This window comes from Trachemys scripta, chromosome 19 (genome assembly GCF_013100865.1).
Source record: "Trachemys scripta elegans isolate TJP31775 chromosome 19, CAS_Tse_1.0, whole genome shotgun sequence".
Taxonomy (NCBI): domain Eukaryota; kingdom Metazoa; phylum Chordata; order Testudines; family Emydidae; genus Trachemys; species Trachemys scripta.
The window spans coordinates 2,891,743-3,035,921 of NC_048316.1; the positions used below are offsets into that span (position 1 = coordinate 2,891,743).

The 144,179-nt window shown below is 44.4% G+C and overlaps 1 protein-coding gene across 3 annotated transcripts; it reads right to left on the reverse strand.

The window, feature by feature from the left end:
• Window positions 1–3,883: 3,883 nt before the first annotated feature.
• On the reverse strand, window positions 3,884–121,572 carry AJAP1 (adherens junctions associated protein 1). 3 transcript variants are annotated; one of them, XM_034753226.1, is made up of 6 exons: window positions 121,046–121,572; window positions 73,428–74,188; window positions 29,873–29,960; window positions 24,596–24,838; window positions 22,427–22,558; window positions 3,884–13,613 (listed from the first exon to the last, which is right to left on the reverse strand). In XM_034753226.1, exons 1-5 carry the CDS (start codon window positions 121,072–121,074, stop codon window positions 22,486–22,488), a joined length of 1,194 nt encoding a protein of 397 aa, XP_034609117.1. In that variant the 5' UTR covers window positions 121,075–121,572; the 3' UTR covers window positions 3,884–13,613; window positions 22,427–22,485. The 3 variants fall into 3 exon arrangements, with proteins under 3 accessions (XP_034609117.1, XP_034609115.1, XP_034609118.1); XM_034753224.1 differs by having other exon boundaries at window positions 73,428–74,206; XM_034753227.1 differs by lacking the exon at window positions 22,427–22,558 and having other exon boundaries at window positions 73,428–74,206; window positions 121,046–121,568.
• Window positions 121,573–144,179: the final 22,607 nt, after the last annotated feature.

A 144,179-nucleotide genomic window follows, 5' to 3' on the forward strand; every position in this document is an offset into this window, starting at 1 on the left:
GGATTAGCCAGGTGGGGAAAGGCTAAACGCCTTGATAGATCTTTTCTGCCTCTAACTGTAGCAATTTGAGAACTCTCCCTTTCAGGAAATGTCAGCACATTCCAGCCTTTGTGAGGTCTGACATGACTATAAGAATTGGACTGTTTCCCTAAGGTGCACTGCAAAAAGACCATCTTCAGCTCATGCTTGTTAGTAAATGAGTTTATTTTAATTGTGTCCAGGCTTTTTTGTTGGCTTTTGTTTTAATTTGTTAAAATGACCAAAATGGTCCTATTGTTTCTGTTTGTTGACGACAGTGATGAGCCTCATTCATCAATCTGTCTGAGGTCATTATGCCTTTTGCGGATTAATGAGGCTCTTTTCCCCCCTCTTGAATAGGAGGTTATTTCTCGGTCATTCATCTGAGGAATGCACAACTCTGAAAGAAAGTAAAAACTGCTAGGAAAACAAGACAAGACAATGTGTATGGCATTGTGTAAACTACAGATATTCAGCGTGAGCAGAAAGAAACCATTCATGAGGGGAGATGCATAAATTACTGCAGATCTCAGGCTGCTGCAGGATGCAGTGCGCGGCTGTAATTGATGAGGCTATTAATAATTCTGCTACAGAATGAAATTGCAGCCTTACCTTTGCCAAGTCTGGCACTGCCCGTTCCACACTTTGGGTTGCTTCCGAGAGAAAGGCGGTCACAAAGAAAAAGGATGCATCATGTGGGCTTATGCCTTTAGCTTTTCAAATGCAGGCACAAAATGTGAGTCTGCAGCTTGCTGTGTTCACTAGTCCCATGTTTTTGCTTGCTGATGGTAGTCAGGTGTGCAAGCAGGTTTGGACATACAAATCCTTGTGCCTGTGGTGGTAGTGAGCAGCTATCCAATCAGCATACAGGAGAGCCCCTGTATACATGCAAATATGGGGTGTGCGCTCACTATAGATGCAAGTCAATAAAGCTGGTCAAAACACTTATGTTTTTTCCTCCATGTAAGATTTTGAAAGAAATGATTTTATTCAAAATTTTAATTTTTTTGCAGGAAAATTTGTAAATGAAACTAAATGGAATGTTTGTTTCATTTTGTTTCAAATTGAAATTCTCTCTCTTTTTTTGTTTCCTTAAAATAAAAAATATTTTAAATTTCAATTTTTTGTTTCTCCCCTTTTTTCACCATTGGCTGCAATAGAAAAACTTGTTTCTAGGGGTTGTTTTTTTCTCTCTTCCATTTTCCTTTTTCCCTTAACTTCCTTCAACTCCTTTTGAAAATTGCCAACGTTTTTCAGTTTGTGAAAACCAAAATGAAACAAAAAATTCAGTTGGACATGAAACAGAATGAAAACAAATTCTTTTACTTCATTTCCCACTGAAATATAGGAAAAATATTCAAAAATGACGATTTCCTATGGCATTTTTCTTTAATGAGACCACATCTTTTTGGCAGGAAAACTTTTTGACTGACAATTCTCAGCCAGCCTGTCAGTAAGTCTCTTGTGGCAATCCGGGCCCACAGCACTACCCCATATTTGAGAAGGATGACCCGTGACAGGATGAACTGCCCTTTTCTTCTTTTCTTTCTTTTTTGCTTCTGTTCTGGTGAGAATGAGATCTACACTGTAAATACAGAATGAAATGGGCGACAGGGGATGGATCACTTGGTGATTCCCTGTTCTGTTCATTCCCTCTGGGGCACTTGGCGCTGGCCACTGTCGGAAGACAGGAGACTGGGCTAGATGGACTCTTGGTCTGACCCAGTCTGGCCGTTCTTGTGTTCTTATAAAATGAATGTGGAGCTTCAAGTCTGAGCGTCTTCCCCTCGCTTGCTCTCTGCTCTTGTCTCTGACTACATTGCCCCAGCCCCTCTGCTCTGCCAATGGTGCCAGCTTCCTCCACCCATCTTCCTCTCATAAACACGTAGAGCCTTTGCCCATGCTGTCCCTTACAGAAGGGAGGCCTACTCTCAATAAGGCCTCCTCCACATCCTTCCGTAAGACTCCCCTCAGCCCAGGTGCCCAAATGAAGCTGGCTTGAGGGGCAGAAGGGATCAGTTGGCATTTTCACAGCGCAGAGAGTGTGGTAACTTGATGTAGGCCAGCAGCAAAATAGTATCCCCTAGGAACAAGGAGAGGACAACTCCTTCTGTGGGCTACGCCTCAGGTGGCACCGCTACACAGGGCTTGTGCCACATCACTGATCTCCTCCTTAACCTGCGAGCTCTTCAAGGCAGTGGCCATGCCTCTCTGTGTCACTGCCGAGAGCCATCAGGAACAGGCCCTGATCCTGACCAGCCCCTTTGCTCTCCCCATTTGAAGGGCCAGATTCTGTCTCCCTTACTGATGCCAAGGGGGGCATGGATCAGTGTTCATGTCACACTCCCCATCAGCACCCTCGGCCAGGGAAACTAATGATCCAACCAGCGGCCCAAGTTCGGTGATGAATTCTAGTCATGTGCCATGTGAGGCACATTGCGCATAGGCTAAGAAGAAGACTGATGCGGAGGGGTACCGTCCTGCCCAGGCCAGGTACTAGTGCACACCAGTAAGGCTGGGAGCACTGGGCCCGGCATTTTGTGTGGGAAGTTGCTGACACCTCAGACTATGGAGAGAGCCACGAGTCAGAGCTGAGCCAAGTCATTGCCACCCACCCAGACACTTGTGTACATCTGTGTGACAGTGTGTTCCAGAGAGGCAGATTGTGCCATCCATTAGCCTCTCAAAGCCAGCCAGCCATGCCTCTTACAGACATGCATCATAGCTGTCCTGGGTGCAAGGGCGAGTTTCACCGGAGAAGTGCCAGATTCACAGGTTGGCAGGCTCAAGGCCTGTCCTGATCCACACGAAGGAGGCATCCTGGGGAAAGGCTGGTCAAATTCCAGCCACAGCACCCTGACCATATGCCTCATGTCCACTCGTGGTGGCCAGAGAGAAGCTGAGTGTCCTATTGAGCCCTGGGGCTGATATTACCACCCAGTGGGGATGTGATAACATGCCTAGCAGGAATGGATGCACATAGTTAACTATTATTACGTAATACCACACAAGATGTCACAGGAGCTGGATGCAGAAGGCAAACAGCGACCCACTGTAGAACTAGACCCTGGAGCCCATTTCCCAAATGGGGGTCTGAGGATGCAGGGTGGTGTCCAGCCAATCTCTAGTTTAGAGTTAAAAAAAAACAAGTTAATAGGAATTTTGTGCCTCAGCTTGTGGGCAGCACTCATGATGGGCTGGGTCCTGTTGCTGAAAAAATAAAATTGTGCAGCATAAGCTCCCAGAAACATAGTGTCTCTGAGATCCGGCGTATACAGAGAAGTCAGAATGCCTGCTGCTAGGAAGATGTGCCAGCCCCGTGATATTTAGCCAGAGAGAACTTCCAGCTGCTCACGGCCATTGGCGAAACTGCAGAGACTGACAGGTGTTTTCTTCCATTCAAATTACAGATATTGTATCTGCGGGCAAAGCACCACAGATTCAGGGGCTCTTTTCTGGGCAATCCAGACTCAGATAAGAATCCAAGGATTTAACAGTGGGCTCTGGGCCTGTCTAACCTCTGTGATTTCAGTGGGTGCATTGATTGCTCTCTATGCTTCTCCCCTGGATCTTTAATTTCCCTACCCCCCGGCTAAATGACTGATAATATTTTGAAACATACAGGAGAACATTAAGGGATGCAAAGCACATTGAGAATAATGGGGAATAAATGGTTTGCTACTTTTCTCATATATTAACTTTTGATTGTGGGAATAAAATTACCACCACAAGTACAATAAGGCAAACAATAGTAGTTCCTTCATCATTCATTTCTGTAGGCTTTCAAATTATTTGCAACATCTTTGAAGAGTTTTTTTGTGAATATTTAAAGAATTGTGATCATAGGAACCTAAAGTCAAAACTGTTTTTTTTTTCTCATCTTGTTTTTTTAATAGCAACATCAGAGTACTAAATATACACAGGGAAATTGTAATAGGGTCGCATATACAGTGCTTTCCAAGTACATAGCTTTGAAATACAGAAACAAATTAAAAAACACTCTTGGATAAAATAGTTCACCTGTATGGAATCACAGCCATTCGACTCCCTCCAAAAACCCATTGTCATTTATTATTAGTAATATGGCCATGATATGCTTAGAAAAGGATAGTACAACATTAAACTGACACAACGGTTTAAAGCCGTTAAGACTGATACACTACGTACATGTATGTGAGTTTATGTGTGTGTGCATGTAGATAATGTGTGTGTGTGTGTAAGTGTGTGTAGTTGGGTGGGTGTATATCCACATATGGTATATAATTTTTGCAGAAAAATAACACGAGGTATTCCATATGTAAAATTGTGGTTACCAAGTAAAAGATTCCTTACATTAGACTTTTTTTGGCAAAAATGAAGATAAACTGTAAACTTTTTTGTACATGTGCTAATAAAGCAATAATAATCATAATAATTAATACATAAAAATAAAAAATAAACCCCTCTGAACCTAAAATCATCTTGATCAGAAAACTGTGCCCTTAGTGTATGTTTTGTGCAAGATATATTTTTTCCACACATATATTAAGTACGTGTCTACAAATGTTGCAAATAAGAAAGAGTGTGCGGGAAGCATCATGTGACTTCTGCAGTATAAACTGGACCCCAGTTGGGCTTTTAAAATGGGGAGGGATTTCTTACTGGTTTGCAAATCTCTTGCATATTTCATATCTGGTTGAATGAATTTTCCAACTGCATTATATATGAAGGACATGAGTGGATTATATATATAATATGTAGAATATTTACTGTTTGACTAATCTTTTAGCTCCATTGCACTCCTTCAGAACAAACTGCCAGTGGAAAAGAAGTAAACTGAAACAAATCTTTAAAATAATATTTCAGACTGTTTGAGCCATTTTGCCAACTGGGCAGATGTGGTGGGAGAAATGGCCATATTTTAAGGTACAAGGAGATATCTGGATATTTGTAAAGATGCTGCTCAATGAAGACAATTATTTTTCACTTTGGCTGGAGAACAATAAAACCACATCAGCATTTACCCAAATCTCGCCATTGCTGAAAGATGCACATCTTTCCAAGTGATGCTAACACCAGTTGTTTTGAAAATATTCAGTTTGCAATAAATTAAGGAATTAAGTGTTCTCCCACTAGTGATTGGCAATGTTCTGGATAAGCAGCCAAAAGACTGGATGCTTGTCTGACTCTGTCTGGCATGGAAATGAGGCTGGAAGTACAAGCATGAGTTGCCTTCTATTTCCAGATAACACCAGCAGATAAGAGAGCCTTGGGCCTGGTCAAAAATCCTGATCTAAAGACTCCCATTGACTTAGAGAACTTTAGAACAGGCTCCAGGTCCTGAAGTTCTTCCTAAATTTTTGCTCAGTCCTTACTGGGGGAAAATCCGCACTGAAGTCCATGGGAGCTTTTTCTGAGCAAGTAAAAAAGAGGGCTCTGGTCCTTCAAACATCTCCTGATGCAACTAGTCCCAGCTCACATCTGTTACAATTGTCAGGAAAAGGCCTGGATATGGATTTGGTACAAAAAATGAACCAAACTGTTCTGAACCTTAGAGTAAGTTCATGTTGCAGGTTTAGCTTCAGGGCAAAAGGACTGGCAGCTTCCTGGTGTATGTAACCCTCTGACTCCGACCTCTTACCTTTACTGAGAGAGAGTCACATGCACTAGGGAGAGAGTAGATTGCTGCAAATTTTGGAATCCTATAGCAACTTAATTGTTGTAGTGCATTTGTTTGTTCTTTGTCAAATAAAATGAACTGAATGGAAACTGAAAGAGGTGAACTGAAATTGTCTGGCATGACAAACACCACAGTTCTTTGTTTGAACTGCATTATCTGCAATGCACTGAGATGAAAAATCAAATCTATATTTTTAAGGATATGACACACTCAGGGTATATGATGTAATGAAATACACATACTTCTGGCTTACAACCTGTATCTTGTGTTGTACTCATATCTGGATATCACTGCAATCCATGGGTGTCTTATCTGTAATGTTGCCATGGTCTCTGAGAATGCCTGCAGACCAGCAGACAACAAGGCATTCCCTAGTGCAGTGCTACTGATTGGACATAATAATACTTAGCACTTACATTGTGCTGAACATGTTCAAAGCAGAATACAGACAGCAGATAATTAATGCTCACAACACCTCTGCCAGGTAGATTTGGGAAGCGTTGTTATCCTCCATATTACAGGTGAAGGAAAAGAGGCAGAGAGAGAGTTTAAGTGAATTGTCCCAAATCCCTCAGTAAGTCTCTGGCAGAGCTGAGATTAGGTCAGGAGTTTTTGACTCCCAACCCTTGCTCATTGAGTGCTGCCTCTCTAAACCTCTTGTCCATCTATACATTTTGTTGTGACATCACATTGGTAGTACTTTGTTATGACTTTCTGGGAACATGGGCCCTGCTCCCACCAGGTGCTGAGCTCTCTCCAATCCCACTGAAATCAGCTCTATTCACTTGAAGAAGGAGTTTTCCAAACTGGGTCCAGTAAGTGCTTAGAACCTAGCAGAATCAGGCCCGGGAACGTAAACTGAAAACAATTCCAGAAAGAAACATTCTAAAGTTTGCATATATATATTATATATCCCACATATGCAGCAACAGAACTCTGTCATGGAGTTCTGCTGAAAAGCAGCCCATCCTTTCTGTTTTGAGTGTCAGCAGAACCCTTTGATGGAACTCTAGTCTTAGTATTCTATATGGTTGTTTATTGACATTTAGTGTCTATAAGTCTATTCACAATAAATATATACCCCATATTCCATAGCGTGGCATTGTTGCAAAGCATATCTCCCTTGAAATATAAGGCATATTTACAGGAGACTTGCTCTGACATTGGTTGCCCGTGAGTGGAAAAAGCTATTGCCCCAAGTAAATGTAAATAAAACTAAAATGTCCAGGATCTTCGTGCTCTATTTTGATGTACAGGATATCACACCACCCTATGGAAAAGGGATTTGGTTCTGATTGCAATACTAAATACTTACTTAGGCCTGATCCTACAAACATCCACCCCATGTTTTCTCACAGGAGTAAGTCCCATTGAACTCAGTGGAACTACACGCATGAGGAAAGTAATTCTATAGCATAAGCATTTGGCTCTTCATCGCTAAAGGATTTGGGGCCAGATGTTCCACTAGTGACAGCTGAAGTCAATGGAACTATGCCATTTACCACCAGCCCTGGATGTGGCCTACGTGCTCACCAGAAAGGGGAAGCATTGAAAGATGATGGCATGCTGCTGTTGTAAGATTCCCATGGAGAAATCTGGCTGAAGGCATAACGTAAATCTAAACAGAGGAATGTACCTGCTGACTCCTATCATCAGATACAGAGTGTGGGGGAACATGTTCTCTCTAAAGTAACAGAAAAAGAATTGGTAAGCATCTATTCCACACAGCCATATAATTCTACTTTTTTTTTTTTTGGCTTCCATTAGATACAAGAAATGAATTAAACCTAATTTGTTGTTTTTTAGTTGAACATATAAAAGGCCAGGACATTAGAATTCTGCACGGTGAACCATTGTATTTGCAGTTTTGAATTCTATGTCTCCTGCCAGTAGGTCTGATGGCTGGTCCCTTTATTGGTTTGTTTAGCATGCATAGGGATGTGAATATTTTTTTGATAAAGTGCAAGTGCTGTTGGTCCTTACAAATAAGGGAAGTTTGTGCATGTTGTTTTATTTTCTGTTTTGCCACTGTCTGGTCTCACAGTGACCAAATCTGTCCCTTTGCAGACTGTATGGAAGGCTTCTGAAATCGTACTTGAGTCTCCTGAGGTCCAAGGTATTCTCTCTTGTGGATGCTTATCTAGATGATTATCCCATGGGAGTTTGGGCCCTCCGGCTTACCGCACATGGGATACAAAGTTCACTCCATTCCCTACTATAATCTATTCCTGCAGTCTAGTTCAGACTAACGCCATAGATGTAAAAATACATAACAATGCTTCAAACATTTTGGAATAAGGGATTTGAAATATATTTTATGATGTCAAACTGCCATTAGGATTACATTGGAATACCCACAAGTACTACTCAGTGCAGCCAACAGATACAAATAAATAGAAGATCAATGGGTAAAGGTACAAAACACAGTCTTCATAGTTGAAAGAGGGTCAACGCTATATAAGTAAAACAAAGAAGGAAAATTCATATACTCTGTGCTGGCGAGTTTTGATAGTTTTTGAGGGCTGCACTGTTTACACTGGTAAAATACAAAAGCCCCCATATACTGAATCAACAGATTGCACCAAAGTAATCACCCGAAAATCACATTAATCGTGCAAGTTTTGGTTTAACTGCTTGCTTAAAAAAAGTGTTGCTTATTAGGTATATCGCTAATTGTGATCAGTGCCTCTACAGTCTGTTGAGTGCACTAGGTGGTGCTAAGGACTGCTTAACCCTCGTTGTATGGAAGTTGTGATATGCTGACAGACTCGGGTAGGACTCTGAGGCGTGCATGCTGGGGGGTCTCAGTCTCATCTCACTTAAAGGTGCTTTACTGGTGTAACTCCACTGACACCAATGGAGTCACTCCTGATTTACACCAGTGTGAGCTAGAGGAGAATGAGGCCCGTATATATATATAGAAATAATAATGCTGATTAGTAGAATTATTAATCAAAACAGGGTAGTCAGTTATGCTTATTAATTAAGCTTTCTGCACTACTAAAGCAATCTAGTGTGTTCATAGCCTCTCCTCCATGAATGTAATGCTTGCATCATTATGTCTGGGATGTCACACTGGATGAGCATAGCACCTCAGTGAATTTGAATGTAGGGGCTGGTCTACACTGGGGGGGATCGATCTAAGATACGCAACTTCAGCTACGAGAATAGCGTAGCTGAAGTCGATGTATCTTAGATCGAATTAAAATTACTTACTTTGCACCTCTCACCAAGCTGGACTTCAGCAGTCGACGGGAGAGCGATCGGGGATTGATTTATTGCGTCTACACTACATGCGATAAATCGATCCCTGATAGATCGATCGCTACCCGCCAATCTGGTGGGTAGCGTAGACGTACCCTAGTAGGAGGTAGACGTCAGGCTGTTACGTGGCATGGGTAACACTCCACTGGTGACTGGAGAAAGGTCAGACAGGATCTGCCCCGTTGGCAGTAATGTTTTGGAGAGACGGACGCAAAGCCCTGAATACACGTACATTATATTTCCAAGGGAAGTTTGTTGAAGGTGCTTCAGTCCTTTGATGTGAAATTCTCCCCTGTATAGAGAACAGGAAACAAGGACTGTGTACCACTTAAATCCTGCTTAACAGGCTATATATGGGACTTCAGTGGTGCTCAGGGGTGAAGTTCTTTAAAAAGTAGCCCTGGGAGATCCTGGAATTACAGATCAGCAAACTTCACCCTGCTACAATAGAAGAGTCTAACTAATCACAAAAGTAGAGTACTTGGGGAAGTATATGTAATCTAACATGTCTGTCTAGCCTTGGAGTTGTTTGAAATAGTTAGCAGATAATGTCACACAGGAGCACAATTTACTTGTATTTTCTGAAAGATTTTGCTGAAGTCACCCGTAAAATATTATTAAGGGGAAAATTTCTGATCCCCTAACTCATACTGAACAGTGCCTGACTGTGAGTAGTCTCATTGGAGTCAAATGGTGTTTACTCAACTTAAGAGGATCAGAATTTGGCCCTCAGGCAATAAATGACCATAGTAACAGGAGAAAAGTTTTGTCATGGAATAAAAACTGATTAGGTGCTCTATAAAACATAATGCTAGTGTATAGCGGCAGCACACAGTGGAGAGAGGTTAGTAATAGGTTACTTTGGGGGTTAATATTCATAGGGAAAATGGATGCTGAGTTGATGAAGTTTGCTGATTAATTGTTTTATAAAACCTGTGAAGGACAGTGAGAAACTTAAGCTGGATGTAGACAATTAAATGTTGAGCAGCACAATGGCAGATAAAATTTAACATGGAAAAATATAACATCATGCACAATGACAAAATTCTATTATACTTTTCATAGATATCACCAGAGTGGCTCTAGAGTGGCTGGGTCTTCTGAGAAAAAGAATGTAGGGCATGAATCAAAGTCCATCAGAGTCACTGGGAGTCTTTCCAATGTCTTCAAAGGGCTTTGAGTCAGGTCCAGAAATGTTCTGGTGGAGTAGGGCAAGGAAGATTTCCTCCCAGAGATCAGCAGCAGATTAGAAAAACACAGGTGCATTAAAAATGGATAGAAAGTAATATAGAAAGACAAGCGATTGCATGAGTTATAATGTTTCACAGGTGCAATGTGCACCATCCCCTGATATAATGAGGAGTGTTTTCACTCTCTTCTAAAATAATTAAATGTTGAATGTAATACAGAAATTGAGTCTAGTACCTAATGTATACATATAGATGTAGCTCTGGATAAGCCCAACGTTGAGAGAGCAGTTTAGAAAGGGGACTTAGGGGCTTTGGGTTAAAAAAGCTGCTCTCAATTACCTTGATGTAGAGTAACTCCATTGACATTTATTTCATTGGTTACTCCAGGTTTACATCAGAATCACTAGAGCAGAGTTTGGTATTTTAGACATGTCAGGTCATATTAACTATTTGTGGTGGATGCTTCAGCTAAAATGATTCAGATGCCACTATCTAAAAAAATTAGCTACAAGCCTTGGGAATTTGAGAAGCAATTTGTGAAATGGGGGATGCCCTCTTTCAGGCATGGGAGGGGGGCAGATTTTAAGGAGAGGAGGAGCCTCTGAAAACTGTTTTCTAAAGTCTATCTTGATGAGTTGCCAGTTATTGTCAAGGTGTGCACACAACGGGACACCTGTCAATCTGTAGAAGCAGTCCCTGGATAGATATCAGCGGCTGTAAGTGGGGTGGAGCTGTTCCCACACCTGGTATTTAAAGATGACAGCCAAACTTAACTTTGGGTTTGATCTAGCTATCCAGCATGTCCCCGCCTGCTGCACTACTGCCAATTATCAGAAGCCCAATCCTACTGCAAAGGTTAAAACAGCAAATTTTAGTGCATAGGTCAACATGTTCAAAATAGTGTATTACCCTTAGCAAAAAAGAATATCCCGAGAATGGACACTGAAAGGATCATGTGATACATTATTAGAAAGTAAGAGACTGGAGCTGATTAAGCAAAAGCATAATTTATCGCAAGAAATTTGCCTTCACCTTTTCTGCTGGCGGAATCTCTGTGAGCAGACTGATACATTCATTCAGTTTTATTCATTATACAAAATAATTTGAGGTCTTTTTTACTGGCTGTGTAGTTCTTTATCAGCATTTGCTATTCATGCTACAGACATAATCTAAGCCCAAGGAAGTCAACAGAAGGACACCACTGACTTCAATGGGCTTTAGATCAGGTCCAATGTTGGTTAGTTGTTATTGGCCAAAGGAGTCACACAGAATTGTTTTTCTTCTCTGATAGGATGAGAGTGCAGGCTTTTCTGGCATGAATAATCACACACAGAAATCTGAAATTCAGTCTCCAAGAGTACTCATGTCTGACTTAGAAATTCACTTTGTGGCAACAAAACACCATCAGTCGCAAGCTCACAGGAAGCAAACACCGAAGAGGCATACCCAGAGCCACAGCCACAGTGAATGTATTTAAAAATCAGCCTGAATATTTGCCCGCCTGTTTTGGGAAGTACTCTGCAGCTCCACGAGGGAACAAGGACTGTAAAACGCTACTTCACCCATCATCAATGCAGTGGCTTCGTGTAATATGGTGATTCATAATTTGCCATGATAAGATGAGACTGATATGAGTGAAATACAATAGTGTCAACAGTGGAACCTTCTCCTACATTTCCCAACAAACTGAGTAATGTTTAAAACTTGTCCCTGGCCAGCCCCTAGATATAACACCATAAATATACAAATAGGGGTCAGGGCACTATAAAACAGAGGAAACTCAGAGTTGTTTTCAGGGTTTCCTTCTAGGCTCCTTCTTGATCCATTAATCCAAAAGGTAAAAAAAGTTCTCCACTCAATTTCCCTTGGCAACCACTAAAACACCTATACCTGGCTTAAAGTGAGAGTAACCCTTGCTGCTGGTTTCAACTGTTCATTTCTGTGAAGCTTCTTCAGTATTTATTGTTTAATGAATGGATACAGGTGCTGATGCAGCATTCAGACTCTGCTTTTAGATTTTCAGCAGTCCAGTCCAGTGTATCTTCTCAGCCTCATATGTCTTACCATAAACTAGAAAGTGCTATGGCGAGCTGATCACTTTGGTGACTTTACAGATGCAATGTCTAGTGACTGGGGCTGAGGAATGGAAGGGGGGAATTTGTCTTTGTCAAAAATTACTCATGCTATTTTCTTTGTGGTAAAATCAACAATCTTGGCCAGGGCACAATGGTTTACATGGAGCAGAAGCCATGCCACTTCAATCGTATCAGACGGAATTTGGAATGAAGTCTGGTTTTAAATTTACCCTCCAAACACAGAATGCACTTCTAGCTCCTTGCTATTTCATAGAAGTGCTGTTACTTGAATTCTGGGCTAAGATCTGAAAGTATCTGAAGGGCCGTGCTCATGGGCTCTTCTACAGATTACTTGCCTGTGTGGTTTAAATTTGGGGATTTTTTTTAAATTTCACAATAACTGGAATGTACTTTGCGAATTTGGCCCAGAGGCATCTATACTTTAACTGTATTCAAAACACATCTTAATTCTGCTTTTGTTTCAAAACAGCCCCAAATACTATTAACCATTCTCTTTCTTTTGAGAACTGTCAGAACCAACTGATTATATAAATGACCATTGCCATACATTTCTTCTTTAGGTCTAACATAATCCCTTCTGGGTCTTGCTAGCACTCTGGCAACTCTACAATGGATAGGAGAACTGTCACTTTAACAGAGTTTCAGTACCTTCTCAGGGAATCCTCTATGAGCAATGGTTTATTGGGCCTGGCAAATAATTTGTTCCCTAGTGGAAATTTATTTCAAATATGTGTGTGTGTGTGTGTGTATATATATATATGTTTTAAAGGCAAGCTGCCAAAGTAGAAAACATCAGTTTATTTAGTTCACACTAAGAATGTTAAAGAAATCAGATTTGTAACCCATGACACAATTTTTTAAAAATGAATATTTAAGATTTTCAAAAATTGCTACAGTACAAAAAGTGTTTGTGTTTGTGTGTGTGTGTGTTTGTATCTATATATATTTATATCTATATGTATATATGTATATTAACCAGAAATACTGACTCTATCAGAAGAGATTCCCCACCCCGATTTTCTCTAATATTTCTATGTGTAATTCACTTAGCTTCAGCTTCTTGTGAAGTCTTTCAGATCAGTACATGGCACATAATGGTATTATTGGCACAGGTTCAGAATCACAGTCCATATCCCAAACTCCAGATGTTCAGTCCTTTTCTTTATTTCGTCTTAAGTTCCTCTTTCTTCATGGGCTTCTTTGCTTGCACATTTTTTTCTCTTTTCCCATAAATGCGCGCTTTGAAAATGCAGTTTCCTACAGGTGTGTTCATTTTTATAAAAATATATTTGGCACATAGAGTGCTGCTGTTTGAGTCTCCTACTGGTAAACAGAAATGGTAGGTATAGGTAACCCTTTTTTTTTTACAGGTTCACCAATGGAATCCTGTTAAGGATGAAAAGAAAATAAAGATTAAATTATAACGGGTAAATTTAGCCAGAATATATTTGGGTTTTTTTGGTAATGTCTCAGTCACGCATGTTTTCATGAATACTTGGCTAGTTTCTTTTCCCTACATTAAAACCATCATTATTAATATTTATCCTCTTAAGACACTGGATGCTTCCATCTTTCATGAAACTTAGTACCACAATAAGATTTATGGATATAAATGAAAATGGTAATTGGTAAGTGTCCCAATGGTAATAGTTCATAGTCAAAGAATGATGTTAGGGATAGATTCTATCACCCAGACTGGGACATTTAGTCTTACTACAAAATGAATCACTAAACATCACACAGACATGACATGCTGAGCTCCTGCGTCAGTTAAAACTGTTGCATCCAAAATGTATGCCACTTCATTTGTTTGCCTGCGGTAGCTTTTCTCTGTATACACTACAGAGCATTAACTCACTTTCCAGTTTCGTTCATACTAGACTCCTCCTGGGAAGGACAAAGTAACCTGGCTGCTAGACTCATTACTGTATGAGTAAACTGAGCCCATTAATATCTTACTGGTTGGCTGGAAAGCTACAAAAGCCCACAGTTATGAGGAAGGGTTGCAGGGTAACATGAGGAAGAGCATCAGGTGCTTCTCATTTAGTCGAGCTTGCTGAGCAGAAAAATCCATATTGTAAATACACAACCACACAGTCAGCTTGATGTACATGGATAGGCTAAGCCTGCCGGCCAGGAGTTAACAAATTCACTGCTTGCCTGGGGACCTTTACCAAAATGAGGGACCCGAAGCCCTGATGTTTGACGGAGAGCCACCATGCAGCAGCAATTACACGACTATTAAAATACCTTAAGAAAATCTTTTCTGGTGGTTTTGCTAGTCACACCAGAAGCAGTAAACACTGGAAGGTCTCAATAGGGATGCATATTGCCATGTGCTTTCCAACCCAACTTTACAAAACCAAGAAGTTGGGATATTTTGGATAATGTTCTTAAAATACCCCCAGACTTTGGGGCCAGCCGCTCAATGGCAAGCCGGCCCTTTTGCACTTCTCTTCTGGTCCAAAGGATCTTGAAAGCAGCTGAATCTCCCGGGCAGTCAGTTCCTACCTCACTTAACTCTGCAATCCCTGCCATGAGGGGCCAGGTTAGAGGGAATGTGGGCAAAATGCTACTGCACCAACTGTACTCAATTGATGAACAGTGACTTAGGGGGCCATTGCCATCTACTTTTGAGGGTACCGTGTTCAGGGGCAAAACTGAATCTAGAACCAGGGACCCATAACTAGGTCCTCTGTGGCCTGGCACGTACCCAGATTGTTCTACCCAGCAAATTCCTGGATCTTCAAATCTTGTTAATGGTCACACATCACTAGCAGTACTATTGCATATTTCTGTTATGAGACTGATCTAGCACATTCATTGTTTTTAAATAAGCATTTCAGATTGGCTTATCTACTTAAACATCTCTTGAAAATCTTCAGATTTGTATGGCTCACCTAAAACTCGAGTGTGTTTTGGGGGAAAGATGTGTGGGTAGAGATGCTTCTCGAGAACAGTGCGAATGACTCAGCAGCTTAGCTGCTCTTATTTTACACTTTATCTCGTAAATATGTTTTCCAAAATATAATTTATTTCTGATCATCCTTGAATTCTAGACCCTTTCACATTCAGACTAAGCACCATATTGAGTGGCTTGGCAAATGCGAAGAAGAATATGAGCATTAACACGATTTTCTAAAGTTTAAATGCTCTAAAGGAATCCATAGAAAATTGGTTAAACACAAATTTCTCTTTAGCTGTTTATTTGTCCTTTTCTTAAAGCTCGCTCACAACATAATATTCTTTAAATCTTCTATATGGAAATTGTTGCTTCTATTAATGAGCATGTTAGTGTTTGGATGTGCATGTATGTGCTGCATATATACGGTATGCATGTGTGTTTTTGCCTATATGCACATATATGTGTGGGCTGTTATTTATGTCTATGTGTGAATATATGATTTGTGCTTAGTGGTGGGTTTTCCATGCATAAGGTGACTACCTATGTATGTGTATGTGTAGACATGATGTATGCACACCTTTTCGTATGGTCTGTGGGGCATGTGCATATGTAATTTTTGCATGTAATTGAGAGTGCATATGTGTGCAAACATGACATGTAATGAGTGCATGTGTGTGTGCGTGAGTGAAATTTTCATAACACTTTAAATGCTTCAAATATGCATTTAATTTAGATTTAAGAAGACAAGATTGTATGTTAAATAAATACTACATCATAATTAAAATATATTTATAGAGGCTTAACTGCCATGTAAGAGATATATATCTCATTTAGTTATTAAACATTAATTAAATCTTCACAATTAATTGATAATTATTGTCTTTTAGATAAGTATCTTATTAAATCAAAAGGGTCTTTCCTCCGTAATGATTACTCTGACTAAGGTGAATGGAGAGGAACAAGTCCTCAAACACCTTCCTTCTTATTAATTATTGTAGCATGTAGAGGTCTGAGCATTGTGCTGGATGCTAAACAAAATCATTGTAAGAGACAATCCCTACCCCCATAGAGCTTACATCCTAAATAGACAAGCTAGACAAAGGACATATCATCATCACGACCATTTAATAAGGGAGAACTGAGGCAAACAGAGACTTCTGTAAGGGCTGGAACTTGAACCCAAGTTTCTGGGAGGCCAGTCTAGTACCTTCACTGCAAGACTAGTCTTTCTTTGACTCACAGACTTTAGGGTCAGAAGGGACCATTATGATCATCTAGTCTGACCTCCTGCACAACACAGGCCACAGAATCTCACCCACCCACTCCTGTAACAAACCCCTGACCTATGTCTGAGCTACTGAAGTCCTCAACTTGTGGTTTAAAGACTTCAAGGTGCAGAGAATCCTCCAGCAAGTGACCTGTGCCCCATGTTGCAGGGGAAGGGGAAAACCCCTCAGGACCTCTGCCAATCTGCCCTGGAGGAAAATTCCTTCCCGACCCCAAATACGGCTATCAGCTAAACCCTGAGCATGTGGGCAAGGCTCACCAGCCAGACACCCAGGAAAGAATTATCTGTAATAACTCAGATCCCACCCTATCTAGTGTCCCATCACAGGCCTTTATGAAACAGGCACCCCATGCTAAACACACACTACACTATAATTTCTGCCCTCTGTTACAACTGGGCAAACCCATGACAGTTATAACCGAGGGCAAAAATGTGGCCCTCTATATTTACCTTAAGTATTTACTGAGGATTAAGATACTTGTTTGCTTTCCTTTTCTTTGTTTCTATCAGGAGAGAGATGATATTCACCGCTTTCCTCTAATGCTAATATCATACTGACATCATTCAAACGCACACCTTAAATACCGCATGCACTTCTGGTCACCCCCTACCAAAAAAAAGATAGATTAGAATTGGAAAAAGTACAGAGAAGGGCAACAAAAATGATTGGGTGGATGGAACAGCTTTCATATGAGGAGAGATTAAAAAAACTGGGACTGTTTGATTTAGAAAAGAGACAACTAAGGGGGGATATGATAGAGGTCTATAAAATTCTGAATGGTGTGGAGAAAGTGAATAGGGAAGTGTTATTTACCCCTTCACATAATATAAGAACCAGGCGTCACCCAATGAAATTAATAGGGAGTAGCTTTAAAACAAACAGGGAAATACTTCTTCACACAATGCACAGACAATCAGTGGAACTTGTTGCCAGGGGATGTTGTGAAGGCCAAAAATATAACTGGTTCAAATAAGAATGAGAGAAGTTCATGGAGGACAGGTCCATCAATGGCAATTAGCCAAGACAGTCAAGGACACAACCTCATGCTCTGGGTGTCCCTAAACCTCTGAGTGCCAGAAGCTGGGACTGGATGACAGGGGGTGGGTCACTCAATAAATTGCCCTGTTCTGTTCATTCCCTCTGAAGTATCTGGGCACAGCCACCGTCAGAAGACAGGATAATGGGCCACGTGGACCATTGGTCTGACCCAGTATGGCTATCCTTATGTTTTTACACTGGTATAACTGTGTCTAACCTACTGCTTTTGCTGGCATAATTTATACCGGTGCCCTGAGCAAAATAATCTATACCAGCAAAAGCAATTTTATGCTGGTGTAACTGTGTTTATACTAGGGCTAGTGCTGTTGTCATGTCACCACAAATCACTGATAGTGCTGCCCTGACAAAAGCTGCTGGTGTAGAACTGACTTAGATCTCTACCTGAGTGTTAGGAACTGATTTGTCATGCAGTGCAGATGACTTCCCGATGGTTTCTCAATGACCTTTCCGTGGGACTCTGAAAGTGCTATGCAACAGAGGGGCCTGTGGCACCTTTGAGACTAACAGAAGTACTGGGAGCATAAGCTTTCGTGGGTAAGAACCTCACTTTTTCAGATGCAAGGCAAAGTGCCACAGGACCCTCTGTTGCTTTTTACAGATTCAGATTAACATGGCTACCCCTCTGATACTTGAAAGTGCTATTACTCTTAGAAGAAGATGATTCTCTGGTTGTTGTTTTTTTAAACGCTTCTAATTTAAGCTCGCTTGTTCTTTAGTTTAAGACCACAAGCTACTGGTAGATGTCCTTGGTCAATAAGGGTTTCAGCCTGCAAGGTGCTGGACAGCTTGCCATGATCCAGTAAAGCATTTAAGCACATGAGCCAGGCTGTTCTGTTCAGCACAGCCTGAGTGCTCTGCCCCTGGCAGGACTGGAGCCAAACAGCACGTGGCTGGCACAGTACATTTGTTCTGGTCTATGTTCTCTCTGTGCCCTGGTTGCCCAAGTGCAAAATATCTCCTAAAAGAGAAAGTCAAAGACTATCAAGAACTTGTTCTTAGGGAGTTGGGAGCCCAATTTACCCTTTGCACCTTTCTCATTTTTTTTTATCTGTAGCCAGAAAAAACAGGTCGTCTGTAATTTGTTTGATGTTTTTTAATGCAAACTGTTCAATTCTCTGGCTGGAAGGGGACTACAGAAATATCAGCTTTCACCCATAGAAAGCACTGAAGTCTTAATTAACTGGATTCTTTAGAATACTTCATCTCGTGTAACAGGTCTGTATATGCAATGCTGTTATTCTTCAGAAGACAAGCCGGGATATTTTATGATGACTCATTATCTGTTAATATTAATACAAAAATGTGCTGCTGTTAGGCAGAATGAGGGCATCACAGCAGCAGGGAATTCAAAGCAGAGAATTACCGTAAAGTGCTGTGACTTCTACCTACTCCGTGTGAAAGCTGGGACAGTGTCAGCCCTACAATACTGCTAGCATTTTAGAATCCCAAATAGTTATTTAAATAATAATAATTCTTAACACTTACATAACCATGTACAAATGGCATTTAATGAATGCTCTGTAATCTGTATGTAATATTTAGATTGCATTCTGAAGGGCCCCTGGGTGCAAACTAGGTCAGCAATTGATGTGCCTTACAGAATTGTATATGATCTCATTCCATGTTGTTTAGTCAAACACAGCAGGAAGCCAGAATTCAGGACAGGAACCAGGTGAAACACCAAATTTTGATTCACAGGAGTTTGTGCAATACCATTCAGTGTCTATCTCCGAGATACTCTGAATTTCAGTTTTGAACAAAGGCCAAGAATCAAAATGAAATTCAGCCAAATCAACCACGTTTTGTCTGGTTCCAGGTCAAACCCATGTAAAATCTCTGCCATTTTCAAGATGTCCACTGGAAATTGTAGTCTGTTCCAGGGTCCCCAGAAATTCCTCCTAAATTAGCAAACCTCGGAAGGTCACAAACTTGGCCTGCGTTCCAGGTTTGTAATTGGAACTGGATGAACTATTCATCAAATTTCAAATTTTTGGTTTGCAAATCCCCTGTGAGCAGATCACAATTACTATTCATTGTCCTAACTTATTCATATTCAGCTAATGTTTAAGGAGAATATATTTTAGCCTCTGAGTTGCTCACAAATTTTTCACCGCTGGTGGTCTTTTTAGTATTCAGCAGCTGCCTTTAACTTTCAGTCGGAACTAGTTGTTTCACCTGATTTCAGTTAATTTACAAAAGCTCTGTGCAGACACACCCATGTGTTCTCTTCTTGGCTCTTCACCATTTCCCTCTCTAGCCACATACCCGCTCTGTGGCTCAGTTTCCAAATCTGTGAATTGGGATAATAACTACTAATCAAGAGTGCTCTGAGGTGTGATTAATTAACACTTGTAAAATGCTTTGAGCTCCTCTGAGGAAAGGTACTAGAAATGTTCAGTCTGATATAATTGATAGTATTACATAAACGAAACTATGATTTAGGGAGACTTTCACCACTGGATGTTGAACAATGCCCTGTGGGTGGCCTGGGTCATGCTACAGTCAGTCCAATCCTGCCTTTCTTACACACCCCAAACTCTCAGAGAAAGAGGTTTAAATGCTCTGGGAAAAGGAATGCAGGATCCAACCCCTGTATGTAAGTGGTTTTGCTCTCTCTAGCAAGTCTTTCCAACTCTCCTGAGATGCAGCTGGTAAAAGTCGACTTAATCAGCTTCAGGCTGCTTTGCTGGTACTATCAAATCCAGCCAAGAAGATATTCACACCTGCAGCAGATGGCTGCAGATTGAAGTCAGCAAGAACTTCTAAATACATTTTACACCACACACAGTCCTAGAAATAGGAGCTGGGAACCAGTCTCAAGCTCACCATTTCTCATTGCATTTTGAAGGGTCAGTCCAGTGACAGCGCAGTAGAATGACAAGTAACAATTCCCAAGTTAGCCAATCAAATAAGCCAATGTAGCCAATCCTTGTTCTAAGGACACTTTGTCTTAGGTAGTGACATGTGAACCTTAAAGTATTCAGTTTGGTCCAGCTAAGGTCCCGATCCTGCAGAACCTTATGTCTGTGAGTAGCCCCTAGAGTAGCCTAGAAGGGTCTCTAGCCTACATGTTGTGTGGGATTAAATCGTCACGACACTATTGAAATGTTTTTTTAAAAAAAGACAGAGTCCAGACCTGTAGACTCTTGCTATCCCCATAGAATTTGGAGGGTTGGATAGAAAGGGACATGGAACTAAACCATCCTTGCTTTGAGTATTAAACACAGCAAAATTGAACTAGAGGTCAAACCCATCCTGGTTAATCCATCTGCAGTCCCCAGAGCTCTCTGTGCACCTCCAGAAATATTCTGCAGCATGCTTTGGAAAATAAGGTGCTTGGGGCATCGATACATCCTGGGATTCGGAGCTTTATAATTCGACTCAAATGCCCCTCATTAATGAGGCGGCCTGTTGACATTTACCTCCTGCACCCCCTGGAAAGGAATTTCTGTACATGTAGGGAAAGAACTTTTATCCATTACTGACCTGAGTCCCAGTCATGTCAGGGGGTGTGTGATAGCTTACAAGGTGTAGTGTGTTTATCATATTATCTTTCTAATGTCATGGAAAAGCCCTGCATCCATCTGGCTCTGATTGGTACAGAGATTTTACCACAACAAAAATGAAACTCCTCCAGCCATAAACCAGGTTCTTGGTTGCCATGTTCATTTTCAACTACAAAAGGAGTGTCATTTGCAGCTTTAATCAGCATGATAATTACAGCATTGCAGACAAAGAAGAAAGACTCTGATGCGAATCCTGATAAAATATTTGCTGTTTGGTATATCCCGTCCTAATCAATGCACTTAGTTAGGTGCACATTTCACCTTGCCTGCCCAGACAAAACCATACCAAGCCACAGCAGAGACTATTAACTTTTTATTCTCTTTCCATTCTAATCTAATTATATTTCTGTGTTCAAAAACCGAGCATCATGTTAAAAAGGTTATTTCGAGTAAGTCACAGTTAGGGAAGGTTGGAAATTTCATTTAGAGTGAATATGTGATTCATTACAGCAGGGATTTGGAACTGACCAATTAATTTGCCTGTGCGCATGGCTCAAACTGGCAGTGCTGCCCTACAGTAAAATGCCACATAGTTAATCCTAATTGCTTTTCCTCCCACTGCTATCTGCAATGCCACCTTCCCAAGAAAAAAAAGGAGGAGGAAATGGCACAAGCCAACAACAAAAAAAACCAACAACAACAAAAGAGAGAGGGAGAGATCTGCAAAACAATGTTTTTTCTACTAGTTTGGGAGTATCAGCCCCCAAGCTCTGAAGACTCCCCAGACAGAATAAGTGATGGCAGATATGGTTTCCTGCAAGGTAAAGAAGGGGTTTGTCGCTACTGTTGCAGTGGAAGCATGACAAGGTCGCTTATTCCAGAATCCCAGCCATTTCAGCTCTAGGTTATCAACGGACTATGCACAGAACACGTGCAGTCTCTGGAGTTCCATCATGCAACAAAAAAGTTAATCACAAAAGGAGGCCATTTAATAGCACCGATGTTCACAACATTTGCTGAAAGCAAACCAGTTCTAGAGATGTTCCCACACGGGACTCAAAGTCTGGATCCAGAGGTGAACTTCTAAAAGGTTAAGTGTGCTCTCATCTGGGTGTGCTAGTTTGGCCCTCTAAAGAGTCAGAGGCCATCACTCCAGGAAATCCAGGGGTGAATGGGTCTTGAGTTCCAGTTCACGCCCGCCTCTAATTCACCAAATGGAAAAGCCATTTTGGTACCAAGTCCCCCTTTTATCTTAGAAGACATTTACCGTCCCCTGCACAGGACACCTAGGTCAAGTCAAATGTTTAAAAAAAGAATCAGCTAGCGGTAAGCGTCACACAGGGAATACAATGGTGAAGGAGACCTCGCTATGCACAGAAATGTTCATAGTTATGTGAGGTGGAGTGGTTGGAAAAAAAAATGTGTAAGAGTGGTACGTACCAGGAAATAGACACATGGCGTCTGCCCTGCCCCCAGGAAGTAAAACAGACTTCGGCCAGTCAGCAGGAGATTTCAAACCATTTCTCAGACACAAAGGCCACAGGAATTAGATGCCGATCAGAAGAAGAGGGTCTGCAGCGAGCAGAAAAATGGGCTTGCGCGTGCTGGTACGTAACACACAACAAGCAAGCCTCATCAGGCCTGCTGCCAAAATTAGCGTTTCGTTGTTTTGTTTTGTTTTTTAAGAGGAAAAAAATTCTCTAAAATAATGCTTTGAATGGGTTTATTGGCCTTTGCAATTGAGGGTTGTACAAAGAAGATGAACTTTAATGCCATGTGTTTTCAGTGGAAATGGAAAATATTGAAATAAGGTAACTCTTAAGCCAATTAAGGATGCAAATCTGGGGGGTTTTAGACAGTCCAAAGATGAGTCACAGTATCTCCGTGTTTTTTAAGTATATTTTTCTCTCTCCTTTTCTCCTGAGCTACTTTCCTGTTTTTCCCAGCTGCAGTGCATGATTGTTGTCCCGATACTGCAATGACAAATAGAGATTGGTCACCTGGAAAAATGCAGTCCATAAGGGGGACAGCTGGTTTGTTGCTGGGAGAACATATGACTTTGCCATTATTAGTGACTTATAATGTGACTGCTCAGACTGAACCAGGCTTCAGAGAAAAGTGTGGAGGCCAATATATTCCAACAAAGCATTACCTTAAGACAAAAAAGCAATGAACCCTTTCCAACCAATGCTCATATACCAATGGACGGCATTAATAGCAGCGCAAACAATAGACACTGACAGTGATCAGCACCATGCAGAGACAGGACAGGAAAACAGAACAAAAATCTCCCCCCCCCCTTTGTGCCCCAGCATTGGTGGCTGGGGTTCATGTGAGAATTAACATATACATACACTCAATGAAATGGTTTGAAAATCCTTGCCAATTCTCTGCCTCCCAAGATCGGAGGAAATCCCAGAATATGACAGCTAGCAAAATTCCACACACACACACACAAAGATATTTAAAAATATGTTTATTATAATTGTTTGTCTTTAGATTTCTGCTCTTCATGCACTTAGGATAAAGGACTTTATAATAAATATCCCTTAGAGTTCAACATGGTTATATATTTGAAGAAGGTTTTGGGGGGTGGGAGTTATTATTTTTTCACTTCCAATAAATTGTTTTCTAGCTTTGACAGCAAACATACATTTACTGTGCGGAGCAATTCTGGAAAATCTCTGCACCAATCAATAGTCAAAATCCTCCTCCTAAAAAACATAAACAAAACTAGCAACATACCCAGCACCCCATGCAATTAACCCTTTACTAGAAGGCTAACATTTTTAGTGTTTCTTTGTGGGTAAAGGTAACTTACCAAGTTCTCCAATCAGCCTCACTTTCCACACAGACAATAGACATATAGAAGGATGGCTCAAATCTTTAATTCCATATTCTGTCAACTCCCCCTTATTAATGTATCATTATTTCATACCAGACAAAATGGATTCATGCAGCCTATTCTTGTGTTAATCACATTGTCACTTAAATCTGAATAGCTTGCCAGATGCCACTTAAAAAAGCAGCATAGAAATTCGGGAAGATAGATTTGAGGTAAATTTCCTTGCTGGAAGAGGGAGAGGGGAGTTGAAAAATGTGTGGTACTACACAACAGCACAGCTTAACAAGATGTGTTCCAGGTGAGCCTAGCTGGCATTGCAAGGACAAAAGCAGTACTTAAAATTGCCATTTTACAGGCATTAAACATAATAGATGGGCTATGGCTATGGGTCACATAGGCCATGAGTAATCATTTGTCCTCATTTTGAAGACGGAGAAGTTTGATATTCCCGGTTCTACATAGTAGATGGTGCTAACCAAACCAGACCCATAGCTGGCAAATGTTTCTAACTGACTCGTTAAATCTGGGAAGGAAAATGCACATCATGGCTTAAAGAACCATTGGAATCCAATGATGTCAATTTCCTTCACTACTGGATTTTGTCGATATTGATTATTAATTGGAATATCTGTTACATATCAAAATAATAACTTGAGTGTAATAGCTTAAGGAGATTTTTTTGAACCCCAAATAAATTTGAATCCTCTAAATGTAAATGTGCATGAGAGATTGTCGAGTAAGAGACTGCTCAAGGCCTGTCTTACCTGTTTCCATTGAAGGTTGTTTTATAATCACCGGGCGAGTGTAACATCTCCTCTGTATACACTGGCATTGGTGTCCTGACGCACTCGTGGGAGCACTGTAGTGTTTCATTGTAGGCTGTGAATATGTCCAGGTTACTGGGCACACGGGCTGGGGTGAAGTCCGTCAAGTTCTGGCAACTCTCTTCCTGTTGATTGATTTTGCGTTGGTGGCTGTTCCGCCGTGTGTTTCCACTTTGCACACAACTGGGTGTTAAATTTTTTTTAAAGAAAGAAAGAAAGAGAAAAGAAAAAGAAAAACCACAACCCAAAATGCAACTATATCCTTGAGAGAGGAACTTACATTATCTACCATTAATTATACATAATTTAATATTAGATTATAATTCACAAGCACTTTGGAAAGACCAGCCATAATCAAGCAATCAATTTCCTTTATTTATTTTATTTTTTATGTTTAAATTTAAATTTTAAATGTGAGCCATTTATTCTCAGAAGAATTACTGAGATAAGTGGTGCAGCCATATTTGCAAGAAGTTAGAGCTTTCTTTGCACAAAGATTTTAAACAAGAACAATCAACTTAACCCTTTTGTGTCCTTGAAGCTGTTGTACAGAGAACAAGTTCCTGCCATTATTTGCCACATGTCCCAGTGCTTCTCTCACAGACCATGTACAGATACATTGGATATGGTTCAGTCATTGATTCTGAAGCCTCATGTAATCACGCCTGACAACTCATTGGTGTGTTAGTCTACAGGGGAGATTTTATACTTCAGCCCCTTCCACCTACTGCAGCTCGTGAGTTTGACATGGGATGTTATTCTTCCTTCTAGAAACGTACTGTATTTCCAGATCTATATAGGTACAAAATAGGGCACCTGCTACACAGACATTACATGTCCTGGACAATTTGGAGAACCATATGTACGGTCATACAATCCAAAGATAGCGAGCTGCAGTAGGTGGAAGGGGCTGAAGTATAGAATCTCCCCTGTAGACTAACACACCCATGAGTTGTCAGGCGTGATTACATGAGGCTTCAGAATCAATGACTGAACCATATCCAATGTATCAGCACAATACTCAGAAGCCTGAACAGACCAGCACAAGATCAAAATAAATGGTGGAAACTGGTGGACGCCCAGGCACCCGAAGGTGCATGAGGATAAAGAAGAGAAAGATGTACAGCCATTTGTTATTACAAATAACAATAATGGGAGGAAAGGCTAGAGAGAAAAGGGAGAGAGGGGATCCTTAAGACTGATCAGGAATATTGACATCTAGAGGTAGGCTAACCTCTAAAGTTATAGTTTCAGGATAAGCATTGGAGTGCTTTGCTCAACTCTGTTGTTTTCCCTATCCCCTAAGAAAAAGCTTCTTGTGAGACTTACAGCCCCTTTGGTTTGGGCTGAGTTAGAAATACTGAAAAATTAGCCTCCCACAGGCTAGTGTCAGTATTTTTCATTGGCACAATCATTGGAGGGACCTTCTCTCACCACCAGCCTTTTAACTATCCTGCCTGATGTGGTTGAAACACTCATGTATTTTCACTCCTGGAGTGAAATCCTGGCCCCACTGAAGTCAATGGTAAAGCTCAGACTGACTTGATTGGGATCAGGATTTCATCCTTGATCTCTCCCACACCCTAGTCCAGCCAAGAATAGTTGTATTTCTAGTATTTCCAGTTCCAAAAGAGCCCAGGATTGTTAGAATTAGTTCTGAAGTTTTAAAAGGACATGGGGTCATTTTCACACTTGTGATGCCATACCTACGATAGCAACCACTGTGGCTTTCCAAGGTTTAAATATCATCATTGCAAAAGATATAATTGAGGCGAAGAACTTAGTAGAATTCAGAAAAAGATTAGGGGCTAAATTCTTTGCTGGCATAATTCCATTTCAATGGATTTACACCAACAGTGAATTTGAGTGTAGGCATTTGTATGGATAATGGGAATATTACGCTTGATAGAATATTGTTTTACTTTCAGATCATAAGAAAACAAGCTAGCTGATGCAGGTGAATAAGAACCTTTCCCTTGAGAGCACATTATTCCATAATTGTCCATTATGGGCATTCATCCAAACCATCTGCTACTGGCCACTGCTGGAGCCAGAATACTGGACTACATGGACCCCGGTCTGATGTTGTCTGGCTGTTTTTATGTTGTTCTAAATAAGCCTAATGTTTCAGACTTAGGTGCTAAAGCTAGTTGCCTCAATCCTGAATAGAAATGACGTAATGTGCAAAACTATTGAGCATTGACTTCAGCGGCACTTTGGAGGGCTCGGCACTGCGGTAAATCTGGCCACTTTTATTTAGTAAAATATGGATTTATTAAGATCCTGACTTTTTCCATGTTGGCTCGAAAATGCTAGCGATAAGTATCAAGTGGGAATTTCAAAGATGCCTGAGGAAATTAGGCAATCAAGTCCCACTGAAAGTCAAGGGGAATTAGACACCGAGGTATGTTAGAGGCTTTTGAAAATCCCATCCAATAACTCTCTAAACTAGATTCACAGCTGGCAGAAGCAGGAGCAATCCCACTGATGTTAATAAAGTTACACCCACTTACACCAATGATTGGTTTGGCCCCTTGTGTACATCCAGACGTCCGCCCATAATGGTGATCTGTACAGTTTCCATTGATTTCTCAAACTGAAATAGACATCTGTTGACGGTAAGCAGTTCCCATATTGCGAATTTACACAGATAATATAAACTTTGCACTGCACAGAGCAATCATTCATCTCAAAGGGTTTAGAAAGTGGGTAAACTACTAACCCCATTTCATACAACTGACAACTGAGTCACAGCGTGGTTACATGACTTGCCCAAAGTCACAGTCAGTCTGTGGCACGAAGGGGTTCACAATCTACACATATTATCTCCCTACCTACCACTCTTGTTACTGTACCACATTGCCTTCCTTGGTATATACAAGGGCTCAAAATACAATTTGACAAAGATTAGAGCTGCATAAATAGATCACAATGCCACAGGGATTTTGGCTCTGTTTTGCTCTTGCGCATATCTCGGAGTGAGATTTCCTGATATTTTAGCTGTTGTTTGAAATTATCCAACAATGTTTTGTTTTGGCAGATTTTTTCCCCCACACTGGACTGATCACAAGCAGTTCTCTCCAAGCCTTGCTATTTGACCTGTGCTAATTAGTTGACATTGGTCACATAAATCATGTAGTATTGTTTCAGTTTTCTGTTTTGATGAGTGTATAACAGTCTAGTTTGTCAGGAAAGAGAGGAGGGAAATGGCAAAAATATTTGTTGAACGTTTTCCTGGTTTTTTTTTCATTGAAATATTGATGAGTTTTTGAACAATATTTTAAAAATTAAACGGATGCTAAATTAGTTGAAAAAAGGAGGGAGGGCAAAAATCCCATGGATTCTCCTCCTTTTTCCAAGTTTTGTCATCAAAATGTGAAATTTTGATCATTTTTTTTTTCATCTATATTTTGAAATCCAAAAAAGTTGGCCAGGTCTAATAAGCACTTCTGTTGTGAATTTAAAATTAGCTTTCTGCAAATGCTGGTACATGAAACTCTGACATCCTCTTTCTGTGAGCATCCATGCCAGGAAAATTGAATTGCAGAAAGCGGACAGAAGAGAGCTACCTGCATGTCCAAAGCAAACTCCTTTATAAATTTGAGTAAATATTCTCCCAGAAAGTTTTGCAGTATTTGTCCAGCTCTAAGAAATACCAATGCCCTCCAAGAAGTCGTTAGGAACCTAGAAACAGAGGCATCCAAAATCACTAGTGATTTGAGAAATTCTTGCCTTGTAATACATATTTTAATGGCATGTGGAAGTATATATCTCTGCTACAGGGCTGACAAAAACACTTCCTCTAAGAACGTTACAAACATTTTCAACCATTTTATTTTTGTAAGACTCTAACAATACCCAATTGGGCGAGAAGGTGTGTATATTTTAACTACACAGGACGTAAGATGAGCCTTCTCAATCCTGTTTAATAAGGGGATTCTTGATAACCAGACTTTTCAATATATTTCTAGTGTCAATATCTTATTTTACCCAATCACCTGAGGAGAATACTGGGATCACCTGCGGGAAATTACAGTATATGACAGATAAGCTTTGAAGCTATTAGAGAATATAGTTGCTGGGAGGAAAAAAACTACAGTAGACGAGAACTGTGTAGAAGAGAAGCAGAGTTACGCTGCATTTTTTTCAGATTACCCATGGGTGCAATAGCATTATTACATCCAGCAAAACTGACCTCAAAGTAGGACAATTTCTCTTGGAAAATAGGTAACGGCAGGAATGCCTGAAGCTAAGAACTAACCTATTTTACTATGTGCATAGCTGATGTTGAGGAATAAATGAGAGCAAATTAGGCTAGAGAAGCGTATGGGCACTCTAGGGGATGTGGTGAATGTAAAACTGGATGCATTCAAGAGGCTCAGAAGATGCATTCAGTCCCTAGAGCCACAGAAAAGGTCAGAAAATATAATTATTATATGCTGAGCCAGTCTTGTGTTTAAAGGAATAGCTTCGGTTCAGACAGTAACTCAGCAATAAAGTCATTCTATTCAGGGCAGGGTGCATTACCCTGGTGGGGAAACCCAGAGCAGTAGAGTAAATTACTCTGTCCTCACCAGAAGATGCCACTGTTGAGCACCTAAACTAAGAGTGTGCAATACCATACTTTGCCAGTGTGAAGTCCAAGGGGTATTATGATGTGAAGCTGAATCACTTAGCTCTGGCAATATGCAAACTTCTCAGATGTAGGGGCCTTAAAATGAGATGCAGTTGTGTAACCTGCATTTTGACATATGACTCTGGGGGTGCGAGTGCATTGACTAGCAGTAGTCCTAGAGTGCCAACGCTCTTTCTCCCACCACAGTGCTTAGCTGATACATTAGTGGTGGGGGTGTTTTTTCAGGGGCCCATATGGTGGGCACAAGCTGTTTTGTTTTCCATTCTTGCAAACATGGCTGGATAGTGCAAGCTTGGGCATAATACCAAATTCTAAGTTCTAAATAAAAAGACAGACTTCAAAGAGAGTTGAGGGCCCTTCTTTGAAAATCTCAACCTAAACAAAGATTATTTTTAATTTCTCTGCAATTCTCTGGGGCTCATTCCCATGATATCTGAGCATCTATTGATTTTTTTTTTAATTCTTTGCAATTCAAAGGAATCATTATTCCTGTCCCTCCCTCCTCATCCCCCGTCTACCCCTCCACACACTCCAGCACCAGCCCCAACACTCAGGCCAAACAGATTTCCAGTGGTCCTTACCAATTTTTTAAGACCAGAGTTGTTATCAGAGCAGCTATGACCATGATGAGGGACACTGTGATTGTGATGATCTGATGGACTGCCAGACCTGTGAAGAAAAATCAACAGAGAGTGGAGATAGGAAACAAAAGGAATCCAGGATAAGAACGAGCAAAAACCCAAACTGCAGTTGAATTCCTTGGTAAAACTTTAAGCGCTGCTCAAGTCAAGACTGCCAAGCTCTGGGAAGCAGATGCAGAGCCAGCAACAAGGCTACAATTCCACCCAGGTTGTGTGGGGATGACACAAGAGTGCCAAGCCTGAGAAGGGTATACAGGCTGGGGACCCCAAAACGGTGGTTCTGTAACTCACAGTGTCCCTGTGTGCTTGGACCTGAGTCTGCCCTGGCCACCTCTCCCTTAGAAAGCACAGCAGGTTCCCATTGCTCCTTCCACCAGTCACCTTGCTACCCTCCAGATGCTGCCTCTTCCCTATCTGCCCCTTAGACTCCACGGGCTCCTGGCACTGCCCCCTCCCCATCTTTACTAACAGGCTCCCAGGGCCACAAGGCTCCCACGACCTCTGCTTCCATTTCCTCCAATCAACCTTTCAGGATTCTCACTGCTGCTTCTCCAGGACTCTGCCTCTCTCTCTCTGCTCCCAGCAGCTCAAGACATTGTGACTCACTCTATGGTGTATCCTCTTTGCGTCCCGAGCAGCTCAGAGCCCCCACTCTGCTGTCCCCCACGTCCCTACCCGAGTGCCACTGCCTGCTCCAGCGCGACGGAGTGGCCTAAGCCCTGGGCGTGGCACCACATTCATAAACGCGCAGGGCGGGGTTCTGTAATTCACGGGGAATGAAAGAGTTTATTTGATTGAAACTGACTGGCTGGGATTCAGACTCTCTAGAGAGCCTGAGTCCGGCTCTGGTACAAACTACATTACAGGGATGCTGTAGGGGTGCTTCCTGGCACCAGCATGGGAGTATGACAGTATGTAATTCAGTGAGACAGGGAATATGAATGACATTTACATGCACCACCAATCGCTGCTGCCTTCCCCAAAAAACCCTAATAACCGTCGGGTGGCACTGGGAAATAATTCTCTCCCTGTAAACCCTGTTTTGTCCACTGAGGTCTCCCTGTCTCCGAGTTTGCTGCGTGTATCCACCCTCAGGGGGATAGCATGAGATACTAATTCTCTCCCTGCTCCCGCCAGCTCCTCTTCCCATTCCTTACAGTCCATTAGGGCCAGATGGGGATACCTTTATTGCTATGGAATGGGAAACAGCCCTACTGAAGTCACAGCATGAGCTGCTACTCCACAGCAGAGGATAACAGTCCGGCCCTAAGTATTTTGCATAAATAATGATTTTTAATAACCTTTTTTCAGTGAGGTTGGTTTAGCTGAAAAATGTTGGACTCACCCCTTGGGCATCAAAGCCCTCCCAAAAGGCTGCTAGCGCAAGGACAGTGGCCACACAAGCCAGACAGAGCGAAAACGCAGCCCCATTCCCAGGCAGGTCTGTCTATCTCCTGAGTGCCCACTGCAGTGTTAGCTCCTGACACCTATCCCCTAAAAATGAGAGCAAGACTCATTCACTCTCCCAAATCATTTCACTCAGCGCCAGCGAGCCGCCATCAGACAGCAGCAACTTAATTTTCTGTCTTGCATTATATAAAATAATCTTTTAACCAGGCTTCTTATTTTCTATCCCCTCAACTATGTTGCTTGTCAGGCTGAATTAGGCATGAAGAACTGAAGAAACATAAAGACATATACCCTCTGGAGGAAAGAAGGAAACTTTGGTACAGTGTTGTAGCGAGAATGGGATTAACCATAGATAGCACATAGTACTGTAATTACTAGCACTTAGAAGGTCAGATGGGCTCATTTTCTCCTAATTCACCTTGCACGGGGTATAATTTTGGCTCGTGCATCATTCCTAATGAGTAGTTTGAAAACAAAAGCATCTCAGTGTACAGTAGGTTTGTGGCTTTGTGCGTGTGTTACAGTTGCAATTTTGCAATGAAATGATTTTGCTGGCTGCCGCCCAAGGACGCTGTCTTTCGCAAACAGATGTTAGAGCTCCAGTGAATATTATCCTGGTGTAAGATACTTGTAATAAATAAATAAATGCAAGTGTGGCACTGAAAGCAGCAAATGTATGTATGTGTATAATCCACTGGTTTGATTGTTTCCATGTTTTGATAGAAAGTACTCGGTGCCAAGGGATTCCCAACCTGCTTCCTGGGGGTAAATCCCACATTCAGAAAGAAGATCTAGTACAATGGGCAGCTCCTTAGCTGATGTAAATTGTCATAGCTTCAGCTGAAGTCACCGTACTATTACGACAACTTACCCCAGCTTCGGATCTAGGCCAAAGCATCCTCTATTGGATTAATGAAATACTCTGAAGCAAAATTTCCCATAGTCTGAGTTTCGCAGTCTGTAGTGAAAGAGGCAGGGGGGCTGACTAGCTAGGAAAGACTTGTCTACATGTGGAAATTGATCGGCATGGTTATTGCAGAATAGGCTTTCCAGACTAGGCCCTTGTGTGAAGTGCACTAATTATTCCAGAAGACTGTTCATAAGAGGGCCTTTACCTTTTCCCCCATGCTGGCCATGTGTCAGATGCAGCCAAGGTTCTGCTTGTTTCTTGCCCCTCTCCAACCATTCTCTACTCCCCTGCTCTAGGAAGGGAATATACAGGTGAACAGCCCTGTTTATTCCTGCATACCTGGACCCAAAGTCTGGGTAGCCCTTGCAGACATGAAAAAGGGGTTCTCATTCCCTCCTATTCCATATAGTCCGCGTCACAACCTAGCCCTGTATTTACTGCTTTACTCTTTAATCAAATATGCTTTCTTCCCCCCCTTTTCCTGTTTATCAATGTGTCTCATCAGGATTTATGACTCTCATTACTACTAGTGTGACATCGCTAGTATCTTCCCCTGTCAGGGAAGGGATGGCCCCTACATGCACCAGCCAGGAGATGTGCTCTAGAAGCTTATTGACAGCTGAGACCACCTGGATGATGGCACTGTTATACCACCAAGAGAAGTCAGAAATGGAGACAAGTATCTGGAGCCATTTGCATGTGCTACTGGCTTTCACCTTAACTCGGAGTTGTTGCCCGCACATATTCAAAGTACCGCTAATTTTCCAGAAATGTCACTGAAATTTGTTTCTGACCCGAAGACGAGTGGAAGACATGGACCAATACCTGACAGCTGAAGTCTATTGTGACATCTGTTAGCTTCCGAGCAGAGGGAAAACGCCCTTCACACGTCACCCAGGAAGAGAGATGTCACAACAGAGAACAGCCATTACGTAGCTTGTTTCCTTCCAGATTCCGCAACCCTTATTCACACTAATTAGTTCTTACCTAGGAGGTCAATGGGATTACTCACTTACCTCACAACTGTAGAGAGCCACATTTCCAAAGGCCCCTCTGACAGATACATCCTTCTCTCTTCTACTCTTTTAGCCAGGAGACTCAAGATTACCCATGTGCACTAAAGACCCAGAAATAGATCTTCCGCTGATGTAAATAGGCATCACTCCATAGTAGTGAATGGAAGGATGCTAATTTACATCTGCTGAGGATCTGGCCCTCGAGATTCTGTCTATCCACGTATCTGTCTGCCTCCATATTTATGCTTTGCTGATCTGAGCACCGGTGCTCCATGTACACTACTCAGTGTACTGTTATTTATTTTTCATTACTCAAGTTTAAACTGCAGCAGCCTCACTTTCCATCTGACAGCCTCCTGGAGGAGGTGGACTTTTACTCAACATTGCAGTAAAGGGATAAAATATCGAAGCTGTTTATAGCATGTTGAAAACATCAGTGAGAAGTGACATCTTTTTAAGAAGTGGTGCAGACTTCTGTGCCAAGATGCATACCAAGTATAAATCAAACACTCAGAAATGTGAACTCTGACAGTTTAATACAACAACACCAAGGTCACCTTTAACAAGCCAGATTTACCAACACTTTCACTGCCAAGTGCTTGGGTAGATAGCTTGAAATGGACTGGATACTTCCCCCCGCCCGAAAAGTTGGTTTGTTAGATATGACAGAGAGCAGAAATACCACTTAGAACCAGAGGATGGAGCCAGCTCTGGTGAGTACCCTGCTAGGACCAGGCACCTGGAAGGGAGCTGTGACACAGAGACCCATTGATGGTTAACTATTCTGTCAGCAAAAACAACGAGGAATCTTTGTGGCACCTTAGAGATTAACAAATTTATTTGAGCATAAGCTTTCGTGGGCTATAACCAGTTCATCAGATGCATGGATGAAGTGAGTTTTAGCCCACGAAAGCTTATGGCCAAATAAATTTGTTGGTCTGTATAGCAAAAACAATGAAGAATCCTTGTGGCACCTTAGAGACTAACCCGGCTCCCCTCTGAAACCTATTCTGTCAGCAACTCTTGTCAGATCGCTTTGTTTTGAAGATACCTGGTCCCCTCGGTAACCCAGCATGAGAGATAGTAGGCTAACGCTTCCCCTCCTTTGAATGTAACCCTAGCATTTAGAAGAATATCTACCAAAAATCCAGTCCCATGGACGTGAATGAAATACGGGAAGTTTTTCAGGAGAAACATCCTGTGGAGTTTGCTGTTAATGCACTGACAGTCATTGCAGCATCAACGCTTAGAAAGATATGGGTAAAAGCAAAACGATGGTGCACAAAAAGCCTTGAGCTGAAAGGAGGAACTTGGTGTCAGCAGAGGAACATATGCTGCAGATTCAGGTTTCGACAACGTTGGGAGGAGGTTTATTCAGGCACAGTGCTCACCAGTCCCTGCCAGAAGGAACTACCCGTACTCCCACAGAGCCATAACCGGGGAGGCGTGAGGGGTGGGGGACGAGTGGAAGACACAGACATAAAGATCTAAACAAGACACCACATCCAGATTCACTAACTTAACCATGGGAGGCTGACTGAGAACAAGGGCTAGCTCAGTGCAACCAAGTACTACACCACCCACCCGGGCCTTAATCTCAACCTACGCTGATATGCAGAGCTGACACGATGCCTATCAGCTGTGTTGGGGGAAATGTCCATTCACAGGTGGAGATGCTTACAAGAGAAATTCCGGAAAGCTGGAAAGTTCCTAGGGTGCATCAGATGAACTCATCCCCCTGTGGACACTGCAGCCATGGTCTATCTCTAGGCCATTCTTACTAGGTGCTGGTGAAGGTGACTAAGGTGTCCAATTGGTCCTACTGTTCCATTATTACTATATTAGTGCCTGGGCCCCAATTGAAATGGGGGCCTTATTGTGGTAGGTGCTGTACATACACACAGCACAAGTCAATCCTGGGCCCGAAGGCCTTGCAGTGTAGAAGACAAAGGAGGAGAGGGGGGACAGACACACAGAAGTGAAGCGATTTGTCCAAGGGCAGTAATGTAGCCAGCCGCAGACCCCAGTTGTCCCCGCTGCCTTTCAGTTGTTGCTGTTTAATATTCCTTATAACAAGTAAACAATTAAATTCCATTTCCAGATTTTAAGATGCCAGGACTGTCCCAGTGCCCGCACAGCCACTTTTGGTTTCCATCAAACTTTTACTGTCAGGCATTATTATTCCAACATATTTAGTAGTTCTTTGTATTCCTCCGTGATTGCACATTGAGTTTTAATGTGGCTGAGAATCAGTTGTCATGCACATAATGAAAAATTATACATGGAATAATGGCTGGGGACAGATGGATCAGCAAGTTATAAATCAATCAATAGGATTCCCCCCCTTGATGGCTGTATTGTTGTGGTTTGTAATAAAATCAAACCCTGCAGACTGATGTGTAACTTGATAATCCCTCTGCCTCAAGCCATTGTTTCTTTAATAGTGCACAATACAATGTAATAGTGCTATAGACAGAAAACGCATTTTAAATTAAAATTAAAATTACATTAACATCTATATATCTATATCTTGCTTCAGGGAGATGTATCTATCTCTATCCATATCTAAATCTCCCTGAAGCAAGAAGAGAAGGGTTAAACTCAGCCCTGGAATGAGTAATTTTTATTAACTTCTCCTCAGGAGGGTGGGGAGGCGGGGGATGTGTTTTAAATGATCGAGAAAAGGTGCATTAAAAGAGACTCGTTTTGTGAACTCAAATATTTTATGGGGCTCACAGACCCGTCAGTTCCATGGAGCTTGTTTGGTTCTGGTAATAAAGGTGAACAAAACTAATCACTAGAGGTGCTGAGAACGTGTGTCACCCGATCCCTATGCACCATCCCCTCAAATAATGTTCAAACCCGGCCCACTCCTTCCTGTTTGAAATCATGCCGAGCTTGCCCTGCAGCTACTCCTAGTTGGGTCTGTGCTAGCCACACCATGCTCTCTGTCCACAAGGATTGAGTCAGTCTAGGGCTGCCTGGACTGCAGGCACCAGCAACGGGTTCTCTCTGCTTGGGCAAGAGGTGCCATTCCAGACACACATTCATACCTCCCCTATCTCACGCTGCAGGAGCCCTCCAAGAGCCTGAGATGGCCCAGGTGCCTCTTAGCCATTTAGGGTGGAGAACCTTTCCAAGCCTGCCTCTCCTCAGGCTTGCTGTCAAGGACCTTGGGATCACGGGGGCCCTGAGGAAGTGTGAGATGTTTCTACAGAAACTACCTCCCCATACCTCACTGTCCTCTTCCCTCAGCCACTGGCACCTGCTTGTGTTATGACCAACTCCCTTTCTTCCTCTCTGCTGATCAGGACAGTGTCTCTGCAAGAGGAAACTTTTCTCCTCTCCCTTCAGTGTGTCAGAATCTCCTGAAGAATTTGGTCATCTTCATTCTGACCCTGTTTTGTGTTTCTGGCTCTGTTCTGGTGCCAGTGACCCTCTCTTCAGGAGCATTCTCCAGAACAGACAGTTGTGAGGCCTGCCTCATGGCCCCATAATCCAAAGCAGTCACTCTGCACCAACGACCCACTGCAGTTCCCATTGTGCAGCAGAGGTTCTCAGCTGACAGGCCACCTAATGAGCAAAATTGGTGGAGTTTGGGCTTTGGTTTTCCTTCTCTTACTGACCTCAGGGTGTAGGTAGGTAAAATGTCTCCTCTGCCAGCACACAGCCAGAGAAGGCTCAATCTACTCAAAGTGCTAATGCTGTGAGACAGTCAGCAGGGATTGAGAACCGGAGGAGGCGGAAACCGACTGCGGTGCTGACATTTTGAAAGCACTCAGGGATTAGCAGCTTGCTTTCCACATTGCCCCAGTCTTGTCATTTGCAGAAATATCAGATGTCAGGATTTCAGTCACCAGCTGAGACTTGCAGCGTTAAAAACAATAAAAGCATAGAGGGAGCTGGTACACAGAAAGAAGCACACTCTCAGCATTTGCCAGCATCTTAGGGGCATGGGAGTGAAAGACTGATGCGCAGAACTTGAAGCAGGAGTGGAATTTCAGAATGTCTTAAAAAGGGACAGGAGACCATTAGGGGAGGGGGAGGAGGAGGGACTGGGCAGATGTCACTGGTGATAAAGTCATAGCTAGTGAGGGGGGCAGTACATTTTATAGAGGCACAGTAAAGTGAAATAACTTCCTCATGGTCACAAACCAGTCTCAGAGTCAGGACGAGACCCAACGTCCCTTGACTCCCAGTTCTATGCTCTAACCACTAGACAAGGCTTCCTCCCCTTAGCATCCCCACTTCTTTGCCATTAGATGATCAAACCCCATAGGGGATATTTTAGGTCTAGCTTAGCTCATGGTTCCTTCCAATCCATGTCTAGATTGGCTAGATATTTTTGGCAGGAGGCAGGGAGGTTAGATGCACAGACTCCTTTCAGCAACAAAGACTGTCACAGTCGTAAACAAAGCTAAGTGCTAGCCACAATGACTAAGAACGATCCATTTTGCTAACAACGCCTCCTCACTCTAAGCACCAAATTCAGAAAGCAGACCCCTTCCCGTTCCACCTCGACAGTAAAATGAAGCACAGGCTATTGGGTCCAGCAGCTCGGGGACCTGGCGATCAGATACAAGGCTAGTTATTAGTCAGGAGCAGCTAAAAATCATTATTGTCTGACTGCAGCTGCTCAGTGACTTACGTGAAATGGTTTGGTATCACTGTCTCAGTCTAATTCCTAATGAACTGATGGCCTCAGCATGGTATCCCCAGGCAGTGACGGCTGCTCTTTTGGGAAGTCTCAGCTCTGAGGCGGAGGACAGCATGGGCCGTGGAGGACACATTCCCTGCTGTGCTCTAGAAGAGGCCCTGTCCATGTCCTGGGGAAGGCACATTGGCAGAGAGGCAGAAGAGTGCAGGTCCGGGCAGCTCACAATGCTCTTTGGGAGAGTTTGGCTTTCTGGGAGCAGCACCTCTTTCCAGCTCCGACTCACTTAAAAGTATGGGCAGTGGAATGCTCAAGAATGTACGTATTTCCGATGTTCAAGGGTTTTCCCCCCTTCTCAATCATGGGGGAATTGCCTCATCTCTCCCCCCTCCTAACGGCAGGGGTGGCAGTTGGCCAGTGCACCAGCAATGTCTATGTGGTGAGAAATGGAATAGATGGAGGTAAGACGAGGGTATTTTTTGTCCCCAAGCTCAAGCTTCAATTCTGCAGATGACCCATTTCCTTCATTTACTCCCAGTTACATTTCAGTGTTTCAAGCAAACTATACCACGGTTCTGCTTGTGGAGAATGGCTGCCCATCAGTGCCAGCAAGAGGGTCAATGGCTCCAAAGGGTAATACACTCGCGATCTCCATCAAATGATCCTGGTTTGTAACGATGGAAAGACGACTTTCCCAGTACAAGGGGCATCTCTGCATTCCCAACCAGGCAAAGAGCACTCAAGCATTATTATTATTAATAATAATATTATAATTAATATTACATTATTCGTCATGTACTTGGTTGACTCCTATTGACAGTGCTTTCCTTCATGGAGTGCTTCTCCATTCTCTATTCCCACCGCCAACTCCCACTGAATTCAATGGGATCTGCAAGTGCTCAGCTGTTATGGACTAAAGCCATATCTGATGTGCCCAAGATAACACAACCAGGCAACAGCAGAGCTGTGAATGGGAGTCAGGAGTCCTGACTGCTAGATCCCAGTCCTAGCCAGCAGACAAGCCACCCTCATTGATTCACTCATTAGCTGGCTCCTTTTGCTTGGTTATGAAGTGAATAACTCTTCGGCGCAGGCCTTGCTTTTACCAATCAGTTAGCCCTGGTGAATGACAGGCAGCAGCTATGTCAAATCATCAGGTCTAATTTACTCATAAAGTGAGACTGGGGGTGGGGAATGAAGAGGAAACAGCAAAACCTCATCTGTGTCTGGTTAAATGCTTCCAAACAAGAGCGTGGCTGGGTCCAGCGGACTATCTCCAGCGCCCCCTGAGTCCACTGGGGCTTTAATGCAGCCAGGCAGCAGGAGGAAGATAGTTATCTCAGCGTTTCATTAAAATCTCTATGGAGTAGGGAAAGTTTGGTGAAATTGCTTTGTTACTTTGAAAGGGAGGGGTGGGGGAACAAGTGCAGAAGCTAAATATCAATCGCCTTCCCACGGGGTTCTGCAGGGATTTCTGAAAGGTTTCCTGGTGGGCAATGCTATTAAGTGAAATAGCAGCCACTGTGTTTACACTGCCAGCTTCCATTTCATTAAAAACAGTAAAAGATAAAGGGACACATAAAATAAAGCCCAAGCAACAACACAGTCGATGTCTTGGCTGCACACTCGGTCAGCATTTTCAGGTGCAATTCCTACAGGGAACCCTCGTCATCTAGCAGGCCGTTTACTAGCAGCAAAAAGCTGCAGAAGGACAGAGAAGGACAGGATGCTCTTTAGGCAGGATGTCAAGATGGGCAGTCATGTCAGGGCGTGGATTCTGTCTGGTGGCATGGAACTTGGTCATTCATCCAGCCATCAGAGGAATGCCAGAGGTATCGGCTCAGCAGAGCTCTTGGAAATCAAGGGCAGAGGACGTGAAGGGAGGGGACCTAATCCTAAATATCAACCGAGGTGTCTCGAGATTTTTGAGGCTGCCATGACGACAATGGGAACAACCCACAAGGGTTTTGACTCACAGACATGCGTTCGGTCTCCGGTTTTGTGTCTGTAGGAATGAAATATGTGTCTTCCCACACTGAGTTAGGGCAATTTTTGCTCAGAGAAGTAGTGGAGGTGCTTGGGGAAGTTCTACACTAGAACCTACCATTTGAAGCCATGTCTCTCTTGGCCGGTGGAATCTATTGGGAAGACATTTGGTCCATTGTTGGTGGAGACTGTCCTTGCCTCCCCCACATACCCTAACTAGAGCCAGGCCCTGACAACTGCTCATGTATTGCTCTGTCTCCAACCTTCCTTTCATGATGGAGAAGAGGTGATGGGGCTTTCACTCTTTGACCTCTTCCAATGGGACAAGGGAGTTCCAGAAAGTCCAGCAGTAATTGAAAGTCCTTGTGACATCAAGAGCGCCGGACACTCCAGTCTGAACCCAAACCCTCTGAAGTTATTGAGATCCTTTCCACTCAATGTATCTAGATCAAGTCCTCGGGGCGGGGGTGGGCTTCTATAGCAACCTTGACTCATAAATGCCACGTAACAGTTTTGTGACAATGGAATGAAGGCAGAGTACAGAATGAGACCCCACCAGCAACCCCATGAGACAGACTGGCCGGCGCAAAGGGGTCATCTATACCAGTGGTTCTCAAACTAGGGCTGCCGCTTGTTCAGGGACAGCCCCTGGTGGGCCGGGCTGGTTTGTTTACCTGCCGTGTCCGCAGGTTCGGCCGATCGTGGCTCCCACTGGCCGCGGTTCGCCGCAGCAGGCCAATGGGGGCTGCAGGAAGGGCGGCCAGTATGTCCCTCAGCCTGCACCACTTCCTGCAGACCCCATTGGCCTGGAGCAGCGAACCACGGCCAGTGGGAGCCGCGATTGGCTGAACCTGCGGACGCGGCAGGTAAACAAACCGGCGGCCCTAATTTGAGAACCACTGTTCTATACTAACCCTGCCCAGAGTATGCTCTCAATAGAGCAGGTGGTATTGCAGATCGGATGACCAAACGGATTGGCTCCCCACACCAAAGAGGCACTGTCTAATATGCCTCAATAAATGTTCATGTCGAAGCACAAATGCCACACACGTCCCAAGGTCAGAAGCAATACAAATCCGAGCAGCTGTAAAGTGCAATCAATCTAACTGTATCACACAAAATACCTGGACCTGCTCCCAGTGGGACACTGCTGCAAAAAGCTAAAAAAAGGAATGAATTCTAAAAATATACTAGAACGTGTTAGTGCAGGATCCCTCTGAAAGGCCAGGAGCTTCGACAACAGGCCCTGCTGCAAGGTTGGGGAGTAGGGAAGAGGTGTTGGAAATGCAGGTGGCTCAGCATCCCGGAGGAGATGTGACTACCCGAGCAGAAGGCACAGAGAGCAGGTTTGAAGAAGGGCTGGGTAATTTTAGATCAGTAGAATAAGAGGAGTTGCCATATGTGCTAGGATTAGAGCTGGGTGACATTTTTCAGCCAAAACTTTTTGCAGTGAAAAATGCATATTTGGCAACACCAAAACATTTTATAAATTAGTGTCTGTTTCACCAAATTGTTTTGGTTGGGGGCGAGGGGGGGAAATCTGGGTAAAAAATCCAAACATTTCAATTTTTATTTAAGACACAAGCAAATCATTTAAAAATGGTCAAAATCAAAATGAAACATTTTGTCTGACACAAATTTTACTTTTTAGATTTGCAATAAACTTGGGGGGGGGGAATATTTTTGGTTCAACCTGAAATAATTTGTTTTCCTGATTTTTCAGAACTGCCAGTCAACCAGAAACTTCTGCTATTCACGCTGCTCTAGCTAGGACAAATGGAAATCAAGGCTTAAGTTTCAGGGTGCAAGATGTTCACCACAGGGGTCAGGAAGGATCCTTCCCCCCTCATGTACAACTCTGCATAGATGGGCAGGTGAATTTCAAGAGGCAGAGTAATTACGCAAAAAGAAGAACAGGAGTACTTGTGGCTGGAATCCTGGCCAGGACAACAAGGTCAATGCTACAGGGCAGTGGAAATGCTGCCGTTTGATTCTCAGGGAATGGAAGCAACCATCACTTAGAGTTTTGAATCCGATAAACTTAAATTTCCAAGAGTATCTTCCCCTTCCCCATTTGCATTCTGAGCTATCTTCTTCCTGCCCCGCGTCCTGACAACACAAGGTTGTTGTGTTGCTGTAGGTATGGAATTGCTGTAGGCTACCACAGCTCAATGGTGCCATGGACTCAAGGCATGTAACTACCAATTCATAAATACAAAATTAATGCAAACCAGGTGTCAAAAACACTGCAAAGAAATAAACATGTGACAGCACTGATGGGCATCTGCTTGTCCTTTTGGAAGAAAGAGAGGCTAATAGGGAAGGTGTACTTTCTCTTATTTGTTGAATTAGGGTGACCAGATGTCCCGTTTTTAAAGGGATAGTCCCGTTTTTGGGGACTTTTTCTTATATAGGCACCTATTAACCCCTGTCCTGTTTTTTCACAGTTGCTATCTGGTCACCCTATGCTGAATGCAACATCCTTTCCCCCATGCCCTCAAAGCAGTACATGGTACCATGTAAAGGAAACAAAATGCAATATACGAAGCCTGATCTAAGAGCTTGGGGCATTTCCTCACAGCCACAGTGGACATGGTGTGTTTGAGAGAGAAGGCCAAGGAGAGCAAATCTAGCTATAGGATCTGTGTGGAGGAAAGGAATATGGAGTGTAAAATCAATAGCTGATAAAATAAAACCACCCTTCTTTATTTAGTGAAAGAAGTAAAATGTTTCACTCTGAATGTTAGTAGCTGCGAGTCTGTAACTTTAAATAAATACATAAGAAAATGGAGTGCCCTAGAAATTAAACTTCTGGAGCAAAAGAAGGAAAATAATTGAAAAGGGGAATTATTGTGAGTCACGTGTATTAGTTAATCTTCTTAGCTTGCCTCTCACTTGGCTTTTCCAACTCTACTGCACATGCCAGTCCAAAGCATCACATCTCTCACACGGTCCAAAGAGAGACCCTTGTTAGCGGGCTGTGCCCTGCACCACAAGCAGCTCTGGCTGATCAATTAGTTCTTGTGCCAAGGGGTCAATCTTATTTTACGCAGCATCAGATGTGTTCACTAGAAAGGAACCTCCATGAAGAAATGAGTCTTCAGTCAAGGCAAATGATTTTAACTGCCTCCTGACAACCTGAATGCTAATGAGTGAGGCAAAGCAGGTAAGGAAAATGGGACCTACTGGTTAGAGCAGTGCAGTTAGGGAGACAATGACTGGGAATCAGGATTCCTGGATTACTTTTCCAGCTCTGGGAGAGAGTTTGTTCTATTGGTTGGAGCAGAGGCCGGGGAGTCAGGACTCACGGGTTCTATTCTTGGTTCTTGGAGGGAGCATGGTCTAGCGATTAGAACAAGGATGAAGTGCCAAAATTCCTGCATTCTGTTCCCAGGTCTGCTGCTGACTCCCCAAGTGATTTGTGCCTTGTTTTACCCACCTCCAAAATGGGTATAATTACATCTGTCTGACAAAACTGCTGTGAAGCTTAATTAGATAAAGTTTCTAAAGCACTTTCATACCCTTGAGCAAAAAGTACTATATGCATGCTAAGTGTTGTCGGGATTTAAATATAATGCACTGCTGAAGGGAATCATCTACAATTACTGCAAATAGCAATCCAATTCTTCTTGCTAACGTTTCAAGACAGAATGCCCTGATGCATTTGAAGGGGAATATACCAATATATAAATTCACAAAGTCCCCGTGATGGAGATGGCCGGGGGAACGTTTCCTTTTCTGGCATTACAGTATATTAGTGATATGTTATTCAGTAAGAAGTGGTAAGAAGCATTATTTTTTTCTAGTGCTGAATAATCTTGTTGAAAATTCATCAGCACAAAGACTGTCAGACAACTTCCAAAGGTCTGTGCCGTGTATAAAGTTGATAGGCTTAATACATACACGTGATGCATCTTTAGCTATGACACAAGGTGATCTGTGCTGTGTGTTGTAGGTGCAGAAGCTGAAGTCTGTAATAGTTACAGGAGAGTTTCCATTATTTTCTGATTCCTTGTCACTCTGACAGAAGAGTCTGATTGAAATATGGAGCATCAGTCAGAATCATGAAATAAAATAAAGTCCAGAATTTCCTAAATTTAGTATAGCTGCCTTACAAATATTTTCATTAGTAAGGAACATAATCCCGAAAGGAGGCTGGGAACAAACTGATAAAATGACAGGGGAGAAATTCCGTTGACCTGAGTGGGGCCAGGAGTTTTGCCAGGATTTCACCCAGTGTGTTTTCTTCTACGTAACGATCACATTTTCCAAACACTACCTAAGCTGCTATGAGCTGAGCTAGCTAGTGTCTGGCTGGACAGTAGATTCATAGATTCTAGGACTGGAAGAGACCTCGAGAGGTCATCGAGTCCAGTCCCCTGCCCGCATGGCAGGACCAAATACTGTCTAGACCATCCCCGATAGACATTTATCTAACCTACTCTTAAATATCTCCAGAGATGGAGATTCCACAACCTCCCTAGGCAATTTATTCCAGTGTTTAACCACCCTGACAGTTAGGAACTTTTTCCTAATGTCCAACCTAGACCTCCCTTGCTGCAGTTTAAGCCCATTGCTTCTTGTTCTATCCTTAGAGGCTAAGGTGAACAAGTTTTCTCTCTCCTGCTTATGACACCCTTTTAGATACCTGAAAACTGCTATCATGTCCCCTCTCAGTCTTCTCTTTTCCAAACTAAACAAACCCAGTTCTTTCAGCCTTCCTTCATAGGTCATGTTCTCAAGTAACTAGGGACACCATGAAATCTACTTTGATTTTTCCATTCATCATTCAAATGAAGACACTGAGAAATGGATCCCTAACAGACATCTCAGTACATCAGAGTTCCCAGTGTGCTAGGTGCTGTATACATACGTAATAAGAAACCTCCCTGCTCTGAGCTGCTCAGTGACTAAACAGACAAGACAGACAAGGAGTGGGATTACCCAATAACTTGCCCAAGGGAAACTGTGGCAGTTCAAAATTGAACCCAGCTCTCTTGACTTCCAATCCAGGGCCGTAGCCAGCTCTAGAGGGGAAGGATTGTCTCATGGTTAATAATAACAACCCCTGTTGTTATCAGTATATTTCTAATCTTATCAGAAATAATAATAATGGAACATTGTTCAATGTGTCATTCTAGTCTTGCATTGTAAGGAGCCATGAATTCCCTTCTCTGGGGTCCTCCTGTACAGGGATATTATCTTTAACAAGCCCCTTCATTTACTTATTCTTTCAGCAAAGGTTGTCAGTTTGAATCTCTGCGGGCAAAGCCCCAACAGCTGAGTTGGAAATGGCAAGATATTACTCTGTACATCATCCAGTAGCCTCCAGCCAGCTGTGCACTAAACCTTGAGCCATCAGAGAGCATTATTACATAAGCAGCTCAGATATTTGCAGCAAGGTACTTCAGACTGGATTAAACTGTTTCACTCTGTGAAACAGTTTTATGTTGGCTTCAAGCACTAAGAAGAGCCATGTGACACGATCAATATTGACTTTGCAAATTTTTGCATGTGGAAACTGAAGATTTTTTGGTGTGCTTTGCTCAGCTTGGTCAAGGTCAATCTTTGGAAATTTCCCTCAGCCAGCAGAGTTGTGCACAGGAGAGAATGAATGAATTCCACCCTACAGCAAAATGCATGTTTGCATAGGTTTGCCTGAAATGCAGATGTGCCATTTACTAAGCAAATAAACCGGGTTTGTTTTCACACTCAATGATAGATTTTAGTCTGTCAAAGGCTATTTTCATTTTTTGTTGAAAATGACAACAATAAAAAATTGTGAAACTGTCAAATTTTTTCTGTTCTGCAAATATAGCAAAATTAGGATTTCCCCCCAACTGCTGCTGCACATATTTCCTCTAGTTCCAGTTTGTAAGTCCCATACATTGCCCTGTACATGAACCTCACCAAAACTGAACTTGCTACTTAAACACCTCTTGAAGCTGACACCTTCCTAAATTTCAAATGATAAACTGTGATCGACTTTGATTATGCAAACCTGTCCAGAATACTTAGGGCATGACCCAAAGCCCAGTGAAGTCAGTAGGAGATTTTCTATTGGTTTTGATAGGGTTTGGATCAAGCCATTAGTTTGGTAAGGAAAAGTCATCAGATGAGAGATAGGAGGGGTATAAAATAATTAATCATGTGTCCAATCAAGGACTCCTGTGTAAAGAGGAACCATATGAAAGGCATTATCTTTCTGCACATAACAAATAATAATAATATTTAGCTCCAATATGGTGCTTTTCATTGGTAGATCTCAAAGTGCTTAAAATGTTCCATTTTACAGATAGGAAAACTGAGGCAATTAGCCATGAAGTGACTTTCACAAGGTCACCCAGCAGGTCAATGGCAGAGCTGGGAATATAACCCAAATTTCCTGAGTCCCAGTGCAGTACTCGAGCCACTAGGCCATATGGTCTCTCAAAGTGCGTGACCTATGGAACTCTCTGCCACATGATAGTACTGAGGCAAAGAACTTGGCAAAATTAAAAACAACACAACTGGAACTGTATATGAAAAAGAATGTCTGCAGTGAACCTAGTTATGAAAATAATATAGGGTTTATTTATCCTTATGCTTCACTTTATAAACTCATCAACAGCTTGGGTGTGGACCTGGCTTGTTTTTCTTTAATTTTTATCATGAAGCACTAGCACAATTTTGGGTGCCATAAAAATTAAGTCATTATCATCCTCCATAACACCTCCAACCCCGCCCACTTGCAATCCTTCATCCGCTGGGGAACCCAAACTCAAAATGAACCTCATATTCAAGCAAGGGCTTTTGCATATCGAGTTTACTACTGAGACCAAAGCAGAAGTGCTCAAATAGCAGGAGAGACCCTGTTCTTGAGAGCTTCTCAGCCCACTTCTGCAGATTCCAGGGGTTTGCACAGTTTGGATAAAGCAAAGCTCTCACTGAGTCAAAGATTTCACCCTGAACCGATGGAGGTTGGCCCACTATTATGGATCCAGTCCAGTCCTGGGAAGTGCTAAATGTCTTCATCTGTTGACTTCAAGGGGACCTGAGAATGCTCAGTACCCTTGGGAAATCATGGCCCCTACGGTAAAATGCAGACCCACCATTCCTGTCACAGTGAAGGGACATAGCACCTTGGAAAATCAAGCTTTAGTGGAAAGGATTTCTCTGAGGGGTGATTGTAGAGAATGGGGCTATTGTCATTAATCAGGAGAGCTGGCTGAAACTTTTCATTCATAGAGTGTTTTTTCTGATGAAAAATGGCATTTCATAGAAACAATTTTTTGTGTTGAAAATGTTCATTTTCCTTGGCATTTACTGAGTTTTAATTTAAACCTTGTTTTCCCCAGGTGTTTGGATTTTTCGATGATACTGCCCCAAAATTACAAGGAAAATGAACAATTTTCCATTTCAATTAAAAATGTTCACAACCTCCTCTTCCCACAAAAATCCTCAGTTTCTGAGCCAGCTCTATTAACCAGGCGTTATTTGCTTCTTTGTGAAGGTTTTACTGGGAAAAAAAGCAGTTCAAAAGACAGATCCCAAGTTTAACTTGATTCCAACTTCACGAGATCAACTTTCTTCGAATGCAGCTGATTGCTGTGCGTGAGCTGGAGGCCTGCAATTTCTCTAGTTGCTTTCACCGCTCGGTCTCTGGGAAGTAGCATAACTGTCTCCATGTTTAATGAATACTGTTATCATCGTCTTAAAAAGATTGACATGCAAACAGCACTGGAAGGAACTTTGTTTGCATTAGTAATTGGAAGTGTGCAGGTGACAAGCTCGGAAGACAGAAAGCCACACGCCTCCTTTCGAGACAATTTGTAGCAAGTATTTCATATGATGTGTCTACAGTATTCGAACATATTGGGCTGAAGTCTCTATTACTTAATAGCTGCTCAGGTATTTGTGTTCCTTTCCCTGTTATACGTGAAAGAAAACATCAGATAAACATCGGTAGGGAAATAAATATGGTTGGAAAGTGTCACCACCAAGACTACGGCAGTTACTATATGAGGAAATGATAACTCCCACTGTGGAGATGTGGGAGAGAGAGGAAATACATTTTCCTTCTGTATTTTCTTCTCTATGCATGAAAAAAATAACAAAATGAGATCTGAAGGGGCTAAGGGTGGTGAACTGGGTTGGGTGCTCTACAGGGCAAGAGCTATTGAAGTAGTAGTAGTGCTGGTATCATTTTTTTTATATAAATTAATCCTTTATTGGACGCTGGAAGGATAATATATAAGATATTGTGTTCATCCTATCTTAAATGAATTTTTAAATCGCTGTTTCTAACAATCCTAGCTAAGCTTGACACTCAAATAAATTCCTTATTATTGTAGGGTCCTGATACTTGTTGAAATATAGGCACACACTGGGTCAATATGGTTTGAATGCTTGTAATGAGATTAGGTTCTTCTTGTAGGGTTACTCCTGAGGATGATTAGTTATTATAAGGTTTGCTTGAGAATGTAGGTTGTGCACAAGCATCTGTTACTGTAGTGTTTGCTCAGAAGGGCCCGAAACTCACTATGGCTTAAAGAACAGAGTCCACGAAAGCTTATGCTCCCAATACTTCTGTTAGTCTTAAAGGTGCCACAGGACCCTCTGTTGCTTTTTACAGATTCAGACTAACACGGCTACCCCTCTGATACTTGTCACTATGGCTTGGTACTGAAGGTTTGCCCAGCAGCTTATTATTGTGAGGTTGTTCAGGAGTGCTGGGTTCAGACCTGTGCAACTCTTTGAAAGTCTCTACGATGTAAATAAAGAAAGCTGCTAACACTTTAAACTGCAAAGCTCCAGTGTCACCTAAGTCCTTTTTTAACAACTATGGAAATAGTAATTAACATGTAATTAAATAGTCACCTATGTAGTAAATGGGCTGATAATTACATAGCATGAACCATATTATTACTGGATAAATACAGGGATATTTCTTTCTCTGATACAGCGACATAAGTCTCACAGGAAATACCTTGAGCTGTACAAAGTGTAATTACCTAATAATCACGGTGGGGCTGCAAATCCTTTACTGCTTCAGGGCATTTACCAGTAAAACTGACTCCGTGACCATGTAACTCAATGGTAATTACAGGAGAGGTGTGTAATGGAATTTAAAGTGTGGCCACAGAACTGGTACTCATGTTAGGGGAAGAAGGTTTAAAAGTATCAGAAGACTGGAGGGGATGCGAGCTGTTCTTTGAGCCCCATCTCTCAGAGGCTCCTGAGAGTGTGCTGGAGGTTTCGACTCTCCCGTGGCCCTGGTACAGGTCTCAGCTGGGACTGCCGGTGTTATCCCAATGATGCTGATTTGTAACTCATCCAAGAGCAGGGTGAAGATGCTTTCTGATCACCCTGGCCAGTGCACAGTGCCTTCATGGCAAAGAGACATCCTCTTACATCTCTGTTTTATTAGACACATTCATTATAAATGGGCAGAAAAAAATTTGCTTTCTAGAGAGCCTTAAATACTGTCAAACATTGCTCTGGTACATAATGAGAGCGATAATGAGTTGGGCCACAACCTCTGCCCTTCTGTCTCCAAATGAAAAGACGAGGATCCTCTTTTCCTCCTGCTTCTATTCTGTAGCATTTTGCACTGGGAACCTTTGAGAGAGTGAGATGAAGCATGTTTCAGAACCTTAGATAAGTCAGTTCTTTATGGCAGGCTCCCCCTTTGGGCATGGGGAGGTCTTGCCCTCAAGCTGCAGGGACAAAATAAGATGTGTAATTTACCAGAGTAGTAACCACCAGTGGAGCTGTCACCATGATTCACAGGTGTCATCTCTGCCAGTATAGACCAGGAAATTTACAAACCTAAGTCACTTGTTTCATACTGGCAGTCTGAAACAGTCGCCACAGACCCTGGGGCCAGGACTTGGAAATGGCAGTCATTACTCCTTCGAGGTGTCCAGCACAGACCATTCTTGGCAAGCTTCCCATCCAGTTAGGAGCAGCTCAGACTGTGATCTGCTCATTTGGGCTTGGAATTAATTTCAGCTTCATTAGGCACTGATTTTGGCAGGGATGTTAATTTGATTTTGCTGGACTTTAGAAGAATATTACCCACACTGACGTAGAAAGAAGGCCCAATATCCATTCACATGAATACCATCGCACATACTTCCATTCAGACACGCACTCATACACACGGAGATGTAAACATACACACAACAAGCTGTGGAATCCACTCCCAAATTCCCTACACTATCTCCCACACACAAAACAAAATGCAGTTTATGCACTAGAAGCAGAAAATAATAGTTTTTTTAAAAAGACTACACAGAGTTAATATCACAGACTCCAGCAAAATGATGGAAGGAACCATCAAGTCCAACCCACTGTGCTGAGCCAAGATCAAGTGAACCCTGACCATCCCTGACAGGTGTTTGTCCAGCCTGGTCTTAAAAACCTCTAGTGAGGCCAGAGATTGCAGAACTTCCCTTGGAAGCCTGTTCCAGAGCTTAACTCCCCTGAGAGTTAGAAAGTCTTTCCCAGTAGCTCACATAAATCTCCCTTGCTGTAGATTAAGCCCATTACTTCCTGTCCTATCTTCAGTGCACACGGAGAACAACTGATCACCGTCCTCTTTATAGCACCCCTTGACATGATTGTTATCAGGTCCCCCTAAGTCTTCTTTTCTCAAGACTAAATCTGCCCGGCCTTTTTATCCTTTCCTTATGTGGCAGGTTTTGTAAACCTTTTATCTTTTTTGTTGATCTCCTCTGGATTCCCTCCAATTTGTCCACATCTTTCCGAAAGCGTGGTGCCCAGAACTGGACACCGTACCCCAGCTGAAGCCTCCGCAGTGCTGAGTAGAATGGGACAATTACCTCCTGTGGATTTTATTAGCCTTCTTCCCAACTGCATCACATTATTGACTGATATTCAATTTGTGATCCACTGTAACCTTCAGATCCGTTTCAGCAGTACTAAGCACCTTGCCAGGTATTCCCCATTTTGTATTTGTGCATTTGAGTTTTCCTTCCCATGTGAAGTACTTTACATTTGTCTTTACTGAATTTCATCTTATTGATTTCAGACCAATTCTCTAATTTGCCAAGGTCATTTTGAATTATAATCCTGTCCTCCAAAGTGACTGCAACCCCTTCTATCTTGGTGTCATCTGCAAATTGTATAGTCTCAACTCTTATTATCTCACCTCCATTAATGAACATATTGAACAGTATCAGACCCAGGACTGACCCCTGTGGGGCCACACTATATACGCCCTCCCAGTTTGACAGCGAACCATTGATAGCTACTCTTTGAGTATGGTCTTTCAACCCATTGTGCACTCACTTTATAGTAAGTTCATCTAGACCACATTTCCCTAGTTTACTTATGAGAATGTCATGCAGGGCCAGGCCAAAAGCCTTCTAAAACCAAGATTCATCACATCTACCGCTTCCTCCCCACCCATTAGGCCAGTTCACACCTTTCAGCTCGGTGCAGTCTGCAGTCCTTGGGATTGGCCGCCAGATAGCTCAGTACCAGTACAACTAATTTCATGAGAAAACTTATTTGGGACTAATGTTCTGCAGTGCTCTGACTAGAACAGGAAGGACGTGCAGTGGCAATGAGCAGGAAGCGGAAGTCCTTAATTAAAAACAAAGGGGCCCCCTCTGCCTCCTTTTGAAAGCATTGGTTAGGAAAACCATATTTTGCATTTTCCCAGTCAAAACAGCTACGATCTGCAAGTGTTTACAGACTCTCACCGATGCCTACAACCTGCACAAACTTCTAAACAGAAGTTCTTGGCTTTATTTTGGAGGATATGGATCTTGATTTACTGTTAATGGTAGAAATGTAACAGATGCTTTGAATACCTGCTCCTTGTCAGCAATGAGAGCTTTCTTCACATTTAGCACCTAAGTACTCTCAGCTCATCTGTTCCAATGACTCCTGCTTCTCGGAATGAGCTGTACCTTGAGTTCCCCCCCGAACTGGTTTGGGAATATTCTTCTCAAGAACACCCTGAGTAGTTGAAGACAATTTTTGTGGTTAAAAAATATTGAAAAAAGGTTAGATTACAAAAGCGAAGTTTGTTAGCACCCCACATGCGCCAGGGAGTGGGGCTGATGATTCAATAGGGGCAGGTGCAGTCAGACTTGACAGTTGCTGGTTTGTTACAGGTGCTAAGTAACATATCTAGGGTTACATCATGAGGTCATAACTACTTAATAAACCCACCTCGAGCTTCACGTCCCAATCCCTCAGGTTATCCTCCCACGCACAACCCACACCCTACACACGTTGATTTCCCCGTATCGTCCCAATCCCAACCTGCCCTTTGCACACCCCAAGAGTGCCACCCCACTCATGTACCATGCCTGACAACTTCCAACACACACCACCTACCCTGTCCTACTACACACTGTGAAGCCCAAATCCACTACCTGTACTTCATCCATCCTTCTAAACATACCAGAGCCCTCCTTCTGTCTTCCCACCTCCCGCACACCCCCAAATACTCTCACATGCCAGTACCTCCTTCTACCTACATTGCAACCCTTCTGACATCATACAATGTTCTTCTCCCAAAGCTACAAGCCAAACCCATCACACACATCCCTCCATTTCTACTCCTACTGTCCATCCCCCAAACCCTCCCTCCATACACCCCCTGCATACCTTTACAAATACTCCCTCATCTCCTAGCTCCCTCCTACTCACAAACACGCATACACCTATTTTTTTCCCATTTCTCTCTCCTCCTGGAGCAATTTGTAAGAAAATGTATTGCGCTGCACTTACCGACCACATTAAAATGGATTTCTCTAGAGTTCTCTTTGTAATACCCCGTGTGAAAACGGCTGTCTTGCTTAATCTTATTATAATTACGTCATCAAATCAGAATCACCAGGCAGTTTTATTGAAGCTGGGAGGCCAATTATTTCTAGATCAATTTTAATAGGTATGTCCAGGGGTTCTCCTGAGTGGACCCTGCCTGGATGTGGCTGACCCCGCCTGAGCTGCAGATAGGAAATCCATCATGTGTCACGTGTCTCTCATATTTGCTTCATTCCGTGTATCATGGAAAATAAAAACTGGGGAAAGAATCCGTGTGTTTGTCTGTTGATGAAGCAGACACGGAAGCTAAAAGCATAAGGTGAGGGAGATGCACCCAGCGTCCAGTACAGATGCATTTGCTTTGTCTGTGGGAAACTACGAGAGTATGGGGTTCTTCCCTTTGACAAAGATACTGTCACCTTCGTAACAACATGGACAACCAGGCATCCTATACAGCAAACAGGGAAAGATTAAGAACAGGCAGGCAGGCAGTCCTGGAACACAGCTGGCAAGGGATTTGTAAATAGGGCTGGCACGTCATGAAACCTCAGTGTTGCAGATGCATCAACACTGGAATATCAGCTGGTGCACAGGCTACTGAATCCAGAGCAGGAAAAAAGCAACACACGAGGCCTGCTCCTCCAGTGCCTTCCACCTTGTGTTGTCATTTATGTCTGTGCAAAATGAGTGCCAAGAGACTGTGAAAAGCTACCCCCTGTGAGGGAATGCAGAATTCTGATCTGGTAGCATTTTCTATCCACTTGGCACAAGAGACACAGAGCAGGGTAGGGAGAATCAGGCCCTTTGTGTTTGCAATTTTACCTCTCTTAATCACCTCTTTCCTTTCTCTCAGATAAGCGAAATGTATTGAGCTTCTTATGCTGAGAGTCTTAACCATATCTTTGTTAAGCTAATCAGACCGATTTTAAGAAGTGACCTGATCATAGACTCTAGGTACCTCCATGGGGAAGATATTTCTGATAGCAGACGGCTCTTTTATCAAGCAGAAAGAGGCAGAACAAGATCCAACCGTTGGAAGCTGAAGCCAGAAAAATTCAGACTATTAAAAAAAATTGCACCTTATTTCTAGTCAGGGTATCTGACCCTTGGAACAGCTTACCAAGGTGGATTCTCCCTCATTCAGAATCTTTCAATCGAGACTGGATGTCTTCCTAACTGATGTGCTATAGCTCAAACAGAAGTTATGGCTAGGTGAGTTTACTGGGTGAGGTTCTCTGGCCTATGCTGATGCAGGAGGTCAGACATAATGGCTCATTCTATGAATCGTAAAGATATTATCTGACTCATCCTCTTAACACCCTCAGAAGGGAGGCAGCTTGGGCCAGTGCTCCACTCTGGACAGACTCTAGTCTGTCCTGTTGGATCCCACGTGCTTCTAAGCCCCCTGGATCTGGGTAGTGACAGGTCACTGTTCCTAGCTCTGGGTCACTCAGACGCACTTCCACCTGGAGACCCTAAGCCTGACATGGTTCTTGAGCAGTGGGACCCCGCACTCCAGCCACCTTAAACCTAGAGCCATGCCCCAGCCCTCCTGAGCCCCCACTTGCTCATACACATTCCCTGAGAGTTCTCTCTCGCTGTGGGGCTCAGAGCTCCTCAATTAGTCATTTCAGGGACAGTGTCAGGAAAGCAAGGGAGAGAGGGCTGGCAAAGGGATTTTTTAACCACAGGCATTTTACTCTTAACAAAAGTGTAACTCCATGCTCATCAGTCTGGTGACGGTTAGGGTTAGGGTCCTGTCTGCCTTAGCCTGGTCTTCTTGCATGTCACAGTGGCCTGTCCCCCCCACTCCACCCCACAGAAGGAACTTCCCCTTATATATATGCTCTGACCCCTTTGGGCCATGTCCCTGAGGAACTTCAGCCCTGCCCCTCAGCCAGGTTTCTGTGGACGAGCCAGTAAATGAGAGTTAATCTGAGTTGATAGCCCTAGATTACTCTCTGCTGGCTTCTCAGACAGTTGTTCGGTGGGGTGTCAAGCCCCTACAACAAAGTAGATGCTCTAATCCACACTGGAGGTTGCAATAAAACAGGAAGGTCACGCTTCAGAATGAAGGTTGCAATACAAAGTGGAAACAAAATGGTGTGCACAAAACTAGATGGTGTTTGCAGTTTGATACAGACCTTCCCACCCTGTCACAGGCAGGTATTACAATGTCCATCGTCCTGATGGGAAAGCAAAGGCAGAGAAGTTAAGGGACTTGCCCAAGAACTCACACTGAGCCAGTGACAGAGCCAGGAGTAGAACTCGGATTTAACACTCTGTCATTGGCTTGCTGGGTGACCTTGAGAGAGACATTTAAAGCTTCCCTTGCCTCGTTTTCTCCATCTGCAAAATCAGGAGGATCACACTCTTGTGTGCTGAATACACGCAAAGTGCTTTGAGTTCCTCCAATGAAGTTGCTACAGGAAAGCAAAATTTAATAATCTGATTTGACTCCCCAACCCTTTCTACATAGCAAACACTCCTGGACAGGCCATTTCTCACTCCCTGTTGTATTCTAGTGGCTTCTCTGATGGAAGAAGTGAAGGCAGAAAAGGCAGAGCACAGCTGGGCTAAGGGACAGGTTGTCAAAAGCAGGGCTCAGGGAGCAGAATACCCGGGATGTCGGTCCAGCTAGAGGCTGACTCCAGCCTATTATTAAGGGAAATGTCATGTATCCATAAGAGAATCAGAATGGTAATTGGATCCCATCTGTGCACACGGCCTCTAGCAGGAAAACCCTAATTGTCCCCAGCCTTGCTGCTGGGAAGCCAGGGCTGCTGCCTCTGTCACAGTCTGTGGACGAGTTGGGGCTCTTTTGGTTCTGAGATGAGGTGGTAAATGGCAGGCCTGGGTGAGACAATCTTTGATTTCCACGTGTCTACAAGGGCAGCCCCAGTTCCCAGGGGGACAGTCCTCATTCCCATTCAAGGATAAATTCTTCAGGGGAGCAGAATAATCTCTCCAATGAGAAGCTCATCAAGTGGTGCTTCGCCCCTTGCTTCCATGGGAGAGGTGCTTCCAGGAACACAGAACCTAAGGCGGTCTGAGACTTCAAGGGCTGGGGGTGGCCAGTGACTCATGCCCTTCCCAGCAAGCTCTAGTCAATAATAGAGAACACATGCTGGGCAGCATGAAATCACACGTGCAAGATGAGGCCCCACTACCTCATCCTCCTTGGAAAAGAATCTGTCTACACGTCCTTTCTGTTGGGGGACAGAGGACATGAAAAACACCACCAGCGATTGGTGTCAGAAACCAGCTAGTTTAGCCAAGCAGAGGAGTGGAGGCAAAGGGCATCTCTGCCTCTTCAGAACTGATTTCAAAATCTGTTCCAAATCAAATGGACTTTCTGACTTATTTCCACGGTGAGTTACCAGGACAGCATCACGACCTTGAGTTAGCACTCCCAGCTTGAGGGACACAGGAGGTTCCAGCAGGCTGGTGCGGAATCCAAAAATGTGATGTCTACTTTTGCTGCCCAGTAAGCTCTAATTCTGCATGACACTCGTCCCAATATACAGGAATATCAAGCACTTGCTCATGCCTAGGACCCTACCAAATTCACGGCCATGAGAAACACATCACGGATGGTGAAATCTGGTCTCCCACCATGAAATCTGGTCTTTTTTATGCTTTTACCCTATACTATACAGATTTCACATGGGAGACCAGTGTTTCTCAAATTGGGGGTTTTGACCCAAAAGGGAGTTGGGGGGGTCACAAGGTTAGTTTAGGGGGGTCATGGTACACCCACCCTTACTTCTGCACTGACTGTAGAGCTGAGCGCCCGGAGAGCGGCGGCTGTTGGCCAGGTGCCCAGCTCTAAAGGCAACACCGCGCCAGCAGCAGCGCAGAAGTAAGTGTGGCAATACCGTACCATGCCACTGTTATTTCTGCGCTGCTGCCTTCAGAGCTGGGCGGATGGACAGTGGTGGCTGCTGACTGAGGGCCCAGCTCTGTAGGCAGCAGCACAGAAGTAAGGGTGGCAACACCATACCATGCCATCCTTACATCTGCGCTGCTACTGGCGGTGGCTCTGCCTTCAGAGCTGGGCTCCCGGCCACCAGCTGCCGCTCTCCAGCTGCTCAGCTCTGAAGGCAGCGCCGCCACCAGCAGTAGCACAGAAGTCAGGGTAGCAGTACTGCAACCTCCCCCCCCAGATACAGTATCATTGCAACCCCCTCTCAGCTCTTTTTGGGGTCCAAAATGGGACCAAAGGAATCTCTCCCTGGCTGAGGCCCTAGGAGTTGTGCTAAGCTTCTCTCAGCTCTCTGTCACTCTCTACATGCCAATCTAAAGATTCATTCTTTGGCTTCCGCAGTCCTCACTACTTCCTTGAGAGGGGAAGGATGGTCCAATGGTTAGGGCCTTGGATGTGGGAGACCTAGGTTCAATTCCCTGCTCTGCCAGGAGCTTCCTGTGTGACCTTGGACAAGTCACTTAGCCTCTCTCTGCCTCAGTTCCCCATCTGTACAATGGGGATAATAGCACTGCCCTACCTCACGGGGCGTTGTGAGGATAAATGTGTGAAAGGCTGTGAAGTGCTTTGAGATCTACTGATGAAAAGTGCTGTATAAGAAAAAGGCATAACAATTATATGCTCAGCATTTTATGTCTCTGTATTCTCTGATGATACAAAAGACATGGCAATGACATTCATTTTCTGAAGATGAGTGTGAACCCCTTCCTGATCTTCAGTGGCCTTACCTTATAAATAAAACCATATTCATGTGTTGTTATCATAGACACGTTCCATCAATGAATGTGTCATGACCCCCTTGTAGCTATCATGAACAAAAATGGTCTGTTTCCATGCTCAATCAATAACACGTGCCTACGTTTCTAATTAGTACTTGCAAGCAAGAGGCTCTAACTAAGGCTTTGATTGAGGGGAAAAACAGGAGACTAAAAATGAACAAATATCAAGTTCGTTTTGCTACCTAGATAATGAGGCAGCACAGAAATTGGAAACTGCTTAAATGAGATTGTGTTCCATGAGCTTTCTTGGAGTAGGCAGCATTCAACACAACATCCTGTACCATGGCATATATTCTTTCCTTTCGCTGCATGTCTCCACAGCATTCATGGGAGATAAATATGCACCTTTCACTTCACACTAGCAGTAACAGGATGCAAGTTTTCACTCTGTAAACAGGCTCTTTTTTACAGATAAATACTGGGAGGAAAACTAAGCACAAGGCAGATAACAGCCAAAACTCACGCTGTTCCCATTATTGCTGCCACGTCAGATTCAAGTGAATAGCAGTATCTCCGGTTGAGATAACAAATAATTTGTGAACATGTACAGAGTGCCTTTCTTCCTGAAGGATCCCTAAGAATTTACAGACTTTACATGCAAGAATCACTTCCCCCAACACTGAAATGCAGCCACTTCTAGGGTGAAGTGCAGCAGCTGTTTAACAGTCCATCGCAGTAATTTAGAATGGAAACTAAAGAAGATTCCCACAGCCAAATGAAACCACAGGCATAAAGTTATGTTGGCAGAATTTAGTTACCCAAGTTGGAGTTTGGCCACACCACCAGCACTGTCAGCTTCACTCATTTTTAAAAACACTTCTAGGCCTGATTTTCTCTAATTTACGCTGATGCAAATCAGAAGTAACTTCACTGACATCAAAGAATTACTCCATGCCGGAAAAACTGTCAAAGGCATTTCTGCTGTAAACATCACTTTATTTCTTTGTCAATTACTTACTAACAACGTACTTGTTTTCCAGGATGGTAAATGAGCTAAAATATACATCCTCCCATGGCATCCTCAATTCAAATTCCTTGAGTTCTACACAGTTCATCTGCATTATACATTATATATTACTCCACTGTGTGTGTATACACACACACAGTATTCATGTTAAGTATCTTTGCAGAGAGCACATTTTGTAAATCTCATTTTTACTGTGCAAGAGAAAATTCACTACTCAAGAGGCAGTTGCCTGGTTTGGTTTCCTGAAATTCATAATTCTGTTCGCAGATGAATTATTACATAAACTGCTCTGAGCACTTGCTGACAGGACAGGATTCTGCTAGAAAATGCCAAAATCATCAGTGTTGTGGCAGCTGAAAAAAAGTGACAGCTCAGGGGTCTCCACGTTTTTCCTTCTGTGGATTTACACACTCAGAGATTTCCCACGCTCCACCTCCTCTCCCCTCACATCATGTCAACACTCATCTCTCAGTCTCCCACCATAATGGAGATTTGGGGAGGTAAGGGCATACTGCACAGGACTAGCCAACACAATCCCCTTGTCACAGGCTTGTGTGAAGTATGGCTCACGTTGTCATATCGCTCCTTGCGTTGATTTCCCAGAACTGCGTGTCCCTTGCAGTTTGTTCCCAGCACTTGGCATCCAGACTCAATCAATGCTGAGTTAATAAAGAGCTCAAGAACAACAAAACAGGGTCAGGAGCAGAAGAGACTCGTTAGATGGCAGTTTTTGTTCACAATATTGTTAGCTTGTTGCCCTGGCCCAAATCTCTAGCTTGAGTCAAATGATGCCTTAAATTGGAGCTAGCTGTCAGGGTGGGGGTTGAAGTTTGAGCACCACTGCCACTGGTGCTAGTGAGTGAAGTGTGGATGCAGCAGCTGATTTTCAACAACTCTTCTGCTGCTACTCAAATCACTCGGTGTAGCTGGAGTGTTGTTAGCTCTAGCTAGCAGAGGGCAAGTGAGAGCAAACTGTTGCAGTGAAGGCAAGCCCTCTGCGGCTGGGGGAGGAAGTAGTGCCTGGGGAACCCTAGAATAGGATGGGGGGAATAATAGGTTTCTGTGCCAGAGCTGCCCAGTCCAGGCTGGCAGGGACATAAGCAAAGGTGCTGCAGTGGGAGGGTTGGGAGTGTATGATACGCAGTAGGCCCTGACTAGACTAGAGATTAAAGGTGTGATGTCTGCCTCTGCTAGCTGGATGGTGGAGTTAGAGCCGAGGGTGACCCAGTGTAGGCCAGACAAGTAACCTTACCAGTAAATCAGCATGTCTCGATCAGGCACCGAGAGCATGGGCTAGCACTATGCTGGCTGCTTGATTTGCCTTGACTGAAGGAAAAGGAGAGGAAGGAGAATTCAGCAAACCAAAAACAAGGCTCCTTGAATCCTTATGCTCTAATAAATTTGTTAGTCTCTAAGGTGCCACAAGTACTCCTGTTCTTTTTTAAGGCTCCTTGAAGCTTCCTTTGGTTGTTTCCTTGATTGGAAGGTGAAAGGAGAAAGGCTCCTCCAGTTTTGTCAAGAAAGGGGATCCTGGATCCTTAAAGCAACGATGTTGGGGCTTATTGTCGCAGATAAATTCCTGTGCTACAGCAAGTCTCACCAGGTGCATCTTCAAATGAAATGGACGAGTTACCGTTTTCTTTCTCACATGCACACAGGTGGGTGGGCCCATACACATGTGGACACAACACACACGACCGTTTTTCACATGCCAAAAACTGCTCAGCCCACAAATGCATTCATTTCACACTGCCTTGGCTCCAGCTCTTTCCAAATTCCTTGATCTTTAGGAAAAGCTGGATCAACTGGGGAGGTGATGGACTGCCTTAAAAAGAAGTTTTGAGAAACCTCCAAGTGGGAGGAAAAAAGCCAATTGCATTTCTTGTGCCTCACACACACAAAAAGCTCTTTTCTCCCTGGTGTTATAAGGAGGGTCCTCCAGCTGCCTTGCTGTGATAATTAATTGGCATGTAAACCCGAATCTGGCAGAGGCTTGTGCAGAAAGATCACAGAGGTCGTCCTAACCGCTCAGTTCTGAACGAAGTGCCATAAAACCTCATTTAGGAAGAGCCTGAGCATGTAATAAACTGGGTAGCTCTCACATATATGGGACCTTCCAGCTTTCAGATCTCCTTGTAAATAATACCAGGAAGGGATTTGTTACACTCAGCTGTGAAGTAGCAGCAACTAAAGAAATAATTTTTTTTTATTCTTCAGAAAAAATAGTGATAGCTTGTCAACAGCATCTCCAGCTCCCCTCCAACTGGGCAATGGGCATAAAGTGCATGTGCTGCTGCCAGCTCAAACAGGCAAAAAACCTGAGCGTATTAATTCATAAGTCTTCTCTCTCACCCACACACACGCTTACTCTTTACTCCTGGGGGAATTCTGCACCACTGCGCATGCACAGAATTTATGTCCCCCACAGATTTCTTTGCTTCACCGCAGAAAAATGACTTTCTAGTGGGGAAGCAAAAGAAGCCACAAGAGCGGTCACTCAGTGTGACCATCCCCAGCAGTATGTTTCGGATGCAGCTGGCAGAGAGGTAAATCATTGTGGGGCAGGGGGCAGGACTGGGGAAGACTCCGCTGGTGGCTCCTACCCTGAGCCGGGCTCAGCTGCTAGTCCGGACTGGGCTGGGGAGGACGGGACTTCCTCTTCCCCTGCACGGCATCCAGGGCCAGCTCAGACCCACCCTAAGATTTCTCCCCCAGCTGTAGGAAGCTCTGAAAATTCTCTTCCCCACCCCCGCCCCCGTGCTTCCTGCATCCATCGTTCCTCAGCTGCAGGGGGAGGGATCACTGCAGGGAGCTGCTCCTCCATCTGCCCAACCCCTGTACATCCAGACCTCCCTCATACCCAGGCCCTCACACCCAGAACCCCCCTGACGAGACCCAATCCCTCTGCACCTGGACCACCCCGACGAGCCACCCACACCCAGATCACCACTCTACTGAGCCCCAACCAGCTGCACCTGGATCCCCACCCTGCTGAGGCCCATTCCCCAAGCATCTGGGGGAGTAAACCTGGACCATCCCTGGCAGGTGTTTGTCTAACCCGTTCTTAAAAAACCTCCAATGATGAGATTCCACAGCCACATTTGGAAGCCTATTTCAGAGCTTAACCACCCTTAGAGTTAGCAAGTTTTTCCTAATATCTAACCTAAATCTCCCTTGCTGCAAATTAAGATGATAACTTCTTGTCCTGTCTTCAAATATGTTATGGGATGCTAAGAGGAGGTGATCAATTGTTCTCCATGTCCACTGAAGAGTGTTCTCAGGTTCCCCATCAGTCTTCTTTTCTCAAGACCAAACATTCCCAGTTTTGGTAACCTTTCTTCTCAGGTCAGGTTTTCTAAACCTTTTATCATTCTGGTAGCACTGCTCTGGACTCTCTCCAATTTTCCTCATCTTTCTTAAAATGTGGTGCCCCAAACTGGACACAGTATTCCAGCTAAGGTCTCACCTGTGCTGAGTGAGATGGGACAACTACCTCCCAGGTCTTCTATATGACACTCTTGTTAATATGCCCCAGAAAATTAGCCCTTTTTGTGCCTGCATCACATTGTGGACTCACCTTTAGTTTGTGATACTCCGTAACCCCCAGATCCTTTTCAGCAGTACCACTGCCTAGCCAGTTATGCAGTTGATATTTCCTAAGTGTTGTGCTTTTCCCTTGTCTTTATTGACTTTCATCTAGTTAAATTCCATGGAATCCATGGCCATTTGCATAGTCATAGTTCAAAAGTGCAGTGGGGTGCGGGGCGGGGGAACAGCTGAGGATGCTTGGTGTGCTGACAATGTTCAGCAGTGAGATGAAAAGGGGGGAGGACCCCCCATGGGGAGGAGCGTGGCTGGCCGGAATCTGCACCGAGGAGAAGAATGGATGAAGGTCTGTAGCCACAAGGAAGGGGCAGCACTTCTGCTCTGGCCTATTCAAGGTCTAGGTTAGGACCTGGCCAAGCCAACCTAACCATAGTCCTGTGAGTATGGGTTTGGAGGGTCAGGCCCCACCTGCCAAACCAGAGAGCAAGCAAACACTTAGCACCAGAACAAAAGTGCCCTTCCCTGCCTGGAGGTGAACAGGGAGGAAAATGAGCTGGCTGACCAGGTAATAAAAGCACAGCTCATTTCCGGTTAACTTGAGCACGTAAGGAGCTATTTTAGGCCTTGGACAGAGGTTTCCATCAGCAGAGAATACAGCCATTATAAACCTGCAAATCAATAGACTTCCCGGTGAGCACTTAAGAGAGTTTGTCTTTCTTTCCTTTTCTTCTGTCTGCTGGACTCACCACTGCAGTATTGATGGGCTGTTCACAGGCAAATGCAAGAAGCTGGGGTAACACGCTTGTCAGACGATTAAAAGTGACAGGCACTGCTGCTCGTGGAGCTACATTGTGGACTTGAAGGGCCAGACCTCAGCGGTTGCCAATTGGCATATCCCCACTGCAGTGAATGAAGCTGTGCTGAATTTACATCAGACATGGATCTGGATCTTTCCACTGGTATCCTCTGAAGCTGCAGTGGGGGACAGAAGTGGCAGAGATTTTCCAGGCTATTCAGACCCGAGGCGATAGTGAAGCTGCTCATTCAGTTGCAACAGTAGGTATTGTTTGCGTGAGGGGGAGGCCACAGAGATCAGTTTGTCCCTTTCAGAAGGAAAACACCTAATCCCCCTGAGTGATGTGGGAGGTACAGGACCTGTTTGTTCCTGCAGGTAGGTCACAAAACCCCACATGGAGATAAAACACTTGGGTTCAAGGTTCAATGGCTGCAACCTAATAAACGACAGCCACACAGATCTACCTCACCTGTGCCGTGACTGCTACCCCTTTACTTTGTATCGTTGCATTTGTCCCCCCCCCCCCCCCCGCTGAAAGCTCAGCCCCACACACCCCCACACACAACCTGACTTCAGGGTTCAAACTCCACACCCCAGGAAATGTCACCTCTTCACTCTTCTCCTCCTAGGCTAGGTGCTATGACCTCTCCCCCTCGCTGTCAACCCCTCCCCCCCCAACATCGCAGAGGTGGTGACCCAACTCTGGCCTACTTGTGTGAGTCACTGCAACCCAGCCCCTCTGGGTTGCAAACATACTGTGCATAGCCGATAGTGCAGCCACACCGTACGTGAATGCAGTAGAGGAAATAGCACCATTACCAGAGGAGATGGTCCTCAGGGAAACACACTGCAGAGACAGGCAGGGCATTTCAACAGATGTAGAGCTATGAGTCTCGCTTGCCCCTTGCACAACGGAGTGGTGCCCCTTTGCTCTGCATTAGTGGAGTTGTGATTAGGCGGGGTGCCTCACACAGCAGCCAAGGAGCAGAGAATTGTAAGCACCAGTAACTCACTATCATTGTCAAATCCACCTGCACTGTTAATACAATTTAAACCAGCCACCTCTTGAGGTAAATTTACTGTCTCCCAGTACATTTTTCCTAACCTCATTTCTCTCACTCCTCTCTGCTGCTACTGGAGCTCCCAGGTCTGCAGCAGATCATGATGTCTTAGCAGAGCAGATCAAAGAGGCAGTTCTTTCCAACTGCTCAGGGTTTTCTTTTAAACATATTTGAGCTTTAATTAATTCCTTTGAAGCCTTTGGCATGCGCCATCTGATTGCTCATCCAGCACCCCCTATCCTACACCCGCTTTTTGAAGATGGGGGTCATTTCTCAGTGGGGCAGCAGAATATTTTTGTTCTTATGTAGTCATTTTAAATTCTTAGTGAACTGAGTTGGGTTTTGGGATGGAGGAGGGGGTTCTGGATTCCAGCTGACAGCCCTGGAGACTGAAGCCCTCTGGGCAGTACCAATCAAGGTTCCCCCCCCACCCCCCCACGTGCCTCCACTGATGGAGAAAACTCCTACGAGGGGTGACGGGCACAGGCAGACTGGACCGAGGTGGAGGATGATGCTCGTACCCAGTCAATCTTGACCTCTTTCCCCACTCTCAACAAGGGTGCTAATTAATACCAGCTGCAGTGTTCATGTGTAATGTAGACACCTGTCCATTAAGAACGGGACTAAGACACTGACCACTTTTCAAACAGCTATTCAGAGCAGCAGACTGCACAGAGAGCTATGCTGCTGTATGCCTTAGAAAGCACTTACAGGTTTAATTACTTTATTCTAATCATAATAAAAAGAAAGCTTCAGAGAACTCACTGAGCGCCAGACATGCCCACACTCCAAAAAAAAAAAAAAAAGCCCTCTTTTTCTTTTAGCCTAGCCAGTAGGAAAAGAGGATATTCAGCATTTTGCAAAAGACACCAGGTTTTGCATAGACCATCACTTCTGCCCTGTATTAAAAGCCCCATTACAACCTTTGTGTCTGGCAGTGCTATGGAATTTTAATTATTTCTTTCTTTCCATGCTCTATTGTAAAATGATTATGACAGCCCCCCTCCCTGCAAAAGGGAGGTGTACCTTCTGAAAAGCATAATCGTAAACTATGCCCGGGTGAACACATTCCTGGAGTGCCACACACAGAACAAATTGGGGTTGCACACAGATAAACATACCTGATTTTATTTGCCCCAATGGGAAAACCAAAAAGCCTTGCACAATTAAATCCACCATCCCCGACTAGCCTTTCTATTCATGTATATATTTTAAGTATATTAAACATACTCACTTTTCTATCTTTTTCCTACTTACCGGCAGAATATTTTCTATTCCACACGAGTTTACCTTAAGAGCTTGCTTTGCAGCTAGTGGCTCACAGATAAATCTTGTTTTCTGGTTTCCCTTTATTCAGTAAGGTGGGGGAGAGAGAGAATTTTTGCCTAAGAGGGTTGGTTTTGAAAGAAAAACAAACCATATATTGAATGCAGCATTTTACCTGTTCTGCCCCTGGGAGTCCAGCCTTCCAACACAAATCTGCAAGGTCTCTAAGGTAACGGTATGTGGCACCAATGACATTCAGAGGACAATAGGCGCACCTCATTACTACTGATAGAGGATGAAGGTACTGAAGCAGAGGATGGGAGGGACTGCCTGGTTTGGAAAATGCTGAGAGACACTGTATGAAGGGAACGAGCACAGCACTCAGCAACCAGTGCAGATTCTACATTCACAGTGAGACCCTCACAGATTTGGACCAGAATAAAAATTAGTAAATTAAAATCTCTGGCCAGGACCCTGCAAACACCTGGGTATATGAGCAATCTCACAAACTCTCTGAGACAGGCCCATCTTTTTGTTTTTTGTTTGTACAGTGCCCCGCTCAATGGGGTGTTGGTCAATGGCCTGGACCCCTAAGCACTCCCACAATATAAATAAACATTAATACTATAACAACAGTGGACGGCTCCAATGGGTATATCTGAATGCACGAGTCAGTGTTTGCACAACTAGTGTCGACGCATGTGTCAGTGGAGTCTACCTAACACAAAGAAAATGAAGTATAATTTCCATAGAATAATTCTCCCTTGAAAGTATGAAAGTCTGCAAATGAACAGGTCTGGGTACGGCCACTTCACCCAGACTATTTCATTCTTTCTTCACTTGCTATTTTCCCACGCAAGTAAGGTCCCACCCAGTCCTCTGGGTTTTGAAACAACGATGTATTGTTAGCTATACAGAGAGGTATTAATATGCTAGGTATTTAATCAGAATTAACAATCTCAAAACTAATTTAAAACCAAGGTGCATTACTACATGTCAGGGCTCCAGGCATTTTCTGTTACTGCACTACAGTCATTGAATAGAAAGACTTTTTATGAATAAAGTGGAAGCCAGTTACCTTTGGATTACTGGATGTATTCAATACATTGTTCCCAATACTTGAATCTGGCTGAGGCGGTCGGGTGGGCTAACGTGACTATACATCACCTTTTTGTTTCCTTGATTTCCAGAGCTACTGGGGACTGATTTGTCCCTGATAGTCATTTAGAACTGCATCTGGGCTACTCTACCCTATGTCCGCTGGTAACAGTCCCAGTGGGGCCTTTTTGCCATCCAAGTGTTCTTGGGATGCAGCAGCACTCTGGCCCCAGACACACCTGGAGGGAAGGAGAGGCGATTTTTGTCAATGCTAAGGCATGCAGGGTTCCCCCCCTGCCAGGAGAAGCTCGGTCACTTTGTTAAGGCAATTTACGGCCCTTTTAACACCAAATGTTCCAGAGGGGCTCAAATGGGAGACAAAATCTGGCCCCCAGGGTCTTCTATATGCAGATCTTGTTCACTGGCAGGGCTATTGCTAATGTTCAACAAACACTTGCACTACTTTAAAATAATAATAATAGTAAAATGCATGGATCACACTGGACACAGACCCATTAACAAAGATATAACTGAGGGGCAGAGCACCGCTGGGGATTAATGATCAGATAGATGGATCTGATGTCCTGGGATCTTATTCCCCGAGGAAATACCAAGATTTCCCCAAGGCCTTTATTGTTAATACACACTGAGCAGGAAAGACGAAAGATAGTTGGTGTTGGTCCTGCTTTGAGCAGGGGATTAGACTAGATGTCCTCCTGAGGTCTCTTCCTATCCTACTCTTCTATGATTCTATGACATAGCATAAGTGTACAGGTGCTTCTATGGATGATGCAGTGGCAACTGCTACATTCAGAGTATTTCTAGAGAATATGAATATTCAATAATTTTGTTTAGTCATATCTTTCTGTACCATTCATCCCATACTCAACCTTAGAGTACAGGAACCTCATGTTTCTCTCTTACCGTGGTTAAATCTGGACTGACTCCGATGTCTTAGTATGTGTATACTACATGTGTATGTGTGCGTGTTCGTGTCTGTTCATGTGTGTGTACGTGTGCATGACAGAAATGGAGGGAGAGAGACATTTTCATGAGGTAAACAGCATTCAATCCGTATGAAATGGTGTGGGATTGGAACAGAGGTTTTGTTGTAGTCCAGCTGAGTTTGATTATTTGTTTGCCTCTCTGCGGTACAATCCACGGCCTTTCACATCCTCCTCCTCCTCTATTACCTCTTTATTTCTCTTCAGTTGAATCTTTCAGGGAGTAAACACTATAGAAATCTTTACTTTCTGGATCTGTTATGGAAAACAGAAGTGTTACAGCCTTGAGAGCAAAAGTCTCTTTACTTATCCATTCTGCTTATTGTAGCACTAATGTAACAAGACTGCCAGACAATGATTTGTAATGTTCACTGAACTAGACAAAAAAGTACAGATGAGTCGCATAGTCTTAATTTCTAACCATATGGTACTTCCAGGCAAAGTATAACTACTTCCATTGCCTCAGCCTCGTATAGCAGAGAGCAGCAGAATTTGAAAAATGCATGGCCTTACATATGTATGTCATTATAAAGATAGGATACTTTACTCAGTGCTTAAAGACATAGTTGGTTGCTGCCTTTCCATGCAGAAGTGACGGGGGATGCAGGGAGACCCCACTGCTAATGTAATGTTTCTTCTGACTTAACACAGCTGCAGCACAGCAATATTCGGTATTTCTCACACACTGTAGGAGCAAACCACCAGGGCCTGGGACATAATTTGGGGTCCCAGTGGGAAGCTGAGCAGGTGAAATCAGTAAGTACCTGTATAGGGTATTTGTTTTAAAAGGGGCGGGGGTTATATTAGATGTTGGAGCAATATTTATTTTACCTAGGTTTCCTTCTCTGAAGATGCTCCATCCTAGCTCACACCCTTTAACCATCACTGGAGTTTGAAGGAAGATCTGGCCCAGACTGTGTGTATATACCTATATCCTCTAATTTATTTCATCAGTTTCCCACTGTGTACTGGTTTCCATCAAACATTTACTCTCTACACCCACTGCACCCCCAATAGAATTTTAACCTTTTGTGCCCCAGTGTATGTATCATGAACCATCTTGGGGGAGGTTTTTATTTTTTTTTTGTGGTGGTTTAAAAAGAAAAACCTAAAAAACGGCAAGTCCTTATTAGGATTTGACCTAGGAAGTGGGAAAGAGCTGAGTGGAAAGCTTCCTCCGTCCTCCCACCTCCCACCCCAAAAAAATCTCTGAGGCAGCCGGCATATTTAATGTGGATAAAGAAAACAAAGGGATATTCAGAGTTTAGGTTTTATTCAAGTTAGGGTGGACGGGCTAAGGTCAGAAAAGTCCTTTAGCCAGCAACAGTATTTTATTGTATTCACTTATTCAGTAAAAGAGGCCAATTAACGAAAACTCAAATCATTCTGAAAACTCCCTAATGAGAGTTAAGAGCTAAAAGATAAAAGTTTCAATTCCCAGATGTCTTAGAAGCACAGGCTGAGCGTGAGCCTTCAGGGGACTGGAACAGGATGGGAGAATTGGGAGAGGCTGGCTTGGATCTTGAGTCTCTCAGCACAGGCTACGTGGAGGCCGGGCAGGATGAAGGCCTGTTGATCTGTGCAGATCCACTAGCATTCTTTGAATCACTGTCCGCTGCAGAGCCCTAAGGAACAACCTGGCGACTGTAGCCTCAAGCAGCTGGAGGAGGGATACTCAGTTTGGCAAGGGGCACAGGACTCAGCCCTGGGTGACTAATAACCCTGGATTTAAACCCCGAATGTAGGGTTCAGGAGATGCACCTTCTTGCCCTTTCAGTTGTGATTCTCATTAGAACAGCGTCCAGCTCTCACAAAGACTGCAAAGCTGAGGTTAGGAAGCTGTTCAGACACCCACAAACGGTAAAAATCCCAGCAAGAGCCACATCAGTCAGACCACAGCAAAACTTTGTGACTGTCAGCACGTCAACATGGTAAAGGATGTTAGAGGCGTCATGCTGACAAGGACAAAGCAGCTGGAGGAACATCCTTGAAAAGGAGTAAGCGAATTCCAGCACAAAAATAAAAATTACAAAGCATTGTTCCATTTAGGTCCATGCTATCTCATCCTTGAGTTTTGATTGATCTGAGCTGGAGAACAAACTCTGAATAGCTATGAAGATCAAAGGGTTTTCTTTCATTAGAACATGCCTACGTTTGTCTCCTTGTGTGTTTGTATATTGTAGGGCCTCACTGTACAGCAGTTAAATGTGCCTCGCACAACTGCAGAGCCGCTATAATTCTGGCCTACGTTTATAGAAGTGACTATTGATTTTAGGTGCCTCAAGTTTTGGAAGCCCGACTTGAGAGATCTGAAAGGGGTCTGATAGTCAGAAAGTCTGAGTGTGCACCTGTGACGGGGTGTGCTCCCCACGCCCGCCCTGAGAGAGTTGAATAAGGACAGGTGGGCCCGATCAACCAATTAAGCTGCAAATGGGGGAGATTTAGGCTCTGCAGAGGGCACTAATTAGTAGGAAGCTCACCTGTGAGGGAACAGGCAGGGCTCCTATCAAGCCAGGAGGCTGGTGATAGTGTAGGAGGCAGGTGGGGACCAGGGCTGGGGTGGGGGGGCAGCCAAAAATTTTTTTGCTTGGGGTGGCAAAAAATCTAGAGCCGACCCTGAAGAGAACGGGGGTGCTGAACTAGGTGGAGCTAATCCCCAGAACTGCCAGAAGGAAGCCCTCCATTGGTGAGTAGAGCACCCCATAACACTACCCTTTACGGATGGGTAAACTGCAGTACTGAGTGGTTATGTTATTTCCTCAATTTAACAGACCCAGTCAGCGTCCGAGCCAGGAACCGAACTCAGGAATCCTTCTAGAGGTCTGCTCCAGCTACTGTCTAATGGTGGACAACACTTCCAGACTGAACCTCCGGAGGTCAATCACCAGTACAAATTTAAGACTTTGCTACAATCACTGTGGGCACTTCTGAGCCAAACCAGGAGCACAAATTCATTGTGGAGTGGCTCTGCTGAAGTCAGTGTACTGAACAGAGCAACTCAACCAAACGTACAATGGTGAGAAAAGCAAATAAAAACACCACCTCAATATCCCAATCCTACATTCTACTGGATCTATTGAGATCATTTCTCTGCCATCCTAGTGGGCAGGAGAGAAATCTGCTGAAGGCCAGTTTGTTCACTGACAATTATCAGTAGTCATTTGATAGCTCAAGTAGAAACACATTGCAATGTTCCCCTGAATAGTGATATATATCTGTCAGATACCCTTACCGAACTGCCAGTATTATCTTCAAACTACTCAGTAAGCCTTGGGCAATTCCGAAATATCGTAACATTGGCTACCTGATATAAAGACCAGAGGAGAAGGCAACAACTCAGACGCAAGTACTGACCTAGGTAATGTGCCTAGATCACAGAGCGGTGTCCCAGATACAGGACCACTGACTGGCAACACAGTCAATGAACCTTGACATTACAGGGATAATGAATGATGAGTCACATTTTAGACAAAAAGTCTGTCATCTGTCCAGGGTGAGGAACACTCTCCTCTGACTCATTCCTCTGATATCCCAGCAGCTGAACAATACCCTGTAATACTTTGAGAGTGTTATACCATTTGTAATTAAGTCACAGCAATAAGCAGGAATTTGCTCAGTGCAAATATGTGTGGAAGGCACCAATATGATTTCAGATGCGTGTGTACAAATGTAGTTAGCTACAGATGTAAGTATTGCTAATAACAATAGGACTTGATACTATCTACTTTGAAAACAACACGTGGTTTGGAAGTAAATCTTAACATTCCATCAAATGTCTTAATATGAACTGATTAGATTTCTTGTGCTGGAAAGTGTGATTGATATTCTGTCTCTAACTGAGCCAGCTGGGGCTGACATTTCCACTGCTGTGTAGGCTGGGCTCCTTTTCACAGATCTGAATAACTTCTTGAAGTTAGGAGTGACATTTTTTCTGAAGAGGGTTTATTAGAGAAATTAATCAGGATGGAGATTGCATTATGAAACCCTATAATTCTTTCTCAGATAAGCATCTGACTTATTGGACTACTCACCATCAATGTAATGTGAATTAATTTGCCAAGCTACATAATATTGTCCCACAGGATAACTTTAGTAATAAATAAATATAATTTGGAATACATGAAAACTGCCTTCCCACCCATACCCACACAGCAAATGGTGTCGGTGGAAAATAGTATATTTTCCTAAATATTACTAAATACTATAGTAAATGAGTGCTGCACTGAATTTGATTAAGCTTGTGGATTTATAGAGGCAATAGGCAAACTCTCTGTACACTCCTAGCAAATGTCTTACATAAAGATGATGGATCAGGGTTCTCATTTGCTTATCTAGTGTTCATTTTTTAATGCCCAATTCCTCTCCATTTTCTGCAACATTCTTACCCGACAGAAGACCTTGCCTCTAACACAACCCCAGGGTGGTTGTTATTAAAATGATTTACTTGTACTGAGGTAGCACCAAGAGTCCTGGACCAGGACCCCCTATTGCTAGGTGCTGTGTCCCAGTACCAAGCACTAATCAATGCTCCATGCCTGTAGCCTGACCCCATTACTAGCTTCCTCAGGGACACTAGGTAATCCAAAGTGCTGCGCTGATGGGTTGTTTTTATTTTTAATATCATACACTGTACATGATGCTGAAGAGTATCGGGAGCATTTGAGATCCCAGGCTAATCCTTACACTGCAGTCTGATCAGAAACCAACTCGATCAGTGAGATGTTGCAAGCCCACAGCCCCTGGCAGAGGCTAGATGGAGACTCTGATGGTGAGCCTGAATTACTCTGAACAAACTAGTCACAGTGAACAGTTTAATGAAGGATTTATCCCCTGATTCTAGTAAGAAATTAGAACATAAGAACATGGGTTTTTTGCAGATTTTTTACCAATACATTAATTAATCACAATAACTTGAGGAATGTTGTAAGTGAACACGCTTCAGCACATGGATTACTCAATGCGACTGTTTCATTTGCATATTCAGAACTTGGTGTGTCTGATCACCTACGTCAAGTGAAGTTGTTTCTATTCCTGAGGCCAAAAAAGAGCTTCTGAGATGGCCTGCACACATTTATCATCGACACCCATCCGTATGTATCACAACATGGATACTTACAGCACGTTCTCTAACTGAGAACATTCTTGCAAACACAAACTCACTCAACAAATGTTCGTGAAGAACAAATGAGAAGAGTCCTGAATAGAAATGAAAGGAATCGGTAGCTCTCATTGAAACAAAGGTTTGTGATTTCTTTAGCAGCATTCTCCCAGCTCAAATTGCACTAAAGTAACCTTTGTGTCCAGTCTGCATGAGAAATAAGTACTATTGTAAGGCAGAAAACAATTATGAGAATGACTTCAGCAGGCGTTGCTGAATGCTTCTGTGTAATGAAAAACTGCATCTAAATAAGGAAAGAATAGTGAAAACCACACTCATTGTTTTCTCTGCAGTCACCAAAGCTGAAATGCTAACAATCTATGTTGTTTGCATATTGTACTGTGCCAGAGTGCCACATTAATATACTGATTATTATTACACTTTTCAGGGATTGTTAAGACTTGCATGTTGCATATAGAATCTGTCTGCAGTTCAGAGCTAGCAACCATAGTGTGTAGATGATTAGTGACATATTGTATGAAAGGGACTAGAAAGAAATATGTGAGCAGCAAAATATTTTGTTGGACAAACACCCCAAAATCTGGACGCTTCTTGAGTTTGCAAACCCAGGCTGCAAATCTTGTTGGGATAGTCTTTCCAGTGAGATTTCCTGTTGCTGATTAGGCCCAAAATACTGCTATATTCCCGGGGAACCCAAGAAGGCAGAGGAAGATTGAAATACAATAGAAAGATTAAAAAAATGTTTTGCAAATTACAAAAAATGTTTGATCTGAATTTCAGATAAAAATTCAGATCAGTTTTCATTTTATCCAAAGCTGTTCACCCACCTTTCCCTAACTGAAAATTGCTTAACTGTTTTGAAACCTGGACATTATACTATAATGTTCTCTTTTATTACTCCTTAATGATGATTGCAGCCTGGTAAAGCAAACACAATATGAAGCCTTCGTCACACACTGCACCTTGTTTATATTGTGGCATTGGCCCACACTACAGTCTCCTCATTGGTGCCCATCATATAGGATACACCTCTGCCCTCGGCAATAGGTTCTTTGCTCTTACTCGGCCCGATCAACAGTTAAAACAAAATCCTGTAAACAGACAGAAAATACCTGTAGTGTCTCCCATTATCTTAGGTGGACGGGCTTCTTTTCCATTGCTCTTGTGGCTGGTGTAGGGTTCCGTTGTGCTAATCCTGCCAGGGTTGTTCTTGTGTGTGTTAAGCCCTGGCACAGGTGATGCTGGGAACCCCTTAGACTGTACAGTGGTGGAAGTAGTGGTGGTGGTGGTTGCCACAGTAGTCGTTCTGGTTTGTAAAGCAGAAGTTGTGGTGGTGCCATAATTCCCAGGGAACGTACTGGTTTCTATGGAGTCCTCTTCCCCTGTTGGGCCCCATACAATTACTTCAGGCACCGTGGTGGGCCTGCTGTCTCTGTGATCAAAATTGCTTCCTCGGAGGTGCCTTTTCCCCCTTTTCAAATGAGTCTGCTGGTCTGTACTCCTGCTGCTCCCATCTACAACAGAAGGGGCTGATTTTGCAGTAGTGGAATGCTTGGACTGCATGCTTTTATAAAGAAGGCCTGCTAACTGGTCTGTGGCTTTGTGTGGCCTTTTTGAATGATATGTTTGTATTTGCCCATGAGATCGTTCAGGATGAGAAGAAACATGGTTCCAAAAAGGGCCAGGAATCCTCAGTTGCTGTCCATTTTTAAAACTCCACAGAGGACTATGGGACAATCTATGCCAGTGAGAAGGCCTTTGCAGGAGCCTAAACCCTTGGCCTTGGGCTACAGATTCACAGATGGTGAAATCCATGGCTAGTTGAAACATGGCTATTAATATCCAAGCATGGCTTCCTACCGGGCAACCTGACCTGCGGACAGACATCGAACTGTATTAGAAAAAGAGAAAGAAAATGATTTATGTAACAGATTAGAATGCAATGTTTGTGTATCTATTAGAGTAGCATGCCAGGTTTACCCATGTTGAGAAGAAAAATCTGATAACCAGACCAGAAGAAATATAATGAAAATGACTTCTGTAGCTTCAAAAGAATAAGCCATCTGCTTTTCTACATATTAAGGGCAACATTTTCAGACGTGACCTCAAGGTGTCTTAAGTTGAACACCCAAAACTTGGGGCATCCAAAATCAATGTCCAGTTTTGAAATTTTGGCCTAAATATTTTTTAAGTAGGGGTATGAAACAGAACCCGTACACTGCCATGCTTTGAATGACTCAAGAATGGATTCTACTATGAAAAGTCCTTAGCAATATGTCTCGTGTCTGCATTTCTGAACTCAGCAATCTTAGCTGAACTGTATATTAGCTAGATACAGTATATAACAGATATTCATGCTCCCAACATTCAGTCTCTTTATTCACAAACTTAAATCTAACTCGAATGGAGTAGAGGTATCTCCAGTCATGGCCAGGTTGAGAAGGAGACTCATGTTACTAATCCTGGCATAAAAGATTTGACTTCATTAACCCAAATCTACCTCTAAGGTCCAGATCCTGCCGCCGATGGTGTGCACAGACAGCTGGGCCTCTCTGACTTCAAGGATACTCCACACTGCTTGCATGAAACATATTGCAAATTTGGGGCTGCCTTTGTAGTTATGAAAAATAAACATTTCACTTGCTGGTAAGATGTCTCCCCCGGCTTTCTGTGTAATTAATTAATTATCAAGGTACAGATTCACACCAGAAGCCTTCAATAACAGTGCCTTCACAGGAGTCATTTTCATTCTCTTCCTTGCCTTTAAATATGTTGTTTATCTATAAATTCACATATTTTAATGTTTGCATCTCAAATGCAGGTTTTCCATATCAAATTATTATTTTTTCTAATTAAAACAAAAAACCTTTCCCAACATCTCCTTCCTATTTATCTGCCTGGAGTCCATGCCCATTAGATGTAAGGAGATGAGATAATTAAATTAGAAGGTCAGCAGCAAGAGTTTTCTGAACTCAGAGACAGAAAATATATCAACGTACAACAAATTAACTTTTTCTGAAACTTCAGGGTTGAATCCAGTACGATGAAATTATCTCTCTCTCTCTCTCTCACACACACATGCATGCAGGCAAATTGACTGATCCATTTTCCCTACCTGCAGCGTTCTCACAAGCTCCCAAAGTAGACCTGACATTTCACACTAATTAAATCCAATCCCAAATCCAGGCCACGAAAGCCATAAGGAAAGTAGCCCACAGGAAATGAAACCTCGTTCTTCTGCAGAACGTCAGTGTTGCTGATCTTCAGGAACTGTGCTGTCAGCAATGATGAAATTGGCATGGCAACATTCTAGATCTGGGTACATACCTAACTTCATTCAAAATACAGATACCAATAGCTATGCCACGGATAGTCTAGCAAGAGTACTAAGCTACAGTGTGCCACTTACACAAGTACAGTTCCAATACACAGCTTTAAAACAACATAACATTATATTAATGATGAGTTTAGTTTCCTTATGGGATCACTGTTTATATCCTTCTACCTCTGTTGTCAACAGCATCTAGGAAAACTGACCCTAATGGGTCACTTCTCTCCTTTCTGTGATGACGTAATCCTGGAATAAGAGTCTGTGTTTCCTTTTTACACTGCACCTCCACGGGGCTGTATAACATTTTATGAAATGAAACAGAACCAGACAGGACAGAAAAATAGATGAACTACAGCCTGCTGACTGTACATAACGAATGATCAGATCTGGCATGATCAGAGAGGTATACAGACTTAGAATATTGTCAGTTCCCTGGCCTGTTTTGTTTTAAGTGGTTTTCTATTCTTCTTAAAGTGCATGGAATGCAAATTTGTTAATCAGCTACAGGCTAAGAGCGGCTGTACTCTTGCTCTGCATGTGTATCCCAATTGTTATTAATCAGGTGCTTCAAACAGAGCAGCTATCTCCAGAGTTCATTTACCAGGCTGACCTGCTTGGCTAAGCAATGCAATACACTGTATATTACATCATTAACTACCAGTTTACATCCCTGCAGCACACCCTGTGCTCTAGGTTTTATTAAGGGGTCTGGTATGTTACAGGCAATAAAGAAAGTGCAGTGGGGTGCACTTTAATTTTAATTAGTCTTTGCACATAAAATGAATAGCTGTACCTTGCATTGAATTGTCACCATAAGTCACTTTTTTATTTTGCTCTCATTTAAAATACTCAGACTTTCTTTCATATTGAAGCATTGCTTCTTCTCCACTTTTATTCCAAGCTACAAAGTTTTCAGTTTTAACCTCCCCCGCCCCCCTAAAGTTTTACTTAACTAATCTGAAGTACAGTCTGCTAAAATAATAATCAGCACAATGTCTGAGATAGACGCCCATATCCTTTTCTCTTAAGAATCATTGGGCCAAATCACAGATTCATAGATTCCATAGACCATTATGATCTTCTACTCTAACCTCCTGTAGAATACAGGCAAGAGAACTTCTCCAGGATAATTCCTAGAGCAGATCTGTTAGAGAAACATCCCATCTTGATTTTAAAATGACCAGTGATGCAAAATCCAGCATCACACACAGTAAGCACTTCCAGTGGTTAATTACTCTTACCATTAAAACTCCTGAAATCTTTAGTTGGCTTTATACAGCATTTAGCCAAGGAAAGCTGGGACTGCAGTCAGTGGGAGTTAATAGGTGCCTTTCATGAATAAATGGACTAACCCTTTCCTGCCTGACATCCTGTGCAGTCATTCATGCGAGTGCAAAGCAGAGACTAATCCCTACCATTCTTTTCTGGTAATACTTTTACACCCATGTGGTGCCTGAGTAAATTAAGGTAGATACGAATAAGGCCCAGACACTCAGAAACACAGTCCACCGCCACTTTAAAAAGCTACCTCTCTATGTAGGGACATATTTTCCAAATCACATCCTCCTCTTCTTTCTTAGAAGTCATTGTACTTGCAAACAGAGGTGGTCAAAACTTTTCATTCAAAACTTTTGTCTTCTTGAAACTTTCCAATTATCCAACAGAAAAACTGAATGCCCCCCAAATGAACTCTCTTTGGGTTTTTTTGTTTTTTGGTTTCCCCTCATTTCACTGCCTTGTTCCTTTCACATCTTTGTTCCATTTTCTCCTTATTTCAGCCAAAGAAAATGGGGTTTGGTTTTGTAAAATGTTCGGCTTGAGATTTTTTTCCTTGAAAAATCACATCTAAAAATTGTCATGAATTTTGCTCTGCCCTCATGCTTTGCCCCCACAACTGAAACAGAAGCACAAATCTGAGTACTTACACCTCCGAGTACCTAATTGTGCCCCCTCTACTCTTTTAGGTCCCCAAAAAGGGAGGCTAGACACTTCCTTCTTTGGAGCCTTACTATCATCCTTTCAGGCAACTGCAAAATTGAGAGAGACTCTCTCCCCTTGAATTAGAAAACAAAACAATGTCTGACACAGCACAGCATCATCTGATGGGCCAAACCATTAGGACCCCAACGAAAGGGAATGTTTTTGTGAGAACCCAATAAGAACCTCACTCGTGCCACTATGTATGAAGATGTGAGATTCCCTTGGCAATGCAGTTATCATGTAGAAAGACACTGTTCCTACACCAGCGATCTTACAACTGAATTTAAGATAAGGTACGATGAGTGTAGCAAACATAAAGAGGGGACCTGTCATCGGTAACAAAAATGAGATCATGTAATTACCATTAGCCATTCCAAAATCTCTTAATATTGATTTGTTTTTAAATAAATAAATCCTCTCTCCCCACCTGGCAAGCACTGGCCAGTAGATTTCTTGTAGGAGTCATAGTAGAAATGGGTCTTGAGGAGAGATGTGAAAGAGGACAGGGTAGTGGCTTTGCAGATTGGCATAAGGAGGGCATTCCATACATAAGGGCAGCATGGAAGAAAGCATGGAGCTGTCCATGGGCATTCAAAGCTGGCACCATCCTACTAAAAGGACAGTTACGCTCTGGAACAGGCTTGGAAGGGAGGCTGTGGAATCCCTGAGGGCCAATGGAGATTTTTAAGAACAGGCTGAAGAAACACTTGTCAGGGATGGTCTAGGTTTACTTGGTCCTGCCTCCATGCAGGGGGCAGGACTAGATAGCTTCTCAAAGTCCCTTTAGCCTTACATTTCTATGATTCTAAGACCACTGGGAAAGCAGAGGGGAGGGCATTACAACAGCTGACCATCAGGGATGGGCAGAATAATGAAAATGCCTTAAAGAGAGACAAGAAGCTTGGCTCTGATGCGGTGGAGAATGGGAAGTCAGAGTAGAGATGCAAAGCAGGCGGAGCGGTGTGGTTATAGCAGCACTCTGAAGTATCACTCAGGGCAAGAGGAGAAAAGCCAAAGGGAGCCGCTAAACCATCCAGGGGTCTTCACAGTGGCTGCTGCATTATACCAGCCCGCCTCTGGGTGGCTGGACCATTCTGCCGAGATGCAGCCTTTCCACGCCGAGTCACTGCTGTAAGCCCAGCTCTAGCCAGCAGCAATCCAAGCAATTATCTGCAGGCAGTTTGGCAGAGCATGCCAAAGGAGCTAGTCAGCTCTGTCCAGCTCCTTGTAGACATGTGCCTTAATCAGATTAAAAACCACAGTACAACTGGCACCAGATGCCCCCTTGCTGGAGAGAAGCCAAGGACGGAATGGGCAGGGGAGATAGCATTCCTGTCTCATACCTATGCGTGGCCCCTGCTGCTGAGGGGAAGCCTGATCTATAGGTCTCTAGGGGTGGCATCTTTTTCCCAAAACTCAGTTCAGTTTTATTGTTTTTTCTGTTTGTTTTCCATACAGTAATCTGATTCCTGATGCTCTGAGAGATTTCAGGACATGACTGCACACTCACCAGCTTTCCTCATGTTCTCTGCACTAAGCTGCAAACTCTTTGAGATGGCTGAACTCACGTTCTAGTAGGAGTATATCTCATGGCACATAATGGAGCTACTGGCCAGAGTTGTTGTTTTGTTATTAGAAAAGTTCAAATCTGTTATTTTATTCATCATACATTTTTATGGGATTTGTACCAGGGCTTGTTCTCTGGAGTCAAACATGCAGCATGGTCCCCTGCTGGATTTTCAAAGCTTCGGTTTATCATACCTGCTATGTGAAAGTAATTACATTCCAGCATAAGGGCCATTTCCCATATGCTGCATGTCAGTAGCTCAGTAGGTAACACCCACTCTCTGCTGGTTAGAAGCCAGGAGTTCAGTTTTCCAATGAGAACTTTAAACACAGATTCACCTTAATAATATTCACAGCCCTGCTGTCATTCTAATGGCATGTCAGACTCCATTTCGGTCTTTGTCTAACTTTTTTATATGATTTGGAATTTCTCCTTGCAAGGAATGAGAGATGCAGTCTGCCTTCCTTGACAACATCTCTTTCTTAAGAAGTACATTCTTATGGCATATGCAGACCAACACACATACACAGTCACTCGGTGTTTGGCTGTTTCTCAAGAAGAAAACAGGATGGGAACAATGCGCTTTTGTTAGTAGCCTCTAAATCCTGACAGCCAAGCCCAGTCCAGCCATAATCTGATTGTGGCCACACTTCAGCTGCTGTGATCTTCCCAATGACCCATCCGAACTCTCCCTGGCTTTGGGTTCACAGCCTACAAGAATATGGTATATTCTACTCTCTTCATATTTCCCTTGTTCATTTGTCACACGACCAAGCTGAAATAATAGGGCCAGGTCCTCAGCTCATGTAAATCAGCACCGCTCCATGGACATCAACAGAGTCACGTCGAGCTACATTAGCTGAGAATCTGGCCTAATATCTCCTTGTTGCTCTGTTTCTAGGAACACCAGGGCAGTAAAACAAAAATGCTAACTCCAGGCTCATAGTTACTAGTCTACATACTGCACACAAGCATACCGTTAGCTGACCCTGCTGCACTGCCAAAATATACGTAGCAGAGTGCAATTAGCTAGCCCCAAACAATGCCAAAATCCCAATACGAGTATGCAGCATGCCAGTCGCCAGCACAACCAGCACGCTGGGGCTAGAAGTAAACCAGTAAAAAGCAGTGCCAGTATGGACACAGGAACACGTAGGCAACCCGGAGAAGGATTGCAAATGGCAAGGAGGTTTAGCAGATATTAACATAAGAGCGCAGCGAAAACCAGCCCCAACACAGCAAAAATAAGCACTCGAACCACATGCACAGGCTCCTAGCATCATTCCCAGACTCAACCCTGCCCTTAGAGTATAAGCTCACCAGGGCAGAGACCAAATCTTCCTGGGGGTGGTCAGTGCCTCGCACACTCCATGCACTGCTGGAATGCAAAGACCAGGAATGCTAATAATGGCTGGCTGGTTGGCTGGCATCTGACCCTGTCCCAGTTTTATGTGGACATCCCAATTAGCCTCATTTTTTACAGTACATTTGAGTGGGCTCAGGTCAGGGGACTTTACTCTAAATGACATTTTGCCAGCCAAGCAAACTTCCCAGTTGCCTAATGGTGCCCCTCAAGAAGAAGCATTTGGGGCAGGAGTCTAAAGCCCCATCACCTTGCAGGAGGGAATCTTATGTGACCCCCATTCTTCCTAGGGTTTCCAACAGCGGAGAAGGTAAAATGTCTTTCAGAATAAATAGCAATGTGTAGGAGTTCTGGTTGTCTAGGCAACACGCCACTCCACTGTTCAGAACTAACAATGGGGACTCTGTGGCAGTCACTCCAAAGGAACAAGCGAGGCGCACTTCAGTGCCAGTGCCCCTTGGTGCCCTGCAAGAAGGGCACTCCTCCCCTCAGCTCTTGGTGCACCGTGTGTTAGGAGGTTAGAACCCATGAGTTCTGACTCCTGCTCTCCCACTCTTTGCCCCTGACCCACTAAATAGCAGTGGGGAAGTCATATTCCCATTCTGTGCCTCTGCTTTCCCATCTCTACAATGGAGCTGATCACATTCACTGGCCGCACATGAGCTTTAGGGGTTAACGGATGGTTGTAAATTGCTTTGAGATCCTCACTGGTTGGCTATCACAGTAATAGGTGGCTTAGATAGAGTCATCCTTGGCTATAAGGTTATTATTAATTATTAATTACCATCAATTAACATGAATTGGTTCTGTTCTGTGGGAAGGGCTCTGGGATTGGACAGCATCTCTCTGTCTACTTCAGGTATTTCTAACTCAAATTTGCATTAAACTTTCAGGGGGAACCATAGGAAAAGGTAGAACCTGGATCTGGGTAACTTTGCATCCCATTCGTAGGCATCCCTCCCTCATAAAGCAAGCTAAAGACAGGATTAATGCATCCACCAATAACTGCCTCCCTCTTGCTCCTCATCCTCAAAATCACAGGTCGGGATCCATGTTGTGAGTTCTCAAATTGGCCTGGAAGCCCCTTTGTCAGGTGATGGTGCTCAGGATGGTGAAGACTAGAACCACTGGACCAGCTCCTGCCTTTAGAGTTAGTCCATTGCTTAGCAATTTGTTAGCTACTAGGGATACTAGTCCATAGTGGAAGATCTTCATAAGGTTTTGAGCATTCTCTAGGTGGAATCTGTCAGATAATAAATACTCTTCAGATTAGCCCAAGACTAGCCCATCCATTCTGAGATGCAGGACTGCTGGGACATGCATCATTGTCAGTCACACAGAAATGGCTACGCTCCCCCCCGACCCTCTTCAGTTATGCTACCTACATCTTCTTCACTGATAGCAGATCGAAGCAAGAACAGTTTTAAGGAAAACATTCTCGGCAGTTGGAATAATTTATTGCCAAATACCCCAAAGGGAGGCGTTTTATTCCATTAGAAAAGGGTCAATAGGCTGAAGGTACACATCACTGAGAGGCTGGTGCACTTGGAGATGCAGTTCAAGTTCTAAATTAGGTTAAACAGTCTGATGTGCTGAGACACGCAGACTGGAATATAAGGGGATGTGCTGCATGCCAAGAACAAGGCACAGTGGCAGAGCTCTGTGTGTGTGTGTGTGTGTGTGTATGTGTGTGTGTGCATCCAGGGAAATGAAATAGCAGGGGGTGCTGCAGCCCAGGCATGAGATGCAATGGCAGGGCTTGTAGATGTGTTATCAGTACACTGCTTGGAGTTTGCAAAAGTTCAATATTGCAATGAATTTTTTCAGAGAATTCTGAATTTCAATGAAAACATGGAAAATATTGAACATTTATGCAATATTTATTCCCCATTTCTCAACCAGCTATACAGCTGGCCTGAATTTTTGGAGTTTCTAAGAAAAAATGTCACCCCCCCTACCCCTCATCTTTCTCGCAATCAGTCCCTTGCATTATGAGCCCTAAATTCACTCACATAATGCAAGGCAAAGAAAGCTTTAGCTTTCCACAGGAACCCCAACTCCTGCAAACATTCACCGACATGCTTAACTTTAAGCACAAGAGTGGTAAGTATTTTCCAGATCGGGGCTAACATGAAACATTATCAGAAACTGTCCCAATGGCTCTGGCACCAATTAAAACTGTTGATGGAAAAGTTTAATTCCAAGAAGAGAATATGTCAGGCTGGCTGTGACAGGCTTCCAGAGTACATTATCTATTGCAATACATCTTTCTTATCAAAAAATAGATTGGCTTTCTTGCTAGTTTATAATTAGTCATGAAATTAAATTATAGTGCGTCAAAGGCACAACGTCTAGGATTAAACACTATGATAATTACAAGTCTGTTATTTAGATTTTAATTAGGTTCTTTTTCTTTTAACTTGATTGTAAGAAAGACGGTAGACTGATGGCTGGCGGGGGAGTGAAGGACTCTGGGAGAAAGTGGATGTGTGGGGAATGTGAGGTTCATATCCAAGGCCAGGGGATGGTGGCAGCTCTGACAGGTTGGTTGCATGGCTAGGGCAGAATCTGGGGATAGGTGGTAGACAGAAGGGTGGAGGTGGGAGACCCAGGGAGAGGACTCAGGCATTGCTGTTCAGCAGAAAAGGAACTAAAGGATGAGGACAATGAAGCAAATTGCTGTCCTCACTGTACCACTGCGGAGAACAGCAATGCAATGCCCATACAAGAGGAAGACAAGGGCCAGCAACAGCAGCACCTGCAGTAAAAGTAACTTTTCCAGGGGAAGGCAAGATGCACAGGGCCCATCCTCTGGCTGCCATCACTGCGTCACACATAGCTGCTGCAGAGGAAATCACAGCCAGGGTTCCTTCCGGGTCGCCCAAAGGGCACACAAGGCCATTCCACTATCTGAGAGAGGGTGAAGTACATTCTCCCTACCCTATAACCAGCCACTGTCACTGCCCCAGGAATAGGGGGGAGCAAGACCCCACTCTTGTCTGACCCCTTTCTGGGGAGGCTAGCACCTGCAATTCCCTGCAGAGGGCTGTGTTCCCCTTGCACCTCTGAGCAGGGCCCAGAATGGGGGCACGAGGCAGCAACCTGAGAGGGGGCAATTCAAGTGACTGCAGCCACCCCGTGACTGTGACTATAAAGGGCAGGGTTTGTGTCTAAACTAAGGTAACTGAAGATACTAAGGGATGGAGTTTGACCATGACTGTTCTCACTGAGGCAGGGCCGGCTCCAGGCACCAGCTTGGCAAGCAGGTGCTTGGGGCGGCCACTCCAGAGAGGGGCGGCAGGTCCAGCTATTCGTCGGCAATTCGGCGGACGGTCCCTCACTCCCGATCGGAGCAAAGGACCTTCCGCCGAATTGCCGCCGCAGATCACAAAACCCTGGAGCCGGCCCTGCACTGAGGAATCATTAATTCTCAGCAGCGAGGGAGTGTTTTAGCTCAGGATAGAGCTGGGGGAATAGGGTACCCTGGGAAATCCTCCCTAGGGGGAGTCACTTTACCCAGCATACTGATTCCAGGGGATGTTCTCTTTGTCTCCAGGATAAAGCTACTTGAGGCCGAACTCGTCCTGGTCCCGCTAAAGTAAGTGGAGTTCCCCAGGATGGATTTGGCTCTGGGGTAGTAAGTTTGGCAGGGATATTCTTGCTTGAGAGCGAGATGCCCCCGGGAAGGTGCCTATCTTGCTACACTGGTTTTAGCCCCGGGCCGACCAGAGATGCATTATTTACTAGAAGCAGCACTGCCACTGCAGAAAAACCCCTGCCTTCTGACAGACATCCATTCTGACCGCTTCATCAGAGCAAACACAGAGCCAGGGCCCACAGAACTGAGCCGACGGGGAAATGTGGCATGTGCGAGAAGTGGCGAAAAAACAATATTGGGGGATAGCTTTGCTGGGAAGGCCCCTCTACCCCTAGCCCCTCTCCCGGGCATGAAGGCTGACGGTCCAGCTTTTGACGCATTCTCCTTTACCTGTCCCCTAATGTCAGCCAAGGAGGTTCTTCTCCTCTCCTTCACACTAATCATTTCTGACATACATTTGGCAACCGTATCGGTGAGAATCTGCCTGTAGTGTTCTAGGTCAGATTCACCTGAGAGAGACAGAGAGGTGGGCATGGTGCCTTTGAATTGGGGGTCTGACCGCTGTGAAATGCACCTCTATGATCCTGCAATAGAACTAACTCCAGGCACCTCTTCTACCCGCATCCACAGCGTCTTCAGCATGCCCTGGAATGGCCTCCAGCAGCCGACAGATAAGGATGATCACGCTAAGGGCTCACTGGCACGACAAGCTGAACAACGGCAGTGCACAGCTGTTGGTAGCGGGGTCCACTTTCCCACACCGTGTTTGGTCTCAGTGTGGACTGGACACACCATTTACAGGAGCGAGCGTGGCAGGTAACTGTTTAGAGCTAGGCCACAGTTCCCTGATGGGGTCCAGGGTCCCCGCTGCGCTGCACATAAATCCATGGCACAGCCACAGGACTTATTTCTGGAATTAAGGATCATGAAAAAATTCATCCGAGAACAAAATTCCTGCAGCTCAGTCCCTAGTTCCTGCAAGCGCTGAGCGGAGATTCCTGCACTCAGGGCTCTATGGGGGGAAAAGGGGTCACATTTGCAGATGTCAGAGGCTGTCAATGCTGTCTCTTCCAAGGACCTAGAGTGGGACTGTCCTCACAGCCAAGGCCAGCACACCCCCAAATGCAGGTGCTGAATGCTCGTCACCTAAATCTGTATTTGGGCAACTGAATAAGAGTGGCCTGTTTTGCAGCTGGGCAACCACAGCTTTTACTGCCTTCAACAGGAGCTGTGGGTACTCAGCACTAGTGAAAATCAAGCCACCTGCTTAGATGCCTGGATATGAGTTTTGGTGCCTAATTTTAGGCTGACAAGCTTGAGAGTTACAGCCTATTTGCTTGGCTGGTTCCTCCCTGTATCAGCTTAGCTGGTATCCACTACCCGTGCAAGGAGGCAAGTTTACTCCTTCATAGATGGCCCCTTTTTCTGCCAGATCGAGCAGTAGAGCCTTAATCTTGCATTTGTGGCATCAGTGCGTTGCTATTTTTGTCATCCCAACTTCAAATTTATAACTTTGCTGCAGGATCCAGGGCAGGTTGACAGGGAGGGTTCCTCTGTTTAAACATGATTGTGTTCCATATTCTGAACACAGAGCAAGGCATTTCTGAAAAACCAAGTGTCTGGCTGTCTGCTTTAAGTGATATGTTTGAAAGTTTCCCCCAATATGAAAGTCCCTCTTTAAATTCTTCCAAACAGAGCAATTTGCTTTGATGAAGTAGAAAGTTGGCACTTAAGAAACAATAATTTCAGGCTCTCGGCAAGCTGCACTCTTCGTTTATCTTGAAAAGTCCAGTCCTGTGCTTTCATGTCCAAGGCTCAAGTCTGCTGATGATGATGCAGCCAAACTCAGAAATTTGGGGGAGTTGGAAACAAATAATTTCAAATGGCTCCACTCCACATTCATGCCAGGGCAATATCATTTTGAAAACTGTGCTTTTGCTGCAGCAGCTCCATGCCTTCTCTGCTGGCAAAGTTTTTTATTCCCCATCCATTCAGTGGCAAGAATGTATGTTTCCTCCCTCGTCATCCAGGGTCAGGGATGGGAGAAGCAGTCCCTAAAATCTGCACCCATTTTTAAAGCTAAACTCAAACTGATGCATGCTTGAAGAGTCTTAAATGTCCTAATCTACTTTGTTCACTTTCAGGCTCTGGCTTAAACCAGAACCAGAGTTGCCAAACATTATTTGTGCTGTACCCCCTGCTGCAGTGGGAACAAGAAGTGCCGGAAAAACTCCTAGGAAAACCTGGTCAAACTAAGTTCTCAGCCCAGTTTCCAGGCTCAGGAGGTGTAGAAGGTTTGGGTCAGCAGCCAACCATTTATAATGCTGCTTCCAAAAAGAAATGATCCTTTTAAAGTCTATGCCGTAGCTCCCCTGGGCTGGGCTGGGCTGAGGAAGCCTAGATACCCAGAGAAGCTCTTTCCTCTGAGCTTGCTGCATCTGTAGTGGGAGCATCATGTAGCGATCAAGGCCTTGAGAAGTTCTGGATTCTAGTCCTGGCTCTGAGCACCCCTAGTCATATCACCTCCTTGTGTCACATTTTCCCCATCAGTAAAAACAGGGATTGGAATGAGTCCCTGCCTCAGAGGGGTGCTGTGATGCTCAGCTAATGTCCTTCAGATCCCTGAACGCTCTGAGATCCTTGGATGAGAGATGCTGTGTAAGCGCAAGGTTATTATTGCTGTTGTTGTTGTTATTCTCTATACGCTAAATGCCCACCTATGCCCTTGACTGTGTGCCATGGATAAGTGGGTGGCACAGTGGACAGCAAATACAGCCCGGCCTCTCTCAGCCTGTCTGACAGAATCCTGAGCGAGGTGGCTTGTGTCCTGTCATTCTGAAATCTACCTCCTCATGACAGATCGGGGTCCATAGTTTGTGTATCAGTTTCACAATCTGACCCTCACACACATCCTTTAGATACGTGAGTGGTTATCTTATGGGTCGGAAAAGATAATGAGCAGTAAAGAAAAGTTTGTGTTTGTTTTTTCCAAAGAAGATAATGATGCAATTTGTATTTCCTAGTATAATAATATCACCAGGGTTTCTGAACTTGGCATTGAGCGATATCCTGCAAACACAAACCTTAAAAAATAATTTCATTCAAAACAATGAAGACGGTTGGAGTAAATTACCTTCTGTCCTGACTCGCAACATTAGCTTCCTATTTTGCATTTGCATTCACATGCTCATATCAACTGCACCTTTGGCTGCTAATTTAGAAAATAGGTGCTTTCCATGTAATGAATTAGCAAGTGAACATGCAATCAGGCAACTCTTTGGCAAAAGAACAACAATCTAACTGCTTAATCAGTGGGATTCATGTGGGGCTTCATGTATTTATTTAGTTAGTTAGTTAGCCCAGACTGCCTTTGAATTTTCCCTTTGAAAAGGAGCATTGTTCTTGCCTTAGTGGAGAGAGGATTTCTTCTTCCTCTTCAAAGGCGGATCCCATTACAAATGTTCTTTCCCTCCTTTTGATATGATCCCTGCAATATTCTAGTGGAAACTTACAGGCCTCTTGAGACTGTAATGGATCTCCGAGGATAGTACACCCTTTGAGGAGGCCAGCTGTGGGGCTAGTGGGGAGGAGGCAGGGATACACTGAGATTCTGCTGTCTTGGCTGCCTGTGTTCTGTGTTGTCACTACAGTCTATTCTGACTTCTTCTGTGGCAGATGGTTGGCCAGAGCTAAGCAGCTCCAGAGGGCAGGGCAATCTCTGATGCTCTTTCCTTCCAATCGACCGGCTACTTGTTGCTGCTTCAGAAGTGCTATGCAAGTCCCTGGCACAGTTGCCATTTGGATGACAACTAGAAATAAACGGAGATTAACTGGTTAAATAGACAAGGATTCTCCAAACTGTAAATAACATTGACCTGAAAGCAGCATTTGTAGACAGGGCCCAGCACAGCTGGCCAAACCCTCTGTGAGTTCAATCCCGTATGTGGTATTGGTCCCCAAGGCGGTATCAGACTTGTCAGATATATAGAGAGTATAATAAGCTACAGTATAGCACAAGGACCCAACCTTTGCAAAGTGCAGAACGGGCTGAGTTCACTTTGAGTTACAGCTGACAGCTCTGTCCATTTCTTATCCACAAGTCATCTTCTATCTCTAGTGTGAACTGCCAACCACAAGCGTTTTATTCCAGTGCCCAGAGGAAGGATGATCTTGTGGTTGAGGCACTGGACTGGGACTCAGAGATCTGGATTCAGTTCTCTGCCCTGCAGCAGATTCCCCATGTGACCTTGGGCCAGTCATTCAGCCCCTCTGGGCCTCAGTTTCCCCTCAGTAAAAGGGGGATAATAGTGCTTTTCTTTGCCTGTCTTCTCCATTACCACTGCGTGGTCTTCAGGGCAGGAGTATCTCTTGCTGTGTGTTTGTATCACATTAGGTCAGTGGGTCCCTGGTCTCGTATTACAATAATGCCAACCGAGTAATTCATAGTAATAAACAATCAAATCTTCCCTCTAAGAGGACAAGATGCTCTGGCTCCAGGGGAGCAGGTGCCCGGCATTGCTCTTCCGTGGCCCAGCAATGTGGTGTGGAGGGCAAACGTAGCACATCGCAGGTAACTCTCCTTGGCTGAAAGGAGAAAATGCTGAGACGTGAGGCCTCGAGGAAATGAGGATAGCGCCTATTGAGTCCCTGACTTTGCACTAGCTAATTTCTTTATCCCAGCTACTTGTGCTTCTGTGACTCAGGGAGCAGGCGGTCAAAACTGTCTGAAGCTGCCCTTACTGGGCAAGAAAGAGATCCTTTCAGAAAAGCTGGTATTTTGGGAAAATGCCTGTTTTCTAATTCACTGGGTGCCATGTTTTCAGGTCTGTAAAATCCAGCTCTGTTTTGGGAAGCGACATTGTTTTGGAAATTATCCACTTCTGCGTCACTGGGGGCAGCTTCCAATTGCTGCATGCCCAGAGAACGGCTAGTCTCTGTTGGTCTGTCTCAGCTATTTCTCACACGGAATCAAAGGCTTAGCAGGGGCTGTGCAACAGAGCGGCTGCAAATGGCCCTGCCAGAGAGTTATCAAACACGAGCCAGTTCACTGAGACATCTTTGAATAACCTGCTGCTGGAAACTATTGAAAGCCACTGAAAACCGTGAGTAGGACCATAGGGCAAAATCGACGTCAGATCTCAGCCCAGCTGCGTTGTTTAGCATTCTACAGACCTACCAGACATGCTGAGCCAAACGCTCCCCTGGTGCAAGAGAACACAGCTTCTCGAAGTGAGCGGAAATGCTCAAATACCATGAGTTTAGCACCATAGAAGAGTAAATAAATGGAGATGCGGTCAGCCCACAATGTGTCATTTATATCTCCACCCACAGAATATGGGCTTAACTTCCTGCTCCTACACACATCTATCATGGAGTGTGGTTGGTTTTGGTTTTGATTTTTTACAGCATAGGATTCATGAGAGCAAATGACACAGGAGCGAGCATGAGAGAGTGCTCTGAGATTCACCAACAGCAAAGAAACTCACAAGAGAGTTGCACTCAGAAAAGGGAATAAACCAAATATACACTTAACATTTATGATGAACAGCAAGAGGGAAATGGGGGGAAAGAGTATTTCATATTTGGTTTGGGGTGAAATGTTCTTAGATCTAGAAGGTCAAACACATACACACCCTCCATGTGCCTCTTGAAGTCCCTGACTATACCTAGAGGGACTCAACAAACAGAAATTAATGAAGAAATCACTTCCTACCACCTTTGTATTAATCATGTGACCAATAGCAGGCTTAGGACTAGAGAAGAAGGCTCTTTTCCTTGAGAGAGATGCCTCTCAGACTAATATCCTTCCTTCACAAAGGGCTATGGGCTCCCAGCAAGATGAAGGTGGAACCCCAGGAGAGCTACTAACATCCTATGTGGCAGGAAAGGGGTTAATCCCAGCAGCTGACAAATTAAGATACTCACTGTGTGCCCACCAGACTCGAAATCCCTGATTTTGGTAATCTGTCAAAGCAATTAACTAGGATCATGGCCACAGAATGGCTTAAACAAATTGCAACACACAAATTGTCACCAGCTTGCAGGCCATTTGTAAATCCATTTCACTGAAGCCTCAAAAGCGTCACTGGAGTGTAGGGTAGGCAATGGCACAGAAATGCTCATTTGCATCCTTTTCATAGGCTACTTATTTCCCATGAAAAAAGAGGGCCTCTCATTCCCGTGGCGGTGGAGACACTTCGCAGGCCGCATTTAAAATGCAGAGATCTGCTGATTTTTAATGCAGAATTATACAAATGGAACTGTTCTTCCATTTCACGATTGCGTTAAGTAATGTATTGATATTGCACATAGAATCAAGGTTATGTCCTTGTTTTTGATGATTTATTAACTCAGAGCAGTTTACAGCTCCAAAGACCAAGCAAAACTAAGATAAAAAATATTGCCACAAAAGCCAGAAGTACAACCACTTCTGTAACGAGAGCTGTAAAATGATGTTAGCTTCTGTTCCAGCAAAATGTGGCTTCCTCACAGCAGCCTGACTTTAATAAGGCAGATACTGTCTGTATACTAAAGAGAAAGAAGAAGCATCTTTGCCAGGACAGTTTTATTTCTTGCAATGAAGTGCAGAAAATGATTTCTTATGAGAGAAATTTACAAGAATTCATTATCTTACTGTGAAAAAAAAAAGCCATGTCTCAAAGGATGACTTTCACACTGGCAGGATGGAGAGGCGAATGTCGCTGCAGACAGCAGTTTACATGGCCTGTATTTGTCTGTGCTCCCTTTGTTGGTACTGAGTTATCTATGTTTGTGCTGCAGCTTTTCTCTTTCCTCAGCTCAACTTCTCTTTGTGCCAAACCCTGAAGTGTATTCGCTGTCCTGTGTTTATGAACCTACAATACATGGCAATTCAGCACTGTGATTTCACTGAAAGAGTGAATGGCAAAGGTAACTGGGCTGGGAAGGAAGAAGACAGGAAGATCCTGTTCAAATACAAAGCGCAAACCCAGGAAGTAAGACTGTGGAAAACACAATAAAGGTACACTAAAGAGCCCCAGAAATTAGCAACAGAACAGATTTAACAGGTCACATCTCTCAGCCAGTAAAGGGTCTCTCCCTGTAGTATATTTCCCAGTGACGGGCCCAGTCTAGTTTTCCATATTTCCAGTGATGAAGAATGAATTTACTTTGATATACAGTTTAGGAAAATTGTTCCTCAAAGGAAGGTCACCCTTCAATAGTGAAAGCTATCCATGAGTAGCTTAAGAGAAACACATGCATTCATGTGGCCGGATCACACAGACTTCAGACACATTTGTGTGGAGGCTAATAAGAGGGAGGAATCTGAATATTTTACTCTTCTCCGCTCTTGTCACATTTTGGATTCATTTGATTCCTCTCAAGGTTAATAGAAGCTTAAGTCTGCATTGAGGAAAGATGGCCCCGAAGAATATGAATCAGGTCAGCCACTTGGGGGCATTTTAAAGAAAGCCCCACATCATGCGATACACAAAAGATATTGACCAGGGCAGCTGCTCAGACTAGCCATTCATTTCCCTTGGCTTTCTGGCACCCGGTCATGGCTCAGTACATTGCAGCCCCAGCACCTCATCCTTAGCTATCTGCCAACGGTCTGGAAGTAGCAGCCTGAACATTGACAGGATACAGAGAGCTAAACTCTCTCTGCAAGCTCTCTGGTTGTTTTTGAAATGCAGGCCCAGAGCCTGAGCGGGTGTAAATCCTTGTAGCTCCACTGACTTTGATTGGGCTACATCAATTGACCCCTTGGCTTGCAGTATTTAACCAAGTGCAGCATTCAGCATTGGCAGCGGGGTTGAGATCCAAAGGCACAGAGATGACTTACGCACCCGGCTCCCACTGACTGTCAGGGGTGGTTTGGTACCTACCTCTGTCTCTGTTAGGGTTGAAAACTTTCTCATCACACAAAACCGAACTTCCTAGCCCCGCCCCTTCCCCAAGCCCATGTCCCCTGCTCACTACATTCCCCCTCCCTCGGTGGCTCACTCTCCCCCACCCTCACTCACTTTCACTGGGCTGGGGTGTGGGAGGGGGTGAGGGGTGTAACTGGGGGTGTGGGCTCCAGGGTGGGGCCAGAAATGAGAGGTTCAGGCTGTGGGAGGGGGCTCTGGGCTGGTGCAGGGCTTGCGGTGTGGGAGGGGGTGAAGACTCTGGGGTGGGGCTGGGGCTGAGGGGTTTGAGGTGCAGAAGGGAGCTCCAGGCTGGGGGGTGAGGCAGAGGAGTTCAGGATGTGGGAGGGAGCTCTGGGGTGGGACGGGGGTTGGGGTGCAGGGGGGTGAGGGCTCCATCTGCAGGTGCAGGCTCTGGGATGAGGCCAGGAATGAGGGTTTTGTGGTGCAGGAGAGGGCTCAGGGCTGAGGCAGGGGATTAGGGCACGGGGTTGGGGCCCGGGCTTACCTCCGGTGGCTCCCAGTAAGTGGCACAGTGCAGGGGCTAAGGCAGGCTTCCTGCTTGTCCTGTCTCTGTGCTGCGCCCGGAAGCGGCCAGCTGGTCTGGCTCCTAGGCGGAGGAAGGGCAGGCGGCTGTGCACGCTACTCTCACCTGCAGGCACCGCCCCCGCAACTCCCATTGGCCGCGGTTCCTGGCTAATGGGAGTGTGGAGCTGGTGCCTGGGGTGAGGGCAGCATGCGGAGCCCTGTGCCCACCCAGAAGCTGCTGCTGGCCGCTTCCAGGGCGCAGCACGGAGCCAGGACAGGTAGGGACTAACCTGCCTTAGCCCCGCAGCACTGCCAACCGGACTTTTAGCGGTGCTGCAGTACTGACCGGAGCCACCAGGGTCCCTTTTCGACTGGGTGTTCTGGTTGAAAACTGGACACCCTAATCGCTTCAATCATCCTCCCCGAGACGCTAATTCCACAACCCGTACTCACGTGAGTAATGCTGTACTCCCAAAAGAGTACCTCTCAGATCAACGTGACGAAGCCTGGCAGAAAAGGGCTGGTAGGGTTGATAGTCCCTTGTGTTATCTGGAGTCAGATAGTTTCATAATATGTTTATAGTTATTAGAAAACGTGGCTCTATAAACACTTAAAGCTGAGATCAGCTATGAAGTCCCCAAAGCTGACATATTGAAGTATCCAGGTAAATTAAATGGGCCACATCAATACATGTTTACATTACAGAACTCCGCTTCAGGATTACCTCCTGATAAAAGCATTATTTAACAAAATAACTTTAAAGATGTGTAAAGCTGCTTAATTTCTCCCTCTCTCCCCAGGAGCTATTAAACTGGCAACATTTGGATAGGCTGGGATTTAATATGGAGGGAAATTAGCAGAAACAGCTGCACTCTGGATGCTTTGCTTGAATATTCAAAGACCAAAAAGATTGTATCCATCTCCTGAAGTCTTTACAGAGGATGCAGAACCAGGTCACCCTAAGGTAGGAAGAGGAGGAGTCATTTAACACCAAGCTCTCTCAAGAAGAGAACTGGTGAAACGGAGGGTGTGGGGATATTGTGCATCAGACAGCTCACATGGGGCTCAAACCACCAAGGTGCTGGGCACCCTCTCCTCTCGCTGAAGGAGATGGGAAGCTGCGAGCTCTCAGCACCACACAGGATGGGCCAGCACCTTTCAAGCTCGAGAATGGCTGAGCAAAGCACGTTGGTCTGAGACTGCGAAGTGTGTACAAACGAGTCCTGTGGTTCGGGTCCCGGAGAATTTTCACACCTCAGGAGTCTCAAGCAGGGGGTCCAAAATCTCAACATTCAGAAGAGCCAAAACTGCCCAGCATCCAAAACCATCCAAACTACCCCATGATATTCATCAATCACCTGCACTCAGCTCCAGCTAGGTCTGCTGGGCAGTCTCATATGCCAGAGCAAACTCTCAAGGGGCTTCAGGGTTTTTTTTAAAAAAACAGAAACCAAGTGAATTTCACAAGGCTTTGGGGTTTGTGGCACGCTCTTCACAGGGTGCTCATGCCCAATACCTGGTTTGGGGTGAACCCCAGAAAGTTCAGGCCAGGTTCAAACTAGCCAAACTGCCTTGGTGCATCTAAACTAGGAAAACTAGTAACTGTTTGCCATGCGCACTGCAGCACCTCATTGCTACCAACAGTGTAAGAACTAGTCTAGAGAGGGCTAAGGGATTTTTACCATCAATTTATACAGGGTTACACTTTAGACAGCTCTTGGTACGATTGTACTGCTGCTGGAAAACAGGTGCTGATTTCCTACCACAGACAAGACCCTGTAGCCTGCGAAGCGGGCTGAAAATCTCAGGGTAAGAGGCAAGATGACAAGCAGGGCTGGTTATAGATGGAACCACCATGAGAATACTTTTTTTCTCAGAGTAGCCTAGCACTCCCCGATCCCAGTTTTGGCAGAAACAAGATGTGAGAGAGCCACAGCCAGAGATTGCACAACATAACCAAAGGTTCGGCCAGAGGTTTTTTCCTAAAAAAGGTTTTGGGTGTTGAAGACAATGAGTCTTGGAGCACATGGGAGCGGAAGGGGTTGGGATGAGTGCTGGGAACAAAGTCCTGTTCCCTAAACTTGTCCACTCTTCCCGGTGCCTAATGCAGAAGCTAGCAGAATATCAACAGCATAAACCAGGCATAAAGAAAACCGTTATGTTCCCAGAGGCACTTGGGTATTCAGACCAGAATTCGCTGAATAAACAAGAACACTCCTAGCTCTATCAAACAGGGTAAACAGCAAAAATAACCATTCCCATTAGGTTCATTTAGTCAAATCTTTTAATGTAAATGGATGAACTAGCTCAGTGAACCGCCTTATGTGGTCACAGCTGGAGCCGACCGACATCCCCACCCACACCGGTTCCCTCTGGGGTGTGGTGTTCCACCAGCAGCCCTCCTTTGAGCTCAGAGAACAGCATTCACTGTCTCCTTACATGGACTCACTCGGGACGGGAGGGAAGAAGCTCTTTGCAGCGTGTTCCCCCAGTGCTATCACCACGCGAGAAGAGCTACACTATGTCCCGAAGGCACTGCTTCTGTGAGAGCATAGGAGTGTTTGCAAGATCAGGTCAGAACCTGTGCAGGAAATCAGGGCCTGGGTCTCCTGAACATCCAACAACCAGTCCAATGCTTAATGTTGCATGTTGCCATTTTCCCCTTTTAAGTTCTTTCAGGCTTGGCCTTTTCAAAGGAGCCAAAGAGAGGTAGGCACCCGCCTGCCACTGAATGTCAGTGGGATGTAGCCATCCAATTCCCACAGGCATCGTTGAAAACCCCAGCCTAAAAAGCTACACATAATTCCTCTGCTTCAGGCGTATTATGCTGTCCCAAACATCTTGAGGATACGCATATGCAGAGAGGATGGTGCAGATGTGAGAAGTGGAGAGCAGAGGGAGAGCAGTGCAGTGATATAGCATTTCTGCAACAATCTGGAGCTCCCCTGACTGCAAATAAATAATCTTCAAATGTGAATAGACATCAGAGTGAAAGGTCATAATTAGGGTTGGTCGAATTTTATCGTTTACATGGGTAACTCCTTGATGTTTATTTTTAAGCATTTTTTTTTCCAATTTTTATCTAATTAAATTTTCACAGTTACAGGTAATTATGCAGGGGTCAGACAATAATTATTTAATGACAGTAGATGTTGGGAGTCAAAAAGTTAAAGCTTTATAACCATTAAAACACAAATGATCCAACATCCCATGTCAAAATAGACATAGTAAATATGTTCAGATCAAACTCCAATAAGTTCTCAAGTAGCATTTTTCTTATCTATACATTTTGATTATTATTGGTGGCAATATATTTTCATTGGTTTGTGTGTGTACGGTGAAATCAACATTTACGACATTTACTGGTAAAAATCTAATCTTTCCAAGCCTAGTCATAATTAATACCCAGTGGTCTTTTGCATCTGCTGATGTACTGAGCACAGACCCAATCATATCAGATGTGATAATAACTCACAACACAGTACGCCAAGTCTATCCCTCGGTGCAACTCCTTTAACATCAGTGGAGTTGCACCAGGGATGAATTTGGCCAGTCAAGATCCTTTCCAATTCAGCACTTATATCTAAACCATTATTAACTCTATCAGTCCTGTTGGTATCCAGGAAGCAGGCAGGCGGAGCCCGCTCACTGCTAAAGGACCTCCCCCCAGCCTAAGGGGAGGATCCACAGGTCCGTGATATCAAATAATTGCGGGGGACAACTAATGAGATAACAGGAACGGGAGTGAGGTCTCGACAGCAATCCAACACGCCTTAAGGCTTCTGGCACACACTGATGGAAATCAAGGGTAACACCACTGAAGTCAGATGAGTTACCCCAAGGTAAAATCACCATGGGAGGAGATTTAGATCCTGTGTCTGTGCCTTATACTGAACTGAGAAGAGATTTCCAAAACCAAGCGATGGTCCAGCTAAGGTTGGCTAAGGGTATGGACCTTGTTTAGCAGACATCTGAAGCCCTGCATTGCCAGTCCTCGGAGCCCAGACAAGGCCATGGGGAAGGTGAAGTTCATCTCTGTACCAGAGGAATATTTTTGACCTCTCAGTGGTATGAGAAACATTTTTTCCTGCTTTCCCCTTCAATGTGCTACAAGTCTAGGCAGACCGTGTGTGGGGAACACTAGAGAATTATGAGTTTAGCTCACAAAGGCTAGCTGCTTAATCTCTATTAATGCCATGGGCCAAATTTTTCAAAGCTGGAGGCTTAAAATTAGGTTCCTAAATTCATATTTTCAGAGTTACTGAGCACTCGCATTGATGTCCATGAGATTTGTGGGTGCTCAGCACTTCTGAAAAATCAGACACATATCAGACCTATAGCTAGGTGCTTAAATTGGTCTTTAGGTGCTAACTTCAGGCACCCAGATTTGAAAATGTTGGCCATGGCCTTGTTATTCACAAATTCATCTACAGGACACGGGGAAATAAGTACAGACTGGCACACACAGGGCTCAATTCTCTGCTGAGGTCTGCACCCAATGTCACTGCAGCACATTGTGCAGTCTTCATGGCTAGTGACCTGCATTGACATGCATGGGAGTGAGTGGAGAGTGATTCATAGGGCACCAAGCAATAGCTGTGCACGGGCGCTGGGCTCATGTAGCACCAGATAATTCAAATTAAGATCCTTTAGGAAAAAAAATTACTTGAGATTTGCTGTAACTAACATGAAAAAAATGTCAGACACAAATCTCCAGGTGCTTTCACTGCTCTCATGGGTTTATTTCAGGCTCTGGGGTGAAAGGGAAGGGTGGTGAAACAAGGGAAGAGCCACGTGAAATCTACATCTGAATTTTAAGGGACGACATCTCACCACAGACACCTCCTTATAAAATCCAAGCTGGGTTATTCACAGGTTGCTCTGACCTGCTGCTGCTCTGAGCAGTCTATGCCCCACCATAGACACTCTAGGTCCCCCCAGGAAGATTCTTTGGGTTATAATTTCATCCTTCGGAAATCACAGGACAGTGCTGGGAAAGCTGTAGGACTCATGGTCTCAACATCTCTCTTTTCTGTGTGACAGGCTTCACTTCTATTGAAAGGGGCAGAAAAAGGCAATTAAAGATGCTACCAGCTGGGCCTGAAAAATAGAAGTTCTGAGGAAGGGCTACAGGAGCTGGGTTTTCTTCTTGGAAATGCTGTGAGCAATTAAAAAGAAAAACGGGCCTCGGGTGGAACCTCGGATCTGACACCCCGACCTTCACAGTAGTGGAAAGTTCAGATTCTGTTCTGCAAAGGTTCTTTCCCTGCGCTCAGCCCTGTAGTATCTGAGCGCCTTCCAGCCGTGCATTGCGCAGTATGACTAACATCTATCATGTGTCACTTGTTCTCCACGGGAGGAAGTGTATGCAGGGCCGGCTCCAGGCACCAGATGAGAAAGCACGTGCCTGGGGCGGCGCATTGTAAGGGGCGGCATTCCGGCCAATTTTGGGGCAATCCCCACCGCTCACCGTGCCCGGCCCGGCCGAGCTGCCTTTAAAGGAGTGGCTGAGTCAGTACCTCCTGCAGCCCCCGGGGCCTCTGCCTGCCCGGCTGGGAGAAACACCCCAAGGCCGGAGGGCTGCCCACGGGGGAAGGAGCGGGTGGGTTCCGCCCTTCACCCCCCTGCAAGCTGCCTTGACCGCCCTCCACGCGCTCCCTGCGGCTGCCATTATTTATTTATTTATTTATTTATTGCCTGGGGCGGCAAAAAAGCTAGAGCCGGCCCTGAGTGTATGTAGTGTGGCTCAGGTCCTGTCTCTATAATGGACCCAAAACATTCAAAGACACCCAATGTTGGGGGAAGTGTGGATCCACTTGCAAACCTGGATCCAGAACTGATCAGCACAGCAAGGGCCTGTGTCTGATTAAAGCTGCTTTATCACACCGGTGAGACTGTCCAGAATTAAAGCACGCCACCAAAAATTAAGGAAACTTGAAGGGAAGTTGTGCAAAAGTGTTCCATGCGGAGGGTAAAGGATGGTGTCACTAGGATGAGGATAGAGGCAAAGAGAATATGAAGAGTATATAGGAAGGAAATAGCTGGTGTCTGGAGAAGGAAAACAGATCGGAGGACAAGAGCAGTGGCTGGTGAAATAGCAAGGTGGGGATAAAATCGATTGAAAAAGGTGACAGTAAGTTTGCGTGGAACACCTCTTTCTGTTCTTAAAGTCCCTAGGATCTTGTGGTAGGAGCTCAATCCCTTCAATCCTCCAACAAGGCAGCAGGGAATACGGCGGCACGCCCCAGACCGCCCATGGCCCAGCACTCAGTATCACCATGTACTCTAGTCCCAAATGAGGGATGAATGGATGTGAAATGCTGCCCATTCTGGTCTGGCAGCATCAGGTACCCCCATTGCACTGGTGCCAACAACTGTTCCTGGAGCAGGGCGGTGGAGAATCAGGCCCCCCATATAAAGTGATCAGGAAAATACCTCATTTTTGAATGATTAGCTAGCAAATACAAGAGGAAATAAAATGCAAATTTCACAGCCACAGGCCCCAGAAAGAGGCTGAAGAGATTCAAGAGAGAAACAAATCTCATGAGTTCTCAGGGCTATGGCTCTACTTTTCAGCTCATCAGAGCAGCACCCTCTAGTGCAGATTGTGCCTAGCATATCTCTCCTTCCCTGGTGAACGTCCATTCTCTTAAAGACAGGGACCATTTAAGGAAATCACTGATAGCTCCTCTCCTCTGACTCTGTTCTCTGTTGCAGTCTGCAACAATTTTGCACGCTGTCAGTGTTTCTGAAAATGCAGGCTTCCAAAGGAGTTTTCCAAACACTGCATGTATTTAATGTGCTGGGGAAGGACAGTAGGGCATTTCATCCAACTGTCTGAAATAACACTCAGTGTTTGTCCAGTCTTGACAAAGGGGTTTTGTATGAGTTGGCTGTTTAAACTAAAAACTGCACCTGTCTCTTTGATTTATTTAACTCTTCCCCCTACGATTCTGAACCAGTAACGGCTACCAGGGAGAATCAAGGAGGGAGCTGCAGTTCAAACAGAACATTCTTGGAAATCTGTCTTAGTAATCATTCCAAATCCACTAGAAAGCTTCTAGAAAAGTTGTACTCCTTAACTCCGATTTTCAGGTTACAAAGCTCCAAAAACAAACCAAAGGGAAACGCAGTTTTCTGGTTCTCCCTGCACTGGAAGCCATTGTATTTATTAGCAAGCACAAGGCCTTCACTGGGTGCAAATATAAATACCTAATTAGTAGCACTATATCTGGCTCTTGGCATGACAGACACGCATGTATTCAAAATATAAATGTGTTGGAAAGACAAAGCAGGGATCCACAACACAGAGAAAACAGATACAATTCAGTATACAGCAGAGTAACTGCAAAAGCAATAATTAAATTTCAAAAATGAACATGACCTGCACGTTTATAACGAGCTATCACATTATGTTATTGGGTAGGCTAAGGATATACTGTCTATTCACTTTATACTCCCTAATTAGCAGGCATCTAATTGAATCCATTTGGAATCCCAAGACATGCAGCATATAGGAATGTCCTTACAGGAGCTCCCATAGGACAGTAACTAGATTTGACTCCTTCTTGCGGCAGCACTGAATGGCAAGTGCCTTTGTCAGAAGGCCTAGCATGCACCCAGAGAACAAAAACACAAGAGCTACTTTGATAGCCAGGCATTGGGGGTTTTCACCATTTTATACAATTGTTGGCTTTTAAAGAGTACATGGAAAATAAAAGTTACTTAAGAACTATCCCAATAAATTGTGCAACTAAGAAAAGGCAGAAAAATTAAAATAAATAGGAAGGTCTGGGGATTGTTGAGCTTTTTTTTTTTTTTTAATTAAATAAGCCCAGGAAATAGATTTGTAAAGAGCTGAAAGCGTCATGTCTGTGGGATTAGAAATGACACACAGGACATGAATCACCTCAGTGTTACCTCAGTTCAATTGCAGTGGAACCCTATTGAAACCAGGGGAGTTATACTGGCACAAAACCCAGCTAACGTCCTGGTGACTCAGAACCATTGTCTGTGTCGGTTTAATGGACTGTTTGAAGTGTGTTTAGTGACCTCCGCTCATTTCTCAATGGGTAGGCCCACACCACACAAGCCACAACCACCGCTGCCCCCTTTTCAGGCAGACTAAGCAGAGAAAGATTGCATTAGCCTGGAAAACTTCTCTTATCCCGAGAGTGGGACCGTCCAACCCAGAGCTGTTGTCAGTGCATGTCGGGGAAGCTTGCACGCTCTGTGCTTATCTCCTGTTCATACCCGGAGGGCTTAGAGAACCTCACCTGAGCATTAAAACACACAAAAGTTGTGTTTTTAAAGGAAAACAACCATGACCTATGTATTAAACCAATAAACCAAAGTGTTTAGAGATGATCTCTACTGCTATGAGGAATAAATAAAAACAGGATACTTTAGCTTCAGGCCCAGGCAAGTTCTGAATGATATTGATCTGACTGACCAGACTAAATACATATTCCTTTCAAAATTACAGGTCTGATAATTCCCCAGATGATCAAACAGCATCTTGATGAGCTTTTACCTCAGAGTCCCACTGCCCATCATGGCTCACAAACTACGATGCTGTTGCTCTTTCCCAGGGGATCTGGGGTGCAGGACGATGAATGACAGTAAAGCAGGGCTGAGCTAGGAAGGTAGCATGGTCTACTGGCGAGAGGGCACGCCTGAGCACTCAAAGGACCTGGGTTTTAGGCTGGTTACTACTGCATGACCTTCAACAGATAGAATCTGCCTTATCCCCTAATAAGGGAAATGAAGAGGAAGCAAACAGCTGCCCTCTAATTCAACCAGAAGTTATGGGGCTTGATGCCCCTCCCGCCTACTTTCTTTCCCCTGACTCTGGTGTTGACTCCCTCCATTCCTGACTCTTCTCTATCCCACTTAATTGCCAACCCTGGCTCACTCCCAGTACCCACATCCCCTGCTTCTGCTCCGGGCATCTCTGGAGGGACTCCCATGACCACGCACAGTCCTCCTGCACTACTAATGCACTCGCTTCTCTCTTTTAGATCAGCTGTAGCCACTGTCAAACAGCACTTCCCCCTCTCCCCCACCTTTCATCTGTCTGTGACAGGATGTCTACCTGGGAGCTGGAGGCATAATTTAGAACATAAGAATGGCCATCCTGGGTCAGACCATCTCACCCTGTATGCTGTCTTCCGACAGTGGCCAGTGCCAGGTGCCCCAGAGGGAATGAACAGAACAGGGAATCATCAAGTGATCCATCCCGTCGCCCATTCCCAGCTTCTGGCAAACAGAGGCTAGGGACACCATCCCTGACCATCCTGGCTAGTAGCCATTAATTTATCTAGTTCTTTTTTGAACCCTGTTATAGTCTTGGCCTTCACAACATCCTCTGGCAAAGAGATCCACAGGTTGACTGTGCATTGTGTGAAAAAAATACTTCCTTTTGTTTGTTTTAAACCTGCCGCCTATTAATTTCATTTGGTGACCTCTAGTTTATGTGTTATGAGGAGTAAATAACACTTCCTTATTTACTTTCTCCACATCACTCATGATTTTATAGACCTCTATCATATCCCCCCTTAGCCGTCTCTTTTCCAAGCTGAAAAGTTCCAGTCTTATTAATCTCTCCTCATACGGAAGCCGTTCCCTACCCCTAATAATTTTTGTTGCCCTTTTCTGAACCTTTTCCAATTCCACTATATCTTTTTTGAGACGGGGAGACCACATCTGCATGCAATATTCAAGATGTGGGCGTATCATGGATGTATATAGAGGCAATATGATATTTTCTGTCTTATTATCTTAATGATTCCCAACATTTCCAGCTCGAATAGACACATGCGTGCTACCTTTCAATGAGCTAGTGCGCTAAACATATCAGTGAAGCCACAGTAGCACAGGCAGCAGAACAGGCTGGCTGCTGCCAAGTACAATCCCATCAAAGACCTCTAAGTGCATACTCTGGCAGCTAGCCTATCCCGCCAGCTGTGGCCACGCTGCAATTTTTAGCATGCTAGCGCCATCAAAGCTAGAACACATGCATGTACTCCACATTACATCCCCAGCTCCGGTGTAGACGCACCCTCAGATTATCAACTCTTTGGCGCAGGGACCTTGTCTTCCTCTGTGTTTGTTCAGCACCAAGCCCATTGTGGGCAGTATAAATAATAATAGTAACAGTGTGATACAAGCCATACTGTTGTTTCAGGGGGTTATTTTATTACATACCCTTTGTAACAAATGCTATCAAATTTGCTGTCATTGCTCCAAAGCTGAGCAATGCAATATTCATTTTTTCATCAAGAAGTTGAAAAGTAAAGTTGCCAGATTTAGTTTATTGGCATCCTTGATGCAGACACTGATCGATGTGGCTGTATGAGGAACCAGTGTTTTCCCTGTAGCTACAAATGAAAAATGAGCTTTTTTCTGACAGGATTCTCTGCCTTGCTCTTGAATTTTCAGACTTTTTCACATGTTTATTGCCTGTCTAATCAATTTACGAACCCACCAGATTTTCTGCAGAATGATCAAGCTTTTTTTATGTGACAAAATAAACAAATCAACATTTTAAAAGCTGGGTAGAAATCCAGTTAGCCCTTGGAAAGGTGACAGTTTGGGGTTTGCTTTTCATAAAAGAACAGGCTAGTGAAAGGAAGACTTTTGTAATTTCTGTGTACAACACTTATAATCTATGCTCTAGGACATAATCCTGCACTGTCTCCTGTAGTGGGACTGGATGTTCTAAAAGGGCTGTTCTATCTCGAACACTGGTATCCCTGGGACCACTGGAAGCTTCAGAGTTCCTGACCATTTCAAAGTAAGAAGCATTATTGTATGGAACCTTAATAAATAAAAATATAATTATAGTACTAGCAACAATTGTGTAGCACTTTCAACCTATGAGGTACTTTACAAGCATTAAATAGTTAACCCTCACAACCCCATGCAAAGTAGGTGACAGAAGTATTCTTCCCCTTTTACAGATGGGGAAAATGGGGTACAGAAGCTCTGTCCCAAGACCCTAAGGAATCCATGTCAGAGCCAGGATTAGAACTCAAAAATTCCTCATTCCAAGGCTTGAACTCACACCACTAAAATATGCATGTTACTGTATTAAATATAATTGTTTCAGGGACTCCCAGACCCCCATGGATCCAGTGCCTCTTTCACTCATCTAGCCCTGGTGATGGACAATGGCCCATGGCCCTCATTCAGTAACTTACTTGATCATGTTCCTAATTTTAAGCATGTGAACAGAACCTCTGACTCCAATGGGACTGCTCACATGCTTCAAATTAGGCATGTGCTTAAATTAGTTGCTGAATTGAAGCCAAAGGTTATTTCTATAGAGCAAATGCTCTGGACAGGCTAGCCTGCCTGCGCTAGCTTGAATCCAGCGAAAGCGGGTAACAATACCGGTGAAGACAGCACAGCACAGCTGGTACAAGCGTGGCACAGACACTGGGCACATACGTCTTTGCTGCTGTTATTACCCACATGATCTGGATTCAAGCTAGCTTCAGTAGGCTAACACATACACAGCTCTTGCTGTGTAGACATACCCTAAGTCCATTGTGTAGTCACTTTTTCACAATGGCCTTACACAATCATGTACACGCACGCGTTACTGGGGCTTAGATGGACATTGACAATAATTGGTCCTGATTCTGATCTGGTACAGGGTGCGAGTCCACTGAAGTCAATGGAGTTACTCCAGAGTTACACCGCTGTAACTGAGCTCAGACTCTGACCCTCTGATTTTAAAGTAGCAGGTACTTTTGCAAGCTAGTGCACAGTGCATCAAGAATTCTGAACCTCACCCCAAGGAAACGAATGAAGGACAAAAGAGTGGTGGCAAAAAAAGACCCAAGGACAGTTGAAGAAGCAAGAGACAATGGAACCTCTACACACATTTACAGAACACAACAGGAACAAGAAAAGCCAGAACATTTAAAATATCAGCATAAGAGACTAGAAGAAATGAAGGCATGATCTCTGGTGCAGAAAGAAAGGAGAGGCGCCACGGAGAGCCAGCCAGCCAGCCCAGCAACCTGCAGTGCTGTTGTTATTCGGTAATGTCAGTCCCACAAGCTCTGTTGCAAACGGTAGCTTCTTTGATCATTGCTTCCCTGCAGCTGCTCATTACATGTCAGATGATTCTGTTCAATGCTGATGTGATCAGTGAGAACACAAGTCTCCGCAATGCCTCGGTGTCCTCTCTACTCAGAAGGCAACAGTCAAGGAGAGGGCGAAGGAGTGGGGGGAAGTTTGCCTTGTTCTTCTTAATGAATCTTCCACCTCACTGCACATCTGCTGTGATACCTGGTAATTTAGCCACTCCTGAAAACCTACATCAGCAAGGAAAGAGTCGAGTTGAATTGTTACTACATTATATGTCATTGTAGCTGCCACAGCTGGTGATGTCCAGGTCTGAGTGAGACGCTATTCAATCCAGCAAATACTTAGCACTGAGAGTAGTGCTTACCAGTGTGCTCAGTTACTCTCAGAAGTAAGCACTACATTCAGTTGTGTTTGCAGGGTTGGGCCTTAAAATACATGGGGCCTCGGTTTTCCTCTTACCTTCACCAGTGTAAATCAAGAGTAATTCCACTGAATTCAATGGAATAACACGGGTTTAAAACCAGTTCAAGTGAGAGAGGACCCGGCCCCTTCAATTTTGTCTACAGGAAGTCAAAGAAGTTTCCCTTTTAGATGAAACCAAACAGAAACTGTGCATGAAAATGATGTAATTGGAGACTTTAGCAAACCTTCCAGAACAGGTCTCTTGCCTTCAAAAATTCATGGCCTCTCAACTCCAGTTGCTGCATCTTCATCCAAGTCATTTTTTTCTTATTAAAGAGCCCTGCCTCAATTCCTGGGCACTTCTCGCATTAAAAGGACAAATCAATCATGCACCAGAGAAATTAGGCAGGCTTTCTGAGCTAGAACAAGCACGGTTCCGTTTAGGTGCTGAAAAAGAGTGAGAGAGATTCAGACATAGTCATGCCAGTGACTTCAAGCATGTCTGCCCTGGTGCAACAAGGCTATGGATACAAAGATATGGCTACAAAACCAAGGGTAGAATATAATAATTACTATTATTATCTGTGTCGCAGTAGTACCTAAGCATAGATCAAGGCCGTATTGTGCTGGGAGCTGTACAAACATGGGGCAAAGACAGTCTCTTCTGTACTGAGTTTGTATCTAGCAGAAGAAACGTGGTTAATTTACTCTGAGTAGAACAAGAGGCAGCAGGGACAGGGATACCCTACACAGTGCAATAGCTGAACTGTTTGCTAATTGTTTATTATTTATACAGTGCTATGGGTAAGCATGGGGCTTAACCACTTTGCCAGCATCCAGGCTTTCAAAATAAAATTACACAGCTATAACGACCGATGTTGAGAACCCTGGAAAGTCTCAAGTCAGCCCATTCTGCTGTGCCAGGGAGGTCCTTGTCTGTTCCAGTTTCTGCTCTAGTGTTGCTCTCATCCCAAAAAGCACAAGTTTCAATAAAAAAAACCACACATCTTTGAAGACTGCTGAAACTGCTGACTGCTGATTGTGGCTTGCTTCTGGAAGACTTTTATAGCTCGGTTCTATGAAATAGAAAATGAAAACAAGCTAAAAAGATGGAGAAAAACAAAACGTCTAAGACACCAAGAGCAATCCCCAGGGGAATGGCTCTGACCTCTTCACACAGAGGTCCACAACGTTCCTTTAGTGTAAAGCAAGTTCTTTTTCTTCTTCTTTTTTTCCTTTTTGTGGAGAATAGAAATTCTCTTTGCCACGGCCATCTTAGTACACACAGAGAAGAAGATCACAGCTACACCTTGGCAGCGTGCAGACTTTTGACTAAGGCAATAATGGTTGCAGTAACAGCAGGGGTGAACTTCTGCAGGATAAAGGTGAACGTGAATCATCAGAGGCATTATTTTTTGTAAGGAGCATGTTTGTGGGCACAGATGCTGTCAAGTCTAATTGCTAGTCAGATATTAGATTGAGCTGCAATTTGTTTAAAAAAAGAAAAAGACTTTTGCAAGACATATAAAACCTTTCAAATAATTCTCTGCAAAGGAAAGTCCAGGGTCTCAACCCGGCAGACTGGTGATGATGATGAGAGGTTTCTCCTTCCTCGTTGCTTTATTTCAAGCTTTACAGTTTATTCAATCTTGTTATTGCTTAATCTCCTCAAGCCACAGATGCAGCCTGACCTCAGCTTCTTGTAGGCATTTCCTTAGGAAAGGGTAGACTTGCAGGCCACCATTCCTTGCCTTCCATAGCTTCACATGGCTGTGCCGGAAACGCCTTTACATCTTCTCCCCCCACCCATGGGGATACATTGCACACACTGCACCACGGGGACACATCGCTCGCACTGCACCACAGGGACACACTGCACTACGGGGACACATTGCACCACGGGGACACACTGCACACATCGCACCACGGGGACACACTGCACAACGGGGACACATCGCACACATTGCACCACAGGGACACACTGCACCAGGGGGACAGATTGCACACATTGCACCACGGGGACACACTGCACCAGGGGGACACATTGCACACATTAGTTCTAGGCATTCACACTGGTGTCACAGTGACTTTAATAGCCATCTGGCTCTTGATTTCAGAAAGTGAAGGCAGCAGTGAAGGCGCTGTTCTTAAGGGCTCACCCCTCGCACCATTGGCTTGTGCATGCAACACAAGCTGTGTTCTGTCATAGGTTCTTCCCCCAAGAATACTCCAAATGCACCCATCTTACACTACTTTAACTCCATTGACTTCAACAGTTACTTCTAATTTACACTGATGTGAGAGGAGAATTAGGCCCCTTGACTGGGCTCTGGTGACAGACTTCACGTGAACTATGAGCAGGAGCCTAAAATATCCTCCCCACACACGCACTTTTATTTTGACTGTATATGTTTGGAGCAAGTTTTACAGGGCAATGCGCCCTTGGCAATACTTGGCCAGAAGGGGCTACCCCCATGAGTTGAGTAACCAATAGAGACTCCTCCTGAACAAATAGTTTCAGTGAAAATGGATGGTTGAATCTTCTCAACCTGATTTTGCCTACATGGACGCATCATCCTGTGCTACCATTATGGGAGAATGGACTAAATAATCTAATAGGTCCCTTCCATCTCTAAATCGCTAATCTATATCATACTGCAATTTCTGATACCTGAAAAGCTATAACCTCATCTTGCATTATGGCCGTCCCCTCTTACATTCCCTGGGAAAAAAGAGAATAGGGGACTCACTGGAGCCTTGCAGGCCAACGTGAAACTAGTATTGAGTCAATCCCTGCCCCCTCTAAAATACAAGAACCCTTGGTCCAGTCTTCTGTACTTCACCATCACTATGCGATGCTTTCACAGAGAATAGAGTAAACTTAGCTCTTGATGGGAACAGAACTTATCTTTGCAAAAGACCCAACAATACGCATGGGAGCAACCTTGTCCCCACAATTGTTTGCACCTGCAAACAATGAAGGTCCAGCTGGGAGCACCAGGGCATGTGTGATCTGAGAGATCAGTGCCGTGTCCACGTGACAGCAGGTTTGCAATGCTTAGGGGCCTGGACCTTTTCAGTTCAGAGGAGGATGAAAGGAAAGTATAATGAATTTAATCCTTTCCTCTTAAAAGCTATTTATGCTGCCTAGCCTCAAGGTAAAGCCCATAACAAATGTTTCCGTTCTGTTGCATCAAAACTATCAACATTAATTTTGGCAGAGAATGTGTCACTTTGACTGGAACCCAGAATAAGTTTTGAATTTTTCACTTCCTAGAAGTTCCGTGCTAAAGAGAAGTACAGAGCCTCTTAAAAAGTCAAGGAACAATAAGGCATGTAAAGCATCCCCCCATTCATTCATGAGAAAACCTATTAAATGTCAACTGCTTGTAGCAAAATGAGCTTATTCCTTTTGGAGATGCAGCCTTTTTAAAATCAAAAATTCCAACATGTGAAGTTCCAAGCAGAGAAAAAGTTTATTAAAAACACAGGAGGTTTAGCACAGGGTAAGTGACACACACGTGCTCTTCAGAGATTCACAATGGGGCATCTCAACTGGTCAAGTGAAAGTGATTCCAAAGGGGCAGAGGCAGATGTAGATGTCTGATCACACTGCTGAAAAAGCAGGAAATGATTATTCATTCATTTCCTGTTTGCTTCCATGGCATTAATCACTGCAGTTTCATTGGGTACTGAAGTGGATGTTCTAATCCATGTCAATTTAGCATTAATTAACACTCCATTATTTAAAGCCTTGTTTGAGGGGAAGGAGGAGATGACATCATAACACAAGGTCTTGTGTCATTTTAGGGAACTAATTATAGAGAGGCAAACATTACACCTGGAAAAGGTGACATTGCCAATACCTTAACACCTGGTGCACTAAGCCTTCTACAGCCTGCAGGGTCAAGTCTAGGGGCCTAAGTACAAAGCTAGGAGTTGTGAGTTCTAGTCCAAGCTCTGGCACTTATCCTAAATAATAGACATTAAAATGGCAAAACATACAGGTCTGACTATTTGCTCTTAAGCTACCCAGACATGTCTTGCTTCCTGAAGGGTGATCAACCAGTCCTTGTAACTCTTGAGTGCCACAGTTTCTAATATAGTTACTCAGTTAACCTGCCATTCACATCTCTTATTTATAGAGCTATAAACCAATGCTTAAGAGTTTATCATAGCAATGTGCTTCTTAAAACCTGCTGCTGCTGTAGAAATGTATGTTTTGCTAAAGTGCCCTATAGATGGGAGTGAATGATTGCCGAGAGATTGTGGTTAAATTCCATAAAACCATGTTTTTATTTGAGTACAATAAAAAGACTAGAAAGTGGCTGCATTTAAGTTCTGGGACACATGTCTTGGATTTTATACCATTAAAGCTTTATACATTCCAATTCTCACTCAGGGCCTAAAACTGCCCAGTCTGGGAGTTGCACCGCTGACTTCAATGTGTAGGATCAAACCCTCAGTTCCCCTCTTACTTACAGTGTCTCAAACATACTCAGCCCTCCACTCTCTCTCTCTCACACACACACACACACACGCATACACAACCCATCTTCCTTCCTTTCTCACTCACTCCACACACGCCCTCTGTCACACACAGAGCTACATCTGCACAAGCTCCCTCGTGCGCTCATTTCTGCCTGACTGAGGCACACTCACATATGTTCACTCGGTCCTTCAGCTCACGAACACAGGCTCACACACACCATGCCAGCACAAACCTTATTCCTTTTGCAAGAGGCTCTTTACTGCTGACAGACAGGGCCAGATTCTGAGCTTTTTAAATCAGTTTTTACAGAGACATTACTCAGGCAAAACTCCCTTGGAGTTCGATAGGGATTTCACCAGATTAAAGGCTGAGAAACATTTCAGTGTTTGGCCCTGCTGCCCAGCTTCGATACATCCATTGCACTGACAGCATTTTGTACTGTGGGCAGTTAAAAACGTGCTCAGAGGTAAATTCAGTCCATACCCCTTTTCTGCCTGTGCACCACACTTCTCTTGCTGGATGTGTACAGAGCCTCCTTCTTCATTACAGAAATACAAAAACATTTTGTGATACTTGCAGGCAAGGGCTCAGAACAAGAGGAAACACTAAGAAATGGCATTTATATCCTACAGCAGCAAGCACAAATTCACATGCTGTATCATGTGAAAAGAGCACTGTATTTATGATTGTTGGTGGTATTACTCATCAGAATTTATTAGGTACCAGCAGCTATTATAAGAAAGAATACAATGCAATTGCCGATGCAATAACATTTCCATAAAATTACAGCTTGTGAGAAAGACCTTCAGAGCATGTTTTTTTTTTAAAAGATCACGTTAGTTGACTTCAAATATAATTCCTCCCTTTGTATTTATAAGCCAAAATTCTTCAGAGATGGCACTTTTCAGATTAAAGTTGAAAATGAACATTTCTAGGAACAATGTCAAATGCTTTATGCCCAGAGAGAGTTGGGGTGTTGTTTTTTTTTAGCTAAGTTTAATGTCTTCATGATAACTAGCAAAGAGGGGGTGGGTGCTGCATTGCTCAGGGAGATCAGCAAACGGACACGGTAGCTTTTATCCTCTAACTTCAATTCAGTACAAGCCAGCAGCTATTGTCAATTATTAGAGAGGAAAGATAGTCCAGTCATTAGGGGCATAATCTGGGACTTCAGACACCTGGGTACAATTTCCTGCTATTCTAATTTCCTATGGGCCCTTGAGCAAGTCATTTAGACCCTGATCCTCAAAGATATTTAGGTGTCAAACCTCCACTGATTTGAATGAAAGTCAGGAGCCTAAATACCTTTGAGGATTAGGGCCTTGGTCTCTCTGTGCCTCGGTTCCCCATCTGTAAAATGGGGACAATAACACTGCCCTGCTTCACAGTGGTGGTGTGAGAATAAATACATTAGACTGCAAGGCACTCTGACACTGCAGTGATGGGAGCCAGCTAAATACATGAGATCAATAGATGTTCAGGTATCCACACAAAATAACTGCTGGGGCCCATGCAGTGTAGTTGCAGTCATGTCGGTCCCAGGCTATTAGGGAGACATGGTGGGACAGGCAATATCTTTTATTGGACCAACTTCTGTGGGGTGAGAGGGACAAGCTTTCCGTGCAGCTCAAAAGCTTGTCTCTCTCCCCAACAGAAATTGGTCCAATAAAATATATTGCCTCCCCCTGGATCCCAACAGCACCAAAAATGGAATCAAAACTGGGAACCCAGCTGTCAGTCTGAGCCAAGAGCCAAGGGCAGAAAGGGCCGTGCAAACTGAGCTCCATTCTGACCCCTACAGGGGGGTTCTCCAGACATGGTCAGAGGCACAGCAGGGCAGGGTGTATAGTCTTGCCTGTACCCTGGTGACTCCACACCTTCCACCAGCCCTAGAATTCACAAAACAACTTAAAATAAAAAAATAATATAACTGCCATGGGCAATGGAAGGAGAGGGAGTAACAGGGGCCAGATTCTGCTCCGATACACCAGAGTAAATCCAGAAAAATCAATGGAGTAGGTCCAGTTTAAACCCCTGTAGATGAGAGAAGGAGTCTATACCCCTGGTGTATAGACCCCTTCAGCAGCTGGCCTGAACAGCAGATCTAACTCAGGTATTTGCCCTCTCTTCATTGATTGTCAGAGAGCCCAGCCTAGGTGGGGAGGGCGGGGCTGGGCTCAGCTGGAGTGGAATATGCTATCTGCACAGGTTATAAGAGAAGCAAGCTCAGAAGCATTTCTCTCTGGCTATATGCTGGGCTGGGAGGGTGACCCTGTGCTGAGAAACAGTGTTGTCTTAATGCAGCTGAACCCTGATGTCACAGGCTGTCTCTTCCCCTTCTCACCACTTGAGCTGTAGCAGGCAATGATAAGATTTGAGGCATCACTCTGGCAGAGGCCATTATCTCTATTCTAGCTGCCTCTATTTCTTTTCAGTGTCCCCACTGCCTGGGATCATGCTTATTTCAGGCACAATGGTGCATCCATCTCTAGCAAGCCTGGTTTCTCTCCCTCTTATTGTTGTTGCTTGGCATCAGAAATGCTGCATCATTGAGCACAGATAGAAGGAAATGTTAAGGAAATTAATCTCCATCTCCTCCTAATTCCCCTGCATTTGGGGTTCTCCTCTGATGTCTTCATCCCAGCTTTGGACATCAGGAGACTGAAAGGGCTGGCTGGGCAAGGAACTTAAACTCCCTTTTGCCATATGCTCTCTGCTCCTTATAGTTATCACACACCCTGAAACTTGTAACTAGCATTACAAATTCACCAAGTAATTAGCCTGAGCCAACACCTGAGATCATTAAAATCCACAGGGAAATCACAGACAAACCAACCACTATCTACTGATCCATCCTGTTAGGTCTGAAATGTTTTCCTTGGAAAGGGGCCTTCCAGATGAAATATTAGTCTTCAAAACCTTGAAGAAAAGATTTTTCTTACTGCTTGGTTCAGGTGACTCTCCAGACCTCCAGGTGCTGCTGCTCAGATGAACGTTAATATGTATGACACACTGCAATGACAGATCATGCTCTCCTTAGGTACCAAGGTTTCTCTTTAAATAATCTTTGAAAGAGAAGAATGGAAGCACTGAGGCTCCCCTGAAATTGCAGGATGTCTATTATTTGGAATATTAAGGGACATTCCCAAGGTGTTTTCTGGAGACCAGGTTCCCTGGAGTTAGAAGGGGGAACAGTCAGAACATTGAGGCAGGGTAGCAGATGTCGGTGCTGGACCCAGCTGGTTGCTTCTGGGGGGGAACTGGGAGGTTTAATATAGGAATAAAACTAAGGAGTTAAGGGGAACAAATAGGTCCATCTAGTCCTGTCTCTGACAGTGGCCGGTACCATATGCTTCAGAATAAGGGGCAAGAAACGCCGCAGTAGGCAGATGTGAGATAATCATACTAACCCCTAATAGCCAGAGGCTGGTGTAAACCTGAAGCATGAGGTGACAAGAGTCCATGGAAGGAGTAATGGAAGAAGGAGTCTGTAAGGAAGGTCCCAAAGTTTTGCTAGTAGGGACCGAGACTTTATGCTCCTAAGCCCCCTCCATCTTTACTCCTTGCTCAGTGTTCAAGGGGAAGCTGACAAAGACCTCAAGCTCCTCACCAATATGAGCTGAGGGAAAATTTCTTTCTTACTTTGTAGTTAGCAAGTTCAACCCTGTGCCATGTGAGCCCCTGTGCCCAAATACTATGGTGACTGGGTACGTCAGAAACACCTTGAGAGACAGATGAGATTAAATTAAATAGCATGATTCTTCACTGCTCAATATTCAATCCCCTTTTATACCCTGAGTCACCCACTGATACCTGCCTTCCGTGTTTTCTTCATTCCCAGTAATGTGGAACCTGTTAGGCCAGAGAAGCTCTGAGCCAAGGAATGCCAACGGGTAATCCCCTTCAGGAGAAAGAAAGCCAAGAGAGGCCTTTTCTTTAAAGGGTACCATGCACCTTGGTTTGACACTGTGTTTATTTCAGAAATGTCTGTATGCTCCCTTGTGTAACGGCAACCAACGCTGCTAATATAAATTGTGTTTTCTTCCATATCACTCATTTTCACTCATTTACCTAGTAAACCTCATCAGAAAGGATCTGCTTCCTAATAGTCTTGTGCACCTTAGAGAAACTGAGACGTTTATGTTGTTGGGTCAGAGCTGAACGGTCAAGGGTCTGCTTGAAAACAGTTCATTCTTAGAGGGTCTGTAATACTAAAACCACACAGCTCTTTCCCTGTATTATTTAATTAAAATACTTCCCAGAATTATTGAATATATGCTGCAGGAAGAAAAATTTCTATTATTTTTAAGTTAATGATCTATCTATCTTAGGATTTTACAGTGCCACCCATCACCATAGTGTCTAAGCACGTATCTCTTAATAGATATGTACTAACCAGCTTAAAGCCATTCCAAGAAAACGCTGGAGGCAGGTTTTAATGCAGAATTGACTAGTGCAGATGCTGAGACCAGAGAAGAAATTGATAAAAGCTGGAAAGTAGTAGAGATTCAATGCCAGGCAAAATATCAATTCAGAAAGAATCCCCCTAAAACTAAAATTAATGTTGAAGGATAAAGGTGGGTAAATCTCCCACAGTTAAGTTCAGGCAACAGAGATTGAGTTTAAACCTCTCAGCAGTCCAAATTCCATCAACATTGTTCAGAGCGAAATTAAATTAAGTGCATCCCTATCATAAGAAATTATGTCAGTTCTAACCATCAAGCTCTATAGCAGAGGTCAAAATAAAATGAGAGTCAAAAGAAATATGCATTGCTGTTCTGACTTTTTCTTTAAAGGGACAGCTGGGTTCAGAGGTTCATCTTATAGCTATTTATAACTGGTAAACACTTGTTCTATTTCCAAGTGACTTCAGTGCAGTAGTCAGGTGATCAGCACTTTCAGACAGATCAGGCCTCGTTGGGCACCCAAAACCACTGGTCACTTTTGAAAATCTTGGCCATGAGCTCTCTGTGCCTCAGTGTCACCATGCATAAAATGGGAGATGTTCATCTCTGGGACTATTTCGTGAGCAGTATTGGACATTTAGAGCCAGGTCCCATCTTTGGCAAGTCCAAAGGAAGATCAAGAAAAAGCCTTCCTCATCCATTCCCACCTCATTTTTGCTAGGCTTCTAAATAAATAATAGGAGATATCCCATCTCCTTGAACTGGAAGGGACCTTGAAAGGTCATCAAGTCCAGCCCCCTGCCTTCACTAGCAGGACCAAGTACTGATTTTTGCCCCAGATCCCTAAGTGGCCCCCTCAAGGATTGAGCTCACAACCCTGGGTTTAGCAGGCCAATGCTCAAACCACTGAGCTATCCCTCCCCCTCTGAGTGTCCCTTAGGAGTGGTAGCACCCAGTTTAAGAACCCAAGAGGTGCTTGCCAAGCTGGGACTTGGAGATATTGAGGAGTCTGAATTTCACCACCTATCTTACATCGTGGATCCATTCCCTGGTTGGTCCTGGGCAAGACGGTTTGTTTTGTGGAGAAGGGGGAGGCAGAAGGGGTTCTTTTTATAGTATCCAAACTGGACTGGTCTTGCTTTACTGTAAACCGTTTATCATCAGTCCTAACTAATTACAGTAATGCTTTCCTCCGTTCTGTATGGTATCTGCACACTAGAACCATGTCTTCCATTCTTCCAGGCTGTGCATATTTAATTCCCTTAATATTTCCTCCTAGTCAGTCTCCTATTAGCTATGTTTAAAGGTGTAAGCATATTTTCATAATGAATCTCAGACATGCCCAGAGCGACCACATATATCCTATAAAGCTGCTGAGTGAGGCAGCTCGGCTCATGTCTCTCCGCTGCTTGTATACATACATAAACGGCACTGGGTAACAATGAGGCCTCTTGGGCCAGACTTCAAACAGAAACATTGAGATCCGGCATACAGTCGGCTTTCCGAGCTAATCTTCACAGCCGTTTAGACTCCGCTTGCACGTTACCCTTTGAAGAAAATTTAGCAATGACTTAGTTTAAACATATGACTGTTATATAAGGCAAACTGAAGCAGTACTGTTCAAAAGCCTGGAGCCGATGGGCAGCCAGTTGATCATTCTAACATCGCATTTATCCATAAAACAATCCAAGGTATCATTTGGACGGATACAGATGAGCTACAGTGCACACTTCCAAAAGATGACTTGGGGAAATCTAGGAATCAGTGGGTTATTGTGTGAGCGAACGTTGGACTGGCAAGTAGCCTTCCTAGGGCCAGCCTTTTAGGACAGCACTCGGGCATGTCTAATGCAGAAATCACTGCTGCTCCATGGTTCGCGCATAGGAGAGAAATGCCAGCTGGACCCCTCCCCGAAGAACACGAGGTACAATCTCTATGAAGCTCCTAGGCGCTCTCAGCCCGGGGAACGGAATAAAAGCCTCCAAAGCATCTGCAGGGTGAGGTTCCTGCTCAGTGACTCAGCCAGCTTCCCAGCTATCACTCTGTTGAATACACACACTAAAAGGCAATACTGTGATGATTCCAATATTATTACAACAATTATTCATACCATCAGGAAGAGGGGTGTTAATATCAGCACATCTCCCTTTTTCTCAGCTGTGAAATGGCTGCCTGTTACAAGGTATGAACCGCTGCATAAAAGTGCAGTTTATTCAAGTATTATTGTAGCTGATAACTATCATAGTCGCTGACACTAGATGAATTTCTGTGGCAATCAATTCATCCAGCAACAGCTTGCTGGGACTCAGACACAGCATGGATTTACTAGAAGTGAAAACCTCTTTAGTGGAAACCATTAACTCCCACTATTTGGTATTCGCACTAGCACAGAGGATGCAAGGTTCACATCTTTGATGGCCGGCTGAATCTATGTGAACTTGATGTGAGACGTGCACATTCACTTTTTGTTTCAGCACTAACTATAGTGCCCATAAAGTTATCTCAACACAAATATGCCAGGTGATATGCTTTTAGGGACTTGTTTTACGTAACCAAAGGGAAACTGCAGGCAACATATTTATTTATACCACCAATAGGTTTTGATCTGCAAATGCTGTGAAGACTATGCAATACTGTTTAAAATATCCAATTTCCACCCAAAGAAGGAACGTTCACAGCTACAGCTAAAAGAAAAAAGAGCTAATATGTGAAACCCCAATTTTGTTGGGTTTATACATACATAGCTGCAGTCCAATTTACCATAGGACAATTTCATTTCTGGACATGGCACTATAGATCATGTCTCTGAATGGGATGGGATGGATCAGGGTAGTTGCAGAGCTGGTCTGGATAACAACTATTAATGGAAGCTCTCGGTGGCTGGAGGGAAATTAGAAAATTGTTAAAAGAGGTTGGGTCTCTTGAGGATCACTCACTCTCTCTGCCCAGAAGAATTTTGGAAGTGGAAAGTTCCCATTTTAAAAAATGGAGAAGCTAGAACCGAAGATAAACTAGAGTTAAAAGTCTAGGAGTTAGTCTTGTTCCTACTTGCTTTAGGAGCACAACTGGTCTCCAAGCTGTCAACTGCTGCTGCAGACCCTGCAGCTTTGCCTTGGAGCAGGAGAAATCAGTTTATTGGGGGACCAGAGAAACATCCCTCTCAGTCATCGGGGCCTAGAGGGGGAGAAGGTGCTGGGGTGAGCTGGGAGCTGGAAGGGTCTTTTGCTTTTTTTGATGTTGCTTCCCTAGTGGCTCTTCAAGGAAAATGAGAAAAATTACAGGGGAAAGGTCAGAAATAAAGCCAGAACATAATTAGAGTTGAAGCGGAAGCTGGTGAGAAAGGCTACAGCAGCAGAAAAGGTTAGGAGTAAAGTTACTTGTTATCTCTTATTAAAAATAAAACAGAGGCAGAGAGAGAGAGCTGATAAGGCCAAGCAGGAACTACAGTTCCAAGGAGATGGAAATGTGTGTGGTACTCCAGAGGAATAACAAAGGAATCCCTAAAGTGATCAGGAGAGGGAAGTGATAGCCAGGGCTTTCCTGTTGACAGTTTAAGGCTTAACCACTGAAGAGCAGAGGTCTGCGATGTTTCCATGAGTATTGTCTTTTGCAAATTCCAGCTTGACACCACAACCCTGCCTTCTTCACTTTTGCCTTCACCTTCTAGTCAATTCAAGTTGGGAGAAGCAATGAAAAATATCTTTCATACTTGACCTAGCAGTAATTCCATAGGGTCATTGTGGACACAATTTGCATACCACAGACACATTAAAGACCTCATCCTTGCTGCTAAACAGCATCTCCCTCACTGATTGATTGTGACAGCCTGAAGATGCTTGAAGGGCTGGGATGTTACAATAGGTGCAGGAAGACGGACTTGTGGGCAGAGGGCAGGGGATGCGGTCAAAGGTGCATGATACATTTACTGGGCACCTGGCTCTTGAATTAATCACGTGGCTGTCACCACTCCAGATATAGGGGGTGGCTGCGTATATATTAACCTCACAGTAAGAAAGAGAGCTCAGGGAAAATCATATAAAATATATAAAAATAAACAATAAAACCTCTCCATACTCCAGAGCTTAAGTGAGAGCTTGATTAAAAGTCAATGGACAGTTCTGTCTCTTAGGGCCTGGTCCCAAACCCAGGGAAGTCAGTGGGAAAGCCCCCATTAGCATCAAAGGGCTTTGGATCAGATGTTTAAGGTCTCTGATATCCTAAACACAGCTCCCTCAAAATTCAGTCCACACTGCCTACTTTGTTGGCCTCTCAAGGCTCACCATCAACAAAAAAGCCCTGTTCTTAATGAGACCAGGGCTGTGCTGCAGACACACGACTAAGTGATGGAAAAGACCTCTTGTCTCATGTTATCAATGCCCCTGCTAGGTTAGGATGGTTCACTACCTTCATCTCAACCTGTCCATTTCAGCAGCCTCACAGCCCTCCTCCCCCAGTTTTCAATTGCAGGGTGACAGCTGCATAGCACAATTTTATAAGTAGTTTGTACTGGTGCTATACAGCAAAGCAAACCATCATGCAAAGGGGAGCAAGCTGGAATGAGCAGAGAAGTCTGTCCAGCAGACACTTGGACCCACAGCTCCCTACAGCAAGAGCCTGGAAGAGGCTATATGACTGTCCCACCAGGAAAATAAAAACATTCACATTAATAACGTTCTTCCAAACAGCAGTCACAGCTTATTTTCGTGACTCAAACTCTACCTTACCCATTTGACCAAAATCATAATACAATCCTCTTTAATTTCACTTAGGCATGTCTTGCTGGGAGTCATAGAGCAACGTAGTATTCTTCACTGGTCATTTTTTCTATATTGCCACTTTAAATTTAACCCCACTAAAACACAATGAAAGTAAAGAAAAATAATGATTCTTTTAATTATTCAAACGTCAGCAGAAAGAATTATGCTTTTGCTTCCTATATGCAGCATCATAGTAAGAACAAGACTTCAGCCAGATGACTTTGCAGCAGTAATAGAAATGTGTTATATAACACTTAGATTCTGTTCCCCTTGAATTGTAGTTCTTGATTAATCTAAAACTTGTACCCATCTGTCTATCTGTCTGTCTACTTACCTCCTTTCCTACCAGCAGTAATCACATGATACCTTTCACTGTACTAAAGAAGCACCTGGAAGCATTGCGAATTTTCTGATTACTGCTTCGGGAGTTCATAGAAAACAAGAGGCAGAAGGCAAAGCACTGAGCAAATTAGACACTAAATTTGATAGGGGATCAGTCAGAATGAATGAGCATTTCCATTTTGTCTGGAACAAAGACTAGCTAGCGTCTGTATGAGTACTTCTCTGAAAGTAGACAAGCCGTCTGGATTCACACTCAACTCAATACTCAACCTCAGCAAGTTCATTATTTAACTCTTTAAAAGGCCCATCATAGCTGCTTTTTTTCTCCTTTGCGAAAGCACAATCTGTGTGAAACGGCCTTTATTTAGTACAGTTCAGTGAAACAGATTTGCTAAATGTTACCAAATATGCTCATTGGAATGTTCACTGCAACACTGCACCTTATGTCCTTCCATAGTGACAGGAAAACTCCCACATAATCCTACATCAGGTTGATACTATCTTGGTACAATAAACCAACTATGTCTACTCTTACATAGAAACTTCCTGGAGTATTTTACAAGATTAGGACTTTACTTCTGCTATAAAGAGTGTGCTATTAACCATTACTCTCAGACTAATACATATATCAGTCTGAGAATAATGGTTAATGCACACACACACACACACAACCCCCAAAACAGACTATTGAGTCACATAGCTTTGCAATGAATCTCTGTCATCATTCACTGGATTTGGAAAGATTTTAGCGGAGGTGGGAGCTTGCTCATAAAATCTGGTTCCTTTTCCTTTCTTTCTCTGTCCAAAGCAAGAGTCTAGTGCATCCCAGTGGAGAGACATAAGAAAAACACATTTGCTTTCACCATTTCCCCCCATCACTCTACAGAGAGTATCAAAACGTTCACTCTCCAAGGAACACAAATACTTGCACACAGAAGTTAAGCCTTCAATACAGCTGGTACCACTTATCCTTAGCATGTCTGATGTTCATCAGCACTTATAATTTATATATGTGTGTCAATACTGCATACCTATATGCAGAAATCCTTTTATCAGATTAATATCTGAATCCCAATGATTTATTTCAACGTATCACTTTAGAGGCAAGAGAAAGAATTGTTTTCTTCTTCCCTTCTTAAAAGATGATGAACAGGGAGATACTTAAATGCTAGAGTTATTTTATTATACAGCTCTATTCATCCACTTTTTCCTTCTAATTAAACATACAAATACAAAAATATATCAAACAAAGATGTCTGTGTAAATGCTTCCATGTGTACATACAGACTGTTGCATACGCCTTTGTACAACCTATGCAGTGTATTCACATGTGTATGTATATACATGGTTATTTACAAACAGATAGTTATATAGACACACGCATTAAACAAGTGCAGTTTTTCAGTCAGCATCACTGCAGCCATCAGCATGTTGATAAAACCTCTGTGCAATGTTTTTAGATATCTGTGTATATGCATACTTTTGTAAAGATATCCTCAATGAGCTTGGAGAAGGTATTTTCTCGGTGCGTGGACTGTTCCTATATAGAACTATATAAGGACATGGATGCATAGTTTGAAATACACTGATTCCACATACCATTGCATTTTCATCCTCACTAGCCCAATATCGGAATCTGGTCCTACTAAAGTTCCAAGGATAGGGCAAATCAGATCAACACTTCGGCTGAAAAGTAACTACTGACCATGGTTGGCAGTGTCAGGTCTAATCCTTAACTAAACCGATTTCTCTACAATGTATGGATTCACCAGCACCCTGCAAGAGAAAGTGCCCTACAGACGTTAGCCTGGCGAAAACTAAACGGAGGAAGCAAAAGGTCATTTCATCTTGTACCATCCACGCCAACTACGGGAAAAAATGTCTAAAAATGCGATCCCAGGAACCCAGCTACACAAACTCATGAGAATCAAAAATCAACGGGGGGGAGGGGGGGGAAGTGCCCTCGCGCCTCTTACCTGATTGCTAAAAGCTGTTTTATCCACATTGTCACGTTTCAAATATTTTAGGATCAGATCTTCATCTCCCCAGCCATTCGTGCCGCCCCACAGTTACACAACAGGTTCAAAAAGAGGGTGGTTTGCGGTGGCTTCTTCCTGCGCTCTCTTTGCCTGGCTTGCAAGGTAGGCTACAGAGCGGAGTACTCCATGTCAGCGGGCTGGGCGCGTGGCAGCGGCTGGGTACCGAGACATCCCTGCTGCAGAGATTCACACGGCGCGGGGCTCGGGGCCGGCTGGGAGGGAAACAAAGCGGGGCAGGCGGACTCGCTGGCGAGCCCCGCGCGGGTGATGCGCACCCCGGGCTCCTGCCCGCGGGCAGCAGAGGGGAGCAGAGACCGGGGCGGTGTCTAGCCGGAGCCCCACATGGGGGAGGGCGGGCCGGAGAGACGGGGGCAGAGCTCTCCTGCCCGGGGTGTCCCGCTCCCGTCAGGTCGCTCTGCGAGGCGCCGGAGCCCCGCGCTTCCCCCGCCAGGCACCAGCCAGCCCCATGTGCACCTGAGCCGCGTCTCCGGCTCGCGGGAGCCCGGCGCTGCCGGCCGGCGGACAGGCTCGCCAGGTGCCTAGCCCATGGGGGGCGGGCTCGCCGGGCGGGGCTCGCAGGGCCGCGGAGATGCCGGGGCAGGCGGCAGGGGCGGAGGGTCTCGGTGCAGCCCGCGCGCTCCCCCGGCCGCTCTGCACCGCCCGCCTCCCGGGCAGCGGGTCCCAAGTCCGCGTGGGCCAGCCCCGGCTGACGTCACTCGCCCCCTCCCCCCTGCCGGAGGATGCTGAACCCCGTTAGCAGCAGGACCCCCCACTCCCCCCGCCGCCCTCACGGACACCCACCCGTCCTCGGGGGCGAGCTGCGTTAGGGTCTGCGCCGCTCCGCCTCGGGGTGTGCCGGGGGGACTTGCACTGGGGGGACACCAAATGCGCGGGGGGCGTGAGGATTGGCACGGATGTGCAGTGCAGTGTAGGGCATGGGTGTGCAGTGGTTAGGGGGGCGTAGGAGAGGGGGTTGCGTAGGGGATTGCAGCGCATCTGGGGGGTTGCAGTACTAGGGGTACGTAGGGGATTGCAGCGCATTTGGGGGGTTGCAATACTAGGGGTGCAAAGGGGATTGCAGGGCACATGGGGGTTGCACTACTAGGGGTGCATAGGGGATTGCAGGGCACATGGGGGTTTCACTACTAGGGGTGCATAGGGGATTGCAATGCATATGTGGGGGGGGGGCGGGTTGCAGGGCTTGGGAGGTTATGCTGTGCGGGGTGACAAGACAGGACACGGGGAGGGCGATTGCACTGCCTGGCAGTTTATCCCGAGATCTGTGCCGTCACCGGCTCCTTTCAATCACCCTCCCTTTAGCCTTTCAGGAGCTAGGGAGGGCTGGGATTGGAGCGCGTGATAGTGTTTCCATGGCAACTGGGAGGCTTGTGGAGGAGTGGAAGTTTCCCACCTGGTCCCCAGTGCAGCAGGGGGATGAAGGGGCTGGTTAGGAGTGAGGTGGGGGGAACTGAAGGGGGGCAGAAGGACTGCCTGGGCAGACTGCTGGGGCTGCATGACTGGGAAAGGGCAGAGGGATGGATGCAGATGGGAGTCACCCTTGCAGACACATGCTCACACTTAATTTGCACATGAACTTCTTCCTCCAGCAGTGGCCAGTGCATGAGGATGGAGGATAAGCAGTCTGTCGAGCCAGTTGTGCCCCAGTGTGTGTCTTGGCCGCTTTGGGAATCACAGGACGTGATGCCCCTCGTCCTAGCTGCGTACCAGGGAATGACATTTCGGGTCATAAAATCCCTCATCCTTTTGTAATCTGCAGCCACAATAATTTCCGCAATCTCCTTTTGTGGCAGTGAATTCCATAGGTTGGTAGGCACTGTTATGGTTTCATTTGCCCACATTGGAAGCACGATAAAAGGCAGGACAGGATTACTGGACTGACCACAATAGTCTAACGTGGTATGTTCCAATTTTGAAAATTGCTTCTCGGAAAATCCAAAGAGATCAATAAGCAATGGCACTTCTGGTCTACTACTTCACTGGAGAAGCAGATATATTATATTCAGTACCTAGTAACTCTAGGGCACTGAAATATGCCCCGCTTCTGGTGAGGGTGATGGAACTCCATAGTGAAAGCAATAGTGAGAGCACTAGCACAGACCAACAGCAAGTGTTTTAACAACCATGTTTTGCATACCTGTTCAAAGCAGGTTGAGACAACGGTGGTTAAAATGCTGACAACGTCTTGTATTCTTGTCTACAGTAGAGTTCGGGGTGGGGGGAGGGAGGGGAATTCATTGCTGTCAGCAGATCTGGGGAATGTTTCAGAAGAAAGGCTAGATTAGAATTCTGTGTGTTTTACTAAACAATTCCCCTGCCCATGGATTTGGGAAACTTGGGTTCATTGTGCCAGGTGAGATGGTTTCCCCATCACTTCTGTTTGTCTGTCACTGTGTCCATCACTGTAACATAAAGATCATGCTTTCTGAGAACTGCCACTGTGGCTGAAAAACTTGTGAAACGATACTTTATTTAGTACTTCAATGAAAGAAGGTGCATCCATGCCCTGCACTCAAGTTTATGTATTTATTTAGTTATATATAAGCTGCCATAATGTTGATTTCTTTTAATCCCCTAGTCTATTCTAGGGCACGGGAAGTGGATACATTTTTTATCTGTGCTTTGAAAGTACTGAAGACCAAGATATGCCAGCAGCTTGTAGGGGAGGAGCAGCAGACTGCCTTACTTATGGCACTTCCTCATTTAATTCAATACACTCGGAGCATGGTTGTGTTGGGGGAGGGGAGATGTTCTACACAATGCTTCACAGCTTGAGTTTGTCATACATGCAAATACCAGTGGAGTATGTCGGCTACACTATATACCACAGCTGGCCGCACAAGCACACACAGGCTCAGGTGAAAGAGATACAAACGAACAGCCTTTTTCGCCAAATCTTGATTTTCAAAATCTGAACCTGTATGTTTGATGATGTAGTAGAGGAGCCAAGCAAATGCCACTCATTTGCCTCTCCGAGCAGCTCCAAAGAGTCCTTCTGTTCTTTCAGTCTGACAACTCTTCTGCAGCTGCAGGAAGCAGTTCTGCTCCAAGAGGTGGCGTTGGTATGAGCCGACGGATATTTCCAGCGAAACAGGCTTTGGCCTTGTCTACATGGGGACTCTCAGGAAAATTAATCTGAATTCACCAAAGCTGTGAATGTAAAATGGATTAAACCACATTACAACCATGTGTGGTCGCTCATTCAGAATTAAAGTGGCCTCAATTCAGTTAGGCTACTTTAATTCTGAATGAGAGTGTCTATTCTGGGATCTAACATTATTTATTTATTTGTATGATCATAGTGCCTAGGAGCCCAGCTCCTGGACTTTGGCCCCATTGTGTTAGGTGCTGCACAAACACAGAACAAAAAGAAATAGAAAAGGACCAAAGGACAAGATGAAATCTGCAACGTAACTGAGAAAGTGTCATACAAAGAAGCGTCATATGTAGCAAACGTTTTTTTCAGAAGGACGAGAGGTTACTTTAGGGGGAAGAAAACCAGTTCAGATAAAAGGAGTAACATTAATCTTCATCCAGAACCCAAAGTGAACTGAATGTTATCTTGTATTTGAAAAAGTCCAGTGAAGTTTTATTATCTTTATTACAATTAATAAATGTCTTGCACTAACATGGGCTAACCCATATGCTCTACTGTTACAATACCCCCCCCCAAAGGTGTCAAAGTGCTTTATAAACATCCCCATTTTTCAGCTGGGGAAACTGAGGCACAGAGCAGGGCTATGACTTGCTTAAACTTTTAAAGTGAATCAATGGCAGCGCTGGAAGCTAAAAGTCCTGGCTCCTGACATCTTGGTCTGACCACCTGACCACATTCCTACCAAAACCCACGTGTCTCTGCATTTGCTAGTTCCATCCGTGATCAGAATCCATACACTCACCACGTGGTGAAGGGTGCTCTCAGGGGAGGGCTAGCGGCTTTGGAAATCACTCCCTTGCCCTGCCCCCTTGGTCTGACAGAAAAACACAAAATATGACGAGACTTGCCGTAAAATTGTGAGAGCTGGCAAGTCTGTCATGTAATGCTGAAGGGAAATGTCTGAACCATCAGGATCAATGCAAGTGGAGTACAAGTGAGTTGGGAAGATGAAATCCATCAGTGACCTCCGAGGGTAAGGCTGAGATCTGCAGCACTGTCATCCTCACTCTCCAGAGACACTCCTGGGCCTCTAAGCCAACCCATGGCCTGGTAGAGTGATCACAACCCCTTCACACCACTTGTGCTTGGAGACCACTTACTCCAAATAAATTTGAGGCCTGTGTTCCACATAAACATAGAGCTTGAGGGCTCTCCCTGGTCTTTCCAGTCTCTACACAGGAGACCCTTTCCATAGCCTGCCTGTACAGCTACTCCCCGACTGTCCTGTCCTGCAGCTCCAAGATAGGTTTAAGTAGTGCCAAACTTTTTGGACTGGACTCCCAGCCCAGACCCCAGTTTCAGGCTGTGTGTTTAAACCCTGGTTCCAATCCCTGCCCCTACTCTGCCTACCCTTCAACCCAAAGTCTTGCCCAACTGATAAAAATTGTTCTTGTGGCGTCACTTTCTCTGCTATTAACTGTCATTTATTGTCCTCCGGAAAAGTCTCAGACAACATCAAAAGCTCACCACTGTCAATAGAGACTGCAACTGAGTGGAAAAACTGATTGTGGAGCAATGGAGAACATGGGTTTGGGTGGCCCAGTGTTTACGGAACAGCTCCTCACTGCAAAATGCAGCACTGCTATGTTCAAACTCTGCTCAGCCTGGGAGAAAGAAAAAGAGTCAAGATTTCAGCGTCTTGCCAGCCGCTCTCACAGGGACTACACCTGCATTTGCACCTCCTGGTTCTGCCAGAGACTGGGAGAGGAAAGGCCAAAAGCCACTGTTCCCACCATTCGCTGAACCAGTTTTCAGGTAGTGGTGGAAGTCTCCCAAATAAGCCGATTCTCCTGAGAGCCCCAGCTCCAAGGGATAGGAAGAATCAGCCAAGTTTCCTTCAGAAAATCTCAGCTACAGGTGTATTTTTTTCTTCATGTTTATTTAAAAACCAATAGATTGTTTAAACCAAAAAAAAGTTATTGGCAAATACTTCAATTATCTTAACACATGTTTGATCCTAGCTTGAAATGGCCCCTTTATTTCCAGCGGTGTTGCAGGTAGGACACAGAATTATGCCTGTAACTAGGATTTTAAAGGAAGACAGCCTTCTTTAAAAATGAGAACCTCCCCTTTGTGGTTTCTGTTCAATTGCTATAATAAAAGGGAGCCTTTTGTTTGAATTTGGGGGCAGATTTTTCTACGTTCCCCCGGTTATAGATGAGAAATTGATTTGAAATGTGCAGACTCTGAACTCTCTTTGGGCTCTTTCCTTAAAAGAGCAAACAGACCATTTCTCTAAATAACTCACCGTTTTATTCCAATAAAATATGCAGAGCCAAATGGCAAAATCCATATGAAAGGACCAGCAAGCAAAAGACTAATTACAAGAACAAAACTAATTTTTCTTAAAGGGACTCTGCAGCGCTAGCCATTAATTCATTAATTAACACAGCTTTCTCTCTAAGACAGAGATGGGCAAACTGCGGCCCGCGGGACCCTCCTGCCCGGCCCCTGAGCTCCTGGCCCCTCCCCTGCTGTTCCCCCTCCCCCACAGCCTCAGTGCAATGCTCTGGGCAGTGGGGCTGTGAGCTCCTGGGGCAGCGCAGCTGCAGAGCCCGGCCTGACCCGGTCTCTGTGCTGTGCGGTGGTGACGGCGTGGCCGGCTCCAGCCGGGCGGCGGGGCTGACTGTCCTGCTGCTCTGGGCGGCGCGGCCGTAGCGCTGCCGGCCACCGGTGCTCCAGGCAGCGCGGTAAGGAGGCAGGGAGCAGGGGGGGTTGGATAGAGGGCAGAGGAGTTCGGGGTGGTGGTCGGGGGCGGGGGTGTGGATAGGGATTGGGGCGGGGAACAGGGGGTTGAATGGGGGGGCAGGGGTCCCGGGGGGGGCAGTCAGGAATGAGAGGAGGGGTTGGATGGGGCGGCAGAGGGCAGTCAGGGGCAAGGGTTCCGGGGGCGGTCAGGGGACAGGGAGAAGGGGTGGTTGGATGGGGCACAGGTTCCAGGGGGGGCCGTCAGGAATGAAAGGAGGGGTTGGATAGGGCAGCAGGGGGAAGTCAGGGGCAGGGGTTCCAGGGGTGGTCAGGGGACAGGGAATGGGGGGGCAGGGACCCCGGGGGGGGCCGTCAGGGAACAGGGGGGGTTGGATGGGGCAGGAGTCCTGGGGGGGGCGGATGGGGATGGGGGCTGGGCCACGACGCCCTCCCCTGACCGGCCCTCCATACAATTTTCAAAACCCGATGCGGCCCTCAGGCCAAAACGTTTGCCCGCCCTTGCTCTAAGAGGTCGTTGCTACCACGCGTCTCCTCCAGCTTCCGTCTAAATTAGTCTCACAAACATAAAAGCTTTATTTAAGCAACTGCTGTTGTGACTAAAGCAAGGGAATCCAGAATTGAGGATGGCATTGTCCTTACCTGTGTCTCAGGAGTCTTAGCTCAGTGTACGATGTCACCAGCTGCTAGGGTGACCAGACAGCAAGTGTGAAAAATCGGGACAGGGGGTGGGGGGTAATAGGAGTCTATATAAGAAAAAGACCCAAAAATCGGGATTGTCCCTATAAAATCAGGACATCTGGTCACCCTACCAGCTGCCCAGTAGGAATTTCAGCACCGCCGAGGATTTAGGCATAGAACAGTCAGCTGTGACTGTGCATGCCCTGGCTTACCATACGAGATGTGTCCCAACCAGACATTCAGATCTGAACCCCTTTGACTGCCATATGGTTTGAAATCTGAATTCCAGCTTCCGAAGCTGCCCCGAAAGTTATTTTCTGGGTTGGGTCTGGAACTGGAAGGAGCCTGCATTCAGGTGATTGAGGAGACTGTTCAAGAATAGTTGTTCTCATGAGATTTCACACATAGGAGCAGAAACCTTGTGAGGGACAACTGGTGAGATTTCAGCACCCTCTAATCCAAAGCTAACCGCCAGCCCTGCCATAGTTTTTAATTTCCAGCCCGCACTTAAACCCAAGTCAAAATGAAAATCACGTATGTCCTTGCCTCATCTCAACTCTAGCCACCTCTATGGATGGGTTACTGTTCTAACTACATAGCCCGCTCACCCTCAGTGTTACACCTCCCAAATCTGGGGTCATTGCTTCTTACCAGTTCTTACAATTCCCAACCTTCATGCCTCACTTTGTCTATGATCCCTATTTACTTCACATCTTCTTGTAGTGTTTCCATTGTGCCAACATTTGGGAAGATAGCTGTATGAATGACTTATTGTAAAATTAAATTGTTTTGAAGATTCTACCATCTTTACTCCACCTGAACACAACTGTTTGTCTGATAGAACCTCTGGAAACCTCTTTTCCAGGACCCGAGCTTTCTTCCGATGAAATCCATGGGACTTTTGGCAGCAGAACAATACCCACAATTTGTAACTGGAATTTTTTAATATATAACTGGCTAGACTGATTTTTTTTATTATTATTTGTTTCTGGCAGATTAGGACAGTTTGGGCACCATTAATGTAAAACATCTGATGAAATATTAACTCATAGGCTAGACAGTTTGTTCCTTCTGTAATATTCTATAGTCAATTAGTTTTAGAAGGTGCAATATAAATCACCTATGTTCATCTAAGTTGTAAAGAAAACTTCCGTTATGGATATGATCGCAGCGCTATCCATTTAAAATACTAATCCCTTCTCCGTATGGGCACAGTGAGTTGTGCTAAATTTGGATATTGCCAACACACAGGCCTATCGGTAATGCAAATAATTAATAATGAGTAATCATATTCATTGTAAAAAAGTTAAATTTTAGCAATGATGGAGCTAATCTTTGTAAATTAACACAATTTTAGCAAAATGACACAGGTAAATCCTGCATTTCTTTTCCTGAACATTTCCTTTCTGGATACCTGGGGTACATTGACATAAGGGTCCAACTTCAGTATTGCAAATGTGTATTGCAAATCTAGCCACTGTCTCCCTATATGTTTTGACAGCACCAAGCACCTTGTGCACAGTATTGAAAATAATAACTCTGCACATAAACGGTCTGTGGAGAACACAGGCCACTCAGGAGAGAGACAGTGCAATTTCCAATATTAAAAAAGCCAGTGCGAGGGGCTGGTGACATACTGGAACACATTGGTTGCTAAGCAGAAGAAAATGACTTATGGCTTAAACACAAGAAGCCTGTTAACTGCAGCCATTTCTGAGCGGAAATCATCTTTCCTCCTCCCCACCTTTCAAAAATGTTTGATGAGTTCTGTTTGTGCCAAAATGTAATCAGCCTTCAGGTTGGTTTCGTATGCGTGAGTCCTGCCATGCCAGACTGAGAGCTAGTATTCCGGCAGACGAAGGGAGTAACCTCAGACCAGGGACCCTTCATGGGATTTGACACTTATTCAGAATTCTTTTGCCTAGAAATTGGGCTGGAAATCATCCTCCTATTGGTTTATTCATTCTGATTTTAAAATAACTGAAAAGACTCCTCTATAAGGCGCTGTGTGCCTCTGGGCTCATTAACAACACAATTTACATCCCAGCAGCCTTAAAATGATTAATTCAAGCAGAGTTCAGCCAGCCACTCCCCTACAAAACTCCTTTCCTGCTCTTCAGCATCTAGGAAGCTGGCCTACAGACTTAATGCCTTCGGTCGAAAATACCACCAGGAAGGCAATTCTCAAAGGATTATTGACCCAGAAATATCAAGGGAGAGCAGAAGATTGTGACAGTATGAAAGCAAACACACAGAGAAAGTTAACTGAGTGTGTTTATACTTTGGGAATGATTCCAGGTTAAATTCTGAATTGGGGACAAACTGTGGGTTCGTTCCTATTGTGTCTGAAAAATAAATCTTAAGAGGACAAAATCCTCTTCTCTGAGCCACTTTGGATGTCTCTTCCATATTCTTCTCTTCTTCCAGACAATAGGATTGCCGGGTGATGGGGAGATGTCAGAATTCTATTGTTTGCCCTCTCAAAATTGTGGGCACAAAATGTTGGGTGTGGTTTTGAAGGGCAGGGCAGGTTGATTCCTATTGAAAATCTTGGCCCTAGCAGTGTCTAGCTCATTTACTGCTGGGGTTGCCTAGCAGTGAATGGGAGGCATGAGCTAAAGAGAATGAGAGAGAGAACAGCCCACTTTGGTGACAGGAAATGTGAATTAGTCCACAGTTTAAGTAGGAGGGGAGGAAGTCTTTAGTGAATTGTTTTGTGCAACTTGTACCTCATCTCACCAACTCATTTAAAACCCCTAATGGCTGGCAAAGGAGTATAAAAATGTGATTATAAATGGCCAACTGCTTAATTATATAGATCTGCAGGGAGAGCAGTGTTTTGAAGGAAAACGGATTTTATCCATAGTATCTCTGATCTGCATTGATTTTATTACTGATAATTTCACTAGCATCTTCTCCCCATTGTAACCTTTCTTTCTGTAAGTAAGTGTGGGGATCCTAAGAAACTTGTTAATAAGTCATTAGGAAAACCTCCACATGCTTTGTGATTTGTTGGATCATGATCTTAAGAAGGCATCTGTTAACTTGCCTGTAGGTGGAAGGAAAGATGCTGTCTTGGATACAGTTACCAAGGAGGATTGCAGCATGGTCTTTGCAATAAAAATAGGTAATCGTTAACCATTTCCTCTTCCTATGGATGTAATTCAATTTGACTTTAAGTCTGTGAGGGATGCAGGAGTGTGATGTGATTTTTACCTCTTTGTTATTCTGTCATTTGATTTTTCTGGCCATCTCACAGAATTCTGTTGACAGTGGGTGTGATTTACCAAACTGCCACAGTGACGTAGGAGTACAAGTCCTAGTGACAAGTCCTGGTGAAAAGCAAGGAGACAGGTATTCCTAAATCATCTGTGTGCTTTTGAAAATTAGACCCAGGATCACTAATGTGTGCGAGCGTGTGTGTGTGTGTGAGAGAGAGAGAGAAGCCAAACACTCAGAATGCACGGCACACTCTTGAGCACTGTAAAAGAAATACATAGCAACAGTGACAGGGATGGAGGAGCAGGGACACTCGACCTCAGGAGTGAGAAGCTTTGGCAGAGCCAAGAACAAAGGAGCATTTGGAGGAGCTCCTCTATCTTCTGCACATTCTCAAAAGAAAAGGAGCATGACACTCTTCCTGCCTTGCTGCTTGCCGAGCCTCACGTCCTGTAGCCGGGGCCACATCCCCTGCAGAGGGCACCTACATGGCCACTCACCTTGGGCACAGCTGCCTCCCAAGTGTGCTCAGCCTGTCTTTTTCTTCTGCCTGTTTTCACAAGGAAATTCACTGCTTAGCCAGGCACGTATGCCCCAATGCTTCTTTCCCATGGAGAGAAACGTTAGCATCCTGCCTCCCCTGATTAGCATTACTCCGTAACCATCCTGTCTCAAACCTGTCTGTGCACCCCAGAGTTCCCCACAGCTGCATTCGCCCTTTAGTGGGACTGTCTCAGCACATAAAGAGAGTAATTTGTTACTGCACAGGCGAGCCAGCACCCTGCATTGCATTAGCTTATCTAGGCCGCTTGTACATTATTCCCTTTGCTTTTTTAATCCAAACGTTGCTAATCAATCCCTTCAGATTCTAAAATGTGTCCTGTAAACATCTCTCTCTGAAGCAAATACCCTGCCTGAACTGTACATACACCAAAAAAAGGATGGAAAGTACTAAATCTTCACTTTGGAGCCTAGTTGTTATTTTGCTGAGTTGAAGGCAGATTTGCAAAGAAAAGATTTGTCCCTTGTGCAACTAACTAAGCTGTGGAACATCACAGATCTCCAGTGGTATCACACCCCTGACAGCTATTGAATTTTGCACAGACTAGGGTGTTCATTGTTGTTGTCGGCAATTCTAACAGGCCATCTAGAAGCTATAGTCACCAGGTAATTGGTTGAAGAACAGACAGTGGATGGCATGAACCACTGGGACAGTTTGTTGCTTGAACTGAGCTGGGTGTTCAGAGTTGACTGTTCTATAAAGCTATGGAGCTCTTCCCTCGGGGCTGGGTAATTGGCTTGCGTGAACCCTGGGAAGTTCAACTTAGCCCCTAGACCAGCAAGCTCACTGGGCACGATTGGGGGACAGGGCTTCAGGCTCTGGATATCACAAGTCTCTCCTGGTGTGCAAAGTGCCCCGAGTGTGGAGGGAAGGGGTCGTGCTGTGCAGGCAGGCTCCCACAGATGCAAACCTCTCAACAGTGAGGTGACACCAGGCCTGCTGAGCCATGCTCACAATCTTCTTCGTAGGTTCTGCAAACTCCAACACGGCTGATAGGAATTGGCTCAGAATCGCATCCTCTCCTCAAGCCACTGGCTCTCCCCGAGTTGGCAGCTTGTTCCCTGGCACTGGGGCAGAGACCTGGTTTTAAAATATGAATTTGAAAATAACCTCAAGTGTCTGAGCTCTTCCAGTGCAAGCAGTCTGGATGCTAATTACCGCCAGATGCAATGGATGTTACAATTACAGTTGGATAAAGGTCACAGAACAAAACTTCTATATAACTAAAAAATAGAAAAACCTTTGGAAGAGCTTAGTTGTATCTCAAGGAAGTAACCCACCTACACTAACCCAGAGGGGAAATCCTGTCCTCCTTGTGATCAATACCAAAATTCACAGTGACTTCACTGGAGCCAGGATTGCACGGCAGAGCTTAACATTAGAACGAGGAGGGGGTGCGCAGCTCCCTTTCCTGTACTGCAGACATTATCTCACTGGCTTGGGAAAATGGGGCTTCTCCGCAGCTCCCCTTCTCTTGCATAGTGCACTGATAGCCCCCTGTCCTCTCTTAGGCTAGGTCTATACTACCCGCCTGAATCGGCGGGTAGAAATCGACCTCTCGGGGATCGATTTATCGCGTCCCATTGGGACGCGACAATCGATCCCCGAATCGGCGCTCTAACTCCACCAGCGGAGGTGGTAGTAAGCGTCACCGACAAAAAGCCACAGAAGTCGATTTTGCCGCCGTCCTCACAACGGGGTAAGTCGGCTGCGATACGTCGAATTCAGCTACGCTATTCACGTAGCTGAATTTGCGTATCTTAAATCGACTCCCCCCTGTAGTGTAGATGTACCCTCAGTCTGCCTGGGCTACGTACCCACGGGGTGAAATGCTTGCCCCCTTGAAGTCCATGGTAAAATTCCCATTAGCCACAGCAGTCATGGTGTTGAATTATTGACTGGGAAAGGGTAAACATCTGATGGCATGTGAAAGATTCCCCTTTACTTGGCAAGGGTCCTGGGGTAGTTAAAGGTGTCGTGGTACTCAAGTGCAATGTGTAACGCTTTGCAATAGAACCCAAATGAAAGGGAGGGTTAATGGGCCTCTTGTTTTCCTAAATATAGGACGCCTCTGTTCTTTCTGATTTAATTAAAGGTCAACCAAAAAGGGAACTTCTAAAATCATAGAATCATAGAAGATTAGGGTTGGAAGAGACCTCAGGAGGTCATCTAGTCCAATCCCCTGCTCAAAGCAGGACCAACACCACCTAAATCATCCCAGCCAGGGCTTTGTCAAGCCAGGCCTTAAAAACATCTGAGGAAGGAGATTCCACCATCTCCCTAGGTAACCCATTCCAGTGCTTCACCATTCTCCTAGACTTTGTCTTTTTAGCTTCTCTGTAGGCTACTTTTAATTCAAGGCGCTTTGAAGTTGGAGTGGGGGTTGAAGCAATCACAGATTTAGGCCCAGAGGAAGTTCATATAAGAGGCCAAATTCTACTTTCATTCACTCATGGGCAGCTCCCACTAATTTCAGTGGGATTTACACAGGTACCATAGGCCCCTGGTATAAACCCATTGTCCCTAATAGAGAGTGAGATCATTAGAGAACACAATGTTAAGTTTGGCAGAGCTTGAATGAGTTGATGTATGGACATCTGTGATTTTCCTTTGTGGATTTTCTTTTATCCCTTTCTTGCACATCTGCAGCAGCAGGCTTATTTCTCATACACTCCATTAGAAATATTTTATCCGGAACAAACTGAGATGGTTTGCTATGATGGTGGCATATCTTATACACAGGCTCTGCTCTACAGTTCCATGTATATGGTGCCATTCATGGAAATGATGTATTTTTAGCAGTAGCACCTTTCCTGTCTAGTGTGTTAATGGATTTTCCTTCTGATCTTTTCTTACCTAGTTGATGGGCTTTTTAGGTGCTCTCTTGCTGTGAAATAGCCTGCTATATTATCTCTGATTCTGTGGAATAATGGAATTAGCACATTTGCTTTCATAAAGGACAGGGCCTCCATAAATCCCTGGGGAATCTTTACAAAGCCTGTTGTAGATTCATTTTCCTTTAGCCATATTTGTGGCTCATAAATCTCAGTGCTCTTGTCACTTGTGCATCGGTTTAATCTTGCAAATCAGAGTAATGCATGAGGCATTTGCGCCATATTTAAAAGCATTTTTGTTCACTTCTTGAAAAGCTTTTTATTTGTTCTTTGCCTAGAGTCCTTATTATCTGGCTGAACTATTTATCAATGCATAGCAGGTGTATTGCATTGATAACTAATCACTGTCAGAATTCATGTGTTCAAGAAGAGAAGTGAGTTTGACTTTCATGCATGTCATTATTCTTGAGCTGGAGTATTTTTACATCACTGCTGGATAAGCGATTTAACCCAACACAGGCTTGCCCCAGACATGACAACAGCTTTGCAAAATGAAAGGAAGTGAATGGAAATTAACAAGGATTTACATTCAGCCCCATCGCTTTAAAACAGTAATTGCTAAATGTGAATGGAGCCCTGATAATTATCCCTTCTGCAGATTTGAGATTATAAAGAGCCCACAAACCATTTTCTTATCTCAGTCCCAATGACCTCAGATCAATGGTCTGTATTTTATGTGCTGACATCCTCACAGTGCTATGGCCACATCCTCATCCCCTGGCTTTGAGCTACACAGAGGCTCAGTCATAAGCGACATGAATGATACTTTAAAATGATACAAAAGGGATAAGTGCTGTAGAAATGCATGTAATTAAAATACTAATCATTATTAAACATACCTCTAACGATAGCTAAAGTCCTATGAATCCTAATACCTGAGCCTATCAACTGAAATTCAGCGATCTCTTTTCTCTGTGCAGATGTGAGAATTTAGATCAATGAGCGTTAGAAAAGAGTGTGACGAGAATACAACACTGTTCACTAAGCGAGCCAGGGAAGGCTTGAAGAAAGGACCCTTCCCTGCCTAAACTCTTCCACCACCAACCCCAAAAAGGGGGAGTGGAAGGGGGAAGCATAATTAATAGATTCATAGGTTTTAAGTTCTGAAGGGACCATTAGATGATCCAGTCTGAGCTCCTGTGTAACACAGACCATAAAATTTCACCCAGTTACCCCAGAATTGAGCCCAGTAACCAGCGGTGGCTCCAGGCACCAGCGCGCCAAGCATGTGCCTGGGGCGGCAAGCCGTGGGGGGCACCCTGCCGGTCCCTGCGAGGGTGGTAGTCAGGCAGCCTTCGGCGGCATGCCTGTGGGAGGACCACCGGTCCCGCGGATTCGGCAGCAATTTGGCGGCGGGTACGCCGAAGCAGCGGGACCGGCGGACTTCCCTCAGGCATGCCGCCGAATCCGCGTGACTGCGGACCTGCCGAAGGCCGCCTCCCTGCCATGCTTGGGGCGGCAAAAAAGCTAGAGCTGCCCCTGCCAGTAACTTGTGTCTGGGTCAAGCACATCTTCCAGAAAGGCATCCAGTCCATCCAGAGGTGAAGCATCCACCACTTCTCCAGGTAATCTGTTCCAATGGTTAATCGCCCTCGCTGTTAAAAACATTTGCCTTATTTCTCCTTTGAATTTGTCTGGTTTTAACTTCCAGCCAGTGGTACTTGACAATGATAATGAATAGGCTGCATGCTGAATTTGTGAGAGAGGAGGCTGGGCCAAATCTCAAAGCATGATTCTACCAGCAAAGCCATCTCCAGCACATAGAGCGCTGAGCGATTTTACTGTTCACTCAGATAACTTCATTTTTGTCACTGCAGTGCATGCAATGAATGAATGTTCTCTAATAATGGCCCGTGTCTCCAAAAAAAACCCTTTTCTATTTATGTTTTATATGAGCACAGAAGCTCCTTATCCCATCTTCTCAATACATTGCTCATTTGCCAGACAGAATATGCTGATTTATTGTCCAGTTTAATTGACATGAATGCATATATTTGTGCCCGTACGCTTTGGGCTGCAGGATGTTACTTGCTCATAACAGCCATTGAAGTTGTCTGAACATAGTATTTCTTCCACCAGCTTGTAATTAAGTGCTCGGTGAAATGCTCTGAGATGTCTGAAAAGAGCTACAGCAAAGTAGAGGAGCAGTGGTTGGATTCCTTCCCTTTGCCTCAGTGCGGTAACTGTGCTTGTGGTTAGCTTTCTCCTCCCCAGGACTGAGTCTCATGTTACTTTCCTCTTAATTTACATGAGACGGTTTCCAAACGGTAAACTTCTAATAAACAGTAACATTGCTTCAGAAAGAAAAGGGAAATGGTGCAAGTTTCTAGTATTGTGGCTGAGACGTTAACCCCAGGCCCCTTTAGCACAGACAGCTGTGGGGGGAGAACCCCAGGGTGAGCTAACAATGCCGATAAGTATCCAGAATTCCAGGCAGGCTTGTACAGCCTCTGTCACCACATCATCACTGCCAAGCTGTGCTAGCTAGATTCAAGTTAGCACGGGTATGTCCACCTGAGCTGCAATCATGCCTCTGACTGCAGCGATGACATGCCACAGACACCAAGATCCCAGAGTATCCACCCCAGAGTCCTGGCTGCACTATCCCTCGTCTCTCACAGGGAAACCAAGGCAGGTGTGAGCTACGGCTGAGTGACTGCTACTTTTACCTACTGAGTCACCATGGGCCTGATTCTGTGGGATGCTGGGTCAACTCCTCTGCTGGCCTCAATGAGCAAAACTACCCTGAGGTCGTTAGAGCTGTGTCCATTTCCACCTGCAAGCAACTTGACTTGCCCAGCGCTCCAATATGAGTCGAGGATGTTCAGCCCCTTAAGGATCAGTCCTTCTATCACTGGTATCTGCCTCATACCTTGAGAAGCACTTGAGGAGGGGCTTGTTCAGTATGAAAGGTGCTTATATAGGCCTGGACCTATTCTGTTCTATAGTCGAATTAGTAGTAACTGGGGTAGATGGCCAAATGCACTGACTTATCCAATTTCAACAGTTACCTACCATCATAAAAGGATAATAGGGATGCTCCTGGTGCATGTATCTTCCAGCGAAACCATAAAGTAGAGCTAATTTATCATATTGGTAACACGGATTGTTTTGGGGACATTCGTAGCATAGGCAGGTCGGCCGGCACTGCATCTGTAAAGAGCCAGGACTTGTATTGCTTGGCCTCTGGGAGGGCGAAGAGCTAATCAAATCAACGCGAGCTGAGAGAGCTCAGCACTATGGTAATCGGGCCAAGAGTCTCTCTGTGGGCAGCCAAGGATGAAAATTTGGGGACAAATTTTCAAACTTCAGGGGCCCACATTGTCCCACGCTCTGCACAAAACAACATGCACAATTCCATGTGTGCAATGCTTTGCTGGCATCCTGGACTTTGTGAGCTGCTGTATGTTAGGGCTTGGGCATGGGGACTTGAAGGCATGGGTGCAATGGGGTTTTGAATAAGGTATATTTTATTGCCTTTGAATTATTGGCTGGATTTGTTGAGGTGGGGTGAGTCTGTTACATTGACGCAGGTTATGCTAGTATGGACTGTTACTTTAAATCATTGTCAGGCTGGGGGTAGGTTTTTTTTTTTTTTTTTTTTAAATAAATGAATCTAAGTAAATGAATTAAATAAACAAATAGATGCTTATGCCTACAATTGACCATTTTGCACCATAACAGAAGGCTTTGAATGTACAGATTTTGTGAATGTGTCACTCCTGATACTGGGTTCCCTCCTGCCCTGCATATTGAAAATGTAGCTTTACGTATAAAACTGTGTAGGACTGTAATGTTCCTACTGTTGTAAAAGGAAATAAAACAAATAGCATTTGACATTTTGAAAACAATTCTCTGCTTGCTGTTTTCCATGATGCTCCAGCACCTTTTGGTGCAGTTGTTGCCGGCAACAGATTCTGCTTTCCCAGGAGTAGATTTGGCAAATCGGGAATGAAAATGCTGTCTCCGCTGCACAGTGCAGTGCATCCTCATTTGCACAGTCATTTGACATATGGCGCACAATGTGTCATTACTTGACATTGGTTTTATGGCGTGTTTTTACACTGTAGTTCATTATGAAATGCCGTATGGCAAAACCAACAGGTTGATAAATAAAAGTTATTGTAGCAAACTGGACACAAAAGCTACAATTTACATGTCACAGGAGAAAGGCTTGGTGCAGGTCTAGCTGGATGGTTTAATTTTCATGTAATTTCCCTTTTCCCTGAGTGTGTGAGACAATTTCCTGTGAGTACTGAAGCATAGTCAAAACCAGACTTTATTTTTCATCTTCTCTGCCGTATTTTCACTTTAAATCTTTGCTATTTAAATAAGAACAGCAAGCCTGTGTTTCAAATCCACTCCTGCCTTGATGGAGTCCAGCTGAAGAGCTGTATCAGATAAGAGTACAGCTCTAGAAAGCATGTCACAATAGGTTAAACTGCTTGTGAAAGCTTTTCCTTCTGCAGCTTACTTAGCGATCACCTCTTCTGATATGAAGGCCTCAGCCTGTTAGCGATCTCCCACCATGAAGCAGGAACAATGCCTGCCCCTTTTAGTGGTATTCAAGAACCTCCCACTCTCCAGAAACCTCACTTCCTCTCCCCACCTGAGTCTGGAAACAAACAACTTTAGTATAAAGCACAGTGCCTGAAATTCCCCTAGCTGAGCTGAGCACTACATAATGTGCTAAAACAACTCTGTGCAATGGGCATCAGGAAAGGGACAGTCTGATTGGCTGGCCAAGTTCTGGCTCAGCATAATAACACAGCATCAACGCTTGTTAACCAATCAAACCATCATGCCCATCCAAGGGAACAAAGTGTGTTAAAAGCCTTGAAGGGTTTATTTTATAGATAATTAATTTGCAACATTATTATAGCAAATCAATAATACCCTGCACGTTAACGTATTTAACACACCAGAATGCTGTGCGACTCAGGTGGTGTAAGGCAATTGATCTCTGGCATCGTGACCCTTCAGTGAACTGTAATGAACCACTCTTCTGTGGACAACAGACACAGTTACAAGGTAAATCCCGCACACATCTGGGCTGAGAATCCTGGCAGCCCGTCAGCTCCACGAACACACGCCTCAACCACTTGAACTAATGAAGCTCTTAAAGATGAGTCACTCGCTCCCCCTGCCGTTGACCAAGTATGGTGCCTCCCTATCCTGATGGCCCAATGGAAATCCCAATTCAGATTGCTCACATTCTACTGCCGCTATCTCACCAGGGATCCACGATCCTGCTGCTTATCCCAGGAAGTTAAATATCAGTGTAATGGGTCAGTTCAATAATGACTTGGCACCTCTGTGAACTCCAGATGAAGTGAGCTGAGCTGTAAGTGGGGCTGGACCATACCTGGATGGATGGCACTGCTCTGCCATGCTCTTTTCTCCTCCCTGAGGACATTAAGCAGAAGTACACTCAGCAGGAGGAAGATGTGCTGCCTCCTAAAACAGAGCACATGACATCAGCCAACCTGGGGGATGTGGAAGGGAACTTTGCTCTTTGCCCTCAAGGCTTCTTATTGCAAAAAAAGGAAAGAAAAGAAGGAAACGTTGTAAGAAAAGAATCTCTCTGTAAGAATCAAGCAGGAGAAAAGGCCCAGCATGGATTTCCAAAGACCAAACCGAAGACAATGACAAATACAAGCTGCAGAACGCAAACAAACTATCTAGAGCAAATAGTTTATTTTAAGACATTAACAAATTTGCTCTAGGGACCCACAGAGAAATTTGAGCATCAACCAATGCTCCTTTCCTTTATTTATAGGATAATTATGATGATTTATTAGCAGTGATCAGAAATATATTTATGGAACGGAAGTTCCCAGCCATATTTCAAGTAATTCATGTCCTTACAAAACTTCTTTTGTGCTGTCATCAGAGCTCCACTTTTTCTTTTCCTTGAAACCCGCTGGCACGACAATTCATCGCTTTGTTTGTTTGAAAGGCAGATGTCTTGTTCAAGGGAACAAAAGCAGAACAAATGCTCAAAGATAAATCCTCCCTTCATTAGCACCCACTAAACCAGCCTGCTCAGAAGGGGTGGGTCCCCCAGGCACGGATTATATTCCCCAGCTGGGCAATTCCACTAATCCCTTTGTGGAATATAGGAGGAATCCTTCCCCAGGGCTGTGGAGCAGAATCACTCCACAGACTCCATGCCTGCCTGGGCAGGAGCATGCTTTGTGGCCCTTGCACCTGCCTTCGCAAAAGGCAAACTGGAGAGGTCCTGCCCTGCCCCCATCGTTGCATTTAGTAGCACACAAAGGGTGCACGTCCCCTACAGAAGCTCCTGCTGACTTGCTTACCCTCTGTACAGACGGACCACCGCAGTTCTGATGGGCCAGGAGCCTGCTGTAGCCACAGAAGATAAGAGCAAGATTTAGGCCCAAGGTCAGACATGAAAGAGCCTCCAGTTGGAATCATTACAAAGCTTATAAATAAATGAGGGAGAACGGGCTTAGCCCTTAGCACTGCTGCTGCGGTGCCAGGCTGCCCACCCCGGCATTCAAACATTGTGAGTCAGGGCCCGCAAATCAGGAGATTTTAAAATTAATAAACTGTGGGTTCTTTTTGTTTGCTTTTTGAGCCTGTTCCGGCTTTACTCTGCAACCATGAGTGCTGGAACCTGGCCTTGTTTTCAGAACGAAAGCTGACATTCCCAAGCAATCACAGGGCTCTAGGAGCCAGGGCTTCGAGAATATCATCCAATATCATACGACTCGTGCTAAAATCATGAGAGTTAGTTGGCAACACTGGCTAGAGTCAGGGCGGGGTGTCCCTGCTAGCTACAGACAGGACATTGGTGTGATCCATAGGGCCATGCCGATTCTGTGTTTGCACACGGGTCTTTCATCCCTGGAGACCGAGGCTCAGAGCTCAAGTGAAATGAGTTTGGGGAGGTCTCGGCCTGACCTCTGTCTGTCCATATCTGAAACCCACCCCACCATTGTGTCCAGGGGGAAGAGATTGGAAGAGCTGGGGGTGCTGCATGTCTGCGGTAAGCCTAAGAAAGAGCCTGAGCTGGGGCCAGCCGGGGCGCTGTAGGTCCGGACGGCAGCAAAGCTAGGGAGGGCCAAGCCCAGAAGAGCAAAGAGTGGAATAGTCAGGTCAGCTTGATTAACTAGCCAGCATTTCCTTTCTTGCCTGTCCCGTCTCTGTGTTCTTCTCTTTTTCCCTCCCATCTTACCCAACCAATAAACACCGAGCATCATGACTTCTGTGTGTCTGGCTCGCCTTCCCACACAGGCAGGAAGAGAACCCCTGTCTCTTTAAGCTTGGCGGGCAGGTGCCATAGGATTGTGCCTCAGAAAAGCCCCTGGCATCTGCCCGCAGAGGGGAGCTCTGGCAGCTTCTTCTTAGTCTCTGCAAGTTCTCCTCTCACAATCTTGAAACAGCACTTGTCTGGAGTGGGCTTACCGTACAGCTCAAACGTCCTGTACAAATGGTGCTAGACTGCATCCATCAGTCACAAAGCTCACGGCCGCTGTCCTTCAGTGAAGGACACAGTCATTATTTTCTCATCAAACACCAGAGATCGGCTGTTTTATTTCAAGAACTGTGATACATCAGACTGAGGATATCTTAGTGATAATAGGTATTATTCTTCCAACTGCCTGGATCACACAGGGCTGCATGTACACAGGCACACACATACAGACTGGCTGCACAAATACCGTTCTGGTCTTTTGACAGCCCAGGCACTGGACTGGCAATCGGAGTTCGATTCCAGCCTCTGCAGCTTCTTGTGTGACCTTGGGCAAGACACTTAAGCTTCTTGTGCTCTGATTCTGTGCCTGTAAAACAGGGGTAATAGTATTTCCCCTCCCCCGGGGCTCTTGTGAGGATCAATTCACTAATGTGTGTGCTCAAAGGTACTCTTGTGATAGGGGTCAGAGAAAAGACTAGTAATTCTGTAGCTTGTCAGCTCCTTGTGTTGATGTAGCTCCTTGCACACTGGGGCTCCTATGTGCCACCACAATACAAATAAACAATCATATTAATAAACGAATACCTGTCCTGTTGGATACATTCCATTAATAACACTAAGTTCCTCTAAAGAGGGCACTTTAAAGGGCTGAATACCCAGCCAGAGATGCATGTGCACATGAGATTTCTGTACCTGGAACTTAAAACATTTTTCAACTGTTGTTGTGAAACTCTGTCCAGGCAAAAGAAACCTCAACAGCAGGGACCTTTAAACACTTCACTTTAACCGCCCTCTGAAGTGAAAGTTCCTATGCCATATGAGGACTATCTCATTCTATGTATATGGAACAGCGTGACATGATACACTTCTGTATTTTAATAGACCCTCACTATATGCAAATATCAGCGCCAACCCCTTTGCTCTGATTCTATTTTGAATGAGCTGGGTGGAATTCTTTCTGATAGGATAAGAACAGAACCAGATCTTGACACCAATGTCCAACATGAACCCCAAATATTTTTGAGGTGGGAAAAATATGTAGAACTTTTCTGTTTGGGGTCTTTTAATATTTTGTTTGGTTATTTAGTTTGTACTGCTTGTGATGTCTTGATTTCAGCCAGGATAGGAAGTGGAAATATTTAAAATCTCATGGAGTCCCTCATGGCAATTCCTGGCCAGAGAGGTGCAGAGTAATATGTAAACATTTGGATGCTTGTCTTAACTGAAGCACTGAACATTTTCAGTTTCACTCAGGGCTAATAACAATAAAGCTTTATTTTCAAATAAATAAAAATACAACGGGCTAGAGGAGAGAGAGAATGATGGGAAGAAAATAATTCTGTTATCTTCTCCTATTTCTAGCTATACTCTCCTTTTCACAGTACTGGGTGGGACATAGTTCTTGGCACAGTGTGAACATGAAAACAATCAGACTTTCAGATCTTTGCATAGACTCTTCAGACTTCAACCCCCTCAGCAGCAGAATGACTTCCATTTGGCATTTCCTATTCACTGAGCTTGACGTGGGCATGCATGGTCCCCTGGAGGGAAGGCTTGTCCATAATCCACTTCATCAGGGTTTTTTCTGCCAGTGAAGTGCAGTTAAATTAATTATCTGTCACTGGCTGGGTATATTGCATTGGTTGGTTGGATCTACCCAAGGCAGGGCACCAATCTTTTCCTTTTTGTATCATGAAGGTATTCATTCTTCCAGCAAAGAGGGTGCTTGCATTGTAAATATTTGCTAGGGATTACTTGCCCAAAGCCATTCCCAGGCTTTCAAAGATGCTGTCTCTGGACCAGTGTCATGTTCCTTCCCTGGCCTGAGCTCAGATGTTACTGAGATGGAATGTTCGATGTGATACTCAAAGACTCAATATAGCTTTTACAAACGGCCACGTGTGGAGTCAGCTGATTAGTTGTGAGATTGGGGAAAGCCAGGGTAGTGGCAGAGCACAGAATATAGACTTCACATAATAGTCAATAAAAAGTATCCCATCTGGTTTACATGGTGCTAGTGTTTACTAGACTTACCCCTCAGATAGCACCCTCACTGTATACACTCCTTTACAGAACTCCACCACCAGCTTGCACCGGGGCCGGTGTGAAGGAGCTGAGAATTTAATTTGAATGACTACGATAAAGACAGTTAAAAGGATGAGGCATGCGGGAGGCAGCAGACAGTTCTAGGAGCTGGGTGAAAGAGGGAGTGTGTTTTAAGGAGACGGGTAGGAGATGGAAATGGGGCAGTATCAGATGATAGATGGGGAGGCTGGTCCAGGTGTTGGGGCTTGCATGAAAACAGTGCAGTACACTGAGATCTGGCATCTAAAGTACAAAGGCATATATTGTATAGTTCATATATGGACTGTCAGCTCTTTGGGCAGGAACTG

Bases quoted from the DNA above. Each gene is read 5' to 3' on its own strand.
- AJAP1 (XM_034753224.1), bottom strand. From the start codon at position 121,074: ATGTGGATAAAACAGCTTTTAGCAATCAG. The intron at 74,207-121,045 runs GTAAGAGGCGCG...TTTCTAATACAG, and splicing joins AAACAGCTTTTAGCAATCAG to TTCGATGTCTGTCCGCAGGT. The intron at 29,961-73,427 runs GTATTTTCTGTC...TTTTCTTCACAG, and splicing joins GATAATGGGAGACACTACAG to GTCTGGCAGTCCATCAGATC.